A 110000-nucleotide genomic window follows, 5' to 3' on the forward strand; every position below is an offset into this window, starting at 1 on the left:
CAAGACCACGGATGGTTTGGAGAGAAAGAGAGAGAGACCACGGTTGGTATGGAGAGAATGAGAGAGACCATGGTTGGTATGTAGAAAGAGACCATGGTTGGTATGGAGAGAGATACCACGTTTGGTATGGAAAGAGAGACCACGGTTGGTACGGAGAGAGAGAGACCACGGTTGGTACGGAGAGAGAGACCACGGTTGGTACGAGAGAGAGAGAGAAAGGCCACGGTTGGTATGGAGAGAGAGAGACCACGGTTGGTATGGAGAGAGAGAGAGACCACGGTTGGATTGGAGAGAGCGAGAGACCATGGTTGGTACGGAGAGAGCGAGATCACGGTTGGATTCGAGAGACCACGGTTGGTATGGAGAAAGAGAGACCACGGTTGGTACGGAGAGAAAGAGAGAGTCCACAGTTGGTATGGAGAGAGAGAGTCCACAGTTGGTATGGAGAGAGAGAGACCACAGTTGGTATGGAGAGAGAGAGACCACAGTTGGTATGGAGAGAGAGTGTCCACGGTTGGATTGGAGAGAGCGAGAGACCACGGTTGGTATGGAGAGAGCGAGATCACGGTTGGATTGGAGAGAGAGACCACGGTTGGTACGGAGAGAGAGAGACCACGGTTGGTATGGAGAGAGACCACGGTTGGTATGGAGAGAGAAAGAGACCACGATTGGTATGGAGAGAGAGACCACAGTTGGTATGGAGAGAGAGACCACAGTTGGTATGGAGAGAGAGACCACGGTTGGTATAGAGAGAGACCACAGTTGGTATGGAGAGAAAGACCACGGTTGGTATGGAGAGAGAGAGAGAGAGACCACGGTTGGTACGGAGAGAGAAAGAGACCACGATTGGTATGGAGAGAGAAAGACTATGGTTGGATAAACAAATAAATATTCTATTGGACATGTCTTTTGTTTTAGAAAACCATAACACTTATTTATCTTCCCTCCTCACTACAGCAAAATAATGATTTTTTTAAAATAATTGCCATAATCCATGTTCAACTTCAGTGTTTTAGATAGTCTTATTCACTATTTTGACCCTGTAAATCCATCTTCTTACTCAAGACTTTAACACTCTACAGGTGTCACAGTTTGACCACAGCAGGGAGCCCTGGCTCTCAGCCTCTCACATGAATTCATAACACAGAGATTTATTTTCCATAAGAGTCGAGACCACATTCCTCCCATATCCAGTGTGTTTAAAACCCGTAATCACAAAGAACATCAGAGCAGGAATGCTGATCTAGGATCAGATCCCCACTGTTCATGTAATCTTATTTATTATGATCTAAAAAGGGAAAATGTATCCTAGATCAGCACTCCTACTCTCCCTGCAGACTGAGGCTCTGGGAAACTCAGTCCACATATTGCCAGGTCTAAGAGGGGCTCTGCAGCAATAAGTTCTGGGTTGTATAAGGCTCTGTGATGTGTGTGTTCCAAACAGCAGCCTAGTATTCCCATATGGAAGCCCTGGTCAAAAGTAGTGCACTATAACAAGGGAATAGTGTGTCATTTGGGACGTATCCCTGGCTGTCATGCTACAGTATAAACCAAAGACTTGGGTTGTATACATTCTGGGGATACTAATCATTCAAATCCAAACAGTGCAGTACAGTGCACCTCAGTCAGTGCAATTGGCAATTAGAAAGTACTCAGTCCATATATTGTCATGGCTAATCAAGGGGTTTCAACTCTCAGCAGTGATATGTTCTGTTTTTAATGAATCCAAACCCAGAACTAGGTCTAAATCTTACGTGTGCAGGCTCCCGAGTGGCGCAGATGTCTAAGGCAACTGAATCTCAGTGCTAGAGGCGTCCCTACAGACCCTGGTTCGATTCCAGGCTGTATCACAAACGGCCGTGATTGGGAGTCCCAATAGGGTGACGCACAATTGGCCCAGCGTCTTCCGGGTTTGGTCAGTGTAGGCCGTCATTGTAAAATAAGAATGTGTTCTTAACTGACTTGCCTAGTTAAATAAAGTTTAAATAAAATGTTAGATAAATGTTAACTAAATGTTGAATAAAGGTTAAATAAAGGTTAAATGTTAATAGTCTATCACAGTATGCATCGTAAATGGCTCCTTTTTGGCCATGGCCCATAGTGCTCTTGGGGAAATGCCATTTGGGACCCGGATACAATCGAGAGTTAAATAAGCTCAGTGCACCTCAGTCTATTGTTGCAATGCACATCCCTCCATGATATTGAAGCGAGTGTTTCCTCCTATAGCAGCCTACTGTCCTCCCTTCACTATACTGGCTCTGTCTTTACTGAAACACTCTGGGGATTCAACTACTTAGTCTCTAGCGGTTGTTGGCAGAGTTTTAAAACCATTCCAATCCTGATTAAAAGACAATAGCAGTTTAACATATTAGGGCTGGCTTTAGGACCATGCAGACGCCTTAGAGCAGGCAGGAAGGATCAGCAGGACTTTCCCTTCGAAACAGTGCAGAGGTTAAAGATGGCTGTAAAATGGCTAGGTAACTGCTGTTTGACTTGACATGAAACGAAACTAGAGTTTTTAATCCCAGTGCAGAGCTAGTGTTGTAGCAGCTAATTGCTGTAAAACATGTTGTCGTGGGAATGTTATTTATGTCCCTTATCAGCTAATTGCTGTAAAACATGTTGTCGTAGAATGTTATTTATGTCCCTTATCAGCTAATTGCTGTAAAACATGTTGTCGTGGGAATGTTATTTATGTCCCTTATCAACTAATTGCTGTAAAACATGTTGTCGTGGGAATGTTATTTATGTCCCTTATCAGCTAATTGCTGTAAAACATGTTGTCGTGGGAATGTTATTTATGTCCCTTAGCAGCTAATTGCTGTAAAACATGTTGTCGTAGAATGTTATTTATGTCCCTTATCAACTAATTGCTGTAAAACATGTTGTCGTAGAATGTTATTTATGTCCCTTATCAACTGAGGTGAATTCATTTACAGCAGCCAAGGTGATCATAGCTGAAGTCAATTGTGATTGTTTTTGCTGTTCTCTGAATAGTATTTTAGAGTTTTTAAATTGTGTAGAAATACAGTAAATGAACTTCAACACTGTCATTTTGCCATACCCTAAGTTTATGTGAACTGACCCCACTTTGCCATACCCTACATTTATCTGAACTGACCCCACTTTGCCATACCCTGTTCAGCTGAAATCATGTCCCAATTTAGCTGCATTTCAAAAATAACTGGCCAAAACAAACTGGCTACAATTGAGAGCAGGGGTGCAACTTTCCCTGGCCACATGGGAAAGACCATCTCAGAGCGGTCGAGTAGGCTGTTTGGTTGTTTCAGCCACCTGGATTTAGGACCACGTGGACACCACAGAGCATGCAGACAGGCTGTGCAGCTTCTGACCAGCACGGTGCTGCTGTCTGTGTGTTGCACTTTTCCTCAGGGTTGTAAAAGCAAGCAGAGCAGAAACTGGCTAATCTTTATTTGGCTGATGTAGCTGGCAAGGTAACAGCTGTTTGACTTAATTGGGGAAAAAAAGTATTTATTCCCAGTGCTGAGCTAGTAGTGTAACTAACATGAAACGTTAGCGGATGAAACATGGCTAACGTTAGCTAGCTAGCTCACTTACTTTAGGTATTATTTAACGTTAGAGGATGAAACATGGCTAACGTTAGCTAGCTAGCTCACTTACTTTAGGTATTATTTAACGTTAGAGGATGAAACATGGCTAATGTTAGCTAGCTAGCTCACTTACTTTAGGTATTATTTAACATTAGAGGATGAAACATGGCTAACGTTAGCTAGCTAGCTCACTTACTTTAGGTATTATTTAACGTTAGAGGATGAAACATGGCTAACGTTAGCTAGCTAGCTCACTTACTTTAGGTATTATTTAACGTTAGAGGATGAAACATGGCTAACGTTAGCTAGCTAGCTCACTTACTTTAGGTATTATTTATCGTTAGAGGATGAAACATGGCTAACGTTAGCTAGCTAGCTCACTTACTTTAGGTATTATTTATCGTTAGAGGATGAAACATGGCTAACGTTAGCTAGCTAGCTCACTTACTTTAGGTATTATTTAACGTTAGAGGATGAAACATTATCTCTCGACTGAAGTTCTCTCTGAAGAAAATGAACTAGCTAGCTAGCTAGTAGCTACCACAGCCAGTTCAGCTCTAGCTATCAGTCAGTGTTGTAGCCTTTTTGTCCCGTTTCAACAAAAGTAAATTAACTTGGTTAGTTTTCACCAGTAGATGTATCATTAGAGCTAGCCAAAAGTTGGCTAACGTTAGCTAGCTAGCTCACTTACTTTCGGTATTATTTATGCCTCAATCACACCACAGTAGACTTGAATCAAACGATGAAACCTGAGGTCAAACGATCAAAGACCGATATTCAGACGTTTTTTTGACAGCGCAATGTGAGTTTTTAATTAGATTCAGTATAGCATTGTAATGTTATTGATCTGTCAGTTTCCCTAGCTAATTCCCTAGTTTTCACACTGACACGGCATAAACAGCTCTACAGGCTTCACTGTCATGGTGCACAGTCAGTACACAACGCAATATTGATGATGATGAATGGATACAGATACTGTATGTTTGAATGCCCAGTCTTGTTCATATAAATTCAGACATCAAAGACTGCAGTTTCAGGCCATCCATAGAACATACTATAAGCAAGTGAAACTGCATATCATGCACACAGAAATGTTATTCCTCTGCTGGAAGTGTAAAACACAAAAGGGGACATGCTGTATTTGCATTATGTGAAGGCTGGAATATTTGTTGTTGTTGTAGAGCAGTACCAAATAGATACCCCCCCCCCCCCGACCCCATGGCACACGAGTCACCCGTGGGATTTTGCCCCTGTCCATTGAGGAGGCCCGCTGGGGATGCCACGTTCCAAGGAATATGGGGTTTGTGACCCTAGATGCACAAGGCACGTCTCTCTCTTTCTCTCTCTCTCTCGCCTCGAATGAGCTCTCCCCCGCCATTTCATGGCTATTCATTGTTTCATAACATTCATTGTGTACAGTGTTTTTTGCTGTGTCTGTCAAATCACCAGTAGTAAGTCTACATTTACCGTTAATTCCCATCATTTATCATCTGCCATGCTTGTTTGGTTATGGTAATTTATGTTAATGCATTCAATATAGTACTAGTACAGTCATTTACAGATGTCATTGTCGGGAGTAGACATGTATTCAGCAGATGTTAAATGATACCCTCTTGAGAAACACGTTTTGTTTATTTCATTTACAAGTTTTGTCAATTTATTTATTCATTTTTCTTGTTTGAAACGTGCCTGTCATTGTTGAGTAAAGACGCACACCTGATTATGCATATAGAAGTAGGACTAGTCTACCTGGCCTGTGTGCAAATGCAGGCCTATAAATGTGCCCATTTGAGGATGTCTGACAGTATTTCTGACTGTCTTGACGAACCAACACTAATGAGCTGTGGAACTTCTCAAAGTCATTTTTTCTTCACCTCAAACAGCAAGTTAACAAAGTCTGTTTTTAGAATGAATTGAGAATGACAATAGTTTCGAACTCTCTCCCGTTTGATAACCCCTCTGCATAAAAAGGGAAAAATGTAATGCTCTGATCCAGTGGAAACGTCATAAAATACCTGATTACCTCTTATCCTTTGCACAAATAGTCTACAGCTGTGTCCTGCCTCAAGCTCACTGGAGCTGGAAACTGAAGGCCCAGAATATTTGATATAATGTCTCAAGATTGCTAGTGCTAGTTTTGGGGCCACCCAGTTGATAGCTGATACAATGTCTCAAGATTGCTAGTGCTAGTTTTGGGGCCACCCAGTTGATAGTTGATACAATGTTTCAAGATGGTTGAAACATTGGTTATTTTCTACCTGCTGTCTGAAATGTTGTTTTTTTTGCGTTGGCTTTATGTAGGTTATTATTACATAGTTGGCAATGGCAATAAAAATTACTTTTAGATTTGGTATCATTTTCATTTAGATTTTAGATCGTCTGTGGTTAATCAACGTCCTGTGATTTTGAGATACAAAGACTATTATAAATGAAACTGTTCCAAGAAAAAGTGCATTATGCAAATCATAACTGGGCGAGCAGATGGATAAAAATGGCGAGATAAATTGACACCGCAGATGGAAAAGGTTGCCGACTGTTGGTGTAGCCTTTTAACCGGCAACGTCAGGAGCAACGAGAGGGTTGGGAACAGGGTTTTTTTTTTTTCTGTTTCTGGTTAGGCTATCTCGATCTCTGGCTCCCTCGAGTCATTTGTGTGTCGTCATTATTTAATCAAACATCGTGCTTAAAGCATCAGACAAGGTCAGTACAAGTTCAAACACACAGGATGTGTCTATATAGGCCTGTGGGAAAAAAATAGACATTTTAAACTTTTGACTAATCGGTTGGAAAAGACTACACTTGGTGGATCAATATTTATTTTATTCAGGGACAGTCCTAGTAGAAATGCAGGAAATTAGCTTGAGACAATTCTGAACCCCCCCTGAGAGATTCTGTCCCGCCCAAAACCAAAGTTACATGCCTGATTAGGAGTATTGTAGAGTTTGGTCATTGTTTTTGAAGTAGCCTACTGATGAATAATGCAGTTAATTAATTACAATTATGCAGAGGATTAGCTTGTCTATCTGGGTCTGAGTAATAGATAGATCAAGATGCTCACTGCTCAGCTGGGACACTGACTGGTAGCACTTGCATGGGTCTTGAATAGCCTTATATCTCAAATGGATTCAATTGTTTTTCTTTAAACTCATCAATCAACACATAATACCCCATAATGACAAAGAAAAAAAAGTGTTAGGAAATTTTTGCAAATGTATAAATAAAAAAAAATAAAAAAAACAGAAATACCTCATTTACATAAGTATTCATACCCTTTACTCAGTACTTTGTTGAAAGCACCTTTGTCAGTGATTACAGCCTCACATCTTCTTGGGTGACGCTACAAGCTTGGCACACCTGTATTTGGGGAGTTTCTCCCATTCTTTGCAGATCCTCTCAAGCTCTATCAGGTTGGATGGGGAGTGTCGTTGCACAGCTATTTTCAAGTCTCTCCAGAGATGTTCGATTGGGTTCAAGTCCGGGCTCTGACTGGGCCACTCAGGGATATTCAGAGACTTGTCCCGAAGGCACTCTTGCGTTGACTTGGCTGTGTGCTTAGGGTCGTTGTCCTGTTGGCCGTTGGCCTGCCAGCTCCAAGAATAGTCTTGGTGGTTCCAAACTCCTTCCATTTAAGAATGATGGAGGCCACTGTGTTCTTGGGGACCTTCAATGCTGCATATTTTTTTGTACCCTTCCCCCAGATCAATTCCTTTGACCTCATGGCTTTGTTTTTGCTCTGTCATGCACTGTCAACTGTGGGACGTTATATAGACAGGTGTGTGCCTTTCCAAATCATGTCCAATCAATTGAATTTACCACAGGTGGACTCCAATCAAGTTCTAGAAACATCTCAAAGATGATCAATGAAAACATGATGCACCTGAGCTCAATTTCATGTCCCATAGCAAAGGGTCTGAATACTTATGTAAATAAGGTATTTCAGTGGTTGCTTTTTTATAAATTTGCAAACCTTTCTAAAAGCCTGTTGTCATTATGGGGACTTGTGTGTAGATTGATGAGAATTTCTGTTCATTTAATCCATTCTAGAATAAGGCTGTAACATAACATAATATGGAAAAGGGGGAAGGGGTCTGAATACTTTCCGAATACTGTACATTATAAGAATAATGGTCCTGCTATAAATTCAGGGGATTTCCCAGTAAATAAATAAAATATTTATCATTGGGTGACATCAGGTGAAAAATTAATAAAGTTAATTTTTATTTGATATTTTAGAAGAAACATTAGTCACTATGGTACAGCAGGCAGATCCTGCACCCATCCATCCATAATACCGCATAGATGCAGTTTTCCTACAATTATCCTATACTGTACTGAATGTTGATGACGGTGCTCAGTGCTCACGCTTTTGGCAGTCTTACCTTCTTGACAGATTTGAGAGTGGGCACCGCAGTGAATGCGGCGGACTGCAATTCACCGACATTCATGTTCATGTCGCTGTTCTTGCTAACAGTCATCGCAGAATATTTTTCCGCGACGTTCTCGGTCTCTTTTACATATTTCGTTGCCTGTTTCACCAGCTCCAATTTACCGTCTACGACCGCGTCTGTCATCTTCGCATTCAAGTGATTCCGACCTCTTGGTTGAGAATTGTGATAATGTCCGACTTGGTAGGCTAGTCTTCTCTCTGCTGCTCGCTTTTCGTTGACCGGTGAGCTTTACTGCTTCGTGTTTGGATTTTCTGAACCGAAACAGTCTGCTGAGCGCAAAATCAAGAGATGGACTATGTAACGTTACTATACTGAATATTATTAGTTGGCATGTAAGCACTGAGCAGTGGAGAGTGTGTCGTCAACTGTTGTTCTCGGTCATCCGCCGGTTTACCAGTTACAGTCGGTTGTCTCAGTCACAAGCTCAGCATCCGATGTGGGCGTCTTTTTAGAATCAGTCACCTGAATGAGTGGGCGGGATGTGGAAGGCTCTCGGCCAATGGCCAGCCGAGAAGGTGTGAAGGGACCGCACGTGTGCCCAATGAGAGCTGGACTGGACCCGTCTCACTTTTGAAAGCATCATGACCACTGCTAACCCACAGTCAATTTTGTTCAAGTTAAGATTTTTTGTGTATTGATGATCAATGAAGTGTATCAATAGCTACACACCATGTTAGTATAATTTAATGAACAGATGTTACCCGAAAGAGTTCACAGTCAAATAATTTGTTATCCAAAAACGTGAATCTCCTGTGGACAGATTCAGTGTAAATTACAAACTTTAGCAATAATTTTACTTTTTGAAAGCCGAGATTAGTTAACCACAATTTGTTTGATCTATCATCCCTGAAGGACTGCATCAAAATATGACCAAAAAAATACCCCTTAAATTAAAACACGTTTTTTCTGATTGATGAGATAAAGATGGTGAAGAGTCGGTCCTCTTTTACTCCATCACAATCGTACACTGACTCGTTTATAGCATAAGGTGGTCATAGCAACGGGCAGTAGGGGTGCTGCAAAACAGTAGTTGTATAGTTAAGAACAGTATCTTGCAGGATTCAACCGTTGGAATTGTAAAAGTGGTTTCCCCTGTTCCTTTTCTCTGTGATGTCATTCTAATGGAATCCAGAAAGAACACAACCCTGTCCCTTTCTCTGTGATGTCATTCTAATGGAATCCTGAAAGAACAAAACCCTGTCCCTTTCTCTGTGATGTCATTCTAATGGAATCCAGAAAGAACAAAACCCTGTACTCAAAACGTTTACATCAATGGGTGTAAAGTTAAGAGGCAAAGACACAAAACATCCACATTAAATTAAAGATGTTTCTTTGATCAAATAGCATGGAAAACGACCACTTTTTGTGCATTATTAATTTACCATGCTTACTGACCACTTAATGTATTGTGCACAGGCTGGTCATCTAGGTTTGTACATGTATACTTTCTATCACCATGGAGATAAAGCAATGTACAATACAGTAATTTAGTACATTGCGATAATGTGATGATGTGGCTCAGTTGGTAGAGCATGAAAATGTATGCACTTGCTACTGTAAATTGCTCTGGATAAGAGTGTCTACTAAAAAGGAATGAATAGCTGGCAGCACCCCCCAAACAGACACCTTCACATGTAATATCATAAAAGGACAAAAGTTTACAACAATTGCAAAGGTGTGGGGAAACCTCTTCTATAGTAGTGATGTGTTACTGACTGGGTCAGAGAATAATGAGTGTTCCTTATTCCAGCTGATCTTCTGGAGGGGAGTTACTGTGGGTCTTGTGGTACATGTTTGAAAAGTGCATCATCATAATATAACACTAAACAAAATACACCCGGATCCACCCCCCAAAAGTCACTGGTTCTCTTCCTCTTGACAGACCATGTGACCACACCCAGGTGCCAGTGTATGTTCTTCCACTTCTCAGCTGTGTCCCCTGAGTTAAATCCCTAAGAGCCCAGTACACGCTCAAGGTAATCAAACCTCTCTGTGTGTTGTCGGGAAGCTGCTGTCTCTCAACACTGGTCAGGTCCTCAGACAGGTTGGCAGTGTTGGAGTCCAGAGTCACAGAAGCTCAAACAGAAAGAATAGAGGATCTCAATACTAGACAGTACCAGTCAAAAGTTTGGACACACCAACTCATTCCAGGATTTGTCTTTATTTGACTATTTTCTACATCGTAGAATAATTGTGAAGACATCAGAACTATTATTAGGGGTTTCTTTGCAGCAATTAGACCATGAATGCCTGATTCACACAGTCTCCTCTGAATAGATGTTGAGATGTGTCTGTTACTTGAACTCTGTGAAGCGTTTATTTCGGCTACAATCTGAGGTGCAGTTAACTCTAATGAACTTATCCTCTGCAGCAGAGGTAACTCCGGATCTTCCTTTCCTGTGGCGGTCCTCATGAGAGCCAGTTTCATCATTGTACTTAATGGTTTTTGTGACTGTACCTGAAGAAACTTTAAAAGTTCTTGACATATTCCGTATTGACTGACCTTCATGACCTTCAAGTAATGATGGACTGTCATTTCTCTTTGCTTATTTGAGCTGTTCTTGCCATAATATGGACTTGGTCTTTTACCAAATAGGGCTATCTTCTGTATACCACTCATACCTTGTCACAACACAACTGATTGTCTCAAACGCATTAAGAAGGAAAGAAATGCCACAAATTAACAAGGCACACCTGTTAATTGAAATGCATTCCAGGTGACTACCTCATGAAGCTGGTTGAGAGAATGCCAAGAGTGTGCAAAGCTGTCATCAAGGCAAAGGGTGGCTACTTTGAAGAATCTAAAATCCAAAATACATTTTGATTTGTTTAACACATTTTTGGTTACTACATGATTCCATATGTGTTATTTCATAGTTTGTCTTCACTATTATTCTACAATGTAGAAAATATAAAATAAAGAAGAACCCTGGAATGAGTAGGTGGTTCCAAACTTTTGATTGGTACTGTATGTTTAAGCATGAAACTCTCTGTCTCCCCTCCTGTACCTCAGACCCAGATGAAGCTCTGCCTCCCCTCCTGTACCTCAGACCCAGCTGAAGCTCTCTGCCTCCCTCCCTCAGACCCAGCTGAAGCCCTCTGCCTCCCCTCCTGTACCTCAGACCCAGCTGAAGCTCTCTGCCTCCCTCCCTCAGACCCAGCTGAAGCTCTCTGCCTCCCCTCCTGTACCTCAGACCCAGATGAAGCTCTGCCTCCCCTCCTGTACCTCAAACCCAGCTGAAGCTCTCTGTCTCCCCTCCTATACCTCAGACCCAGATGAGGCTCTGCCTCCCCTCCTATACCTCAGACCCAGATGAAGCTCTGCCTTCCCTCCTGTACCTCAGACCCAGCTGAAGCTCTGCCTCCCTCCCTCCCTCAGACCCAGCTGAAGCTCTGTCTCCCCTCCTATACCTCAGACCCAGATAAAGCTCTGCCTCCCCTCCTGTACCTCAGACCCAGCTGAAGCTCTCTGCCTCCCCTCCCCTCCTGTACCTCAAACCCAGATGAAGCTCTCTGCCTCCCCTCCTATACCTCAGACCCAGATGAAGCGCTGCCTCCCCTCCTGTACCTCAGACCCAGCTGAAGCTCTCTGCCTCCCTCAGACCCAGCTGAAGCTTTCTGCCTCCCTCCCTCCCTCAGACCCAGCTGAAGCTCTCTGCCTCCCCTCCTGTACCTCAGACCCAGCTGAAGCTCTATGTCTCCCCTCCTATACCTCAGAACCAGATGAAGCTCTGCCTCCCCTCCTGTACCTCAAACCCAGCTGAAGCTCTCTGTCTCCCCTCCTATACCTCAGACCCAGATGAGGCTCTGCCTCCCCTCCTATACCTCAGACCCAGATGAAGCTCTGCCTCCCCTCCTATACCTCAGACCCAGCTGAAGCTCTGCCTCCCTCCCTCAGACCCAGCTGAAGCTCTGCCTCCCTCCCTCCCCCAGAACCAGCTGAAGCTCTCTGCCTCCCCTCCTATACCTCAGACCCAGCTGAAGCTCTCTGCCTCCCTCCCTCCCTCCCTCAGACTCAGCTGAAGCTCTACCTCCCTCCCTTCCTCAGACCCAGCTGAAGCTCTGCCTCCCTCCCTCCCTCAGACCCAGCTGAAGCTCTCTGCCTCCCCTCCTGTACCTCAGACCCAGCTGAAGCTCTCTGCCTCCCTCCCTCCCTCCCTCAGACCCAGCTGAAGCTCTGCCTCCCTCCCTCCCTCCCTTCCTCAGACCCAGCTGAAGCTCTCTGCCTCCCCTCCTGTACCTCAGACCCAGCTGAAGCTCTCTGCCTCCCCTCCTGTACCTCAGACCCAGCTGAAGCTCTCAGACTTCTATCCTACAAAGACCTAACCACAGGTTTCTTTAAGACCAGGTCACAGGAAGGTCCATTGAAAATATTTTCTGATACACTGGAAATTCCTGAGATTTCTTCTGTTTCCAGAATTTTCCGCAGACAAGACTTTACAGATGCTGTGGGTACATGGTAGGAAAACTAAATCCTTGAAGCTGTTACAGCACACAGGACAGGAGAAATAGTCTTCAGAGAGAGCAGGTTCAGAAGGTGCCATTTTGTCGCCACCTTCCCTCTTCTGTAATACGATTCTGAGAAGACGATTATTATTTTGAGAAGTTGTAGCAGTGGAGTCAGTAGCTAGAGGGTTTGATGTTCTTCAATTGTTGTTTTGAATCTTTAGATGGATTTTAATAATGACAAAAAAAAAGTTTTTTCACCTTTATTTAACTAGGCAAGTCAGTGAATAAGAACAAAATGTTATTTAGAATTGACGGCCTACCCCGGCCAAATCCTAACTCGGACGACGCTGGGCCAATTGTGCGCCACCCGATGGGACTCAAAATCACGACCGGTTGTGATACAGCCTGGAATCGAACCAGGGTCTGTAGTGATGCCTCTAGCACTGAGATGCTGTTACCTTAGACCGCTGAGCCGCCCGATAAGTCATATGTTGTGTTCTGTAGGTTGAATTCTGAATAGCTGAATGTTAGTGCTATTCTGAACATCCTTCCTGCTAACAGGTTTGTAAGGGTTGGAGCTACCTGGAACGTATGAGACTGTGTACATGTACAAGGGTCACAAGGATACAGTAGTTCTCTGCAGTTGTTTTATCTACTGTTAAAAGTGCTAAGATACTGTGTGTGACCACTGGCCACCAATTACGTGCCTCTCCTGTCACCTGCCGGGCGAGACAGAGGAGAGGAGCATCATTGGTGGCCACCGGTCAAGGTTCGCAAGTATAGTTCTCTGTGACTGTTATCTACTGATAAAAGGTGTTAAGATACATTGATAAATTCATCCTCACTAGAACCTAAACAGGAGGAAATCAACACACACACAAGCGCGCGCACGGACACACACACACACACACACACACACACACACACACACACTAGATAAAATATGATCAATGAAAACATACAGAACCAGAAAAGTGACTTCAAGTCAACGTAATAGAATTTAATGAACAGATGAGCTCTTTGAAACAATGGCGTCAACCACACAAAAAAAAACAAAAAAAATAATGTTTTGGAGGACTGCTTCAGAAGAATAGAAAACGTACTCTTCAAAAAAAAAATAAAAAAAGACGCCCTAAAGTAAATCAGACAAAGTACACGGGTCACTCAGACGTCGTGTCAACATCAATGTGTCTATTAAAAAAAAAGTCATATAAAATACACATTCCCTGTACAGACAATAACTGGGGGCTGGATATTGCAATCACATCTGAAATGCAAGACTAAGGGGTCACTTCCATTTCAATTCAGGAAGTAAACTGAAATTAAAATGTTCCTCTATGAGAACATTTTGAAATTGGACCCTGCTGAGAAGTGCTTACAAAAAAAACGTTCTAACTAATATCCATTTTTGGAGACAATATTTGACAATCCTTATGGACCAAGGCTGGGCTTCTATGGTGTTGCATGTTTCAACAAAATACACATACAGGGCAACAATAAAGTGTTCCATCATTTTGACTCTTTTACAGCTGAATTTGTAAACAGTTTTTTTTTGCATTTGTGAAACACACCAACAACAACAAAAATGAGCTGCTTTTACGACCAAACAAAATGTATTCTGCAACTAACTACCGTCAGTTATGACTTCGTCAGCAAACATGAAATCATTGACCGGTGGTATTATGCAGGTGAAACATCTCATCGTTGTCTTGGTTTCCAGGACAGAGCGCTACAGTCCCAGTAAATCTTAACTTTCACATCTTACTGAATACCTCAGGCACTGCGGTCAGTCACAGAGCCAGGCCTGGAAGACCAGGGAGTTGGGAGGTCAAGGGTTAAAGTTAACTCATAGTGACCCATCATGGAGGACACCAGTCATAGGGATATCATATTGTTGAGTATAGGGGCAAGAGGTGGTGGGAGAATACAGGTTTATGTCTGCCATGGCATTATCCGGATAGGAGCTACATATTTGTAGTTCTTGGATGAGTTTCCTCCTTACATTGTAAAGAACTTTGAGTGTCTGGAGAAGTGCTCTATCAATCCAATCCAATTATTATTATTCTTAGGAGATGAGAGGTGTAGCTGGGTGCTGTCTAGCTGGGTGGGGGGGGGGGGGGCTCAGAGGGCCTCGACTGGCTGACGGAGGGGTGGTCGGGGGTTGTAGGTGCTAAGAAACTCGGACCATCTGTGCTACATCGTCTTCTCCTGCCTGGGCGGCCAGCTCTGCCTGTTGCTGAGGAAGAGAAGGCGAGAGAGAGGAAGGATGAAGGTACCAGTCAACCTAAACATGTATCATGTACATTCTATAACATCATGTACAGAAAATATTCAGACCCCTTGACTTTTTCCCTCACATTTTGTTACGTTACAGCCTTGTTCTAAAATGGATTAAATAGCAATGAACCTACACACAATACCCCATAATGACAAAGCGAAAACAGGCTTTTAGAGATTTTAGCAAATGTATTAAAAATAAAAAAACAAATACCTTAGCTACATAAGTATTCAGACCCTTTGCTATGAGACTCAAAATTGAATTCAGGTGCATCCTGTTTCCATTGATCATCCTTGAGCTGTTTCTCAAGTCCACCTGTGGTAAATTCAATTGATTGGACATGATTTGGAAAGGCACACACCTATAAGGTCAAACAGTTGACAGTGTATGTCAGTACAAATACCAAGACATGAAGTCGGAGGAATTGTCCGTTGAGCTCCGAGACTGGATTGTGTCGAGGCACAGATCTGGTGAAGGGTACAAAAACAATTCTGCAGCATTGAAGGTCCCCAAGAACACAGTGGCCTACATCGCTCTTAATTAGAAGAAGTTTGGAACCGCCAAGACTCTTCCTAGAGCTGGCCACCCGGCCAAACTGTGCAATCGGGGGAGAAGGGCCTTGGTCAGGGAGGTGACCAAAAACCCGATGGTCACTCTGACAGAGCTCCAGGGTTCCTCTGTGGAGATGGAGAACCTTCCAGAAGGACAACCATCTCTGCAGCACTACACCAATCAGGCCTTTATGGTAGAGTGGCCAGACGAAAGCCACTCCTCAGTAAAAAAAGGCACATTTTCAATAGGCACCTAAAGACTCTCAGACCATGAGAAACAAGATTCTTTGGTCTGATGAAGCCAAGATTGAATTCTTTGGCCTGACTGCCAAGCGTCACATCTGGAGGAAACCTGGCACCATCCCTACGGTGAAGCATGGTGGTGGCAGCATCATGTTGTGGGGAGGTTTTTCAGCGGCAGGAACTGATAGACGAGTCAGGATTGAGGGAAAGATGAACTGAGAAAAGTACAGAGAGATCATTGATGAAAACCTGCTCCAGAGCACTCAGGACCTCAGACTGGGGCAAAGGTTCACCTTTCAAAAGGACAACGACCCTAAGCACACATCCAAGACAACGCAGGAGTGGTTTTGAGACAAGTCTCTGAATGTCCTTGAGTGGCCCAGCCAGAGCCCGGACTTAAACCCGATCTAACATCTCTGGAGAGACCTGAAAATAGCTGTGCAGCAACGCTCCTCATAAAACCTGACAGAGCTTTAGAGGCTCTGCAGAGAAGAATGGGAGAAACTCCCCAAATACAGGTGTGCCAAGCTTGTAGCGTCATACCCAAGAAGACTCTAGGCTGTAATCGTTGCTTCAACAAAGTACTGCGTAAAAGGTCTGAATACTTACATAAATGTGATATTTAATTATTATGATTTATTTTTAATTTGCAAAAATGTATTGCGTGTAGATTGATGAGAGGGGAAAAAACTAATTAATACATTTTAGAATAAGGCTGTAATGTAACAAAATGTGGGTCAATGGGTCTGAATACTTTCCGAATGCACTGTACATTACAGCATTTCCCATTCTAAAAGCTATTATTATTATTATTATTATTATTATCATTATCATCTATGTGTATTTTTATAAAACCTGAAAAGACTGGCACTAGTAAGGATTCTTTAAATTGTATAATGGCGGTTATAGTGAGGAAGCAGCCAGTAGAACCTCAACTCGTCCCCTCCTGAATGTCTGGTTGTGGTTCCCCTTCACCAGCTCTCTTACCAGGGCCAGGGCCATCTCCTCCCTCTCCTTGGGAGAGAAGAAGCGTCCTCCGTCTCCCCTCTTGCGCTGCATGGCGTGGCGGTGACGGGACTCATGCAGGTATTTCTGAAAAACAGAGACAGACAAATGTTAGTCATTAACAACACAGTTTTTTTTCAGTCCAGCATCAGAAGAACATAATCAATTCTCATACTCCATAGTGACAGCCCTTCAGAAAAGCGTGAGACCATTCTGACTCATCCTCTTCTCTTTGGGGGGTCTTTCTCTCAGCCTCTCATACTCTACTACGTCAGCTGACGCTCGCAACTATCACAGATAACAAAGAGAAACACTGCCGCAAGCTGCCCAGTGACGCGAGCCTACCAGACCAGCTAAATTCCTTCTTGCTTCGAGGCAAGCAACACTGAACTGTGCATGAGAGCCCTAGTTGTTCTGGACGACTGTCTGATCTCGCTCCCCATAGCCGATGAGAGTAAGACCTTTAAAACAGGTTAACATTCACAAGGAAATACGAAATAAAAATGTGTTCACAAAATAAAAAAATACATTCAAAATGCCGCGGAGCCAGACAAATTACCAGGACGCATACTTAAGAGCATGCCCTGATCAGCTGGCAAATGTCTTCAGACATTTTCAACCTCTCCCTGACCCAGTCTGTAAGAACTACATGTTTCAAGCAGACCTCCATAGTCCCTGTGCCCAAGAACGTCAAGGTAACCTGTCTAAATGACTATCGCCCCGTAGCACTCAACTCTAGCTATGAAATGCTTTGAAAGGCTGGACAGGGCTCACATCAATACCATCATCCCAGAAATCCTGAGTCCAATCCAATTCGCATACCGCCCGACCACAATCTCTATTGCACCTCACACTGCCCTCTCCCACCTGGACAAGAGAAACATCTACATGAGAAAAGCTGTTCATTGACCACAGCTCAGCGTTCAACAACATAGTGCCCTCCAAGCTCATCACTAAGCTCAGGACCCTAGGAATGAGCACCTCCCTCTGCAACTGGAACCTGGACTTCCTGACAGGCTGCCCCCAGGTGGTGAGGGTAGGTAACAACACATCCGCCATGCTGACCCGCAACACGGGGGACCCTCAGTGGTGAGTGTTTAAGGCTTCATCATCCTTCAGTTGGCTGGTGCCTTGCTAAACTCGGCTAGCCGAACTGAACCAGTGTGCTCGCATACTCCCGTAAAAGACCTTCGCTTGAAAAAGCAATAGTACTACTTTGAGAAGCTGTAGCCAGTATACACTTCCTCAAAAGTCAGAATTTATCTAAAATAACTCACTTAATAAATGTGTCATTAACTTTGATGTTTTTGCCAAGGAGAGCTTAGCCTCGCAATTTTACATCTAACTAATTTATTATGAACCGTTTTGAGTAGATGTCCTGGATGGGTGGAAGCACGGTCCCAGTGATGTATTGGGCCGTCTTTACCACCCTCTGGAGGGCCTTGCGGTAGTGGATGGAGCAATTCCCTTACCGGGCCAGGATGCAACACTCTCGATGGTGCTGGGATAGTATTTGGAGAGGACCTGGGGCGGCATGTCAAATTTCTTCAGATTGTGCAAAGCCTTCATCAAGGCAAAGGGTTTGAAAAATCTTTGAAGAATCTCAAATATGTTTTGATTTGTATAGCACTTTTTTGGTTACTACATGACTCCATATGTGTTATTTCATAGTATTGATATCTTCACTATTATTCTACAATGTAGAAAATAGTCAAAATAAAGAAAAACACTGCATATAGTGGGGTCGCCATTTTAGCATCAGAAACTCCAGGACGAGTGAACAGCAGCTCGCAATGTTTTCATCTTCGGTATGCTAGGAACTGTTTATGAGGAAACATTCCCTGACCGACCGACTCTTACCAGAAGCCACTGTTCGAGTCATTGGAAATAAGGAGAAGACATCTGGTTGAATAGTCGAGTCGAGTGTGTTGTCCGTAAGACACGTCTCAGTAAAAATAAAGACTTCCCTGATGCCCCTTTGCGTTTGAAGCCTTGCTCAGAGTTCCAGTGATTGGACATCAGAATATGAGGAAGACGAGGCCGTGTAGCCCGTCTTTTCAGCCTAGCTTGGAGTCCCGCTTTCCTTCCTCGTCGGCGTTGCCTTAGGTCATCAGAAGGAATTATCATGGTCCACATACACCAACACAGTCTCGAAGATGGCACGACAACGCCTATCCCCCCTTCAGGAGGCTGAAAAGATTTGGCATGGACCCTCAGATCCTCAAAAATGTCTACAACTGCACCATTGAACGCATCTTGACTGGCTGCATCACTGCTTGGTACGGCAACTGCTTGGCATCTGACCGCAGGGAGCAACAGAGGGTAGTGCGTACGGCCCAGTACATCACTGGGGCCAAGGTCCCTGCCATCCAGGACCTCTATATACCAGGCGGTGTCAGAGGAAGGCTCTAAAAAAAAAAAGTCAAATACTGCAGTCACCCAAGTCATAGACCGTTCTCTCTGCTGCCGCAATGCAAGAGGTACCGATGCACCGAGTCTGGATCCAAAAGGACCTTGAACTTTTACCCCCAAGCCATGAGACGGATAAATAGTTAAATAGTTAATCAATAACAAACTGGACTATCTGCATTGATCATTTTAGCAATAACTCTGGACTCATCACATACGCTGCTGCTACTGTTTATTATATATCCTGTCGCCTAGGCACTTTAACCCTACCTATATGTACATATCTACCTCAATTACCTCCTTTCCCTGGTACACTGTGCAAGTTATTGTTAAACCAAAGTTAAACCCTTGAATGAGGAGGCGTGTCCAAACTTTTGACCGGTACTGTAGCCAAGTTCTTGTTACTCATTGTGTATTTATTCCTTGTGTTAAATGATGTATATTTTCTTTTTTCTCTCCTCATTGTTGGGAAGGGACCTTAAGTAAGCATTTCACTTAGTCTACACCTGTTGTATACTCACTCTCCTCATTGTTGGGAAGGGACCTTAAGTAAGCATTTCACTGTTAGTCTACACCTGTTGTGTACTCACTCTCCTCGTTGTTGGGAAGGGACCTTAAGTAAGCATTTCACTGTTAGTCTGTTGTTTACGACGCATGTGACAAATAACATTAGATTTGAAGCCCTACCCTAACCAAAGCTACTCACCCTCCTCTCCTTGGGGATCTTGCCCTCTGCCTCCAGCTTGGCGCGGGCCTGTCGTCACACACTAACCCTAACCAAAGCTACTCACCCTCCTCTCCTTGGGGATCTTGCCCTCAGCCTCCAGCTTGGCGCGGGCCTGTCGTCACACACTAACCCTAACCAAAGCTACTCACCCTCCTCTCCTTGGGGATCTTGCCCTCTGCCTCCAGTTTGGCGCGGGCCTGTCGTCACACACTAACCCTAACCCAGGCTACTCACCCTCCTCTCCTTGGGGATCTTGCCCTCTGCCTCCAGTTTGGCGCGGGCCTGTCGTCACACACTAACACTAACCAAGGCTACTCACCCTCCTCTCCTTGGGGATCTTGCCCTCTGCCTCCAGTTTGGCGCGGGCCTGTCGTCACACACTAACACTAACCAAGGCTACTCACCCTCCTCTCCTTGGGGATCTTGCCCTCTGCCTCCAGCTTGGCGCGGGCCTGTCGTCACACACTAACCCTAACCCAGGCTACTCACCCTCCTCTCCTTGGGGATCTTGCCCTCTGCCTCCAGCTTGGCGCGGGCCTGTCGTCACACACTAACCCTAACCCAGGCTACTCACCCTCCTCTCCTTGGGGATCTTGCCCTCTGCCTCCAGCTTGGCGCGGGCCTGTTGTCACACACTAACCCTAACCAAGGCTCCTCACCCTCCTCTCCTTGGGGATCTTGCCCTCTGCCTCCAGCTTGGCGCGGGCCTGTCGTCACACACTAACCCTAACCCAGGCTACTCACCCTCCTCTCCTTGGGGATCTTGCCCTCTGCCTCCAGCTTGGCGTGGGCCTGTCGTCACACACTAACCCTAACCAAGGCTACTCACCCTCCTCTCCTTGGGGATCTTGCCCTCAGCCTCCAGCTTGGCGCGGGCCTGTCGTCACACACTAACCCTAACCCGAGCTACTCACCCTCCTCTCCTTGGGGATCTTGCCCTCTGCCTCCAGCTTGGCGCGGGCCTGTCGTCACACACTAACCCTAACCCAGGCTACTCACCCTCCTCTCCTTGGGGATCTTGCCCTCTGCCTCCAGCTTGGCGCGGGCCTGTCGTCACACACTAACCCTAACCCAGGCTACTCACCCTCCTCTCCTTGGGGATCTTGCCCTCTGCCTCCAGCTTGGCGCGGGCCTGTCGTCACACACTAACCCTAACCCAGGCTACTCACCCTCCTCTCCTTGGGGATCTTGCCCTCAGCCTCCAGCTTGGCGCGGGCCTGTCGTCACACACTAACACTAACCCAGGCTACTCACCCTCCTCTCCTTGGGGATCTTGCCCTCTGCCTCCAGCTTGGCGCGGGCCTGTCGTCACACACTAACCCTAACCCAGGCTACTCACCCTCCTCTCCTTGGGGATCTTGCCCTCTGCCTCCAGTTTGGCGCGGGCCTGTCGTCACACACTAACCCTAACCCAGGCTACTCACCCTCCTCTCCTTGGGGATCTTGCCCTCAGCCTCCAGCTTGGCGCGGGCCTGTCGTCACACACTAACACTAACCAAGGCTACTCACCCTCCTCTCCTTGGGGATCTTGCCCTCTGCCTCCAGCTTGGCGCGGGCCTGTCGTCACACACTAACCCTAACCCAGGCTACTCACCCTCCTCTCCTTGGGGATCTTGCCCTCAGCCTCCAGCTTGGCGCGGGCCTGTCGTCACACACTAACACTAACCAAGGTTACTCACCCTCCTCTCTTTAGGGATCTCGCCCTCTACCTCCAGCTTGGCGCGGGCCTGTCGTCACACACTAACCCTAACCCAGGCTACTCACCCTCCTCTCCTTGGGGATCTTGCCCTCAGCCTCCAGCTTGGCTCAGGCCTGTCGTCACACACTAACCCAGGCTACTCACCCTCCTCTCCTTGGAGATCTTGCCCTCTGCCTCCAGCTTGGCGCGGGCCTGTCTTCACACACTAACACTAACCCAGGCTACTCACCCTCCTCTCTTTAGGGATCTTGCCCTCTGCCTCCAGCTTGGCGCGGGCCTGTCTTCACACACTAACACTAACCCAGGCTACTCACCCTCCTCTCTTTAGGGATCTTGCCCTCTGCCTCCAGCTTGGCGCGGGCCTGTCTTCACACACTAACACTAACCCAGGCTACTCACCCTCCTCTCCTTGGGGATCTTGCCCTCTGCCTCCAGCTTGGCGCGGGCCTGTCGTCACACACTAACCCTAACCCAGGCTACTCACCCTCCTCTCCTTGGGGATCTTGCCCTCTGCCTCCAGTTTGGCGCGGGCCTGTCGTCACACACTAACACTAACCCAGGCTACTCACCCTCCTCTCTTTAGGGATCTTGCCCTCTGCCTCCAGCTTGGCGCGGGCCTGTCTTCTCTTCAGGATGCGATGGTACTGTTTAGCGTTGACATACAGAGGTTCCTCCTCTAACATCTCAGCCCCGGGTAGAGGGATACGCTGCATAGCAGGCACCGCACCTCCACTAGGCATCATCTAGCAGGGAGAGACAAACTAGTTAGAGGGACAAACACACACATGGCATGTGCCTGACAAGAGACAATTGTTTCCAATAAAACACCCCCATACCATAGAGATTTTGTAATATCTAATTCACTGCCCAATACCTTACTGAGTCTCGGTAAGAATTATGTGTGTGCGAATTCAGTTTGGGCTCTAATAACCAGGAAATGACACACTACAGACTCTGTAATAACCAGGAAATGACATACTACAGACTCTGTAATAACCAGGAAATAGCACACTACAGACTCTGTAATAACCAGGAAATGACACACTACAGACTCTGCAATAACCAGGAAATGACACACTACAGACTCTGCAATAACCAGGAAATGACACACTACAGTCTCTGTAATAACCAGGAAATGACACACTACAGACTCTGTAATGACACACTACAGACTCTGCAACGACACACTACGGGCTCTGCAACGACACACTACGGGCGCTGCAACGACACACTACAGACTCTGCAACGACACACTACAGACTCTGCAACGACACACTACAGACTCTGCAACGACACACTACAGACTCTGCAACGACACACTACAGACTCTGCAACGACACACTACAGACTCTGCAACGACACACTACAGACTCTGCAACGACACACTACAGACTCTGCAACGACACACTACAGACTCTGCAACGACCAGGAGATAACAGACCCGGTGATCCAACCCCCTCAGTGATATAGGTAACAGGATGTCTGGGTGTATCTGCTGGTGCGGGGGGCCTTACCATGACCATGCCACCGGTGTTCATCATGTTGCCTGAGACCGGCAGGGTGACGGTCACGGTGCCCTGCTGTCCACTGTTGGTAGTGGTGGTGTTGGCGCCCCCTGTCTGTACCATCTGGGCCCCCGTCAGACTGCCTGCTGGGATGGTGATCATTCCTGGGGAGAAAAAGCCTCCTTATCACCACCACCATCACCATTACTATAGTCATCAGATTGACATTTCACTCACGGCACCAGAAGGTACAGTATGTGACGGCATTTAACTAACATCTTGTGAGAATGTACAGAACGTATATTACTGGAAGTGTGTGAGTGTGTGAGAGTGTGTGAGTGTGTGTGTGTGTGTGTGTGTGTGTGTGTGTGTGTGTGTGTGTGTGTAATGTAAACAAACCCTGTTGCAGGACGGTGCCGTCTGCGTTGACCGGCTGGTAGACGATGGTCTGGCCGTCAGCCGTCTGAGCCAGCTGCTGGCCCTGCTGCAACTGGATCTGCTGGCCCTGTAGGAACACACCGGAACACACAGGACTGGGTCATACATGACTACTGGACTACTGCAACTGGATCTGCTGGCCCTGTAGGAACACACCGGAACACACAGGACTGGGTCATATATGACTACTGGTAAAGTACGTAGCATGAGCCTTGGCTTGTGCGAACTGGAACGGCTCATAGGAGTAAGAACCCGTTTCCTGTTTCCTGTTTCTGTAGCGTGAGAGACAATTTTTTACATCTGCGCGTGTAACGGATTTGAAACGGCTAGCTTAGTTAGCGGTGCGCCCTAAATAGCGTTTCAATCGGTGACGTCACTTGCTCTGAGACCTTGAAGTAGTGGTTCCCCCTTGCTCTGCAAGGGCCGCGGCTTTTGTGGAGCGATGGGTAACGATGCTTCGTGGGTGACTGTTGTTGATGTGTGCAGAGGGTCCCTGGTTCGCGCCCGGGTATGGGCGAGGGGACGGTCTAAAGTTATACTGTTCGATGTGCAGTTTGAAGGGAGTTGCTAACTAGCGCAGTTGCCAACTAGCGTTAGCATAATGACTGTCAGTCTATGCTAGCAGATAGCGCAATGACTGTAAGTCTATGGGTAACGCTAGTCAGCATTGGCTCACAAAACGACCTCAAACTTCCTTCTGGGGAAGTAGATAGTGGGCTTCATTGCCAAAAATCCAGAAGAATCCCTATAAATAACGCCTCAATTGGAAAGGAATTACAGAAAGAGCCACTCCTGACCCTACATACATGAACACACAGTACGGGACCCTCCTGACCCTACATACAGGAACACACAGTACAGGGCCACTCCTGACCCTACATACAGGAACACACAGTACAGGGCCACTCCTGACCCTACATACAGGAACACACAGTACAGGGCCACTCCTGACCCTATATACAGGAACTCACAGTACGGGGCCACTCCTGACCCTACATACAGGAACTCACAGTACAGGGCCACTCCTGACCCTACATACAGGAACTCACAGTACGGGGCCACTCCTGACCCTACATACAGGAACTCACAGTACGGGGCCACTCCTGACCCTACATACAGGAACACACAGTACAGGGCCACTCCTGACCCTACATACAGGAACACACAGTACATGTGTGTGTGTGTGTGTGTGTGTGTGTATATACACCTGGTTCTGTCCGGCTGTGATGGCTTGTTGTGGCTGTTGGATGATGATCTGTTGGGTTTGACCCTGCTGTCCCCCGAGCTGTAACATCTGTCCACCCTGCAGCTGGATCTGCTGTCCCCCTAGATGGATCGTCTGACCGTTCTGCAGCTGGATCTGCTGTCCACCCTGCAGCTGGATCTGACAGTGAAACATGATCAGATGATAGCTTTGTGTTCACAATATCGTTCCAACTCCTGAATCTGGCTCGAAGAAATATGATTACTAGAATGGGAAAAGCCACTAAGACCACTGCAATTTGACTGCATCCTCATTGAATGGGTTCTAGTAAATATATTTCTATATGTTTTTTCTTCTTCATCCCATTCCTCACCTGTTGTAGTCCCTGTCCTCCAGACACAGGCACTTGCATGATGGTCTGTCCCTGTCCCCCACCCATAGCCTGCACCATGATGGGTTGCCCTGACGACGTGATCAACTGCCCTCCGCTCACCTGCACCATCAGGGGCTGACCCTGGACCTGTGTGGGGAGGGGGGGGGGGGGGGGGGTTAAGTTCATTGCTTTATTTGTTTTTAAATTTGACAATAAAAATCACTCAATGTATAGCTTGATATAAAGTAACCGTTTCATGGCACAGCCAGAGTTCCATAGAATGACATGCATGCCATTCAGGCGTATGAATTGACATTCCTGACAAAGCATTGCTGCTTACAGGAAATAAAATGATAAATACACACACACACACAGAATGGAGCCAGTTCTTTGAGTTGACACTACGAGGAAAACAGAGTCAAATACGATGAACAACAAGATGGCCCCGAATTATTGTTTCCAAAATGTTGATACCTCCATTAAAAAAGGAGTTACAACGCAGTTCAGAACAGCGATAGCCTAATTAGCATGCTAGCGGTGCTCAGGGCACTGAGATGGGTGGGTGGACGAGGGTCATGCAAGTACACTGTGACACTGAGTGACAGTCAGGCCGGCGGTCACACCACTACCTGGAGTGTCTGCACCTGCTGGCCAGAGGCCGTCATTACGGCCGCCTCCGTCTGCAACTGCACTGCCGTCACTGTGCCCTGAGTCTGCAGACAAGGCAGCATACAAAGCACACCGTTGGATCACTTTGAGCAAGGCGAGGAGCAGAATCGCTCATCTTGATCACATCACCGAGTAGATATATTTGGGGAAGCAAGGCGATGTTGATATCAGTGATTCTCCATAACAAGAGACGCCTCGTCCCAGAGAGGTGTAACAAGAGACACCTCGTCCCAGAGAGTTGTAACAAGAGACACCTCGTCCCAGAGAGGTGTAACAAGAGACACCTCGTCCCAGAGAGATAACAATTGTTTGATAATATAAGCAGTATAATTGCATTTCCATGTAAAATGTCCGTTGAGCAATAACAAGTGAATTTCACCAAATTGGGTGTCAAATGAAAGCTAATATATATATTTGTTTTTTATTAAGGCATATATTCATTTTTTTTTTATACCACTTTCCATCCTAAAAATGAGGACTAAGCAAAGGCTTTGATTTGTGGTCAAACAGATGAAAAAGAGCCTTAGAAAACTAGCATCTAGCATAACATTTAGCATTTAGCAAAACATCTAGCATCTAGCATAACATCTAGCATAACATTTAGCATCTAGCATAACATCTAGCATTATACATCTAGCATCTAGCATAACATTTAGCATCTAGCAAAACATCTAGCATAACATTTAGCATCTAGCATAACATCTAGCATTATACATCTAGCATCTAGCATAACATCTAGCATCTAGCATAACATCTAGCATCTAGCATAACATTTTTGGGTGACCTGACCAAATTCACATAGAAATGTGAGTTGTAGATCTGCCATTCTCATTGAAAGCAAGTCATGAGGTGGTAGATCAGTTCTGTGTGTTCTATTTCTATGCTTCCCATTCTTAAAAAGTTTTTTTTTTGTTGCATCTTTTACTTTCGGGTTTTGTCCACCAGGTACAAACAGCTAAAGATACAATATTTTTGGTTATTGAAAATATATTTCCCAGCAGTTTAGATGGTACAATGAATCTACACTATACATGCTTGTTGTGTCACATAACCTGAAATTAGGCAAACTACTAGAATTTCAGCAACCAGGAAATGGCGGTCAATATTAGAATACATTTTTTTATTAAAGTTCTAGAAGACAATCAATCACAGTACCAATAATTGCTTCTATTACACTCGAGGTGTGTACACTACATGACCAAAAGTATGACCGAACATCTCATTCCAAAATCATGGGCATTTATATGGAGTTGGTTGTTCCACACCGATCTCGACAAACCATTTCTGTATGGACTTTGCTTTGTGCACAGAAATGGAAATGGACTTCCACAAACTGTTGCCACAAAATTGTAAGCACAGAATTGTCTAGAATGTCATTGTATATTGTAGCGTTTACATTTCCCTTTACTGGAACTAAGGGGCCTAGACCGAACCATGAAAAAACAGCCCCAGACCATTATTCCTCCTCCACCAAACTTTACAGTTGGCACTATGCATTCGGGCAGGTAAATTTCTCCTGGCATTCACCAAACCCAGATACTTCCATCGGACGACCAGATGGTGAAGCGTAATTCATCATTCCAGAGAATGTGTTTCCACTGCTCCAGAGTTCAAAGGCGGCGAGCTTTACACCACTCCAGCTGACGCTTGGCACTGCGCCTGGTGATCTTAGGCTTGTGTGCGGCTGCTCGGCCACAGAAACCCACTTCATGAAGCTCCCGACAAACAGTTGTTGTACTGACGTTGCTTCTAGAAGCAGTTTGAAACTCGGTAGTGAGTGTTGCATCCTATGATGGTGCCACGTTGAAAGTTACTGAGCTCTTCAGTAAGGCCATTCTACTGCCAATGTTTGTCTATGGAGATTGCATGTCTGTGTCCTCGATTTTATACACCTGTCAGGAATGGGTGCTGCTGAAATAGCCGAATCCACTAATTTGAAGGGGTGTCCACATACCTTCGTATATATAGTGTACTTGAACCAATTATTTTATTAAATAATGTAATTGTAAAATATATATTGTAAAATATATATATAAATCGCACACAGAAGAAGTTTGAAGGATAACTTAGTTGCTAATGGCAGCCTGCAGTACCCTGGTCAGCCTTCAACTTGAGTAACTCAATGAGAGCGGGCAGCACAGAGCTACCCTACAACGTCATTTCCTGGAGTAGAGCTACCCTGCAACGTCACTTCCTGGAGTAGAGCTACCCTGCAACGTCACTTCCTACTCACTTCCTGGAGTAGCACTGCATGAAACAGAGGCGTGCTTCAAAAGAGTTCATAAGAGTTCATAAGAATTAAACTGTTCTACCTTGTTAGCGAGCAAATAGATCCAAGTCGGAATAAAGATTAGCTGGCTACTCACTAGCACATGAGCTTATGCTTGAGAGATTGTTTATGAGACCTGTGTTAATTTTCTATAATGCCTGCTACACAAATGGTTGTTATGTGTTATGTGTTATGGTTGTGGAAGGCTTATATTTAGCCTAGGTGTACATTTCATCAGCTCCAAATTCATTAGATTATTGCGGACTGTTTGAAATGCAGTGTATTTGACCTTTTAAATTGTACAACAAATTTGATTTAGAGGTCAAGATATATATTGTTAAATCACCCATAAATTTGAAAGAAAATCTAGATATGATTTTAAGGACCAACTGATTGAGATGTTTGAACATGAATTAATTCAAACCAGCAGCAGCTCATAGTAGATAGTTACCCACCTGTTGTTGTATCTGTCCATTGGATGTCTGCACGACTATCTGCTCCCCAGTCGAGGTGGTGGCGGTGGTGTACTCCATGGTCAGCTAGTCACTTCCTGTTATTGTCACTTCCTGTTATAGCCACTTCCTGTTAAGTACAGAGTTTTGTCAATAAAATGTGAAGCAGGTTGGGATGTCAATACCAAGGTTAGGGTCACAAAAGCAATAATAGCCTATGACAGTGTTTTCCCAATATTAATTTAGCAGCAGAGGCCTCATTGTTCCCACTGCTGCATTTTTTAAAAAATTTAGTCATATATGTTTCTGCCAAGACTCGCTTAATTTGATAGTTGTTGGCTCAACGACTGGAAGTCTATAGGAACAGGTAGCATGTAATTGCTAACATTAGTGGCAATGAAACACCATTTTCCAACAGCATGCTAGCAATAGATAGAACAATGAGCCAGATATTTCACCGGAAAATATAAAATGTGCTTCCGGTTGCCGTTTCCACTCACTACCAAATATGGGGATGAGGGGAAGCCCAGTGGCCGGCAGTGGGAGAAGATGGACTTGGGTTGACATTTAGCAAATGTTCTCCTCAATTAAATATTTTGATGTCAATGCAGTTTTCAAAAAGTGGACTACATTTTGTAGACTTTACCAAAGTTTAAAAATTGTTTTTTAAAAAAAAGGATTGTTTAAAAGGAGTGCAAGGGTGAATTGAGTTATTGCACACGTGCACTTCACAGAGTAGGCGTTCTCTGATGGAAATATGCACATAAAATGCTAGAAAATGCCAAAAACATCTCGCTAGCTCGTGCTTGGCTCTGCCCACCTCCTTGCTTGTTCTGCCCACTATGTTTCATTTGCTCCCATTGGAAACTCCAGGCTCTGGTCTATCTTGGGTTAGTCCCGGATGTTGTGTATAGACTACCACAGTATGAGTCATAATACCCATAAAAACCTAGTGGTCAAACAGGGAAATGGTTGCGATCGTTTTTTACCCCCCATCATTCATTTGTCCCCATAGGGGATTTTAGAAACACTTAAAATAGGGGCTGTTTCGTGTAGGCTTTACCCTGGCGTGCCGTTTTTATAATCGTGTAAATCCATCTAAGCACAACGTGACTTTAATCAATATATTTGCCTCTATTTACCCCCCAAAAATTAGATGCTAAAGTGGCTGCCATAAAGAACTAAAAATGCCATGATAATCTGGACGAGACTGCCGAACGGACGGAGGCAAAGGTTAAACAAAATCTCTGGATAATGTTAGCTACATGTAGTAATGAATAAATTGGCGAAAAAAAAAAAGAATGGACAATTGTGTGAACTGTCTTGTGCATGTTTTTAAATTTACAAAATACCTGTTTGCAAAGGTGTCCGCTAGAGATGACGTGCAAGAGCTGGCTGGGAGTTGTAGTTTTGCATTTACATGGACATCAAAACATCACGCCAGGGTAACCTCATCTGGCATTTCTAATTGCCTTGTTATATCTGCCAAGTTGCTCTTTCAGAATATCATAATGGACATTGCTACTTTGACTTTTTCCACTTCCGCTCTACAATTTCTCTTTAGTGCATTCGTTTCCTCACCTCATCCAAGAGGCTCTCTGTTTGGATGTGGCCATTTTCAACCTTACTGGAGATCTGGCATCGGTGGTTTCCCTTCATTTGTTATTAAAAGTTATCAACTAAATCCTCACAAGAGGAAGGCAGAATAGGTGATGGTGTATTGTTCAGACACAATAATAAAATCTGTAGCAACTTCAGAGGTCAGATAGTGCTTCTTAATAATGTGTTCAGGTACGTAAAAAAGTTTGTAAAAAATACAGTGTTGATCAGATAAAGCAACATCAACAATAGAGGATATGTCAATAGAAAGACCCTTGGTAATAACCAGGTCCAGAGTATGGCTGTGGTTATGGGTGGGCCCAGTAGAAAGCCCCTTGGTAATAACCAGGTCCAGTAGAAAGCCCCTTGGTAATAACCAGGTCCAGTAGAAAGCCCCTTGGTAATAACCAGGTCCAGTAGAAAGCCCCTTGGTAATAACCAGGTCCAGAGTATGGCTGTGGTTATGGCAGGGCCCAGTAGAAAGCCCCTTGGTAATAACCAGGTCCAGTAGAAAGCCCCTTGGTAATAACCAGGTCCAGTAGAAAGCCCCTTGGTAATAACCAGGTCCAGTAGAAAGCCCCTTGGTAATAACCAGGTCCAGAGTATGGCTGTAGTTATGGCTGGGCCCAGTAGAAAGCCCCTTGGTAATAACCAGGTCCAGTAGAAAGACCCTTGGTAATAACCAGGTCCAGTAGAAAGCCCCTTGGTAATAACCAGGTCCAGTAGAAAGACCCTTGGTAATAACCAGGTCCAGTAGAAAGCCCCTTGGTAATAACCAGGTCCAGAGTATGGCTGTGGTTATGGCTGGGCCCAGTAGAAAGCCCCTTGGTAATAACCAGGTCCAGTAGAAAGACCCTTGGTAATAACCAGTTCCAGTAGAAAGCCCCTTGGTAATAACCAGGTCCAGTAGAAAGCCCCTTGGTAATAACCAGGTCCAGAGTATGGCTGTAGTTATGGCTGGGCCCAGTAGAAAGCCCCTTGGTAATAACCAGGTCCAGTAGAAAGCCCCTTGGTAATAACCAGGTCCAGTAGAAAGCCCCTTGGTAATAACCAGGTCCAGAGTATGGCTGTAGTTATGGCTGGGCCCAGTAGAAAGCCCCTTGGTAATAACCAGGTCCAGTAGAAAGCCCCTTGGTAATAACCAGGTCCAGTAGAAAGCCCCTTGGTAATAACCAGGTCCAGAGTATGGCTGTAGTCATGGCTGGGCCCAGTAGAAAGCCCCTTGGTAATAACCAGGTCCAGTAGAAAGCCCCTTGGTAATAACCAGGTCCAGAGTATGACTGTAGTTATGTCTGTCAACATGAATATTAAAATCACCCAACACAATGATTTTTATCATAGTTCTCAAGGACAACATACAATAATTCAGAGAAATCAGTAAAGAAAGTGGGACAGCGCTTTGTTGTCCTATACAGGGTTATAGTCAGTATAGCATGATGCTCAAAATACCCCAAGTTGCCAAATGAAATGTCCTTACAGCTGAGAGCATTAATACCTGTTTTCCGATCGAGTATGAAAAGCTGTAGTCCAGGGGGAGGCTTCAATAAGAGCAGCACTAGTCGGATGACAGCCATGTTTCAGTGAGAAACATGCAATCAACTTTGCGCTCGGTAAAGAGGTCATTCACAAGAAAGGTTTTTTACTTGTGATTCCTCTAACATTTAAAAAGCACCACATTCAAATGAGTGTGGGCCACTCCCTCGAGGTAACCAATGGAATACCAATCAAATAATGAAAGTTACAACCACATTTTCTGACAGTCTCCAATCTTTTAGAATGGTAGGAGATGAGTTTGTATAAACTCACTAGAGTTAGAGGAACCTAAACTAGGTTACTCACAATAACCGAAGTGCCATTTCTACAGGAGTCCATATGCTTTCCAAGTCCTCTGGTTGCTTATTCTGACAGGGAGAACTGGAGCACTACCAGGCCCTGTCTGTCGTCAGTCTCTAAAAACAGTTTTATGTCGCTGGAAATAATCCAGGAACTCCATGCGGTTAGTGTGAATCCTGTCTCTTTTAACTTTAACCTCCCTCTCCTAAACCCTTGGAGAAATGAATTAGAGAAAGACGTTGAGGAAAAAGTAACTAAAACACGTTTTATTATGAACTGAAACCTTCACTCTTTGTTTGCTACTGTTGTGAGCAAAGCGTTTCCCTAGGTACTGTACATCGCTAACGACAGTTAGCTTGAGAAAAGGCCAAAATATGATCTTACTGGATAGTTTACTAACTAGCAAGAAAACACCTGAAACTGTCTTGAATGAAAAGGTCATATTTTTGCAATTTCCCAAAACCAATGCGATCTCTGAGGAGAGACTGTCCATCTTGCATTAAACACTACAATTGTCTGTAGTGGGGCACTACTCAGTTTACATGTTGATGTACAGAGTAATTAAATCATTTAGCAGCATTTGGTTAGGGGTGAGAGAAAAAATACTGCTGCAACCAGACTGGCTAAACATTCAGGATTAGCATTTAGCCACAGGTGGTTGAAAAGTGTGTTTCATAAGGAAAGCATGCATATTTTGTCATATTAAAAGGAGGAAATCGAAGCTTATCCAGCCTGAATGGAGAATGTTTTAGATACGAATGTATTGCCGGCTGCAATACAATGAGTTTAGACAGCAAAATGAAACGACTCAGCATCGCCATCTGCCGACCATAGAATGCAGAATGGCCTGCATACAACAAACACCATGCAGCAAATCAATACAAAAGATAGCCACGTTTGTCGAAGGGCATATTGTGGCGCCGAGTTTTGTCTCGTCTTTGTTCTAGCTAGCTAACAATTACTGTAGCCTACCAAACCTTCAGTCTTTGTTTGATACTGTTGCTAGCAAAACGTGTCGCTAGGTACTGTACACCGCTAACGTTAGTTAGCTTGAGAAAAGGCCAAAAATATGATCTTAGTTGGCTAACTGGATAGTTTACTAGCTAGCAAGTAAAACAACTACGGTAGTCTGTAGAAAGTCTCACATACAGAGCGGAGGCATGTTGGAAATGCATGAATGTTTGGGTATATCACTAGCTTGCTTACAAAAAAACGAAACCATTAATTATTGGCTTCATTCAAACGCAACGTTGCATTCATCGTGCAACTCTTATCTCGGTCGCGCCAGTTGACTAGCAAGCAATTAGTTTCTATTAACATCACACTGAAATCATTAAGAGTTCGTAATTTAAACATTCGATTCCTGTATTTTGTAGCGTTTAGTAATTTGGTTGGTCAATGACAAACCAATCCGTGCCTTCAATCGGACTTCTCTTACCGTGTCTCCGCTGTCCGGTATCCTTCTGATTGGCTCCAGTACAGGGTTCTAAAGCCCAATCACCAAAGTGAGCGAACAAAATGGCGCAAATGGAAAAACAACAGCGATGCCGAAGAGACTCATGTGATCTTTTAGACGAAGATAGACGAAAATGGCCGATCTATCACCCGGTATTTATTTTAGTATGTTATCTCTAACAAGCGTTACAACTGCATAAATTAGTTTTTTTTTTAAATGCATCAATATCAATGCATTTAGGAAAATAATGGTTTGTGGTCTGGTATTTTCGACCAAGTAGAGACTTTTTTTTACATTTATTTTTATATTCCTCTCCAGTAGATGGCAGTGTGTGCAGATGTAGGCTGTAGAATGTTTGCGGAAGTGCCACATTGTTTCCACGAGATAAGCAAGCATAGCCAGATATTTTTAAGCAAATTATATCTGGTCTAGCATGAGAATCTTATTTGGTTGAATAAAACGGTTATTCTGTCTATCCATGTTAGCTAGACACCTGGTTGTTGAACACGTTGTGATATGTTAAATGGATGTAAGTTAGCGGAAATGAGTATGCATCTAGATATCTAAGGCGTTCGGCTCTGTATACTAGCTACGGTTACTTTCCATTGCATTGGGGTTACCTTTTTAGCTAGATCTGACCAGGGGGAAATAAATCTGCCAGATTTAGAGTTTTGTTCAAGTAGTTTCTGGTAACCAGTGGTGAGCCTTCAGGTCTCCCTGATAGCCTCCAAGCTTGGCACCCTTGTCACTGAACCACAGTGTCTACATGCAATCAGCATGCCTGGATGAAACAGAGGCAGACACACAGGGCCTCGGCCCACATAGACAGTGGGCGGGAGGAGAGGTTTGAAGAAGATATGGGTGATGTAGGTGACAAGGTCCAGACTGGGGCTCAGTTGAGAAACAGTTATCCTAAAAACTGAACCATAGGCATAGCCTGGTCCCACGTCTGTTTAAGCGTCTGTTTAAGCGATCATTCTGACAACCACCGTGAGACAGTTGGTGACGAAAAAACAGATCTGGGACCACCAGGCTATTGAAGGGTGCCTATCCTAATGTAGGATACCTGTTACTGTAGCAGAATGACATGTTGATGTGTTGGTTAAAAGCACTGTCACAATGGTAGCTTACATGGTACACTAGCCATTTTCACCCCGTCACAATGGTAGCTTACATGGTACACTAGCCACTTTCACCCCGTCACAATAGTAGCTTACATGGTACACTAGCCACTTTCACCCCGTCAGCGATCGGTCCACACTGCATCTAAGATGATAAATATGATATTAAGTCATCACCACACACTCTAGGCCTAATGCCTACTGTCACCTTCCCTGTTTTCAGTGAAGGGAGGAGGAGACAGGATGGTTAAGTACCATATTGTCAGGAAACAGCTGACTGAGTCTAAAGCTCCAGAGAGGAGGCTGAGCTGGGACGCCATGTAGTAGATCAGGTGAGGCAAGGGTGAAATGTTACTAAATAGTCAGAAAGAAATGTAATGTGTATGACATATTTGATTGTTAGGTAGAAGAGAGAGTCATGTTAGCTTTATTTCTTACATTTCTATCTGCAACTGTGTGAATGTTTTGCCTCAAAAGACTGACCACACCAATGACTGCACCCCAGGTATCTGAAGCAGGAGCTACCAGAGGAATGGACCGTTGACCATCTGTCCGAGGGCTTCTCCTTGCATCGTGACATCTTCCTCAGAGTCCTCCGAAGCAAGTTCACCCCAGGCTGAGACAGCAGGCCATACCTGGAGGTGGGACAGGGTAGACAACGGGCCCTACCTGGGGTTGGAGGAACAGGGGGACACGGTAGGCAACAGGTCCAACCTGGGGGTGGAGGTGGGACAGGGTAGGCAGCAGCTGCCTGGCTCTGGAGACAGCAGCAGTAGCACACCAGCCATGCCACCCAACAGAAGTGGCACCGGTGCTTTGGTCCTGCTAACCAGCCAGAGTCTGATACCCAAGGAGGGGAGGATTGCCCTAGACCCATGACTATTGGAAACAGCCCTGCTCCTCTGGCCTCACTACCCACCCTGCACAGCAGACGCAACTCAGGACAAAATAACTCTAGGGAGGAGGAAGATGAGAAAGATCCAGAGGACAATGTGTCGGAGAAGGTTGAGGAGAAAGACGAGCAGATGGAGAGATGGGATGGGAACAGTGTTATCAGTGGAAGAACTGGAGGAACTAATGCGGTCTACAAAGCCCTGGCCTGTGCTACAGAATGGAAAATAGTTAATTTTCTTCTGAGGGAAACTTCCTGTACAGAATCTGAAGTTGAGATGTTTATAGTTTGAAGATTTTTCTGTAATGCAGTAATATGCAACCTTTATTTAAAGATGACAGACTGATAATGTCACTTTATTCACCATTCATCTGTTAAGGTTTGATTTTACATTCTTGTATCAAGTTGTTTTTCTGAACATTAACAAAATAAAATCTACTCTTATGCTATATATATATATATATATATATATATATATATATATATATATATATATATATATATAGAGCAGAAAACTTATCAAAGGAACAAGTTGATTTATTAGCCAATAACCCAAAGCAAAATCACCTCAATAATATTGAACTACACAGCAGATACAAAGATGTAACGATTCCAGAACTTTCTCACATTGTATTATAACTTTATACAGCCATTTTAAAATGTAATAAAGATGTCACCTTTCAAATCTCAATACATAAAACCTTCATGATTTAAATATGAATGAATCATTCAGAACAAGTGTCTTCCTCGTGTTTTAGCAGCTACAGTATGTGTTGGCTTGGTTCTGCCAATTGAGATTTTGCTAATTCTTTCAATCCTGTGCAAATGTGGGTACAGTAATGTACAAACCAAACACCAAATATAGATTGGATGAAACATTGCATGTGTCTGTTTCACAATGGACAAATAAAGCTGTATTGCATGATCAGGGAGTAAAATTAAATTGGGTTATGTTGTTCCCATTGCATTATGGGTAGAGGAGAAGTCTGAGGACTATTCTACATAACAACAGGGTAGTTGGTATTGCAGGTCAACATGTAACGTCTTATTGGTTTGAATTCAAGGAATGGAATCATTAAAATTGCTCTTACATAGTTAGCCAATCTAGGGGTGTCTCCCCCCCCCCCCAGGACAGACCCTCCTAGACAGACCCTACCCCTCTACTAGACAGACCCTCCTAGACAGACCCTACCCCTCTACTAGACAGACCCTCCTAGACAGACCTTACCCCTCTACTAGACAGACCCTCCTAGACAGACCCTACCCCCCTACTAGGCAGACCCCCCCCCCCCCCCACACACACACACACACAGGACAGACCCTACCTCTCTACTAGACAGACCCTACCCCCCTCCTAGACAGACCCCTCTCCCTCCTAGACAGACCCCACAGGACAGAGCCCTCTACTAGAGAGACCCTACTAGACAGCCCTTACTACACAGACCCTCCTAGACAGACCCTCCCCCCTCCTAGACAGACCCCCCCCTCCTTCTAAAAAGACTACTAGACAGACCCTCATAGACACACACACACACTGGACAGACCCTACCCCCTCTACTAGGCACTTTACAAGCATTTGTGTATGTGACCAATAAAATGTGATTTGTATAACCATCCACACAATAAGTTACATTACTGCACTCCGAATCAATCAGATCATTCTAAATAAATACCAGTTCACCGTGTAAAGGGGCGTAGAAGACAACAGAAGAGAGGAAGAGGAAGAGGAAAGGATGTTTTAAAACGGCAAACTATTGAGAGAGAGATCATGTGACTCCACAGTATTTAAAGTAGCCTAGTTCAAATGGGAAGCTATCATCAGCGCCTTGTTTTTCCAACATTCAAGCCTACAAGAACTGTTAATTTAGCTTCTACTCTCTACATGTATTATTCTAAAAACAATTGTATCTGACTATAGTATTAGGAACAAATGGAAGCCGCCTGTCAGGTGCATACTCCCAGTTAGAATGACCCTAGTCTCCCAAGGCCATCGTTCCAAATGGGTTTCTGAGGCTAGAATGACCCTAGTCTCCCAAGGCCATCGTTCCAAATGGGTTTCCGAGGCTAGAATGACCCTAGTCTCCCAAGGCCATCGTTCCAAATGGGTTTCTGAGGCTAGAATGACCCTAGTCTCCCAAGGCCATCGTTCCAAATGGGCTTCCGAGGCTAGAATGACCCTAGTCTCCCAAGGCCATCGTTCCAAATGGGTTTCTGAGGCTAGAATGACCCTAGTCTCCCAAGGCCATCGTTCCAAATGGGCTTCCGAGGCTTGAATGACCCTAGTCTAGGTGAAACTTAAGTCAATGACATTTTTCAGGTAATGTGGTGACCACAATAAAAATGTGTAATTCAGTAGTATTAGCTCATCATATTCAGATAGGAGCGTACAGTACATACAGACAAGAGGTCTGTTCTACACACTGAACACAGACACGCCAGTGGCAAAACTGCTAGACATCCATACAACGTTGTTAAGCTTTATAAAACAATTTCTTCTAACAAAAATGGTTTCGTTAAAGATGTCCAGATCTATGTGACTGTTATTACATTTCTAAAAACAAAATGTGGCCTTAGCGCCTTTGTTTACGTTCGATTGATTCCTATAGTCCTTCCTTCACATTGGGGTCTACTTTCACTAGTGCAGGATTAGCTCAACATATTAAACATCATTTGTGTAGAGAAATGAGGAGGCATGAGGTGAATACCTATTTGTATACTACATTCCCCCCCTCTGACTCAAACTAAACAGACGTTTTTTTTACTGCTTTAGGCAGTCACAACTGCATACAATGTTTAGATAGACTTATTCTATTGTTCTAATATAGCCAAATCATAACTTGAGTTTAAAAAAAAAAAAAAACGAATTTTTCACACCATTGACATCAATGCATGATTTAGAAGGTGAATGTTTGAGTTAGGTACACAATTCTCATGTTAGGATTAATCCTTTTAGTTTAGAGGAGGAGGTTGATTCCTGCTATGAAAGCTTAGCGTGTTGATACAGTGGATCTAAACATGTTATTGCTATCCAACTTTAAATGCTTATAAATATTTCCACTTGCATCTTATCATTTAGGCAAAATAGTTAAAAAATAGTTAAGAATAGGGTGGCTTGGTAGAATAATTTTACCAAGCCACAGTAACTAACTACAACCTATTTACCATAGTCCCAACCCCGAATCACATCAATGAAAAATGAAAGATCTTTATGTAAGTGCAGGGGAGGGGGAAAAAAGGACATGTCTTCAATAGAAACGTATACGTAATATTTCCCAAGATCCCCAGTCCCAAGCAATGAGAGAGGCATGTATAACCCGTAATGTCATCATGGTGCTGTTTACATTCACTTATTTTGAAGAGTCTAGCTACAGTAGATATTAAGAGAAGCTCCCAAAGACCATAAAACAGCTTCTAAAACAACAGTTCCATGATTCCAGATTCACCAGCATTCCAGAACCATCACACCATTCCATCCCAACAGAAAAGGAACTTGGAGAATACATTTTTTTTTTTTATCAACCACAACAACCCGACTGGACCTCTGGTCTCCTGCTGAATTCTGGCTGTGTCTCACTCAGATCACAAAGCCTCATTGGATACCTCACTGATGAGAGCTGCACTGGAACAACTCTCCGCCAGGCGCTGGAAGGTCAGGGGTTAGAGGTCAAGGGTCATGGTGGAGGGAGGGAAGGAGGAAGTAGCAGGAGGCGAAGAAGAGAGCAGCAGCAGCGAGCCTCTGGTTGTACAGATAGAAGAAACATGTTCTTCGATGTAGAGCAGTAAGCCTCAGGACAGACAGGAGACTAGATTCCTCTTGTAGCTGCAGGAGTCTCTGAGTTGTAAAGGACAGACAGGAGACGAGTGGGTCCTCTTGTAGCTGCAGGAGTCTCTGGGTTGTAAAGGACAGACAGGAGACTAGATTCCTCTTGTAACTGCAGGAGTCTCTGGGTTGTAAAGGACAGACAGGAGACTAGATTCCTCTTGTAGCTGCAGGAGTCTCTGAGTTGTAAAGGACAGACAGGAGACGAGTGGGTCCTCTTGTAGCTGCAGGAGTCTCTGGGTTGTAAAGGACAGACAGAAGACTAGATTCCTCTTGTAGCTGCAGGAGTCTCTGGGTTGTAAAGGACAGACAGGAGACTAGATTCCTCTTGTAGCTGCAGGAGTCTCTGGGTTGTAAAGGACAGACAGGAGACTAGATTCCTCTTGTAGCTGCAGGAGTCTCTGGGTTGTAAAGGACAGACAGGAGACTAGATTCCTCTTGTAGCTGCAGGAGTCTCTGGGTTGTAAAGGACAGACAGGAGACGAGTAGGTCCTCTTGTAGCTGCAGGAGTCTCTGGGTTGTAAAGGACAGACAGGAGACTAGATTCCTCTTGTAGCTGCAGGAGTCTCTGGGTTGTAAAGGACAGACAGAAGACTAGATTCCTCTTGTAGCTGCAGGAGTCTCTGGGTTGTAAAGAACAGACAGGAGACTAGATTCCTCTTGTAGCTGCAGGAGTCTCTGGGTTGTAAAGGACAGACAGGAGACGAGTAGGTCCTCTTGGGAGCTGCATGTTCAACCTGTTACTCCAGAAGATCCTACAGAAGCACAGAGAACAAAAACATTTCTATGGAAGTGGACTTTTCACAGAAAGGACTAGAGAAAACACTGAGGCAATGGAGAGACGGCCATTCCCATACCCAAGTATTGACCTATATTGTATCTGTTCAGTACGTGCTAAGGACACACAAATAACCAAACAAAAAGGACGTGTAAGTGTTATGGTAACATTACCTCGTCTGAATCGTCGTGGAAGTCGGCCATGTTTCTGGTCTGAGTGTAGTTGCTGTCTAGGGGTTCGTCTAGTCCCTGGGCCTCAGCATGCTGCTGTAGGACAGAGTAGCTGTGTACCAGGAACCTGGGGGAGCCAATCAAAACACAGATACACTGAGCCCCTTAAACCCCTTTCACATGATTGTTGTGCCAGAAACTAGGGTGCATGAGTAACGGCTTAGTATAGCTTGGGTCAGTATAGCTTGGCTCGGATCATTAGAAGCGCTCTACAGCTCTCCCCTAAACTACTGATCAGCCTCTTTGCTCTCTGCACTTCTTTGTGCACTTCATACAGTACTAAAACAACATAATGAATCAGAAAAACAGCTTCGGGAAGTATTCAGGCCACTCAAGGACCTTCAGAGACTTGTCCAGAAGCCACTCCTGCATTGTCTTGGCTGTGTGCTTAGGGTCGTTGTCCTGTTGGAAGGTGAACCTTCACCCCAGACTGAGGTCCTGGGTGCTCTGGAGCAGGTTTTCATCAAGGATCTCTCTGTACTTTGCTCCATTCATCTTTGTCTTGATTCTGACTAGTTTCCCAGTCCCTGCCACTGAAAAACATCCCCACAGCATGAATGCTGCCACCACCATGCATCACCGTAGGGATGGTGCCAGTTTTCTTCCAGACGTGACGCTTGGCATTCAGGCCACAGAGTTCAATCTTGCTTTCATCAGATCAGATAATCTGGTTTCTCATGGTATGAGTCCTTTAGGTGTCTTTTGGCAAATTCCAAGCGGGCTGTCATGTGCCTTATACTGAGGAGTGGCTTCCGCCTGATTGGTGGAGTGCTGCAGAGATGGATGTCCTTCTGGAAGTTTCTCCCATCTCCACAGAGGAAATCTAGAGCTCTGTCAGAGTAACTATCGGGTTCTTGGACACCTCCCTGACCAAGTCCCTTCTCCCCCGATTGCTCAGTTTCGCCGGGAGGTCAGCTCTAGGAAGAGTCTGTGGTTCCAAACTTCTTCCATTTAAGAATGATGGAGGCCACTGTGTTCTTGGGGACCTTCAATGCTGCAGAAATGTGTTGGTACCCTTCCTCGGATGTATTGCCTCGATACAATCATGTCTCGGAGCTCTACGGACAATTCCTTCGAACCTCATGACCTGGTTTTTGCTCTGACATGCACTGTCAACTGTTGGACCTTATATAGACAGGTGTTTGCCTTTCCAAATCATGTCCAATCAATTGAATTTACCACAGGTGGACTCCAATCAAATTGTAGAAACATCAAGGATGATCAATGGACACAGGATGCACCTGAGCTCAATTTCGAGTCTCGCAGCAAAGGGTCTGAATACTTATGTAAATAAGGTATTATTATTATTATTTATACATTTGTAAAAATAAAAAAAATAAAAAACAACAACCTGTTTTCACTTTGTCATTATGTGGTTTTGTGTGTAGATTGATGAGGATTTTATTTATTTATTATTTATTAGAATAAGACTGTAACGTAACTAAATGTGGAAAAAGTCAAGCTGTCTGAATACTTTCCGAATGTGTACCTGGCTACAACTGGACATACAGTACTAAAACAACATAATAAATCATAAAAACAGCTCTACTGTCCTGATCTAAAACAACATAATGAATCATAAAAACAGCTCTACTGTCCTGATCTAAAACAACATAATGACTCATAAAAACAGCTCTACTGTCCTGATCTAAAACAACATAATGAATCATAAAAACAGCTCTACTGACCTGATCTAAAACAACATAATGAATCATAAAAACAGCTCTACTGTCCTGATCTAAAACAACATAATGAATCATTAAAACAGCTCTACTGTCCTGATCTAAAACAACATAATGAATCATTAAAACAGCTCTACTGTCCTGATCTAAAACAACATAATGAATCATTAAAACAGCTCTACTGTCCTGATCTAAAACAACATAATGAATCATAAAAACAGCTCTACTGTCCTGATCTAAAACAACATAATGAATCATAAAAACAGCTCTACTGTCCTGATCTAAAACAACATAATGAATCATAAAAACAGCTCTACTGTCCTGATCTAAAACATAATGAATCATTAAAACAGCTCTACTGTCCTGATCTAAAACATAATGAATCATTAAAACAGCTCTACTGTCCTGATCTAAAACATAATGAATCATTAAAACAGCTCTACTGTCCTGATCTAAAACATAATGAATCATTAAAACAGCTCTACTGTCCTGATCTAAAACAACATAATGAATCATAAAAACAGCTCTACTGTCCTGATCTAAAACAACATAATGAATAATAAAAACAGCTCTACTGTCCTGATCTAAAACAACATAATGAATCATTAAAACAGCTCTACTGTCCTGATCTAAAACAACATAATGAATCATAAAAACAGCTCTAATGTCCTGATCTAAAACAACATAATGAATCATTAAAACAGCTCTACTGTCCTGATCTAAAACATAATGACTCATATAAACAGCTCTACTGTCCTGATCTAAAACAACATAATGAATCATAAAAACAGCTCTACTGTCCTGATCTAAAACAACATAATGAATCATAAAAACAGCTCTACTGACCTGATCTAAAACAACATAATGAATCATTAAAACAGCTCTACTGACCTGATCTAAAACAACATAATGAATCATTAAAACAGCTCTACTGACCTGATCTAAAACATAATGAATCATAAAAACAGCTCTACTGTCCTGATCTAAAACAACATAATGAATCATAAAAACAGCTCTACTGACCTGATCTAAAACAACATAATGAATCATTAAAACAGCTCTACTGACCTGATCTAAAACATAATGAATCATTAAAACAGCTCTACTGACCTGATCTAAAACATAATGAATCATAAAAACAGCTCTACTGTCCTGATCTAAAACAACATAATGACTCATAAAAACAGCTCTACTTACCTGATCTAAAACAACATAATGAATCATAAAAACAGCTCTACTGTCCTGATCTAAAACAACATAATGAATCATAAAAACAGCTCTACTGTCCTGATCTAAAACATAATGAATCATTAAAACAGCTCTACTGTCCTGATCTAAAACATAATGAATCATAAAAACAGCTCTACTGTCCTGATCTAAAACAACATAATGAATCATAAAAACAGCTCTACTGTCCTGATCTAAAACATAATGAATCATTAAAACAGCTCTACTGTCCTGATCTAAAACAACATAATGAATCATAAAAACAGCTCTACTGTCCTGATCTAAAACAACATAATGAATCATAAAAACAGCTCTACTGTCCTGATCTAAAACAACATAATGAATCATAAAAACAGCTCTACTGTCCTGATCTAAAACAACATAATGAATCATAAAAACAGCTCTACTGTCCTGATCTAAAACAACATAATGAATAATAAAAACAGCTCTACTGTCCTGATCTAAAACAACATAATGAATCATTAAAACAGCTCTACTGTCCTGATCTAAATCATAATGAATAATAAAAACAGCTCTACTGACCTGATCTAAAACAACATAATGAATAATAAGCTCTACTGACCTGATCTAAAACATAATGAATAATAAAAACAGCTCTACTGACCTGATCTAAAACATAATGAATAATAAAAACAGCTCTACTGACCTGATCTAAAACATAATGAATCATAAAAACAGCTCTACTGACCTGCCACCACAGACATACTTCTTGACGATGAGGACCCCAGCTATGATTGCGAGCAGCACAATGATTAAAACAGTCACTATGATGGGTGCAGAGCTGGACAGATGGCCGTCTATCTGTAGGAGCGGAGAGATACAGACAGAGATAGAGAGAGTAGAGTAAGACTTACAGCAGCAAATAAGAAAGTCATGTTAACATTACTACTGACAGTGGTGCAGCATCACCTCCATAGACATGTTGCAGTGGTCAATTGTTACATAACAGGACCAATGAGATCCATTGGTAGTCTGGGGAGTTTTGACTCCACCCCCAGCAGGCTAAACTGGTTGATAGAACGTTATTATGACCCAATTCAACTGGATGTAATTGACTGCTTTTCTGCTTGGAGTCAAAACTCACCAGATTACCAATGGATTATGGTCCATTGTAGACCAGGACCAATGAGATTCACTGACATATATTTCTACTAACCAGTCGTTCCTGAGGTCCCAGCAGATCACTGACACACCTCTTACTGAGGTCGATCTCTTTTCTCTCCGGCTGTTTTCCTCCCTCACACTTATCCCCGGGGATCTTCCTATAGCTGTGGACCAAGAGGACATGCTTAGTGGTCAGTCGTGTATCTTAATCTTGTTTATTGTTTACTCCATGTGTAACTCTGTGTTGTTGTCTGTTCACACTGCTATGCTTTATCTCTGCCAGGTCGCAGTTGTACATGAGAACTTGTTCTCAACTAGCCTACCTGGTTAAATAAAGGTGAAATAATAAAATTAAAATAAATAAAAAATTGAGGTAATGGAGGTGGTTTGGTGAGCCACACTTGTGTGATGAGTAGCTCTGTCTTGAGACTTGGAATGCTTGTGTTAGCATCCCCAAGCTAATGCCTAGGCTTTCACTCAGTGGGCTAACACGGTCTCGTTATGCACAGGAGACCCAGGTTGGAACACAGAGACTAAAGCCTTACCCTCTGGTCTGCAGCAGCTCCTCCTTGCCTTGCAGACAGAACTCCAGAAGGTGGCCCTTCAGGTCCGGCTGCTCCACACACTCAGAGCTGTTCTCTTTACGATAGTACCCAAAGTCACTAAAGGTGGGGCAGCGTGGAGCAGGTTAAACAAGGACAGACCGAGTGAGACCGGGACATAGACAGACAGGGACAGAGACAAACAGGATGGGAGAGACAGAACGGGAGGGAGGGATAGACCGGGACAGACAGGGACAGACAACATTGTGAATTGTTTGTATGTTTCTGATGTGCTGACCTGAACAAAATAAATTAAGCTAGTCTAGTTGAATCTAGTCTAGTTTAATCTATTCTAATCTAGTCTAGTTGAATCTATTCTAATCTAGTCTAGTTGAATCTAGTCTAGTTGAATCTATTCTAATCTAGTCTAGTTGAATCTATTCTAATCTAGTCTAGTTGAATCTATTCTAATCTAGTCTAGTTGAATCTATTCTAATCTAGTCTAGTTGAATCTATTCTAATCTAGTCTAGTTTAATCTAATCTAGTCTAGTTGAATCTATTCTAATCTAGTCTAGTTGAATCTATTCTAATCTAGTCTAGTTGAATCTATTCTAATCTAGTCTAGTTTAATCTAATCTAGTCTAGTTGAATCTATTCTAATCTAGTCTAGTTGAATCTATTCTAATCTAGTCTAGTTGAATCTATTCTAATCTAGTCTAGTTTAATCTAATCTAGTCTAGTTGAATCTATTCTAATCTAGTCTAGTTTCATCTAATCTAGTCTAGTTGAATCTATTCTAATCTAGTCTAGTTTCATCTAATCTAGTCAAGTTGGATATATTCTAATCTAGTCTAATCTATTCTCCTTTACAATACACAACTGCAATATGCCCATGAATTTACAGTTTACAAAACAACAGTTGAAGTAATTGAACCACTGACCACAGGAAGTCATCCAGGGTGCAGAGGCAGGGGGTGGGTTGTTTGTTGACCTCATAGTCCCGTCCGTTCCAGCAGACCGAGGCCTTCCTCAGACGCAGTAACTTCTCCTTGTAACCCAGCATACAGCCGTCGTTAGGGTCGCTGATGTCATCAGAGTGCGCCAGCCACTGCACGTAGTCCTGGTCCTCACCTGAGAAACAGACATGAGGCTTTTGCTCAGCGGGCCGACACAGTTCTTTGAGGTGTGAAAGACAACCAGGTTTGAACCCCAGTCAGTCCCATCTATATTACATCAGTTTCCTTTAGACTGGTTGTGCGGATGTGTAACCAGGCCAATACAGTGCATCTCAGGTTGGCTAAGTAGTGTGAAGTGTTTAATTGTATCTCCTGGTACTCACAGGTTCTAGTGAGCAGCTCTCGGAAGTCGACGGTGACAGATACCCAATACTGACTGAGCAGAGAGTCTCTGTAGCCCCAGACACTGACGTTCATAGACCTCGCCCCCGGCTCCACCGCCAGCCCTGTGAAGTGGATGGGATCGCTGGTGAACTGGTGAACGTGCCAGCACTGGCCCTCGTCTGTGGAAAACCTGACAGGAAAGAACACATTACCCTACGTCAGAACATTTGCCACGGGGTGTGTTAAATCGTAACGTGGTTTTCTATGGAAGCCCTAGCAGATGTTTCAGTTCTTTCTCTCTTTCTTTAGGTTTTTTCGAGGCCTCTGCATTCTAGCCTGGATACCAGTATTGTCTTACAGCAGAATAGCCTGAGACTGGGATCCAGGCTACCTGCATCGCCTCGCCCTCTGAAATGACTCCCTGGCCTATTCCCTATATAGTACACTACTTAGAACAGAACCCTTATTGTTCCTATATAGTACACTACTTAGAACACATAGCCCTTATTGTTCCTATATAGTACACTATTTGGAACACATAGCCCTTATTGTTCCTATGTAGTACACTACTTAGAACACATAGCCCTTATTGTTCCTATGTAGTACACTACTTAGAACACATAGCCCTTATTGTTCCTATATAGTACACTACTTAGACCAGAGCCCTTATTGTTCCTATATAGTACACTACTTAGACCACATAGCCCTTATTGTTCCTATATAGTACACTACTTAGAACACATAGCCCTTATTGTTCCTATATAGTACACTATTTAGACCAGAGCCCTTCTTATGGACACACAGACGCACTTGATGTCTTTGATGAGCTGAGCAGAGTGCTCCACGGCCACCAGGAGTCCACCAGAGTCAAGGATGGCATAGTGGTGAGGTCCCTCCAGGGCCTGTAGCCAGGTGTAACCTCCATCATCTGACACGAATACGTCAGGCTTCATCACAGAGATGGCATCGCCCACACTCCCTGAGAGGTTAGGGGGTCAGAGGTCAAGTAAAATAGACAGCAAGGTGTAGGGTGTCTATGCCCATGAGGCATTTACAAGTTATATTCTTCAAGAATCAATGGCTATACAGTATATCATATTTTTAAGGTACATTTTTTTTAACAAAAATGTATGAACCAATCCCAGACCGACCCTATAATTATATTCAAATATATTCATTATATGGTAAACCTTCAGCACCATTTGACCTGGAAGAAAAAACTCCCAACCATACCCATGACACATCCATAGTACACAACGTGGCATATAGTGGCGTGATATAGATTACATTTTGCATGTCAACATTTGCATATCGAGTGTGGTCCATCAATGTAAAGACACAGGCGTGTGTGTGTGTGTGTATGTGTGTGTGTGTGTGTGTGTGTGTGTGTGTGTATTGCAGCACTCAAGCATCATCTTGTCTATGTAATGTCTCCTCAACACCTTCCAGACCAGAGGAGAACTCCGTCCATTCAGGTGTGTTCCTTTTATCTCTGACACTGTCTAATGTAAGAAAGGGTTAGTTTTGTGGAATTTAGATGTATCAGATGTGATGAATAAGATGGGAGTTAATTTGATAACATATAATTTAGTTAATTCGATAACATATCATTTTGTGCTGCTAATATCGATTGATTTCCTGAATTGACTGAGTAGAAATAGAATTGACTCTTGATATCCTTTGATTGATTCATGTTTTACCGTGGCATTACAACAGGACCAATGCTAGTAACAACTCTTTATCACTGTCGAAGCGTGTTGAAGCCCACAACACATTAACATCTCAGAGACAAACAGAACTTTCAGTTAGCTGACTTTTATGCACAACGGATTTTCATCAACACTTTCACTTCCTGTGAAATCAATCTCAGCCTGAGTGTCCCCACCAATGGCTACTTCCTGTGGCTGATAGTGACCGGAGCGAGTTCTTCTTCTCTCAACCTGGCCGTGTGTCCGACGTCCTCTTCTACCCGTCTTCCGTTTTCTTCTGTTTTCAGCATACCACATCAAAACAACTGCAGTCTCAAGTCTTGCAGCGTTTGGTATGGGTCTCTTGTTCACTGGTCGACCCCCTGTTCCAGTGCTGCATCTGCGTGGAGCACAAACAGCTAGGGTGAGCTGTTGTGGCGTTGCCTGGCTGATAGTTCTGGGGGCCGGTTTGTTCGGTGTGCTTCTGATTGGAATGTCTACATTCAACTATGCTGACGTCTGTGATGTTCTGCTGCCTCTCAGTTCTCAGGGTTCTGAAACAACCTGGGCCCGGGGGAAGGGGACAGGGAGGGGACAAATAACATGAAGATGAGGACGTTCAAGATCATTTCAATTATCCTGGTGAATATTTTGGTGAATCGTCCATCGTCCTCAACCATGTTGAAGCGCAGTACGCACATTCCATTGGCTTGTCCATTAATGTAATCACCGGGTTTGTGCAGCCCCTGCTCTGCCCCACAGGGCAGAGCAGATCTCTTACAAAGGACTCAGCCCTGCCACTTCCACGCTGACAGATCGTAACCTCTGCTCAGTCAGTCTGCGGTTCAAGATGTTTGTTCCTGCATAGAGCTTGTTATCCTGTTGTGCCAGTTTTTCCCCTAGCCTGACGCTGCTTTTCTCTCCGCTACAGTTCCATCTGCTCTGACTCTGGTCCCTGTCTCCAGTCCCTTGTCTCATCAGTCCTGCTTCCCTACTCTACTGCTTCCTTCGATTCCGCTCTTGACCTGCTTACCCTGCCCCTACTCCCCTTGCCTCAGTTACTGGTTCCCTGCTACCCGCCCAAGTTTCCCCTGGCCTGCACCCATCTCCCCCCCCTGCTTTTCAATAAATACCTTAGTTACCTTATCCCTGTCTCCTAGTCTGAGTCTGCACTTGGATTAACCTGCTCCGTCCCGCCTAACAGTAAGATCTGGCCACAGATAGGAACCCAGCAGACTTAGATCCTCTCCACCAAACCCTCACCGGCCAAGGTGCCCCGCTCGAGCAACATGACCAAGCCCTGAAAACCCTTCTGGAGCACGTCAAGGAGTTTTCACTGAGCTTTTCTGACCTGCAGAGCAACAGCCCTACTCTTACGCTAGCGAACGGGCCAAGCTTTCCTTCCTGATTGGATGCCTCTGTGGAGCAGTGCTTTCCTGGGCCACGGTGTTTTGGTAGAAACAGTCCCCCTTTTGCTTTCCTACTCCAGCTTCACAGAGGAGATGAAGAGTCTTTGACCACCCTGTCTGCAATAAGGATGCCGCTAAACGACTTCTGTCCCTCCGTCAAGGCTCCCATAGTGTCACTGAAATGGCAAATGAGTTTCGCACCCTCACTGCTGAGAGCGGCTGGAATGAGGCCCGCCCTTCAGGGAGCATTCCAGAATGCTCTCATGAGCTCATCTCTCTCGCCATCCGCATCCGACAACTGTCTCCGGGAGCGTCAGAGGGAGAGGGAAAGTAAGGTTGCATGCACCATAACATCTGCTTCCTTGCCTTGTTCTCCTTCTCCGACTGCCTCCATCCCCAAGTCTCTTCCAGAACATGAACCCATGCAGCTCGGCCGGGCCCGTCTCTCTTCAGAAGAGATGCAGCGCCGAATCAGCACTAGGAGCTGCCTATACTGTGGCCAGGTTGGTCACTTTGTCTCTACTTGATCCCTGTGTCAAGCAAAAGAGGTGGCTCAGCAGTAGTGGGGGATATACTGTTGAGCCAAATCGCCTGCCGATCTCCCCCCCGACCCGTGCTTGATGGCACCCTTGTGTGGTAGAGCCAGGCTTTTCCTCTGCCTGCTCTCATCGACTTGGGCGCCGACGAGAGTTTCCTGGACCGTGGTGTCGTTACCCAGTTGGGCCTGGACACTGTTCCACTCGATTCACCCCTCGATGCCAAAGCTCACAATGGACAGTTCCTCACCCGTGCCTGTGAGGGAATCGTCCCTGTCCTCCTGCGTCTCTCTGGAAACCACCAGGAAAGGATCAGTTTCCACATAATCGATTGCCCTCAGTTTCCTCTCGTTCTTGGCCTTCCATGGTTAAAGCTGCACAACCCACAGATCGACTGGACCGCCAGAAATGTACCCACTTGGAGTTAATTTTGTCACTCTAATTGTCTACATTCTGCCTTTGCCCCTCCCTTGTCTGTGCCCCAGTTCATTCCAGAACCTCCGGACCTGTCATCAGTTCCTCCCGAGAATAAACTTTCACCTGCAGAGAAAAATGTTGACATGGCATTCCCACTGACATCGCTTCCGACAGGGGACCCCAGTTTACATCAAAGGTATGGAGATCCTTCTGTTCAGCTCTTTGTATCAATGTCTGTCTTTCTTCTGGATATCACCCCCAGACCAACAGCCAGACCGAACGGCAAACCAGGAGATGGAGACTGCCCTACGCTGCGTGACATCTGATAACCCTTCCTCCTAAAGCGCCCAGCTACCCTGGGTTGAATATGGTGTTTCCTCCGACACATTGGTGCGGCTGGCTTCGGGTTAAGTGGGCATTGTGTCAAGAAGCAGTGCAGTTGGGTTGTGTTTCGGAGGACGCACGGCTCTCGACCTTTGCCTCTCCCGAGTCCGTATGGGAGTTGCAGCGATGAGACAAGACTAACTACCAATTGGATACCACAAACGGGGTAAAATAAAGAGCGTCTGCTGAATGACCAAAACACATTGGGTATTATCACAGAGATTGTATCGCCCAAACTCCCTGAAGGCGGGAGTCAGAGGCTAGGGGTTAGGGGTCAGGAGATGGTCGCGCCTGGAACTCCGAGTGTTAACGCTTGATCAGACTCCGGCACGACGACCTGGCTTTTTTTTTGCTTAGTCAAATTGACAGAGTCATGAACAGGTGAATGACTAAGGAGATGTGTGCGATTTACCGTGAGCCATGATGAGTCCTACAGCGTTTGGTTCACTGAGAGGCAGCATGGGGACGTTCAGCTTCATAGCCGCGCTGTAAGCTGCGTGGATGTGGAGACTGCACTTGTCGGGGTCTTTGGCTGTGGAGTCACACTTGGTGTTGGCAGGCTTCTGCAGGGGCACCCATTCCCCTCCCTGGTCGAAGGACACCACGGACTGCACCGAGCCATCTGGACAACAACACAACAAGAGACATTTACACCCCCCCAACAATATTTATTTGGACAGCGAAGCTATTTTATTTTTTATGTATTATTTGTCTCTATACTCCAGCATTTTGGATTTTCAATCAAATATTTAATGAGGCGACAGTACACAAACGAAAGCAATTGATGTGTCGTGTCCCTCCATTTGAATAAGCATTTGGACAAATTCACATAGTGTAAGAACAAGGATCTCACACCCCCCCCCCCCCCCCAAAAAATATGTCATGTCTTGGGGGTATGATCTCAACCCCTGTAACTTCTCACTCATCATTATTCCCAATTATTTTCGCTAATCATGGTTAGCATCCACTTTAAAATGTGTTCAGAAACACGTTTTATTCTTATGTACAATAAAACTGACTCCAAAATGACACAATACATTATTTACCATTCATTTCTATTGGGCGCACATGTAGTCATTGTATGCTAGGTAAAATGGGACCAAATACTAAACTTTTGACTACATTATAAAACACACAAGTGAATTTGTCCATATACTTATTACATCTTCAAATGGGGGGACTAGATACAGTAAAACAAATATGCATGAAAATACTCTAAAATACCCTAAAATAAAAAGGTGACATTCTGTACTGTCGCCCTCATATGAAACAAATCCCAAATACTAGCGTAAAAAGAGAATAAAAGTTGTAGCTTCACTGTCCACATAAATACTTATTTCTTATATTTCACCTTTATTTTAACCTGGTAGGCCAGTTGAGAACAAGTTCTCGTTTACAACTGCGACCTGGCCAAGATAAAGCAACGCTTTAGTTACACATGGAGTAAACGTACAGTCAATAACACAAAAGAAAATAAAAAGATCTATGTACAGTGTGTGGAAATATAGAAGAGTAGGGATGTAGGCAATAAATAGGCCCTAGAGGCAAAAATAATTACAATTTAGCATTAATACTGGAGTGATAGATGTGAGATGATGATGTGCAAATAGAGATACTGGGGTGCAAAAGAGCAAGAGGATAAGTAATAATATGGGGATGAGGTAGTTGGGTGTGCTATTTACAGATGGGCTACGTACAGGTAGAGTGATCGGTAAGCTGCTCAGACAGCTGATGCCTAAAGTTAGATGGAGTGTATATATAACCTAGTGTATATATGGGTCCACTGGTCTTCCTGAGCTGCTGTAGACATGCAGCTGATCTCACACTGAACAGCTAAGGAGAGTCATACTGGGCCTCATAACTGGCATATAATACACAGGAGTCTGAGGACACAGGAGTCTTGAGGACACAGGAGTCTGGGGACACAGGAGTCTAAGTGCTCTGAGTGTTGGAGCATTTAAAGCAGGTGTATGTGTGTGTGTGTGTGTATGTATGTATGTATGTATGTATGTGTGTGTGTGTAGTCCCTACCCTCTGCCAGTATACTGGTGATGAAGACCCCTCGTAGAGAGGTAACGTTGGTGAAGTCAGTGTCTCCCCCTGTGGTGGTGTAGAGGTGACGCTCCAGAGACTTAGAGTACACTGTACCCCTGTCGTCTGACACGTAGATGCTGCCATAGCCTGTGTCTGGGGACATATAGGAGGGAGACAGTTCTATTACTGTATTAAGTGAAGGAGAGGAAGAGAGGAGGTGATGAGGAAAGGAAAGGAAAGGAGGAACAGAGGATGGAGGAGTAGAGTAGAAGAGGAAGAGAGAAAAACTCTCTAAAACAGATGGATTATAATGGAGATTTTTTTTAATTTAGGGGCAGGAAGAGGACAGAACATTGGTCCTGTTAGGGTCATATCCAACATGGTTAACTAGAGGGACAGGAAGAGGACAGAACATTGGTCCTATTGGGGTCATATCCAACATGGTTAACTAGAGGGACAGGAAGAGGACAGAACATTGTTCCTGTTAGGGTCATATCCAACATGGTTAACTAGAGGGACAGGAAGAGGAGAGAACATTGGTCCTATTGGGGTCATATCCAACATGGTTAACTAGAGGGACAGGAGGAGGACAGAACATTGTTCCTGTTAGGGTCATATCCAACATGGTTAACTAGAGGGACAGGAAAAGGACAGAACATTGGTCCTATTGGGGTCACAGTATGGGTATTGACTCACCTCCTGGTTCGTCCACGTGCATGAACACCATGTCCTCATTGGCTGCCAGGATGGAATAGAACTCCTCGTGGCCAACCGGAGGCAGCTGAGCCATGTTCCAGTCCTCCCCCTGGTTAGTCGACACATGGATCCTCCTCAGAGTTCCCTGGGGGAGGGTCGTAGAAAAACAGAGAGAGAGAGAAACAGAGAGAGAGAAACAGAGAGAGTGAGAAGGGCCTTAGGCTTAGTGAACAAGCTTACATTCAAAGCAGGAACACAAACATTATGCAAACAAGTAGACCACACACACACACACTTCCTCATACTTACAGTTCCAGTCATAACAGAGGCAAACAGAAACTTCCCCCCCAGGCCGAAAGAGAAGATCTTAGTGGCAACAGTCTTGATGGTCTTCCCATAGTCCGTCGTCCTCCTCAAGTCCAGCATCCCTCTGTCATCTGAGAGGGAGAGACAGATGTTCTCCTTATCTATTCTTAAAGTTAGATGTCAATTTATTTATCTTGCAATCCAGAACCACATTAACTATTTATGACAGTCTCTCACAAGAGGCTATAGAGACTACAACGACTAGAGACTACAACGACTAGAGAGACTACAATGACTAGACTACAACATCTAGAGAGACTACAACGACTAGACTACAACGACTAGAGAGACTACAACGACTAGAGAGACTACAACGACTAGAGAGACTACAACGACTAGAGAGACTACAACGACTAGAGAGACTACAACGACTAGAGAGACTACAACGACTAGAGAGACTACAACAACTAGAGAGACTACAACGACTAGACTACAGCGACTAGACTACAGCGACTAGACTACAGCGACTAGACTACAACGACTAGAGACTACAACGACTAGAGACTACAACGACTAGAGACTACAACGACTAGAGACTACAACGACTAGAGACTACAACGACTAGAGAGACTACAACAACTAGAGAGACTACAATGACTAGAGAGACTACAACGACTAGAGAGACTACAATGACTAGAGAGACTACAACGACTAGAGAGACTACAACGACTAGAGAGACTACAACAACTAGAGAGACTACAATGACTAGAGAGACTACAACGACTAGAGAGACTACAACGACTAGAGAGACTACAACGACTAGAGAGACATTCTAGAATTTATTAGCTATTGAATGGGTGTCGGTGTCACTTACTGCAGGATCCATTGAGGCTGGTGGTGAAGAATATGTTACTGTCCATCCCCCTGGAAACAGAGAAGACGACAAGCTGTCACCACACATTACTAGCCTTTGTAAACATGTATTTTTAAAATGTAACGAGGCAAGTCAGTTAAGAACAAATTCTTATTTACAATGACGGCCTACCGGGGAACAGTGGGTTAACGTCCTTGTTCAGAATGACAGATTTTTTTTGACCTTGTCCACTTGGGGATTCGATCCAGCAACCTTTCGGTCACTGGCCCAACGCTCTAACCATTAGGCTACCCTGCCGCTTTACCCAAACCAGTTTAGTTGCTAGTACAACACCAAGATCCCTGTTTTCAATGTATACTGGACTGATATAGTTTGGGACACACTGGTACAGCTGGAGATATGATGGAAGTTGAGACAGGCTGTAGAGACAAACAGCTGATCCTGCTGTCCTAAAAGGACCTTGGTGACTTGCGTTATCGTCTTGGTTACAGTTTAAAATCACACATTCCCTCCCACATACAGTACATACTGTACAGCCATGCCCTTCTCAAATATCTAATTTTCTGTGTTTGTCTTCAGAAAGTCTAGTCATGCCATAGTTAAGTTTAAGTTTGACCTATATTCCTGTGTTTCTATCAAGGTTAGGTCTTTAGGGACTGGGAGAAGAGGCTGGGTGGTGTGATATCGCTGTGTGTGTGTGTGTACTGTACACTACTTGTGACGCTCTGGGTGTCGCAGCGCTAGAAAATGAACCAGCGAGGGTAAACAAACACGCAACAGCTACTACTGACGCCCTTTCATCACAATGCAGGCAGAACCAGGAAATACCTCTGCAGAAAAATAGAGCTTGTGCAGGGTAGGGCTTGGCCCAGAGAACACATAGTCAAACACTAACATAATTGCAATTCCAGTTTACTGCCTGCTTTTACAGTGTGTGTTTCACGGTGTGCATGGTGCCCTGATGACAGTCGGGGCAATATGGATGTTTATTTAGTATGTTTATTCAACATATTACATCTAAAAACTAATCAGCTAGCTGATAGGTATATTCATAGAGATCCTATTAAATGACTAGAGGGACTAAACCCTCAAAGTTCCATAAATGGGTGAAAATGGCAGCCATCTTGGTCAGGGAGAAATCCAAAACCAGTCAAATTGGATTGAATGGCAGTAGAGGCATTGGTGATGTAATTCACTGATGCAGGACAATACAAGTAAGGCATGTGATGTATCGCAAATTGTGTAATGGAATTATAGTCAACCTAGGATATTGTCATGTAATTACAAATACAGTTCATACATGTTTTAAACACATTTTCTATATAAATAGAATCTAAAAAATATATGTTAACAGACCATAAATGTCTCAGATTGTGTTTTCTTGGAAAGCTGCAAGTGCTATTATATGATACAATATCAGTACTTGTTGGATTTACAACTTTATACAAAATATATATATATATATTTGTTACAGTGAAATGTGTTGTTTTACAGGATCAGCCATAGTAGTACGGCACCCCTGAAACAAATTAGGGTTAAGTGCCTTGCACAAGGGCACACCGACAGATCTAACACTTTGTTGACTTGGGTTTTCAATCCAGCAACCTTTCAGTTACTGGCCCAATGCTCGAACCGCCAGGCTACCTGACCATTCTGGCTACCTGCCAGTCTAAATCCTGTCATAAACTGAGTCGAGCCAGTGTATGGCTGTGTATTGACTGCATTGTTAGAATGGAATATTGGCATATTGGCAGTTAATTAGAAATATTCATTGACTCATTCCTCTAGCTAACGTACATACAGTGCAGATACATTCTTCACATTCATTGTTTTAAACAATATCTTAGCACAGTACTGGCAGAACGTGGTCGACCATCTCCCTGACCAATATATCTGACCTTTGAACCCTCATAAGAAGGTTCATATCCATTTTAGCATTCAAATTCTATGGGTTTATTCAACATCTACAACTAGCTGCCCGAGGGAGCAGAAGTCAAGCTAATATAATGCCACCAAATCAACCACAGGGACTGAGCTATAGTTAAGAGAGGGAATGAACATACAGTTCAGTCTACATAACAACAGTGGTCATTATAGGAACTCAAAACAGACCATGAGCAATGGGATAACTGGCTGCTAATAGTTCCTAACTTCTACAAACTCTTACCCTGTGGGCAGCCATGTAAGGATGGGTTCTACTCTAGTACTATATCTTTACCCAAAGTTCATGTCTCTTTGCTATATATCTTTACCCAAAGTTGATGTCTCTTTGCTATATATCTTTACCCAAAGTTGATGTCTCTTTACTATATATCTTTACCCAAAGTTGATGTCTCTTTACTATATATCTTTACCCAAAGTTGATGTCTCTTTACTATATATCTTTACCCAAAGTTGATGTCTCTTTACTATATATCTTTACCCAAAGTTGATGTCTCTTTGCTATATATCTTTACCAAAGATGATGTCTCTTTACTATATATCTTTACCCAAAGTTCATGTCTCTTTGCTATATATCTTTACCCAAAGTTGATGTCTCTTTGCTATATATCTTTACCCAAAGTTGATGTCTCTTTACTATATATATCTTTACCCAAAGTTGATGTCTCTTTACTATATATATCTTTACCCAAAGTTCTCTTTGCTATATACAGTGCCTTGCGAAAGTATTCGGCCCCCTTGAACTTTGCGACCTTTTGCCACATTTCAGGCTTCAAACATAAAGATATAAAACTGTATTTTTTTGTGAAGAATCAACAACAAGTGGGACACATTCATGAAGTGGAACGACATTTATTGGATATTTCAAACTTTTTTAACAAATCAAAAACTGAAAAATTGAGCGTGCAAAATTATTCAGCCCCCTTAAGTTAATACTTTGTAGCGCCACCTTTTGCTGCGATTACAGCTGTAAGTCGCTTGGGGTATGTCTCTATCAGTTTTGCACATCGAGAGACTAAATTTTTTTCCCATTCCTCCTTGCAAAACAGCTCAAGCTCAGTGAGGTTGGATGGAGAGCATTTGTGAACAGCAGTTTTCAGTTCTTTCCACAGATTCTCGATTGGATTCAGGTCTGGACTTTGACTTGGCCATTCTAACACCTGGATATGTTTATTTTTGAACCATTCCATTGTAGATTTTGCTTTATGTTTTGGATCATTGTCTTGTTGGAAGACAAATCTCTGTCCCAGTCTCAGGTCTTTTGCAGACTCCATCAGGTTTTCTTCCAGAATGGTCCTGTATTTGGCTCCATCCATCTTCCCATCAATCTTAACCATCTTCCCTGTCCCTGCTGAAGAAAAGCAGGCCCAAACCATGATGCTGCCACCACCATGTTTGACAGTGGGGATGGTGTGTTCAGTGTGATGAGCTGTGTTGCTTTTACGCCAAACATAGCGTTTTGCATTGTTGCCAAAAAGTTCAATTTTGGTTTCATCTGACCAGAGCACCTTCTTCCACATGTTTGGTGTGTCTCCCAGGTGGCTTGTGGCAAACTTTAAACGACACTTTTTATGGATATCTTTAAGAAATGGCTTTCTTCTTGCCACTCTTCCATAAAGGCCAGATTTGTGCAATATATGACTGATTGTTGTCCTATGGACAGTCTCCCACCTCAGCTGTAGATCTCTGCAGTTCATCCAGAGTGATCATGGGCCTCTTGGCTTGCATCTCTGATCAGTCTTCTCCTTGTATGAGCTGAAAGTTTAGAGGGACGGCCAGGTCTTGGTAGATTTGCAGTGGTCTGATACTCCTTCCATTTCAATATTATCACTTGCACAGTGCTCCTTGGGATGTTTAAAGCTTGGGAAATATTTTTGTATCCAAATCCGGCTTTAAACTTCTTCACAACAGTATCTCGGACTTGCCTGGTGTGTTCCTTGTTCTTCATGATGCTCTCTGCGCTTTTAACGGACCTCTGAGACTATCACAGTGCAGGTGCATTTATACGGAGACTTGATTACACACAGGTGGATTGTATTTATCATCATTAGTCATTTAGGTCAACATTGGATCATTCAGAGATCCTCACTGAACTTCTGGAGAGAGTTTGCTGCACTGAAAGTAAAGGGGCTGAATAATTTTGCACGCCCAATTTTTCAGTTTTTGATTTGTTAAAAAAGTTTGAAATATCCAATAAATGTCGTTCCACTTCATGATTGTGTCCCACTTGTTGTTGATTCTTCACAAAAAAATACAGTTTTATATCTTTATGTTTGAAGCCTGAAATGTGGCAAAAGGTCGCAAAGTTCAAGGGGGCCGAATACTTTCGCAAGGCACTGTATGTATACATAAAACGCATATACATATATACATATATACACACATATATACATATATACACATATATACACACACATACACATATATATATATATATATATCTCGTAGTCTCTTACCATTTGAACAGACACACCATGTCATGGATCTTCCTCCAGTTCTCTCCAAAGTCCTCTGACAGCCAGAGCTCGTTCTGTAAAGGGGTTAAAAGGTATTATAAATACGTCAACTGGGCCTCCCGAGTGGCGCAGCGGTCTAAGGCAATGCATCGCAGTGCTTGAGGCGTCACTACAGACCAGGGTTTGATCCCAGGGTGTCACAACCGGCCGTGATCGGGAGGCTGAATGCAGAATGTGCCTGGGGTTGTTCCGAACAGAATGTGCCTGGGGTTGTTGCACCTACCCCACATTATCCAGACATTCTTATCATGCTAATGAATGTATTCAGACAATTTTCAGATTTCTATATCAACAAATGCAGTAAAAAGTACAGTAAATGTAAAATCCCCCCCCAAATATAAAGTGTAATGTTTGTATTCAGTCTTGTGTCAGGTGAACTGTTGTGTCCTCAACTTTTCCCATGATCTCCAAACTGTTCCCATTCACTTGCGACCACGCTCATGTATACGTTTCTCATATTTCTTCTGTAAAAAAAAAACATTTCAATTTAGCTCTAAAATAAAGTGATTTAGACAGAGAGGATCGGAACAGCTCCTATCAACCCTGAGAGGTAAATGATGAGGCTGACTAGACCACTGGTGTTGTAAAAGTACTGATGAGTTGTGTGTGTCGATGGGTCTGGGTTTTAGGAGAAGTAAGAACACTTTATAGTACTCCTCACCCCCTCCACACGCCCCCTGACCCCCCCGACCCCTCCTGACCCCCCCCCCCGACCCCCCCGACCCCTCCTGACCCCCCCCGACCCCTCCTGACCCCCCCCTGACCCCCCCGACCCCTCCGCACGCCCCCTGACCCCCCCGACCCCTCCTGACCCCCCCTGACCCCCCCGACCCCTCCACACGCCCCCTGACCCCCCCCTGACCCCCCCCGACCCCTCCAGACTCACAGTGTTGCCGATAACCAGGAGAACGTTGGCGTCTCTGGGGTTGTATGTGATCTGCATCAGGGGGTTGAAGGGAAGGTCCTGCTGCTCAAAGCTGTTCCCAAAGTCTCTGGAGATAAAGATACGAGATCCCAGGCTGCCAGACACATCACCTGTCAGGATCACCTGAGAGCAGGAGGACGGGCAAACCAAATGATGATATGTCCCATTGAACTCATAGAACTATTCTGAACATTGAACAGTGGTCTACAACATCACACGTCTTTTGATACATTAGGGAGATATAACATATTATAGGCTTTGATACGTGACAGTAAAAGTTTATACATGCTTAGAAAACAAACAAAGTTACACCTGCAGTCTTTCCTGCAGTGTTGCCATTATTTTCAGAGGCGTTTCTTCTAGAACATGCCATTAGCACATAAGATAGTTCCCAGGCTCTAAAAAGGCATCTTACCTTCCCAGAGTTCTCTGGTCCGATGGCGATCCCGAACTCTGTCCTGATGAAAGTGTTGTTGATGAGGTTTGTGACGTCCTGGAACGACTTCCCATAGTTCTCACTGAGGAAGCGCACTTAATATTCAACAACTCATCAGCTCAAATATTATCTGGCTATATTTTACCACAGAAAATCTTTGACACAACTGGTGATGAATCAGTCTGTTCTTACCTTCGATAGAGTTTGGACTGGGCGAATCTCAACATGAAGAATGGAACCTGGAATGTTGTCAAAGCCAGGATGACCTGTACAGAAAAAGTCTAGCTTTAAGACTAGTATAGAGCGCCCGTGAGGACTGGTATAGAGCGCCCGTGAGGACTGGTATAGAGCGCCCGTGAGGACTGGTATAGAGCGCCCGTGAGGACTGGTATAGAGCGCCCGTGAGGACTAGTATAGAGCGCCCGTGAGGACTGGTATAGAGCGCCCGTGAGGACTGGTATAGAGCGCCCGTGAGGACTAGTATAGAGCGCCCGTGAGGACTAGTATAGAGCGCCCGTGAGGACTGGTATAGAGCGCCCGTGAGGACTGGTATAGAGCGCCCGTGAGGACTGGTAAAGAGCGCCCGTGAGGACTGGTATAGAGCGCCCGTGAGGACTGGTATAGAGCTCCCGTGAGGACTGGTATAGAGCGCCCGTGAGGACTGGTATAGAGCGCCCGTGAGGACTGGTATAGAGCGCCCGTGAGGACTGGTATAGAGCGCCCGTGAGGACTGGTATAGAGCGCCCGTGAGGACTGGTATAGAGCGCCCGTGAGGACTGGTATAGAGCGCCCGTGAGGACTGGTATAGAGCGCCCGTGAGGACTGGTATAGAGCGCCCGTGAGGACTAGTATAGAGCGCCCGTGAGGACTAGTATAGAGCGCCCGTGAGGACTGGTAGAGCGCCCGTGAGGACTGGTAGAGCGCCCGTGAGGACTGGTATAGATCGCCCGTGAGGACTGGTATAGATCGCCCGTGAGGACTGGTATAGAGCGCCCGTGAGGACGCATAGTGCGCCCGTGAGGACTGGTATAGAGCGCCCGTGAGGACTGGTATAGAGCGCCCGTGAGGACTGGTATAGAGCGCCCGTGAGGACTGGTATAGAGCGCCCGTGAGGACTGGTATAGAGCGCCCGTGAGGACTGGTATAGAGCGCCCGTGAGGACTGGTATAGAGCGCCCGTGAGGACTAGTATAGATCGCCCGTGAGGACTGGTATAGAGCGCCCGTGAGGACTGGTATAGAGCGCCCGTGAGGACTGGTATAGAGCGCCCGTGAGGACTGGTATAGAGCGCCCGTGAGGACTGGTATAGAGCGCCCGTGAGGACTGGTATAGAGCGCCCGTGAGGACTGGTATAGTGCGCCCGTGAGGACTGGTATAGAGCGCCCGTGAGGACTAGTATAGTGCGCCCGTGAGGACTGGTATAGTGCGCCCGTGAGGACTGGTATAGTGCGCCCGTGAGGACTGGTATAGAGCGCCCGTGAGGACTAGTATAGAGCGCCCGTGAGGACTAGTATAGAGCGCCCGTGAGGACTAGTATAGAGCGCCCGTGAGGACTGGTACAGTGCGCCCGTGAGGACTGGTATAGAGCGCCCGTGAGGACTAGTATAGTGCGCCCGTGAGGACTGGTATAGTGCGCCCGTGAGGACTGGTATAGTGCGCCCGTGAGGACTGGTATAGAGCGCCCGTGAGGACTGGTATAGAGCGCCCGTGAGGACTGGTATAGTGCGCCCGTGAGGACTGGTATAGTGCGCCCGTGAGGACTGGTATAGAGCGCCCGTGAGGACTAGTATAGAGCGCCCGTGAGGACTAGTATAGAGCGCCCGTGAGGACTAGTATAGAGCGCCCGTGAGGACTGGTATAGTGCGCCCGTGAGGACTGGTATAGAGCGCCCGTGAGGACTGGTATAGAGCGCCCGTGAGGACTGGTATAGAGCGCCCGTGAGGACTGGTATAGAGCGCCCGTGAGGACTGGTATAGAGCGCCCGTGAGGACTGGTATAGAGCGCCCGTGAGGACTAGTATAGAGCGCCCGTGAGGACTAGTATAGAGCGCCCGTGAGGACTGGTATAGTGCGCCCGTGAGGACTGGTATAGAGCGCCCGTGAGGACTGGTATAGAGCGCCCGTAAAGATAATTATATTATACTTACATTCCATCTATAAGTTTGAGAGCCGGTTTGACATAACGATCATTTAGTTATATCGGTACGTAACAGAATAGAACATAGTAAAACTCACCCCGGTGGCGTCTCCAACCCAGGCCAGTGACACGGACCCACTCAGGTCATTGAAGGAGTACTGAGAGGAAAAGAGAGAAAAGCAGACATGTTCTGGTTATTGTTCACAGACTGATATCCATCACAACATCATGTATAAGAGGCAAGCCGTCACATTACTCACGCAGTGTGTGAGTCATCCAGAAATGGTTTAATTCATACATGATCTTTAATATTAGCAGCAGTGGATCTGATAATGTAGGCCTCATATAGTAATAAAGGATAATGCAATAAAGTAATTCCCCTAATCTGATTTTAAAGTGTCCACATACCTAAAAGTGTTCACATACAAGTAGCTCCAGTAGAATGTGTTCACCCAGCCGTGAAGCTAATGCTGTACCGTACCTCTCCCTCTCCCTCCCTAATGCTGTACCATACCTCTCCCTCTCCCAACCTAATGCTGTACCATACCTCTGCCTCTCCCAACCTAATGCTGTACCATACCTCTCCCTCTCCCAACCTAATGCTGTACCATACCTCTCCCTCTCCCAACCTAATGCTGTACCATACCTCTCCCTCTCCCAACCTAATGCTGTACCATACCTCTGCCTCTCCCAACCTAATGCTGTACCATACCTCTCCCTCTCCCAACCTAATGCTGTACCATACCTCTCCCTCTCCCAACCTAATGCTGTACCATACCTCTCCCTCCCTAATGCTGTACCATACCTCTCCCTCCCTAATGCTGTACCATACCTCTCCCTCTCCCTCCCTAATGCTGTACCATACCTCTCCCTCTCCCAACCTAATGCTGTACCATACCTCTCCCTCTCCCAACCTAATGCTGTACCATACCTCTCCCTCTCCCAACCTAATGCTGTACCATACCTCTCCCTCTCCCAACCTAATGCTGTACCATACCTCTCCCTCTCCCAACCTAATGCTGTACCATACCTCTCCCTCCCTAATGCTGTACCATACCTCTCCCTCTCCCAACCTAATGCTGTACCATACCTCTCCCAACCTAATACTGTACCATACCTCTCCCTCTCCCAACCTAATGCTGTACCATACCTCTCCCTCCCTAATGCTGTACCATACCTCTCCCTCTCCCAACCTAATGCTGTACCATACCTCTCCCTCCCTAATGCTGTACCATACCTCTCCCTCTCCCAACCTAATGCTGTACCATATCTATCCCTCTCCCTCTCCCAACCTAATGCTGTACCATATCTCTCTCCCTCTCCCTCTCCCAACCTAATGCTGTACCATACCTCTCCCAACCTAATACTGTACCATACCTCTCCCTCTCCCAACCTAATGCTGTACCATACCTCTCCCTCTCCCTCCCTAATGCTGTACTATACCTCTCCCTCTCCCAACTTAATTCTGTACCATACCTCTTCCTCTCCCTCCCTAATGCTGTACCATACCTCTCCCTCTCCCAACCTAATGCTGTACCATACCTCTTCCTCTCCCTCCCTAATGCTGTACCATACCTCTCCCTCTCCCAACCTAATGCTGTACCATACCTCTCCCAACCTAATGCTGTACCATACCTCTCCCTCTCCCTCCCTAATGCTGTACCATACCTCTCCCTCTCCCCCCCTAATGCTGTACCATACCTCTCCCTCTCCCTCCCTAATGCTGTACCATACCTCTCCCCCTCCCAACCTAAAGCTGTACTATACCTCTCCCTCTCTAATGCTGTACCATACCTCTCCCTCTCCCTCCCTAATGCTGTACCATACCTCTCCCTCTCCCTCCCTAATGCTGTACCATACCTCTCCCTCTCCCAACCTAATGCTGTACCATACCTCTCCCTCTCCCAACCTAATGCTGTACCATACCTCTGCCTCTCCCAACCTAATGCTGTACCATACCTCTCCCTCTCCCAACCTAATGCTGTACCATACCTCTCCCTCTCCCAACCTAATGCTGTACCATACCTCTCCCTCCCTAATGCTGTACCATACCTCTCCCTCTCCCAACCTAATGCTGTACCATACCTCTCCCAACCTAATACTGTACCATACCTCTCCCTCTCCCAACCTAATGCTGTACCATACCTCTCCCTCCCTAATGCTGTACCATACCTCTCCCTCTCCCAACCTAATGCTGTACCATACCTCTCCCTCTCCCAACCTAATGCTGTACCATACCTCTCCCTCTCCCTCCCTAATGCTGTACTATACCTCTCCCTCTCCCAACTTAATTCTGTACCATACCTCTTCCTCTCCCTCCCTAATGCTGTACCATACCTCTCCCTCTCCCAACCTAATGCTGTACCATACCTCTTCCTCTCCCTCCCTAATGCTGTACCATACATCTCCCTCTCCCAACCTAATGCTGTACCATACCTCTCCCAACCTAATAATGTACCATACCTCTCCCTCTCCCTCCCTAATGCTGTACCATACCTCTCCCTCTCCCCCCCTAATGCTGTACCATACCTCTCCCTCTCCCTCCCTAATGCTGTACCATACCTCTCCCCCTCCCAACCTAAAGCTGTACTATACCTCTCCCTCTCTAATGCTGTACCATACCTCTCCCTCTCCCTCCCTAATGCTGTACCATACCTCTCCCTCTCCCAACCTAATGCTGTACCATACCTCTCCCTCTCCCAACCTAATGCTGTACCATACCTCTGCCTCTCCCAACCTAATGCTGTACCATACCTCTCCCTCTCCCAACCTAATGCTGTACCATACCTCTCCCTCTCCCAACCTAATGCTGTACCATACCTCTCCCTCCCTAATGCTGTACCATACCTCTCCCTCTCCCAACCTAATGCTGTACCATACCTCTCCCAACCTAATACTGTACCATACCTCTCCCTCTCCCAACCTAATGCTGTACCATACCTCTCCCTCCCTAATGCTGTACCATACCTCTCCCTCTCCCAACCTAATGCTGTACCATACCTCTCCCTCCCTAATGCTGTACCATACCTCTCCCTCTCCCAACCTAATGCTGTACCATATCTATCCCTCTCCCTTTCCCAACCTAATGCTGTACCATATCTCTCTCCCTCTCCCTCTCCCAACCTAATGCTGTACCATACCTCTCCCAACCTAATACTGTACCATACCTCTCCCTCTCCCAACCTAATGCTGTACCATACCTCTCCCTCTCCCTCCCTAATGCTGTACTATACCTCTCCCTCTCCCAACTTAATTCTGTACCATACCTCTTCCTCTCCCTCCCTAATGCTGTACCATACCTCTCCCTCTCCCAACCTAATGCTGTACCATACCTCTTCCTCTCCCTCCCTAATGCTGTACCATACCTCTCCCTCTCCCAACCTAATGCTGTACCATACCTCTCCCAACCTAATAATGTACCATACCTCTCCCTCTCCCTCCCTAATGCTGTACCATACCTCTCCCTCTCCCTCCCTAATGCTGTACCATACCTCTCCCTCTCCCTCTCCCTCCCTAATGCTGTACCATACCTCTCCCCCTCCCAACTTAAAGCTGTACTATACCTCTCCCTCTCTAATGCTGTACCATACCTCTCCCTCTCCCTCCCTAATGCTGTACCATACCTCTCCCTCTCCCTCCCTAATGCTGTACCATACCTCTCCCTCTCCCAACCTAATGCTGTACTGTACCTCTCCCTCTCTAATGCTGTACCATACCTCTCCCTCTCCCTCCCTAATGCTGTACCATACCTCTCCCTCTACCTCCCTAATGCTGTACCATACCTCTCCCTCTCCCAACCTAATGCTGTACCATACCTCTCCCAACCTAATGCTGTACCATACCTCTCCCAACCTAATGCTGTACCATACCTCTCCCAACCTAATGCTGTACCATACCTCTCCCTCTCCCAACCTAATGCTGTACCATACCTCTCACTCTCCCAACCTTATACTGTACCATACCTCTCCCTCTCCCTCCCTAATGCTGTACCATACCTCTCCCTCTCCCAACCTAATGCTGTACCATACCTCTCCCTCTCCCTCCCAAATGCTGTACCATACCTCTCCCTCTCCCAACTTAATTCTGTACCATACCTCTTCCTCCCTAATGCTGTACCATACGTCTCCCTCTCCCTCCCTAATGCTGTACCATACCTCTCCCTCTCCCAACCTAATGCTGTACCATACCTCTCCCTCTCCCAACCTAATGCTGTACCATACCTCTCCCTCTCCCTCCCTAATGCTGTACCATACCTCTCCCTCTCCCTCCCTAATGCTGTACCATACCTCTCCCTCTCCCAACCTAATTCTGTACCATACCTCTTCCTCTCCCTCCCTAATGCTGTACCATACCTTTCCCAACCTAATGCTGTACCATACCTCTCCCTCTCCCTCCCTAATGCTGTACCATACCTCTCCCTCTCCCAACCTAATTCTGTACCATACCTCTTCCTCTCCCTCCCTAATGCTGTACCATACCTCTCCCTCTCCCAACCTAATGCTGTACCATACCTCTCCCAACCTAATACTGTACCATACCTCTCCCTCCCTAATGCTGTACCATACGTCTCCTTCTCCCTCCCTAATGCTGTACCATACCTCTCCCTCTCCCAACCTAATGCTGTACCATACCTCTCCCTCTCCCAACCTAATGCTGTACCATACCTCTCCCTCTCCCAACCTAATGCTGTACCATATCTCTCCCTCTCCCAACCTAATGCTGTACCATACCTCTCCCAACCTAATGCTGTACCATACCTCTCCCTCTCCCAACCTAATGCTGTACCATACCTCTCCCTCTCCCAACCTAATGCTGTACCATATCTCTCCCTCTCCCTCCCTAATGCTGTACCATACCTCTCCCTCTCCCAACCTAATGCTGTACCATACCTCTCCCTCCCTAATGCTGTACCATACCTCTCCCAACCTAATGCTGTACCATACCTCTCCCTCTCCCTCCCTAATGCTGTACCATACCTCTCCCAACCTAATGCTGTACCATACCTCTCCCTCTCCCAACCTAATGCTGTACCATACCTCTCCCTCTCCCTCCCTAATGCTGTACCATACCTCTCCCAACCTAATGCTGTACCATATCTCTCCCTCTCCCAACCTAATGCTGTACCATACCTCTCCCAACCTAATACTGTACCATACCTCTCCCTCTCCCAACCTAATGCTGTACCATACCTCTCCCTCTCCCTCCCTAATGCTGTACCATACCTCTCCCAACCTAATGCTGTACCATACCTCTCCCTCTCCCAACCTAATGCTGTACCATACCTCTCCCTCTCCCTCCCTAATGCTGTACCATACCTCTCCCAACCTAATGCTGTACCATATCTCTCCCTCTCCCAACCTAATACTGTACCATACCTCTCCCTCTCCCAACCTAATGCTGTACCATACCTCTCCCTCTCTAATGCTGTACCATACCTCTCCCTCTCCCAACCTAATTCTGTACCATACCTCTTCCTCTCCCTCCCTAATGCTGTACCATACCTCTCCCAACCTAATGCTGTACCATACCTCTCCCAACCTAATGCTGTACCATACCTCTCCCTCCCTAATGCTGTACCATACCTCTCCCTCCCTAATGCTGTACCATACCTCTCCCTCTCCCTCCCTAATGCTGTACCATACCTCTCCCTCTCCCTCCCTAATGCTGTACCATACCTCTCCCTCTCCCGCCCTAATGCTGTACCATACCTCTCCCAACCTAATGCTGTACCATACCTCTCCCTCCCTAATGCTGTACCATACCTCTCCCTCTCCCAACCTAATTCTGTACCATACCTCTTCCTCTCCCTCCCTAATGCTGTACCATACCTCTCCCAACCTAATGCTGTACCATACCTCTCCCAACCTAATGCTGTACCATACCTCTCCCTCCCTAATGCTGTACCATACCTCTCCCTCTCCCTCCCTAATGCTGTACCATACCTCTCCCTCTACCTCCCTAATGCTGTACCATACCTCTCCCTCTCCCGCCCTAATGCTGTACCATACCTCTCCCTCTCCCAACCTAATGCTGTACCATACCTCTCCCTCCCTAATGCTGTACCATACCTCTCCCTCTCCCTCCCTAATGCTGTACCATACCTCTCCCTCTCCCTCCCTAATGCTGTACCATACCTCTCCCTCTCCCGCCCTAATGCTGTACCATACCTCTCCCTCTCCCAACCTAATGCTGTACCATACCTCTCCCTCCCTAATGCTGTACCATACCTCTCCCTCTCCCTCCCTAATGCTGTACCATACCTCTCCCTCTCCCTCCCTAATGCTGTACCATACCTCTCCCTCTCCCTCCCTAATGCTGTACCATACCTCTCCCAACCTAATGCTGTACCATACCTCTCCCTCTCCCTCCCTAATGCTGTACCATACCTCTCCCAACCTAATGCTGTACCATACCTCTCCCTCTCCCAACCTAATGCTGTACCATACCTCTCCCTCTCCCAACCTAATGCTGTACCATATCTCTCCCTCTCCCAACCTAATGCTGTACCATACCTCTCCCAACCTAATACTGTACCATACCTCTCCCAACCTAATGCTGTACCATACCTCTCCCTCTCCCAACCTAATTCTGTACCATACCTCTTCCTCTCCCTCCCTAATGCTCTACCATACCTCTCCCAACCTAATTCTGTACCATACCTCTTCCTCTCCCTCCCTAATGCTGTACCATACCTCTCCCAACCTAATGCTGTACCATACCTCTCCCAACCTAATGCTGTACCATACCTCTCCCTCCCTAATGCTGTACCATACCTCTCCCTCTCCCTCCCTAATGCTGTACCATACCTCTCCCTCTCCCTCCCTAATGCTGTACCATACCTCTCCCTCTCCCGCCCTAATGCTGTACAATACCTCTCCCTCTCCCAACCTAATGCTGTACTGTACCTCTCCCTCTCTAATGCTGTACCATACCTCTCCCTCCCTAATGCTGTACCATACCTCTCCCTCTCCCTCCCTAATGCTGTACCATACCTCTCCCTCTCCCTCCCTAATGCTGTACCATACCTCTCCCAACCTAAGGCTGTACCATACCTCTCCCTCTCCCTCCCTAATGCTGTACCATACCTCTCCCTCTCCCAACCTAATGCTGTACCATACCTCTCCCTCTCCCAACCTAATGCTGTACCATACCTCTCCCTCCCTAATGCTGTACCATACCTCTCCCTCTCCCAACCTAATGCTGTACCATACCTCTCCCTCTCCCAACCTAATGCTGTACCATACCTCTCCCTCTCCCAACCTAATGCTGTACCATACCTCTCCCTCCCTAATGCTGTACCACACCTCTCCCTCCCTAATGCTGTACCATACCTCTCCCTCCCTAATGTTGTACCATACCTCTCCCTCTCCCAACCTAATGCTGTACCATACCTCTCCCAACCTAATGCTGTACCATACCTCTCCCTCTCCCAACCTAATGCTGTACCATACCTCTCCCTCTCCCTCCCTAATGCTGTACCATACCTCTCCCTCTCCCAACCTAATGCTGTACCATACCTCTCCCTCCCTAATGCTGTACCATACCTCTCCCTCTCCCAACCTAATGCTGTACCATATCTATCCCTCTCCCAACCTAATGCTGTACCATATCTCTCCCTCTCCCTCTCCCAACCTAATGCTGTACCATACCTCTCCCAACCTAATACTGTACCATACCTCTCCCTCTCCCAACCTAATGCTGTACCATACCTCTCCCTCTCCCTCCCTAATGCTGTACCATACCTCTCCCTCTCCCAACTTAATTGTGTACCATACCTCTTCCTCTCCCTCCCTAATGCTGTACCATACCTCTCCCTCTCCCAACCTAATGCTGTACCATACCTCTCCCTCTCCCTCCCTAATGCTGTACCATACCTCTCCCTCTCCCTCCCTAATGCTGTACCATACCTCTCCCTCTCCCAACCTAAAGCTGTACTATACCTCTCCCTCTCTAGTGCTGTACCATACCTCTCCCTCTCCCTCCCTAATTCTGTACCATACCTCTCCCTCTCCCTCCCTAATGCTGTACCATACCTCTCCCTCTCCCAACCTAATGCTGTACCATACCTCTCCCAACCTAATGCTGTACCATACCTCTCCCTCTCTAATGCTGTACCATACCTCTCCCTCTCCCTCCCTAATGCTGTACCATACCTCTCCCTCTCCCAACCTAATGCTGTACTGTACCTCTCCCTCTATAATGTTGTACCATACCTCTCCCTCTCCCTCCCTAATGCTGTACCATACATCTCCCTCTCCCAACCTAATGCTGTACCATACCTCTCCCAACCTAATGCTGTACCATACCTCTCCCAACCTAATGCTGTACCATACCTCTCCCTCTCCCAACCTAATGCTGTACCATACCTCTCCCTCTCCCAACCTTACGCTGTACCATACCTCTCCCTCTCCCAACCTAATGCTGTACCATACCTCTCCCTCTCCCAACCTAATGCTGTACCATACCTCTCCCTCTCCCAACCTAATGCTGTACCATATCTCTCCCTCTCCCAACCTAATGCTGTACCATACCTCTCCCAACCTAATACTGTACCATACCTCTCCCTCTCCAAACCTAATGCTGTACCATACCTCTCCCTCTCCCAAATTAATTCTGTACCATACCTCTCCCTCTCCCAACCTACTGCTGTACCATACCTCTCCCAACCTAATACTGTACCATACCTCTCCCTACCTAATGCTGTACCATACCTCTCCCTCTCCCTCCCTAATGCTGTACCATACCTCTCCCTCTCCCTCACTAATGCTGTACCATACCTCTCCCTCTCCCAACCTAAAGCTGTACTATACCTCTCCCTCTCTAATGCTGTACCATACCTCTCCCTCCCTAATGCTGTACCATACCTCTCCCTCTCCCTCCCTAATGCTGTACCATACCTCTCCCTCTCCCTCCCTAATGCTGTACCATACCTCTCCCTCCCTAATGCTGTACCATACCTCTCCCTCCCTAATGCTGTACCATACCTCTCCCTCTCCCAACCTAATGCTGTACCATACCTCTCCCAACCTAATGCTGTACCATACCTCTCCCAACCTAATGCTGTACCATACCTCTCCCTCTCCCAACCTAATGCTGTACCATACCTCTCCCTCTCCCAACCTTATGCTGTACCATACCTCTCCCTCTCCCAACCTAATGCTGTACCATACCTCTCCCTCTCCCAACCTAATGCTGTACCATACCTCTCCCTCTCCCAACCTAATGCTGTACCATTTCTCTCCCTCTCCCAACCTAATGCTGTACCATACCTCTCCCAACCTAATACTGTACCATACCTCTCCCTCTCCCAACCTAATGCTGTACCATACCTCTCCCTCTCTAATGCTGAACCATACCTCTCCCTCCCTAATGCTGTACCATACTTCTCCCTCCCTAATGCTGTACCATACCTCTCCCTCTCCCAACCTAATGCTGTACCATACCTCTCCCAACCTAATGCTGTACCATACCTCTCCCTCTCCCAACCTTATGCTGTACCATTCCTCTCCCTCTCCCAACCTAATGCTGCACCATACCTCTCCCTCTCCCAACCTAATGCTGTACCATATCTCTCCCTCTCCCTCTCCCAACCTAATTCTGTACCATACCTCTCCCAACCTAATGCTGTACCATACCTCTCCCAACCTAATGCTGTACCATACCTCTCCCTCTCCCAACCTTATGCTGTACCATTCCTCTCCCTCTCCCAACCTAATGCTGTACCATACCTCTCCCTCTCCCAACCTAATGCTGTACCATATCTCTCCCTCTCCCTCTCCCAACCTAATTCTGTACCATACCTCTCCCAACCTAATGCTGTACCATACCTCTCCCAACCTAATGCTGTACCATACCTCTCCCTCTCTAATGCTGTACCATACCTCTGCCTCTCCCAACCTAATGCTGTACCATACCTCTCCCTCTCCCAACCTAATGCTGTACCATACCTCTCCCTCTCCCAACCTAATGCTGTACCATACCTCTCCCTCCCTAATGCTGTACCATACCTCTCCCTCCCTAATGCTGTACCATACCTCTCCCTCCCTAATGCTGTACCAAACCTCTCCCTCTCCCAACCTAATGCTGTACCATACCTCTCCCAACCTAATACTGTACCATACCTCTCCCTCTCCCAACCTAATGCTGTACCATACCTCTCCCTCCCTAATGCTGTACCATACCTCTCACTCTCCCAACCTAATGCTGTACCATAGCTCTCCCTCCCTAATGCTGTACCATACCTCTCCCTCTCCCAACCTAATGCTGTACCATATCTATCCCTCTCCCTCTCCCAACCTAATGCTGTACCATATCTCTCCCTCTCCCTCTCCCAACCTAATGCTGTACCATACCTCTCCCAACCTAATACTGTACCATACCTCTCCCTCTCCCAACCTAATGCTGTACCATACCTCTCCCTCCCTAATGCTGTACCATACCTCTCCCTCTCCCAACTTAATTGTGTACCATACCTCTTCCTCTCCCTCCCTAATGCTGTACCATACCTCTCCCTCTCCCAACCTAATGCTGTACCATACCTCTCCCAACCTAATACTGTACCATACCTCTCCCTCTCCCTCCCTAATGCTGTACCATACCTCTCCCTCTCCCTCCCTAATGCTGTACCATACCTCTCCCTCTCCCAACCTAAAGCTGTACTATACCTCTCCCTCTCTAATGCTGTACCATACCTCTCCCTCTCCCTCCCTAATTCTGTACCATACCTCTCCCTCTCCCTCCCTAATGCTGTACCATACCTCTCCCTCTCCCAACCTAATGCTGTACCATACCTCTCCCAACCTAATGCTGTACCATACCTCTCCCTCTCCCTCCCTAATGCTGTACCATACCTCTCCCTCTCCCTCCCTAATGCTGTACCATACCTCTCCCTCTCCCAACCTAATGCTGTACCATACCTCTCCCAAACTAATGCTGTACCATACCTCTCCCAACCTAATGCTGTACCATACCTCTCCCTCTCCCAACCTAATGCTGTACCATACCTCTCCCTCTCCCAACCTAATGCTGTACCATACCTCTCCCTCTCCCAACCTAATGCTGTACCATACCTCTCCCAACCTAATACTTTACCATACCTCTCCCTCTCCCAACCTAATGCTGTACCATACCTCTCCCAACCTAATACTTTACCATACCTCTCCCTCTCCCAACCTAAAGCTGTACTATACCTCTCCCTCTCTAATGCTGTACCATACCTCTCCCTCCCTAATGCTGTACCATACCTCTCCCTCTCCCTCCCTAATGATGTACCATACCTCTCCCTCTCCCAACCTAATGCTGTACCATACCTCTCCCAACCTAATGCTGTACCATACCTCTCCCTCTCCCAACCTAATGCTGTACCATACCTCTCCCTCTCCCAACCTTATGCTGTACCATTCCTCTCCCTCTCCCAACCTAATGCTGTACCATACCTCTCCCTCTCCCAACCTAATGCTGTACCATATCTCTCCCTCTCCCTCTCCCAACCTAATGCTGTACCATACCTCTCCCAACCTAATACTGTACCATACCTCTCCCAACCTAATGCTGTACCATACCTCTCCCTCCCTAATGCTGTACCATACCTCTCCCTCTCCCAACCTAATGCTGTACCATACCTCTCCCAACCTAATGCTGTACCATACCTCTCCCTCTCCCAACCTAATGCTGTACCATACCTCTCCCTCCCTAATGCTGTACCATACCTCTCCCTCTCCCAACCTAATGCTGTACCATATCTCTCCCTCTCCCAACCTAATGCTGTACCATACCTCTCCCAACCTAATACTGTACCATACCTCTCCCTCTCCCAACCTAATGCTGTACCATACCTCTCCCTCTCTAATGCTGTACCATACCTCTCCCTCTCCCAACCTAATTCTGTACCATACCTCTTCCTCTCCCTCCCTAATGCTCTACCATACCTCTCCCAACCTAATTCTGTACCATACCTCTTCCTCTCCCTCCCTAATGCTGTACCATACCTCTCCCAACCTAATGCTGTACCATACCTCTCCCAACCTAATGCTGTACCATACCTCTCCCTCCCTAATGCTGTACCATACCTCTCCCTCTCCCTCCCTAATGCTGTACCATACCTCTCCCTCTCCCTCCCTAATGCTGTACCATACCTCTCCCTCTCCCGCCCTAATGCTGTACCATACCTCTCCCTCTCCCAACCTAATGCTGTACCATACCTCTCCCTCCCTAATGCTGTACCATACCTCTCCCTCTCCCTCCCTAATGCTGTACCATACCTCTCCCTCTCCCTCCCTAATGCTGTACCATACCTCTCCCTCTCCCTCCCTAATGCTGTACCATACCTCTCCCAACCTAATGCTGTACCATACCTCTCCCTCTCCCTCCCTAATGCTGTACCATACCTCTCCCAACCTAATGCTGTACCATACCTCTCCCTCTCCCAACCTAATGCTGTACCATACCTCTCCCTCTCCCAACCTAATGCTGTACCATATCTCTCCCTCTCCCAACCTAATGCTGTACCATACCTCTCCCAACCTAATACTGTACCATACCTCTCCCAACCTAATGCTGTACCATACCTCTCCCTCTCTAATGCTGTACCATACCTCTCCCTCTCCCAACCTAATTCTGTACCATACCTCTTCCTCTCCCTCCCTAATGCTCTACCATACCTCTCCCAACCTAATTCTGTACCATACCTCTTCCTCTCCCTCCCTAATGCTGTACCATACCTCTCCCAACCTAATGCTGTACCATACCTCTCCCAACCTAATGCTGTACCATACCTCTCCCTCCCTAATGCTGTACCATACCTCTCCCTCTCCCTCCCTAATGCTGTACCATACCTCTCCCTCTCCCTCCCTAATGCTGTACCATACCTCTCCCTCTCCCGCCCTAATGCTGTACCATACCTCTCCCAACCTAATGCTGTACTGTACCTCTCCCTCTCTAATGCTGTACCATACCTCTCCCTCCCTAATGCTGTACCATACCTCTCCCTCTCCCTCCCTAATGCTGTACCATACCTCTCCCAACCTAATGCTGTACCATACCTCTCCCTCTCTAATGCTGTACCATACCTCTCCCTCTCCCAACCTAATGCTGTACCATACCTCTCCCTCTCCCAACCTAATGCTGTACCATACCTCTCCCTCTCCCTCCCTAATGCTGTACCATACCTCTCCCTCTCCCAACCTAATGCTGTACCATACCTCTCCCTCTCCCAACCTAATGCTGTACCATACCTCTCCCTCTCCCAACCTAATGCTGTACCATACCTCTCCCTCCCTAATGCTGTACCACACCTCTCCCTCCCTAATGCTGTACCACACCTCTCCCTCCCTAATGCTGTACCATACCTCTCCCTCCCTAATGTTGTACCATACCTCTCCCTCTCCCAACCTAATGCTGTACCATACCTCTCCCAACCTAATGCTGTACCATACCTCTCCCTCTCCCAACCTAATGCTGTACCATACCTCTCCCTCTCCCTCCCTAATGCTGTACCATACCTCTCCCTCTCCCAACCTAATGCTGTACCATACCTCTCCCTCCCTAATGCTGTACCATACCTCTCCCTCTCCCAACCTAATGCTGTACCATATCTATCCCTCTCCCAACCTAATGCTGTACCATATCTCTCCCTCTCCCTCTCCCAACCTAATGCTGTACCATACCTCTCCCAACCTAATACTGTACCATACCTCTCCCTCTCCCAACCTAATGCTGTACCATACCTCTCCCTCTCCCTCCCTAATGCTGTACCATACCTCTCCCTCTCCCAACTTAATTGTGTACCATACCTCTTCCTCTCCCTCCCTAATGCTGTACCATACCTCTCCCTCTCCCAACCTAATGCTGTACCATACCTCTCCCTCTCCCTCCCTAATGCTGTACCATACCTCTCCCTCTCCCTCCCTAATGCTGTACCATACCTCTCCCTCTCCCAACCTAAAGCTGTACTATACCTCTCCCTCTCTAGTGCTGTACCATACCTCTCCCTCTCCCTCCCTAATTCTGTACCATACCTCTCCCTCTCCCTCCCTAATGCTGTACCATACCTCTCCCTCTCCCAACCTAATGCTGTACCATACCTCTCCCAACCTAATGCTGTACCATACCTCTCCCTCTCTAATGCTGTACCATACCTCTCCCTCTCCCTCCCTAATGCTGTACCATACCTCTCCCTCTCCCAACCTAATGCTGTACTGTACCTCTCCCTCTATAATGTTGTACCATACCTCTCCCTCTCCCTCCCTAATGCTGTACCATACATCTCCCTCTCCCAACCTAATGCTGTACCATACCTCTCCCAACCTAATGCTGTACCATACCTCTCCCAACCTAATGCTGTACCATACCTCTCCCTCTCCCAACCTAATGCTGTACCATACCTCTCCCTCTCCCAACCTTACGCTGTACCATACCTCTCCCTCTCCCAACCTAACGCTGTACCATACCTCTCCCTCTCCCAACCTAATGCTGTACCATACCTCTCCCTCTCCCAACCTAATGCTGTACCATACCTCTCCCTCTCCCAACCTAATGCTGTACCATATCTCTCCCTCTCCCAACCTAATGCTGTACCATACCTCTCCCAACCTAATACTGTACCATACCTCTCCCTCTCCCAACCTAATGCTGTACCATACCTCTCCCTCTCCCAAATTAATTCTGTACCATACCTCTCCCTCTCCCAACCTACTGCTGTACCATACCTCTCCCAACCTAATACTGTACCATACCTCTCCCTACCTAATGCTGTACCATACCTCTCCCTCTCCCTCCCTAATGCTGTACCATACCTCTCCCTCTCCCTCACTAATGCTGTACCATACCTCTCCCTCTCCCAACCTAAAGCTGTACTATACCTCTCCCTCTCTAATGCTGTACCATACCTCTCCCTCCCTAATGCTGTACCATACCTCTCCCTCTCCCTCCCTAATGCTGTACCATACCTCTCCCTCTCCCTCCCTAATGCTGTACCATACCTCTCCCTCCCTAATGCTGTACCATACCTCTCCCTCCCTAATGCTGTACCATACCTCTCCCTCTCCCAACCTAATGCTGTACCATACCTCTCCCAACCTAATGCTGTACCATACCTCTCCCAACCTAATGCTGTACCATACCTCTCCCTCTCCCAACCTAATGCTGTACCATACCTCTCCCTCTCCCAACCTTATGCTGTACCATACCTCTCCCTCTCCCAACCTAATGCTGTACCATACCTCTCCCTCTCCCAACCTAATGCTGTACCATACCTCTCCCTCTCCCAACCTAATGCTGTACCATTTCTCTCCCTCTCCCAACCTAATGCTGTACCATACCTCTCCCAACCTAATACTGTACCATACCTCTCCCTCTCCCAACCTAATGCTGTACCATACCTCTCCCTCTCTAATGCTGAACCATACCTCTCCCTCCCTAATGCTGTACCATACTTCTCCCTCCCTAATGCTGTACCATACCTCTCCCTCTCCCAACCTAATGCTGTACCATACCTCTCCCAACCTAATGCTGTACCATACCTCTCCCTCTCCCAACCTTATGCTGTACCATTCCTCTCCCTCTCCCAACCTAATGCTGCACCATACCTCTCCCTCTCCCAACCTAATGCTGTACCATATCTCTCCCTCTCCCTCTCCCAACCTAATTCTGTACCATACCTCTCCCAACCTAATGCTGTACCATACCTCTCCCAACCTAATGCTGTACCATACCTCTCCCTCTCCCAACCTTATGCTGTACCATTCCTCTCCCTCTCCCAACCTAATGCTGTACCATACCTCTCCCTCTCCCAACCTAATGCTGTACCATATCTCTCCCTCTCCCTCTCCCAACCTAATTCTGTACCATACCTCTCCCAACCTAATGCTGTACCATACCTCTCCCAACCTAATGCTGTACCATACCTCTCCCTCTCTAATGCTGTACCATACCTCTGCCTCTCCCAACCTAATGCTGTACCATACCTCTCCCTCTCCCAACCTAATGCTGTACCATACCTCTCCCTCTCCCAACCTAATGCTGTACCATACCTCTCCCTCCCTAATGCTGTACCATACCTCTCCCTCCCTAATGCTGTACCATACCTCTCCCTCCCTAATGCTGTACCAAACCTCTCCCTCTCCCAACCTAATGCTGTACCATACCTCTCCCAACCTAATACTGTACCATACCTCTCCCTCTCCCAACCTAATGCTGTACCATACCTCTCCCTCCCTAATGCTGTACCATACCTCTCACTCTCCCAACCTAATGCTGTACCATAGCTCTCCCTCCCTAATGCTGTACCATACCTCTCCCTCTCCCAACCTAATGCTGTACCATATCTATCCCTCTCCCTCTCCCAACCTAATGCTGTACCATATCTCTCCCTCTCCCTCTCCCAACCTAATGCTGTACCATACCTCTCCCAACCTAATACTGTACCATACCTCTCCCTCTCCCAACCTAATGCTGTACCATACCTCTCCCTCCCTAATGCTGTACCATACCTCTCCCTCTCCCAACTTAATTGTGTACCATACCTCTCCCTCTCCCTCCCTAATGCTGTACCATACCTCTCCCTCTCCCAACCTAATGCTGTACCATACCTCTCCCAACCTAATGCTGTACCATACCTCTCCCTCTCCCTCCCTAATGCTGTACCATACCTCTCCCTCTCCCTCCCTAATGCTGTACCATACCTCTCCCTCTCCCAACCTAATGCTGTACCATACCTCTCCCAAACTAATGCTGTACCATACCTCTCCCAACCTAATGCTGTACCATACCTCTCCCTCTCCCAACCTAATGCTGTACCATACCTCTCCCTCTCCCAACCTAATGCTGTACCATACCTCTCCCTCTCCCAACCTAACGCTGTACCATACCTCTCCCTCTCCCAACCTAATGCTGTACCATACCTCTCCCAACCTAATACTTTACCATACCTCTCCCTCTCCCAACCTAATGCTGTACCCTACCTCTCCCTCTCCCTCCCTAATGCTGTACCATACCTCTCCCTCCCTAATGCTGTACCATACCTCTCCCTCTCCCAACCTAAAGCTGTACTATACCTCTCCCTCTCTAATGCTGTACCATACCTCTCCCTCCCTAATGCTGTACCATACCTCTCCCTCTCCCTCCCTAATGATGTACCATACCTCTCCCTCTCCCAACCTAATGCTGTACCATACCTCTTCCTCTCCCTCCCTAATGCTGTACCATACCTCTCCCTCTCCCAACCTAATGCTGTACCATACCTCTCCCTCTCCCAACCTAATGCTGTACCATACCTCTCCCTCTCCCAACCTTATGCTGTACCATTCCTCTCCCTCTCCCAACCTAATGCTGTACCATACCTCTCCCTCTCCCAACCTAATGCTGTACCATATCTCTCCCTCTCCCTCTCCCAACCTAATGCTGTACCATACCTCTCCCAACCTAATACTGTACCATACCTCTCCCAACCTAATGCTGTACCATACCTCTCCCTCCCTAATGCTGTACCATACCTCTCCCTCTCCCAACCTAATGCTGTACCATACCTCTCCCAACCTAATGCTGTACCATACCTCTCCCTCTCCCAACCTAATGCTGTACCATACCTCTCCCTCCCTAATGCTGTACCATACCTCTCCCTCTCCCAACCTAATGCTGTACCATATCTCTCCCTCTCCCAACCTAATGCTGTACCATACCTCTCCCAACCTAATACTGTACCATACCTCTCCCTCTCCCAACCTAATGCTGTACCATACCTCTCCCTCTCCCTCCCTAATGCTGTACCATACCTCTCCCTCTCCCAACCTAATTCTGTACCATACCTCTTCCTCTCCCTCCCTAATGCTGTACCATACCTCTCCCAACCTAATGCTGTACCATACCTCTCCCTCTCCCTCCCTAATGCTGTACCATACCTCTCCCTCTCCCAACCTAATTATGTACCATACCTCTTCCTCTCCCTCCCTAATGCTGTACCATACCTCTCCCTCTCCCAACCTAATTCTGTACCATACCTCTTCCTCTCCCTCCCTGATGCTGTACCATACCTCTCCCAACCTAATGCTGTACCATACCTCTCCCAACCTAATACTGTACCGTACCTCTCCCTCCCTAATGCTGTACCATACCTCTCCCTCTCCCTCCCTAATGCTGTACCATACCTCTCCCGCCCTAATGCTGTACCTTACCTCTCCCTCTCCCAACCTAATGCTGTACCATACCTCTCCCTCCCTCTCCCTAATGCTGTACCATACCTCTCCCAACCTAATGCTGTACCATACCTCTCCCTCTCCCAACCTAATGCTGTACCATACCTCTCCCTCTCCCTCCCTAATGCTGTACCATACCTCTCCCTCTCCCTCCCTAATGCTGTACCATACCTCTCCCTCTCCCTCCCTAATGCTGTACCATACCTCTCCCTCTCCCAACCTAATGCTGTACCATACCTCTCCCAACCTAATGCTGTACCATACCTCTCCCTCTCCCTCCCTAATGCTGTACCGTACCTCTCCCTCTCCAATGCTGTACCGTACCTCTCCCTCTCCCTCTCTAATGCTGTACCATACCTCTCCCTCTCCCTCTCTAATGCTGTACCATACCTCTCCCTCTCCCTCCCTAATGCTGTACCATACCTCTCCCAACCTAATGCTGTACCATACCTCTTCCTCTCTCTCCCTAATGCTGTACCGTACCTCTCCCTCTCCCAACCTAATGCTGTACCGTACCTCTCCCTCCCTAATGCTGTACCATACCTCTTCCTCTCCAATGCTGTACCGTACCTCTCCCTCTCCAATGCTGTACCGTACCTCTCCCTCTCCCTCTCTAATGCTGTACCGTACCTCTCCCTCTCCAATGCTGTACCGTACCTCTCCCTCTCCCTCTCTAATGCTGTACCATACCTCTCCCTCCCCCTCCCTAATGCTGTACCATACCTCTCCCTCCCCCTCCCTAATGCTGTACCATACCTCTCCCTCTCCCAACCTAATGCTGTACCATACCTCTCCCAACCTAATGCTGTACCATACATTATCTCAATCTCTTCATTCAAAGACTCAATCATGGACACTCATACTGACAAATTGATGTAACATTTTTATCACTAGCCACTTTAAACAATGCCACTTAATATAATGTTTACATACCCTACATTACTCATCTCATTTGTATATACTGTACTCGATACCATCTACTGTATCTTGCCTATGCCGTTCTGTACCATCACTCATTCATATATCTTTATTTACATATTCTTCATCCCTTTACACTTGTGTGTATAAGGTAGTTGTTGTGAATTGTTAGGTTAGATTACGCGTTGGTTATTACTGCATTGTCGGAACTAGAAGCACAAGCATTTCGCTACACTCGCATTAACATCTGCTAACCATGTGTATGTGACAAATACAATTGGATTTGATTTGACAGTTGTGGCTGCTTTGTGTGATTGTTGTTGTTGTCTCTACTTTCTTGCCCTTTGTGCTGTTGTCTGTGCCCATTAATGTGTGTATCATGTTTTGTGCAGCTGCCATGTTGTTGTCATGCTGTGTTGTTGTCATGTTGTGTTGCTGCCATGTTGTGTTGCTACCATGTTGTTGTCATGTTGTGTTGCTGCCATGTTGTCATGCTGTGTTGCTGCCATGCTGTGTTGCTGCCATGTTGTGTTGCTGCCATGTTGTGTTGCTGCCATGTTGTCATGCTGTGTTGCTGCCATGCTGTGTTGCTGCCATGTTGTTGTCATGTTGTGTTGCTACCATGTTGTTGTCATGCTGTGTTGCTACCATGTTGTTTTGCTACCATGTTGTCATGCTGTGTTGCTGCCATGTTGTGCTGCTACTATGTTGTTGTAATGTTGTGTTGCTACCATGATGTTGTCATGCTGTGTTGCTGCCATGTTGTGTTGCTACCATGTTGTTGTCATGCTGTGTTGCTGCCATGTTGTGTTGCTGCCATGTTGTTGTCATGCTATGTCATGCTTGGGTTATATCCTTCCTGTTTGGCCCTGTCCGGGCCACAGTGTCTCCTGACCCCTCCTGTCTCAGCCTCCAGTATTTATGCTGCAGTAGTTTATGTGTCGGGGGGCTAGGGTCAGTTTGTTATATCTGGAGTACTTCTCCTGTCCTAATCGGTGTCCTGTGTGAATCTAAGTGTGCGTTCTCTAATTCTCTCCTTCTCTCTTTCTTTCTCTCTCTCGGAGGACCTGAGCCCTAGGGCCATGCCCCAGGACTACCTGACATGATGACTCCTTGCTGTCCCCAGTCCACCTGGCCGTGCTGCTGCTCCAGTTTCAACTGTTCTGCCTTATTATTATTCGACCATGCTGGTCATTTATGAACATTTGAACATCTTGGCCATGTTCTGTTATAATTTCCACCCGGCACAGCCAGAAGAGGACTGGCCACCCCACATATGCTCTCTCTAATTCTCTCTTTCTTTCTCTCTCTGAGGACCTGAGCCCTGATTATTATGATATTTTTTTTATAAACACACAGAAGAAGTTAAGGATAATTGAGTTACTCCCGGCAGCCTTCAGTACCCAGGTTGGCCTTCAACGTGAGATCCTCAATGAGTGGGGGCAACACTGAGGTAGCCTTCAACGTCACTTCCTGGACTAGCTCAAAACTGGGCATGTTATGTCTTGAAAGTATTCTCCACGAGATGCCATCTTTGTTGGTAAAAATCGACTTCCTTGATTTCAAATGCGCCATTGAGTCATAGGAATGAATGGTGTGACGTCAATGGGTTTATCCATTTATATACTGAACAAAAAATATTTATTTATATATAATTTATATAAAAATATAAAACGCAATACGTAAAGTGTTGGTCCCATGTTTCATGAGTTGATCCCTCTCAAATGTACACCTCGTGCTGCAGACAATAAAAGGCCACTATAAATGTGCAGTTTTGTCATTGCAAAGCTGTCAAGGCAAAGGGTGGCTACTGAAGAATCTCAACTCTAAAATATATTTTGATTTGTTTAACACTTTTTGGGTTACTACATGATCCCATGTGTTATTTCATAGTTTGGAGGTCTTCATTTGTAGGTTATCCTACAAAATATAGAAAATAGGGGGGGGAAAAAAATAGGTCAAATAGGCTAAATATTTTAATTCAACCACAGATGATATTTTTTTGGGGGGGATTAAGTTATCAGAAGCACATACAGGTTTCTGCCAAAACTAAGGAGAAGCCACAAAGCGTCTTAAAACGGGTGTTGTGATGCCACAAGCGGTCTGAACAGCATCAATGCACCTTGGAATAGACTTATTTTCCTCTTTTTACACGTTGTTACATTACATCCTTATTCTAAAATGGATTCAATTGTTTTTCCCTCCCCCCACATCAATCTACACTCAATACCCCACAATGACATCACAATACCCCATAATGACATCACAATACCCCATAATGACATCACAATACCCCACAATGACATCACAATACCCCACAATGACATCACAATACCCCACAATGACATCACAATATCCCACAATGACATCACAATATCCCACAATGACATCACAATACCCCATAATGACATCACAATACCCCACAATGACAAAGCAAAAACAAGTTGACATTTTTGCAAATGTACTACAAATAAAAAAACTGAAATTTCACATTTACTTTTTAAGTATTCAGACCCTTTATTTATTTATTTCACCTTTTATTTAACCAGGTAGGCTAGTTGAGAACAAGTTCTCATTTACAACTGCGACCTGGCCAAGATAAAGCAAAGCAGTTCGACACATACAACAACACAGAGTTACACATGGAATAAACAAACATACAGTCAATAATACAGTAGAAAAAGTCTATATACATCGTGTGCAAATGAGGTATGGGAGTAAATAGGCCATGGTGGCGAAGTAATTACAATATAGCAATTAAACACTGGAGTGATAGACATGAGGAAGATTAATGTGCAAGCAGAGAAACTGGGGTGCAATGGAGCAAGATACATAAATAAATACAGTATGGGGATGAGGTAGTTGGATGGGCTACTTACAGATGGGCTATGTACAGGTGCAGTGATCTGTGAGCTGCTCTGACAGCTGGTGCTTAAAGTTAGTGAGGGAGACATGAGTCTCCAGCTTCAGTGATTTTTGCAGTTCGTTCCAGTCATTGGCTGCAGAGAACTGGAAGGTACTCCGTACTTTCTTGAAGCACCTTTGGCACCAATTACAGCCTAGAGTCTTCTTGGGTATGACACGTCAAGCTTGGCACACCTGTATTTGGGGAGTTTCTCCCATTCTTCTCTGCAGATCCTCTCAAGCTTTGTCAGGTTGGATGGGGAATGTCACTGCACAGCAATTTTCAGGTCTCTCCAGAGATGTTAGATCGGGTTCAAGCCCGGGCTCTGGCTGGGCCACTCAAGGACATACAGAGACTTGCCCCGAAGCCACTTCTGTGTTGTGTTGGCTGTGTGCCTAGGGTCATTGTCCTGTTGGAAGGTGAACCTTCGCCCCAGCCTGAGGTCCTAAGAGCTCTGGAGCAAGTTTTCATCAAGGATCTCTCTGTACTTTGCTCCATTCAGCTTTCCCTCGATCCTGGACTCGTCTCCCAGTCCCTTCCACTGAAAAACAACCCAACAGCATGATGTTGCCACCACCATGCTTCACCATAGGGGATGGTGCCAGGTTTCCTCTAGATGTGACGCTTGGTATTCAGGCCAAAGATTTCAATCTTGGTTTCATCAGACCAGTGAATCTTGTTTCTCATGGTCTGAGAGTCTTTTAGGTGCCTTTTAGAAACTCCATGTGTCTTTTACTGATGAGTTGCTTCTGTCTGGCCACTCTACCATAAAGGCCTAATTGGTGGAGTGCTGCAGAGATGGTTGTCCTTCTGGAAGGTTCTCCCATCTCCACAGAGGAACTCTGGAGCTCTGTCAGAGTGACCATCGTGTTCTTGGTCACCTCCCTGACCAAGGCCCTTCTCCCCCGCTTGCACAGTTTGGCCGGGCGACCAGCTCTAGGAAGAGTCTTGGTGGTTCCAAACTTGTTCCATTTAAGAATGATGGAGGCCACTGTGTTCTTGGGGACCTTCAATGCTGCAGAAATGTTTTGGTACCCTTCACCAGATCTGTGCTTCGACACAATCCTGTCTAGGAACTCTACAGACAATACCTTTAACCTCATGGCTTGGTTTTTGCCTTTCCAAATCATGTTCAATCAATTGAATTTACCACAAGTGGACCCTGCTAAAGGAAAATCCCCATGTGGAAGTCCTAAAAACACCTCTACTAAACTGTAGTAGTCTATGCCACACGGCAACAATTAATATGATTATATTATAAAAGGGTATTTTTCTCCAACAGTAAATTTGCATCGAATTGCATCTTGGTGCACAGATTTGTTTACAGAAAACCTGTGTCAGAGGTGGTGACACTGCTCTTTTCCCTCAGGTCCTGGCGTGCCATTCGGGGTCTTTAGTCCTCCTCCTCTGGCGCATGTCGAGCTGGCTGATGTAATTATCATGACATCATGCACAGTCAGACATAGGAGGAACATATTATTTAGAAGGACATATTATAAATAAAAAGGTACTAATTCCAACTAAATGTTTATACTAAATGCAATTTGTTGCTACTTGCTACAAGGACATCAAGAACTTGACATACACAAATTCTTAGCAGGAACTACGAACTAACTCAACGAGTTGTCTGTGGGTATGCTGTTTGTTTGCGGAGTAGAATGCGGATGCATTGGATAGGACGTTGTTAAGCTGGTCTATCTGTCCAGTGTTGACACAGCCGGATAGTAAGATAACCCTGCCTCCAAAAGATATCTGGTGATCCTAAATTACACTATGTCCTTAGTTAGAGCACAGTGGTTGAGGACAACATCATTAAGAAAGACAGTCAGTCAAATTTATTTATAAAGTCCTTCTTGCATCAGCTGATGTCACAAAGAGCTGTACAGAAACCAAGCTTAAAACCCCAAACAGCAAGCAATGCAGGTGTTGAAGCATGGTGGCTAGGAAAAACTCCCTAGAAAGGCCAGAACCTAGGAAGAAACCTAGAGAGGAACCAGGCTATGAGTGGAAAGAACTTCATAATCTACTCCCAATTTTAAAATCACTTCTGCCTACAGTATAGGCCTACTGCATAGTCTACATGTTAAGAATGTATAGTCAAAAACATAGCAATATGGGTCTAGCCCATAATGCATCTGTTCTACTGTATAGTCTAAATGTTAAGAATGTGCTCTCAAATGCAGAAACACTTTGCATGTGTGTATCTTGTAACCTAATTGCCAAACAACCAAACGCGCACACACACACACACTTCCCTTACAAAGAAACACTTCCTCTATACACACAGGCAATAGAACTTCATGAAAAACCAGATTGCCTTTTTAAAACCACCCATAGGCCTCCAGACACACGGAGGCAGATCACGAACACTAAGAAGTCAGGCCAGGCCTAGTCAGAAGTATAGGTGGCAGAATTCTATGAGTCACCTAAATTGCCAAACAAACACTAGGTTTCACCTGTTCTCTTATTGAAAAATAATGCTAATTTCCCCCTCTGTACACACTGAAGCAGAAAAAATTAAAAAGCAGGCAGTTAGGCCAGGCCTAGTATGAAGGACAGCAGCATCATCATCATGCCTAGGAGGAAATATAGGGCAGACTCCTAACCACTAGAGAACAGGTGAGAGACACATACAGCAGGGTCTGAAATTATTGACACCCTTTGATAAAGATAAGCAAATAATGACTGTATAAAATAAACAATTCAAATGCTTAGCTATTGTATGCTCAAATCAATGTGGAAATGATATTATTTTATACTGATACAATTTCTCTGAGAAATATATTTTGTTTTAACAAGTAAAAAGGTAGGGGTCCAAATTATTGACAGGCTTAAAGATTCTTATAAATAAAGTAGTCAAAAGTTTAGTATTTGGTCCCATATTCCTAGCACGCAATTACTACAATCAAGATTATGACTCTACAAATTCGCCTAAACACTTCTACATTAATGTGGATACTACCATTATTATTAAGGAAAAATAGTGACTCCAAAAAAATGACACGATACATTATTACCATTCATTGCTAAGCAAGCACAAACTTCTGAAACACGACCAAAACAAAACTGCCAATGCATCCAACAAGTTTGTAGATTCACAAGCTTGATGTCATCATTGAGCGCTAGAAATACGGGGCCAAAGTACTCCACTTTGGACTACTTTATTTCAGAAGAATCTTTAGGGGTGTCAATAAATTTGACCCCTAACTTTTGGAGAAAAAAAACCCAAAACTGACTTGTTAAACAATACCTCTTTCTCTGAGCAATTGAATTAGTATAAAATAATAATTTCCCCCAAAGATGAGCATACAATAGCTCAGTATTTTAATTATAAATTTGACACATTATTGTTCATCAAGGGTGTCAATATTTTCGGGACCCCACTCCAAGTATGTGTGTACATACACTAGACTGACTAGATAATGGCCTCAATGCAGTTAGGGCAAGATACACCATTAGAATTGATCATTGTATAACTATAGCTACTGTATTACAACCATATTACAGACCAACTGGATGCGAAACTCACTAAAGATTAAACTTGATAAATGACTTACAGGTACCCTTAAACAATTAGCTACAGAGATGCTAAACTGAATATTAACCCGTAATCCTGCTCTGTATGGGGTTGAAGTAATCTTTAAATACAGTAGCCTACTTGTGTCAGTATCAACTGGCTTGACTACAATTGAGTGAGCTGTGAAACATGACAGATTGGTGTCATGCAAGAAGCTGGCGAATAGATCATGTGTGGTGAGTTGCATGTTAACGGTTTTTTTTAAAAATCAGCTGTACTGTTAAAACCCAAGTAATTTTCTTATTGTGAGGATAATTGTCCAGGTAACGTGTCACCTGCAGGACATTAGCCTATTATACCGGTGAGAAGAGAAGTCAAACCGGACCTGCAGGGTTAACTTACGGTGTGGGTGTTGTTAGTCAACTTGGTGTCGAATCCCTGGAGACTTTTACAGTCCCCTTGATCAGCGCTTCTCCTGCTCCGAATGTGTTCGGATGATTCAGAGTCAAACTGGAATAATTCTACATCTGCAGATCTCTTTTCGATATTCAAACTAGGATCTTTCACAAATGCATACTGTCCGTTGTCTAGTTCTTCTTTAAAATCATAAGCGGACGTCAAATGCTGGAATAAAAAAAGTAAAACACAGCGCGTTAGAATTCCCATATTCACTGTGCGCACAAAAAAAAACCTAGTTACTTTTTTATTGTAGGCTTTATTTTGTTATTCTAGTAATCCTGACTATAAATTGACGGTCGCTCCGGTTCGAACACGGCTACCGATGACATCAACAAAAAACCAGTAGCCCTGACAGCGAATGGTAGCCTACTGCGGCTCTGTATCCTCTCCACCGACCGGTCATAAACTCCGTTTCTAAAAACAAATCAGGCGCATTAATTTGCCGAGATGCATTACGTCCAATTGTCCACCGTGCAACTGCTTGGCCAGAAATTGTGTCAATGGCATTGATATTGGATAGCCCTTTGCAGACAGCCCACTGTGATTGGCTTTTGCTGTGTTTGACACGAGAAATTCGTCTTCTGATTGGTCAAGACCTCAATAGCACATCCCACCTCACAATAGCTTTCCCATGCTTGGTTGAGGGCACGACAGCTATTATATTATGGAATGATTTGTCCCTTCAGTGAGCTTGATCAATATTTGTTAATATGTATGATTCCGAATATGTACAATTATCAAATTAAATATACATCAATAGGAATACATGTTTATAAGCATGCAAAACATGAGAAAAATAAATATGATGGCATAGCCAGCCTAGTTGTGTCAGGTTCTTTAGATATCAGGTGTAGTTTATATGATGGCATAGCCAGCCTAGTTGTGTCAGGCTCTTTAGATATCAGGTGTAGTTCATGTGACCATGTTGGATCAGTGGGTGTAGTAGTAAACCTATAGGGGGACTGAAATCGATAAATCAATTAAAAAGGATGGTTGAGAAAAAGCCAATTAAAAGGGATGGTTGAGAAAAAATTGTAAAGGTCATGTTAATATCCTTGCCTTTGATGTTTGCAAACTGAACCAAGTGAGTCAAATAGAATCCAAGGCTCTCAACAACAACATAACCACAATTCTTGTGTCATTTCCCCTTCTCAAATGCTTCAATGGTTCGGCATTTTTAAACAACAAACACAGGCGTGGCACGTGCCTTCCACAGATCAAAAGAGTGTAGAGCCCATGGCATGATGAGTGACAGGCTGAGAGAGGATGAACATTTGGACATAGCCAGAGATTATCAGATATACTCAGCTTGAATAAACCCTCAGTAAACAGCAAACAGGCCTGCCCTGTCGGTCTGTCTGTCCGTCTGTCTGGCCACTCGCCTGTCCTGTCGGTCTGTCTGTCCGTCTGTCTGGCCACTCGCCTGTCCTGTCGGTCTGTCTGTCTGTCTGGCCACTCGTCTGCCCTGTTGGTCTATCTGTCTGGCCACTCGCCTGTCCTGTCGGTCTGTCTGTCTGTCTGGTCACTCGCCTGTCCTGTACTGTCGGTCTGTCTGTCTGTCTGGCCACTCGTCTGCCCTGACGGTCTGTCTGTCTGGCCACTCGCCTGTCCTGTCGGTCTGTCTGTCTGTCTGCCCTGTCGGTCTGTCTGTCTGGCCACTCGCCTGTCCTGTCGGTCTGTCTGTCTGGCCACTCGCCTGTCCTGTCGGTCTGTCTGGCCACTTGCCTGCCCTGTCAGTCTGTCTGTCTGGCTGGCCACTCGCCTGCCCTGTCGGTCTGTCTGTCTGTCTGGTCACTCGCCTTCTCTGTCGGTCTGTCTGTCTGTCTGGTCACTCGCCTGTCCTGTACTGTTGGTCTGTCTGTCTGGCCACTCGCCTGTCCTGTCGGTCTGTCTGTCTGTCTGGCTACTCGACTGCCCTGTCGGTCTGTCTGTCTGTCTGGTCACTCGCCTGTCCTGTAATGTCGGTCTGTCTGTCTGTCTGGCCACTCGCCTGCCTTGTCTGTCTGTCTGTCTGGCCACTCGTCTGCCCTGTAAGTCTGTCTGTCCGTCTGTCTGGCCACTCGCCTGTCCTGTCGGTCGGTCTGTTTGTCTGGCCACTCGTCTGCCCTGTCGGTCTGTCTGTCTGGCCACTCGCCTGTCCTGTCGGTCTGTCTGTCTGTCTGTCTGCCCTGTCGGTCTGTCTGTCTGGCCACTCGCCTGTCCTGTCGGTCTGTCTGTCTGGCCACTCGCCTGTCCTGTCAGTCTGTCTGTCTGTCTGGCCACTCGCCTGCCCTGTCTGTCTGTCGGTCTGTCTGTCTGTCTGTCTGTCTGGCCACTCTGTCTGGCCACTCGCCTGCCCTGTTGGTCTGTCTGTCTGGCCACTCGCCTGCCCTGTCGGTCTGTCTGTCTGGCCACTCGCCTGTCCTGTCGGTCTGTCTGTCTGCCCTGTCGGTCTGTCTGTCTGGCCACTCGCCTGTCCTGTCGGTCTTTCTGTCTGGCCACCCGCCTGTCCTGTCGGTCTGTCTGTCTGTCTGTCTGTCTGTCTGTCTGTCTGTCTGTCTGGCCACTCGCCTGCCCTGTCGGTCTGTCTGTCTGTCTGGCCACTCGCCTGCTCTGTCGGTCTGTCTGTCTGTCTGGTCACTCGCCTGCCCTGTCGGTCTGTCTATCTGTCTGGCCACTCGCCTGTCCTGTCGGTCTGTCTGTCTGTCTGGCCACTCGACTGCCCTGTCGGTCTGTCTGTCTGTCTGACCACTCACCTGTCCTGTCGGTCTGTCTGTCTGTCTGGCCACTCGCCTGCTCTGTCGGTATGTCTGTCTGTCTGGCCACTCGCCTGTCCTGTCGGTCTGTCTGTTTGTCTATCTGGCCACTCGCCTGCCCTGTCTGTCTGTCTGTCTGTCTGTCTGTCTGTCTGTCTGTCTGTCTGTCTGTCTGTCTGGCCACTCGCCTGCCCGTCTGTTTGTCTGGCCACTCGCCTGCCCTGTCGGTCTATCTGTCTGTCTGGCCACTCGCCTGTCTAATGGGCTGCCTGTCCATACGCCTGTTACTTACATCATTCCATAGGCTAAATTGATAGAGGTGCTGGCAAGGGTGGGTCATTCAGATCAAACGTTAAACCTTGCCTATTTGACCCTACTATGCTCTCCTGTTTGTTCCTGAAATAACTCACATAAGAGCGTCATTTGTTCACCGTACGCAACCTTAAATTAGATTTAATTCATTTTACGAGATGGAGTGGGTCAGAAACAGATTTTAAATGTGCCATGTGATGAGACACCCCTTGTGCCAGGGTGAACCCATGACTGGATATCATGTGGTGTTGGAGAGAAAGAAAGGACTGGAGTCTCTCGCCAGCCAGCTGGCTTTAAAATTCAGTGACCACCACAACCACGGGACCTTCACCAACACCTATCCCTCTTCCCAGGCAGCGGAACGTCGAGCCCGATGGAAGACATTCTAGAGTCGCCCAGAGTTTTAGAATGCTGAGTCAGGCAGCGGAACGTCGAGCCCGATGGAAGACATTCTAGAGTCGTCCAGAGTTTCAGAATGCTGAGTCAGGCAGCGGAACGTCGAGCCCGATGGAAGACATTCTAGAGTCGTCCAGAGTTTCAGAATGCTGAGTCAGGCAGCTGAACGTCGAGCCCGATGGAAGACATTCTAGAGTCGCCCAGAGTTTTAGAATGCTGAGTCAGGCAGCTGAACGTCGAGCCCGATGGAAGACATTCTAGAGTCGTCCAGAGTTTTAGAATGCTGAGTCAGGCAGCGGAACGTCGAGCCCGATGCAAGACATTCTAGAGTCGTCCAGAGTTTTAGAATGCTGAGTCAGGCAGCGGAACGTCGAGCCCGATGGAAGACATTCTAGAGTCGTCCAGAGTTTTAGAATGCTGAGTCAGGCAGCGGAACGTCGAGCCCGATGCAAGACATTCTAGAGTCGTCCAGAGTTTTAGAATGCTGAGTCACATTCCACTCCTGGAATAGTTCCACAACAAGTCACTGAGAGGACATTCACACTACCAGTGTTGTGTATAGGAGTTGTGCCGCAGAGCATCATGGGAGTTGTGTGTGTTGAGATGAGCGTGTTCATATAAATGGTTGAACTGAATTCCTGTCTCCCGTCTCATCGTTATTTAATTGGTATAAAGACGGGGTTATGAAACCCACAAGACGTAACAACCAGGATGATGACAACTCTAGCCAGCTGATGTTAGAGGAGCTAACATCCATCCAATCCCCAACAATAGTTTCAGGCAGATGTTACACGTTGGTTTAAACTGTTCATTTTGATCCCATGTTGTCACGCCCGCAAACATGTGTATCGTGAAAACATAAACATAACAGTTCCAGAACTCCAAATGGTCAACATAAACAACATGGGTCAGACAAACCTGTTTGGCTACCCGACTCATTTTCTGACCCGTTCTGTAAACCTGATCCTAACCACAGTCTCTTTTGAGAATTTAGATGACAGTGATGACAACCCTGCTACAGCCTGTGTGACCTGTTGTCCAAAAACACTGCAACATCCAAACAGTCAGAGAGGATCCACACAATCCCCACCCGTAGATTGAGTGTAATTTTCCCCAAATTGTGTTGGACTCTCGATACCATATCTATGCCCACTATTTACCATCTGCTGGTGACAATAGTTTCAGAACTAGAGACAGGAGGACAGACACACGGTAAACAAACAACGAGAGCCAGATATACAGAAACTGTTGAAGTTGGCGAACCAGAACCAAAACTTGACCCTAATAGTCTATTGAAGTAAGGTCACACAGTGTCTCTGTGTGACCTACTGTCAAAACATTGGCCACGTGAATACATTGTGGTGAGTTATCCGGCGTGGTGAGTTACTTCTCTTTCTGAAAAACAACCCCAACCACTCTGTAGTGGTTACCGGCTACGTATTCCTCTCTCACTCTCTCTCTTTCTCTCTCTCTCTCTCTCTCTCTCTCTCTCTCTCTCTCTCTCTCTCTCTCTCTCTCTCTCTCTCTCTCTCTCTCTCTCTCTCTCTCTCTCTCTCTCTCTCTCTCTCTCTCTCTCTCTCTCTATTCGACCGAAGCTCACAGCAGCACAATGATCTGCAGAGCAGCATTCCTGTGAGATGGAACTCATATCCCAAATGGAACCCTATTAACTACAAAGTGCACTACTTGTGGTCAAAGGTGGTGCACTACGTAGAGAAAAGGGTGCCATTTGGGACGTATCCCCAGAACTGTACAATACACAGGCAACGCCTCCCCCACGGCCCCAGAATGGCCGCCCAGTCAACTGTCAGAAGGTGGAGAACAAATAAACCCTTATTCCTTCTTGGAGATGTGCTCCACGATATGAAGACTGTGACTGTGCACTTTCTAACAATAATTCCTGGTCTGGCCACAAGGTGGGCTAGGCTTTTGTGTTCAGGGAGAAACCAGTGAATTGAGTCATAGATATTAGAGGAAGGAAGGTTCGTCACTGAAGTTTGTCGACTTGTTCAACAAAGGACATAGTGATCAATAGTGTGAATCACGTTTTATTGTCTTGCATCTGTCTTTAATATGTCACGAGTAAACCGATTAGCCTACCTACTTCATAACTGACTAACTGTCAAGAACTGGAAAGAGTAGATATGGGACAGAACTGTTAGAGGCTAGTTATAAAACACTCTAATCTTCTGATATGAATGAGATAGGACAATTTCATCAAATACATTTGCCTTGCTGTATGTAGAAATAGCGCCCCCTTGTGATGAAGAGCCGCCTGTCCCCTTGACATTATTTAGTGTGGTAACACAGCACACCTAATCACCATTGTGATCAAGGGCATTTCCAATTTAAATTCAGTCATATCAGGCATTTAAATCCCATGCAAAATCCTAAATTCTAGTCAAATTGAATGTGTTTATCTCCTAGATTGGCTGAATTGAAATTATTATTAAGAGTTGAATAGATGCCATGCAATTTAATGTCTGTTCATGTCACAGCTGTTCATAACAGTTGTCCCCAGCTGCTCCTAGTGGGATGATTGAATAGAACAGCCAAGTGGTCTGAGGCAGTCGGCAGATAACGAGGGTTTTCAAGTGCAACTTTATTAATGGTCGTTTTGGGAAACAGCTCGGAGATTTAACGATGCATCTATGAAGGTTCTAAGGATGAACTTAGCCTTAAGATGCTTTTGGGAAACTGGGCCCTGGACAATAAATTATGTGAGACAAAACCATCTTTTGTTTATTTTATTTTTTTTTACCAAATTTGAAGCGCAAATGTAATTTTTGAAAGACACAAAACTTTTTATAATCACCATCCAGTGTAAAAAACATGTAAATGAAAAACATAATACTGTGTTTTAAGTGAAAATTTGGCATTGGCCTGAAGCCAAAAAGTAAAGGAAATTCACATGAGCGCTAAAATGCGTACCATGCTCTACCAAGGTTTTCCAGCACACAGCTTTGACCTATTACAGTAGCTATGTTGGTCTATTGTACTTCAAACGATGTGTATGCAAGTTGCTATGGATTCATACTTTCTAAAACAGCCTAATTCATACTCTTCAGAGGGGGAAATCTGTCCTTTGGTCTGATGAGTCCAAATTTGAGATTTTTGTTTCCAACCGCCATGTCTTTATGAGACGCAGAGTAGGTGAACGGATGATCTCCGCATGTGTGGTTCCCACCGTGAAGCATGGAGGAGGAGGTGTGATGGTGTGGGGGTGCTTTGCTGGTGGCACTGTCAGTGATTTATTTAGAATTCAAGGCACACTTAACCAGCATGGCTACCACAGCATTCTGCAGCGATACGCCATCCCATCTGGTTTGGGCTTAGTGGGACTATCATTTGTTTTTCAACAGGACAATAACCCAACACACATCCAGGCTGTGTAAGGGCTATTTGACCAAGAAGGAGAGTGATGCAGTGCTGCATCAGATGACCTGGCCTCCACAGGCTTCTAATAGTAAAGTTTGACCAGCTGGAGAGGAGGGCATTACAGTAGTCTAGCCTAGATGAAACAAATGCATGGGCCAGTTTCTCGGCATCTGGGGCGACAGGTAGCCTAGTGGTTAGAGCATTGGGCCAGTAACCGAAAGGTTGCTAGATAGAATCCCCGAGCTGACAAGGTAAAAATCTATCGTTCTGCCCCTGAACAAGGCATTTAATCCACTGTTCCTAGGTTGTCATTGTAAATTGCCTAGTTAAATAGAAGTGGAATTTTTTGGGGGCTGAGAGATGAAGTGTGTAATTCTGGAAATGTTCCTGAGATGGAAATATGCTGTTTTGGATGTGCTCTTTATGTGGTTGTCAAACGTTAGGCCGGGGTCAAAGGTAACACCAAGGTTTTTAACAACCATGTTTGGTGTAATGAGGCAACCATCAATGTTGAGCGTGAGGTCTGACACTTTGTTTGTAAGTTTCTTGTGGCCAGGTTGCATCATTTCCATCTTATCAGAATGTAAAAGCAAGAAGTTTGGTTGGCATCCAGTGTTTAACATCTTTGATGCAAGTCACAAGGTGGGCTGACTGTAAAACATTGTCTGGTTTAAAAGATAAACACAATTGGGTATCATCAGCGTAGCAACCAAAGTGCATGTTGTGCTTACTTAAAGGCATTACCAAAATGTAGAATGTGCAAGGAAAATAAAAGGGGTCCAAGCACAGAACCTTGGGAAACGCCACTTTGAACCTTGGAGCGTTCAGATGAATTGTTGCCCTCCTGAACAAATTGATACCGCTCAGAGAGGTATGATTTGAACCAGTTGCGAACCTGTCCTCGTAGATCAACCAAGTCTTCTAGTTTCACTCTATTTGAAACCCATTATGCTGCTATGCAGGGTGGCTGGTGACAAGGTGGCTACTTTAAAGAATCTCAAATATTTGTTTAACACTTTTTTGGTTACTACATGATTCCATATGCTTTTTCATAGTTTTGATGTCTTCACTATTATTATACAATGTAGAAAATAGTACAAATAAAGAAAAACCCTGGAAGGAGTAGGTGTGTCCAAACTTTTGACTGGTACTGTATATTCCCCATGTACCTTTTGTGTGGATGTATTCTTGTTAATACAAACGAATACAATTAGGTGGACGTGTCACTTTAAGAACGTCGGTGAACACGTGTGCAGCGCTCTTCACTTGGAGAAAAAAAAATTTGACATAAGTTTCTGAAATTACCAAGCAAGTCATCCAATTTCTCCCCCCCTACCAACAATCGTCTAAAGAGAAAGTACTGCATACTGTCCGAGAAAATTGACTTGCGACAGTGGGACAATGGACGGGATATCCCAGGTAAAAACAGCGTTAGAAAAAAGTGTTTATGTTTGCTAAATAACATTTTCTATTGCGCAAAAGAATTGCGTGGTATTTCTATTTGTGTATTTGGTTGCATGCCTATCCTCGAATGACAACTCCACTTTGTCTACTTAGTCAGCTAATAAACTGTTTACATTTTTTGTTTCTTGAATCTCAAAAGAACATTCAGACTTCAGGATTTACCCTGGACTTGGGACCCCTGAAAGAGCCCTTGGCATTTATTAGAGTGCTCGAATGGGTAAGTTTTGTTTTTCTAGATACTTATTATGCTATGTAGCCCAAATGTAATCTTAAGGACCTTAACTAGACGATTACTCCTTATAAGGACCAATGATGGGTAGTCGGTCTTTGTAAATAAGAACGTGATCTTAAACTGACTTGCCTAGTTAAATAAAGGTGTGTATCAATTGAACGTTAAGTGTTTTTATATAATTCCTTGCTGATATGAAAGATAAGGTTTTTAGGCAAGAAAACCCGTACCGCAAGCAGTACGTGTTAATGTTCAGTCCCAGTTTCTAGCTCTTAAAACACCCCCGTACAGAAGATTTAGTCCAATTACCCTTATGTGTAATGTAATGTAATTGATCAAGGGCTCACTATCATCTGGCATGTTATGGGGAGAACTTCAATGCCTTGAAATTCATGTTTTTTTTTTTTTTTTTGCATAAATATATAGTGGTAGTCTGCTTTAATCGGACTGTAATACACAATTAATTGGTAAATGCAGCGTGAAAATAAGACTGTAAATGTTCTTTATACGTCAGATGGTCGAATACAGTTACATTTGAAATTACTCTACTGGTTGTCTGTGGCGTTTTGTCCAGATGGCTGAAATTTGAGACAAAATATCCAAAGGAAAGCATTGTTATGTTTACCCAACTTTTTTTTTTTAGAGTGCTGGTATGGATGTTGAAATTTCTTTCACTTCCAACATGTTTCAAACCAAGTAAACACCTGCTGACTTCAGTTTGTATCACTACGGTATGGTTAGTATGTGTGCATGTACTTACGTCTAGTGCACATACCTTCAGTCACGAGCAAACGTGTGCACGCGATGCACTAACTTAAAATCAGCAGGTATTTAATTTACATGGTCAAGGTTAGAGAAATGTCAACTTCAATGCCGGCACTCGAACAAGTTGGGCAAACAATACTTTCCTGTGGATATTTTGTCTCAAATGAAATATTAAAATGCCTAGATGATTGGTAGAGTAAGTTCAAATGTAATTCAACTCATCATTCTGGTTTGTAAGGAACATTTGCATGACTTTGCAAGTCATTTGATTCAGGATGTGTGTATTACAGCCTGATTAAGCAGACTAATGCAGACGGTGAATGGCTGAATGGCTTTTATTTACCTTGGTATCACAGTAACTTTATACAGTAACTACTAACATGACCCCCATTTTAATCCAAAACACAACACAATAGAGGCAGGATACTTGTCCACATGATTGTCCACATGATGTTCTCAATGTAGCAAAAAATGACTAACACATTTTTGACCAAATTACCAGTTACTGCCTTTTTTTTTTTGGGCTTGGTAGGCCAGCATAGTCACATGTTTTAATCTGCACTGTTTGGACTGAATGTCATTTCAGAAAGAGGTGTGTGTATGTATGTATATATATATATATCTCTCTCTCTCTCTCTATCCAGTTATAAGCTGTCAACTGTTTCTTTAATTTCATTGTGTCATGTTCTTACTTGGCTTTGTCTTTTTGCAGATCTTCTCCATATTTGCCTTCGCTACGGCGTCGGGTTACGCCGGCGCTACGAGCATCAACGTGCAGTGCCAGGGTCGCAGCACCAGCCAAGAAATCACTGCCGTCTTTAACTACCCGTTCAGGTAAGCAGAACAGGAGTCAACGGGTGAATTGTATGGATGTGTGATGTTTCGTACGTAAACCTACCGAACATGACCCTGTACTACATGTGACTACACTCAAAAGATCATGTGTTCTTATTGGACAGTTTCTGGTAGTACATCCCTGTTTCACTTTTTCCCCTTACTGAACACCACCCTCTCTCTCTACATATCTCTGTTCTCACAGGCTGATGGCCCATCCATACATCGTCCCCTCCTGTAACAACGACTCTAGTACTATCCAGCTCTATCTGACCGGCGACCACTCCTCCTCAGCTGAGTTCTACGTCTGTATCGGGGTGTTTGCCTTCCTCTACAGCACCGCCAGCCTGGTGATCTACCTGGGCTACCAGCACGTCTACAGGCAGACCAGCCGCGGCCCCATTGTGGTGAGTTAACTGGGAATTGTTCTGTTCATGCTCTTTGTAGTGTTCAATGGAAGGTGTTGATGTTAGGCGTTGAGCAAAATCCCAGTCTATAGAATGACTTGGAAGGCTGTTGGGTTTTAATGCTGAGTTAAAAAACTCGACCGACACTATGAAAGCTCAAAGCAAGTTTATTCTTCCCAGAGTGTCAATACAGCTGCATTAGACAGACATTTGTTCACACAAACACTGATATTTAACCCTTTCTCCTAGGCTGAGTCTCCTCCTACACATCTGAACAGCCAATGCATCTCTGTTGCTAGACAGAACCATAGTGATATCTGTTCTTCCTCACTTCATCTAACCAGACCTCTACCCCAAAGTGCTCATTCCTCCCCAACTCAAGGCTGTCATGGTGATTGGTACCAGACTGTGTCTCTTCTCCTCCCAGAGGATCCCTGATGGCTAACAATAACATATTCTGACATAATGTAAACTTTATACATTACCCTCTCTCCCTCAGTAACGTGAATAAGTTTATTTAATATTCTCAGAACCCAACAAGGCTAAAGAGCTTGAGCAGTGGCACGAAATAGACACTTGACATCTGCTTGTGATGGGCACTTAACGAGAGAAAGGGCACTTAACAGATGGTCTGTAAATGAAGAACCAGAACTGGGTAGGGTCAGGGGTAGAGGTCTACCGATTAATTGGAATGGGTGATTTTAAATTAGTGCCGATTTCAAGTTTTCATAACAATTGGAAATCTGTATTTTTGGATGTCGATTTATAAAAATAAATAATAGTAATATATAGATTTTTTTTTTTTTTTTTTTTACAACTTTATTTAACGAGGCAAGTCAGTTAAGAACACATTCTTATTTTCAATGACGGCCTAGGAGCGGTGGGTTAACTGTCTTGTTCAGGGGCAAAACGACAGATTTTTTTACCTTGTCAGCTCGGGGGATCCAATCTTGCAACCTTACGGGTAACTAGTCCAATGCTCTTTTCACCTGCCTCACGAGGAGCTTGCCTGTTACGCAAATGCAGTAAGAAGCCAAGGTAATTTGCTAGCTAGCATTAAACTTATCTTTTATAAAAAACAATCAATCATATTCATGAGTTAAGTACACATGGTTGATGATATTACTAGATATTATCTAGCGTGTCCTGCGTTGCATATAATCTGACTAAGCATATAAGTATCTAAGAATCTGACTGAGCGGTGGTAGGCAGAAGCAGGCACGTAAACATTCATTCAAACAGCACTTTCGTGCGTTTTGCCAGCAGCTCTTCGTTGTGCTTCAAGCATTGCGCTGTTTGACTTCAAGCCTATCAACTCCAGAGATGAGGCTGGTGTAACCGAAGTGAAATGGCTAGCTAGTTAGCGCGCGCTAATAGCGTTTCAAACATCACTCGCTCTGAGCCTTCTAGTAGTTGTTCCCCTTGCTCTGCATGGGTAACGCTCCTTCGAGGGTGGCTGTTGTCGTTGTGTTGCTGGTTCGAGCCCAGGGAGGAGCGAGGAGAGGGATGGAAGCTATACTGTTACATTGGCAATACTAAAGTGCCTATAAGAACATCCAATAGTCAAAGGTTAATGAAATACAAATGGTATAGAGGGAAAAAGTCCTATAATTCCTATAATAACTACAACCTAAAACTTCTTACCTGGGAATATTGAAGACTCATTTTAAAAGGAACCACCAGCTTTCACATGTTCTCATGTTCTGAGCAAGGAACTGAAACTTTAGCTTTCTTACATGGCACATATTGCACTTTTACGTTCTTCTCCAACACTTTGTTTTAGTATTATTTAAACCAAATTGAACATGTTTCATTATTTACTTGAGGCTAAATGGATTTTATTGATATATTATATTAAGTTACAACAATACTGAATGAACACTTATTTTATCTGTCATCATTACAAATAAATGTAAAAATCGGCCGATTTTAATTGGTATCGGATTTTTTTGGTCCTCCAATAATCTGTATCGGTATAAGCGTTGAAAAATCATAAACGGTCGACCTCTAGTCAGGTGTGTGTTCCTCTGGAACTGGGTAGGGGTGTGTTCCTCTTGAAGGATCAGGGGTGTGTTCCTCTTGAAGGATCAGGGGTGTGTTCCTCTGGAAGGATCAGGGGTGTGTTCCTCTGGAAGGATCAGGGGTGTGTTCCTCTGGAAGGATCAGGGGTGTGTTCCTCTGGAAGGATCAGGGGTGTGTTCCTCATGAAGTCAACTCTAGCAATAATGAAGCCACTAGTCATGTTCAATGACAGTTTCTTGGTATATTTTGGTTGGTTGATCTGGGTCAAGTACGTTGTCAGATATTTGAGGTGCACTTGATTTCGTTTTTCCCAGTACAATGGAACCAATGTATTAGTTCCAAAAGTGCAAAATCGAAGCTGAATCAAGCAAACATCAAATACTTTCAAATCTTTGACGTTCACTAATTCAAGTTTCACACACTCGGATGCATAACAATTCAAATCAAAAAGTGTGCTGGGTAATTATTTGGATTGGGTGGTGGGATGCAGGTGTTACCAACACGTGAGGTTGTTTATATGGGCTCTTTCCATACTGTTTGTTTGTATGCGTGTTTGTCTGATTTTTATGTTCCAACTTTCCTCTTGAACCTGCATTTTATATACTTTTATTTACAATGTCTCGTGTCCTTTCAACAGGACCTGCTGTTGACAGCAGCTTTTACCTTCCTGTGGCTGGTGTCCTCCTCTGCCTGGGGTAAAGGCCTGACTGATGTGAAGTGGGCTACCAGCCCCTCTAACCTGGTAGGCTTAATCTCCACCTGCAAGGACGTCGGTAACAAGTGCACACCAGGAGCTGTGCCTCACATGGGGCGACTCAACTCCTCTGTGGTAGGCTATATTACCTGTAGTGTTGTTAATGGTGGCTACGTATAGTGCCCTCCTGAATTATTGGCACCCTAGATGAATATGAACAAAAGTCTGTGGAGAAAAAAAGTATTTGTTGATCTTACACTCAAAATATCATATGAATCTAACATTTTAATTGAGTTAGAATGATTCAAACATGATATGTCATCAACAAATGTTTTAAAGGATACAGTGAAATAATCTGTGCAAACAATTGTTGGAAAAATGACTTGTGTCGTGCCATAACACTTATTTTTGGAATTTTTTATTTTATTTGGTACCCAGGGAGCCAATAATACTCGTGAATTATCTGTACATGCTTGGAATCGGGGAAATCACCCTGGGATCTCGACTCAAAAACACGTTTTACATGTCGACCTGAGCTTTAGCTTGAGAACCGAATTCCCATTGTGTTTTCCCCCAATTACAACCCTGGCTACAGAATTGACTCCATGTATCTTACACATACCCTCAATTAATTTTCAAGAAATTGTAACGTGGAGCCATTGAGAAATGTGATTGTTCTTTACTGAGAAACATTATATATATATTTTTTTGTCCTGTCTAAAATATGTGCTTTTGTCCCCCTCTTATGGCAGATCTTTGGATTCCTCAACCTGATATTGTGGGGTGGTAACTGCTGGTTCATCTTTAAGGAGACGCCCTTCCACAAGTCAGCCAACCCCCTTGGTGACGCCGAGGAGGGTTTAGGTGTCAGGCCCATGACTTCCTAACTGGGCAGCAGTTCCCTGCTGTCAACGGCTACGTTCCAGACTGCATGCAAAGCAGTTGCACTGCACAAATTAACCAATCTTGGGGGCGAATCTTAACTTTGACTCAAATTTGCACTTAGTCATATGCATCGATGCCTATGGTAGACAATGTGCCTTTTGTGGAAGTGAAGATTTGCCCCTAATGTGATTTCTGACTTGTTAAACACTGGTGTCTTTTGAGGTGTGTTTTGAGATTTCGTTGTGTGTGCTTTTTTGCTGCCGATCTGTACCCGGGCCTGAAATTCCCTCCAACCAAGTAGTTCCTACATTATACCTTTTCCAAATGCTTGTAAAGTCGCATGTCTCATTCGGTGCAAAACGCTGCTTAGAAATGTCTTCTAGTAGGTTATTAAGTTGGAAACCGTTTCTTTTGATGCATTCACAGTGCCACGTTTATTATTACAAAGTGTTCGAAGTGGTCCATTTTTAAGTTCTCTAAATGGGTACAAAACCGAACCCAAGCTATTACGGAAGGGGGAACGCCATACAATTAGGTCAGAACTAGTTTTGGTTCGTGCAGGTAATTGTTTAGTTTCGCAGTAAATCCAACGATCAAATGCATCCCTCCGTTTTATTCAGAGTCAAAACGTGTGAATTTATTTTGTTGATCAGAAACCTTTTTTTATTTTTTTTCATTTTATGCTGTTACTTTGAGGATGGTTTAGTGTTTTTGTTGTGTATTTATATATATATATATAAAAAAATCAGTGCTTATATCAATGTTATAACAAGATTAACAAACTGTTATTCTCTCTCTGCTTGTTATTTGGCAAATTAAAATAAATATTCACTCCGTTTTTTTAAATGGTTTGACATTTCAAGTGATGCCAAAAGCCAGGGATCATCAACTAGTGTAGATTCAGCTGCAGGCCGATTTATTTTTATGTAAAAACATTTTTTTTTGTCGATGATGAAGGGGGGGGGGGGGGCAGGAGAACATTAATTACAAATAATTTATAGACTGCAAGAAATCCAAACAGATGTATTTGACTGAAACGTTACAAACCTTGCTTACATTTGAAATTCGATCACATATCTCTCTGATGCGTGGGACTACTTTGAAAAGATGTTCCAAATTAAAAGCACTTGGTGCTGATTCGCTGGTGGGGTTTTTTTTCTTAGTCTTATGTCCAACAATTTAGATCAATTGCTCAGTAAGCTTTGCAGGCCAAATAACATCAATCTGGCCCGCAGGTCACCAGTTGGGGAACCCTGCCATCAGCAATCCTACAGTACTTCCTGCCATCAGCAATCCTACAGTACTTCCTGCCATCAGCAATCCTACGGTACTTCCTGCCATAAGCAATCCTACGGTACTTCCTGCCATCAGCAATCCTACAGTACTTCCTGCCATCAGCAATCCTACAGTACTTCCTGCCATCAGCAATCCTACAGTACTTCCTGCCATGTCTTTGAAATGTGCCTTTTTGTCCCTCTGTTGTGCAGCATGGTTTGCCATATTGTTTTAACAATGTTGTAAGAAAATAAAGCCATCAAAACTCCTGTTTTTTCACGCTGACCTCCCAGTATTGATGATAAATCCCTTGGTCACCTGACCTCCCAGTATTGATGATAAATCCCTTGGTCACCTGACCTCCCAGTATTGATGATAAATCCCATTGTCGCCTGACCTCCCAGTATTGATGATAAATCCCTTGGTCTCCTGACCTCCCAGTATTGATGATAAATCCCTTGGTCTCCTGACCTCCCAGTATTGATGATAAATCCCTTGGTCTCCTGACCTCCCAGTATTGATGATAAATCCCTTGGTCACCTGACCTCCCAGTATTGATGATAAATCCCTTGGTCACCTGACCTCCCAGTATTGATGATAAATCCTTTGGTCACCTGACCTCCTGACCTCTTGTTCACCAACCGTTTCAGTTTTTACCACTCCAGTTACGCAAAAATACTGAAGACTGGTTTAAGTTACTTGTATGTTTTTTGGTGCCTCTCTTCTACCTCAATGTGATGAGAAGGCAGAACTACTTCTAGCTGTCAATGAACTCCTGTTCTGCTTTTAATTCACCTTGTATTTCATGTTTCAAATGATCACCTTCTTTCACAAATTTTATTTGGAGAGAAAGGTCAAATGTTATGTATAATTTTTTTTGTTTTTCAAATGCTATAAATTATTAAAGGGGAAAGAGTTGGTAAAGAAGGCCAAGGTAACCTGTCTGAATGACTATCGCTCCGTAGCGCTCACATCTGTAGCCGTGAAATGCATTGAAAGGCTGAAAATCATGGCTCACATCAACACTATCATCCCAGAAACGTTGACCAGCCTTTCATCAGCATTGATTAGTTACAGGTGTGAACGCTACAGGGAGATTGGTAATGTAAGCAGGTTACCTTTTGAGTTCTTAGGAACAGGGACAATGGTGGTCAGTTTGAAACAGGCTAGGACAAGGAGAGATCAGTTACATCATTTCAACACCAGGTGGCACTAAAACATTACGTTTTATACAGAGTAACTGGCCAGTATCAGTATCAAACCCCCTGAAATTAATCCATTGTCACTAGACTATGTCTAGATATTTTTTGTTAATTAAATTAAATATTATACTTAATTAAAAAGGACAGATATTCAAATCTATTTTACTCGATACTGTACATGAACATTCTATAATGTTCTACTTTCCTGAACGAGGCCTACTGGTCTGGTGCATACTGTAGCACCAGTAGTTTCCCTGCCTGTCTGAGACAGTCTGCTACCATTTGGTCCATAGTGAAAACCATCTTAACGTCCCAGCATACACCTCACCAGACACAGGTCATCGTGTTCCAAAATAAAAACAGACCTGAAGGGATGAAGTTGCTAGCATCTCAAATTTCAGAGGCCGAATGTTTATAACTATTATTATTATTATTATTATTATTATTATTATTAAAATCAGTAGTAGCTTCAAGGAGTTGGGAAAAGAGAAGGAAGCGAGGCTGAAACACAGCCTTCGTAATCCACAGAGAAGAGAGTTCAGCCAATCATTGAACATTATTAGCAGGGCGCTACAAAGGAAGGTGCAGGATCTTGGTCAGCTCCAGAAGGCTAGAGAGGCCAATGTGAGTCAGCACCATGGACAGCTCTACAGGGCTAGAGAGGCCAAGATGAGTCAGCACCTGGACTGAGGGCTTGTAGGCCTGTTGTAAGACAGGTCCTCACCAGACATCACCAGCAACAACATCGCCTATGGGCACAGACCCACTGTCGCTGGACCAGACAGGACTGGCAAAAAGTGCTCTTCACTGACGAGTTGCGGTTTTGTCTCACCAGGGGTGATGGTCAGATTTGCGTTTATCATTGAAGGAATGAGCGCTACACCGGAGGCCTGTACTCTAGAGCGGGATGACAGCATGACAATGCCACCTGCCATACTGCTCGTTCTGTGCGTGATTTCCTGCAAGACAGGAATGTCAGTGTTCTGCCATGGCCAGCGAAGATCCCGAATCTCAATCCCATTGAGGACGTCTGGGACCTGTTGGATCGGAGGGTGAGGGCTATGGCCATTCCCCCCCAGTGGGGTAACATCTCACAGCAAGAACTGGCAAATTTGGTGCAGTCCATGAGGAGGAGATGCACTGCAGTACTTAATGCAGCTGGTGGCCACACTGTTACTTTGATTTTGACCCCCCCTTTGTTCAGGGACACATTATTACATTTCTGTTAGTCACGTCTGTGGAACTTGTTCAGTTTATGTCTCAATTGTTGAGTCTTGTTATGTTCATACAAATATTTGCACATGTTAAGTTTATTGAAAATGTACGTGAGTTTACGTGCTCGTAGCTCGTCTATTTTATTATCGACTGATTGTACGTTGCCTAATAGGACCGATGGTAAAGGTAGATTACCCTCTCGGCGACGGATCCTTACAAGGCATTCGGACCGTCGTCCATGATATCTCAGTCTTTTCCTCCTGCGAATGACGGAATTAGGGCCCTGTCGGGCATCGGAAGTAAATCCTTCCTGTCCGACTTCTTGAAGAAGAATTCCTCCAGTACGAGGTGAGTAATCGCTGCTCTGATATCAAGAAGCTCTTTTAGGTCATAAGCCACGGTGGCTGAAACATTGTGTACAAAATAAGTTACAAATAGCTCAAAAAAACAAAACACAATAGAACACAATTCCAGCATTGTCTGTCTGATATCTCCCTACTGCCCAGTAGGGAGACAGACAGGGGAGGAGAGACAGAGAGAGAGACAGACAGACAGGGGAGGAGGGTCAGACAGAGAGACAGACGGGAGGAGAGACAGATAGACATAAACAGACAGACAGGGGATGAGGGTCAGACAGAGAGACAGACAGAAACAGACAGACAGACAGACAGACAGACAGACAGACAGACAGACAGACAGACAGACAGGGGAGGAGAGACAGAGAGAGAGACAGACAGACAGAAACAGACAGACAGGGGAGGAGGGTCAGACAGAGAGACAGACAGGGGAGGAGGGTCAGACAGAGAGACAGACAGATAGACAGACAGGGGAGGAGGGTCAGACAGACAGACAGACAGACAGACAGACAGACAGACAGACAGACAGACAGACAGACAGACAGACAGACAGACAGACGAGGAGAGACAGAGAGAGAGACAGACAGGGAAGGAGAGACAGAGAGAGAGACAGACAGACAGAAACAGACAGGGAAAGAGAGACAGACAGGGGAGGAGAGACAGAGAGAGACAGACAGACAGAAACAGACAGGGAAAGAGAGACAGACAGGGGAGGAGAGACAGAGAGAGAGACAGACAGCCAGAAACAGACAGGGAAAGAGAGACAGACAGGGGAGGAGAGACAGAGAGAGAGACAGACAGAAACAGACAGGGAAGGAGAGACAGACAGGGGAGGAGAGACAGACAGAGAGACAGACAGACAGACTTGCAGAGAGAAAAATAAAAACTCTGTCTTCGCTGCCGGATCCTTCCTTATCTTCTGAAACGTTGTTGTGTGATGGGTGAAATTATTGGAGAGTCACATGCTTTTTCACTGTCATTCTATTACATTATACATTCAATGATTGTCTGTCAGCCACTCGGTTCCTTGTTCCTATTCAGTACAATCTCATTCATGCATTTCTCCATTACATCAGAAATAACTTACCGTTGTTACTATGACAACATCTGTTGTAATGTTTTCACTGGACAAGCACGTCACTGTTGAATAAAAGAAAAGCCTGGTAAAGTCACTGTTCAATTCAAGATCAAAATGCTGTCATCACCAAAAGTAAATCCCAAACCGGTGAGCACAGTAGAGTCCTACAGCATCGCTTATCATGCCAACCCAGTCCCTTCTTCCTGTGTCTGTATCTCCCTCCAGTCCCTCCTTCCTGTGTCTGTATCTCCCTCCAGTCCCTCCTTCCTGTGTCTGTATCTCCCTCCAGCCCCTCCTTCCTGTGTCTGTATCTCCCTCCAGCCCCTCCTTCCTGTGTCTGTATCTCCCTCCAGCCCAGTGGAGACAAAACACATCCCTGAAGAGAGCCTGTGTTGGTGGTGGAGTAGAGACAAAACACATCCCTGAGGAGAGCCTGTGTTGGTGGTGGAGTGGAGACAAAACACATCCCTGAAGAGAGCCTGTGTTGGTGGTGGAGTAGAGAGAAAACACATCCCTGAGGAGAGCCTGTGTTGGTGGTGGAGTGGAGACAAAACACATCCCTGAAGAGAGCCTGTGTTGGTGGTGGAGTGGGGACAAAACACATCCCTGAGGAGAGCCTGTGTTGGTGGTGGAGTGGGGACAGAACACATCCCTGAGGAGAGCCTGTGTTGGTGGTGGAGTGGAGACAAAACACATCCCTGAGGAGAGCCTGTGTTGGTGGTGGAGTGGAGACAAAACACATCCCTGAGGAGAGCCTGTGTTGGTGGTGGAGTGGGGACAGAACACATCCCTGAGGAGAGCCTGTGTTGGTGGTAGAGTGGAGACAAAACACATCCCTGAAGAGAGCCTGTGTTGGTGGTGGAGTAGAGAGAAAACACATCCCTGAGGAGAGCCTGTGTTGGTGGTGGAGTGGAGACAAAACACATCCCTGAAGAGAGCCTGTGTTGGTGGTGGAGTGGGGACAGAACACATCCCTGAGGAGAGCCTGTGTTGGTGGTGGAGTAGAGAGAAAACACATCCCTGAGGAGAGCCTGTGTTGGTGGTAGAGTGGAGACAAAACACATCCCTGAAGAGAGCCTGTGTTGGTGGTGGAGTAGAGAGAAAACACATCCCTGAGGAGAGCCTGTGTTGGTGGTGGAGTGGAGACAAAACACATCCCTGAAGAGAGCCTGTGTTGGTGGTAGAGTGGAGACAAAACACATCCCTGAAGAGAGCCTGTGTTGGTGGTGGAGTAGAGAGAAAACACATCCCTGAGGAGAGCCTGTGTTGGTGGTGGAGTGGAGACAAAACACATCCCTGAAGAGAGCCTGTGTTGGTGGTAGAGTGGAGACAAAACACATCCCTGAAGAGAGCCTGTGTTGGTGGTGGAGTAGAGAGAAAACACATCCCTGAGGAGAGCCTGTGTTGGTGGTAGAGTGGAGACAAAACACATCCCTGAAGAGAGCCTGTGTTGGTGGTGGAGTAGAGAGAAAACACATCCCTGAGGAGAGCCTGTGTTGGTGGTGGAGTGGAGACAAAACACATCCCTGAAGAGAGCCTGTGTTGGTGGTGGAGTGGGGACAGAACACATCCCTGAGGAGAGCCTGTGTTGGTGGTAGAGTGGAGACAAAACACATCCCCGAGGAGAGCCTGTGTTGGTATTGCGTATGTCCGACACGTGGGGACCTATTTTGACTCGCTGTGAGTGTTGGCTCAGGAAGTCCAACAGCCACTTAACCAGCCCACCATCTAAGGAGAAGTCCCGAATGAGTCTCTGTGCCAGAATGTAGGGCTGGATTGTGTTGAAGGCAGAAGAAAAGTCAACAAGCAGAACCCTAACATGGGATTTGGCCCCCTCTAGATGTCTACAGACCATGTTAAGGAGGGTAAGAATGGCATCATCAACTCCTCTGCTAGGCTGATCGGCAAACTGAAATGGGTCGAGAAGCTTCTGGGTGACACTGAGAATACGACTTTTCACAAGTTTCTCAAGGCATTTCATTACTAAGGATGTCAAGGCAACAGGGCGGTAGTCATTCAGCACAGAGGGATTAGAAGCTTTAAGAATGGCTGTAATTAATGAGGTTTTCCACGCTACTGGCACGTGTTGCTGGTCGAGTGAGGTTTTCCACGCTACTGGCACGTGTTGCTGGTCGTGTTGCTGGTCGATGTCCCCTGTTTGAGGTCTCATTCTCTGGTTGGTTCTTCTCCATGCTACACTGATCATGTCATCATGTCATCTGTGATCATGTCAAGAGAAACCAACACAAAGTGGAAATCATTCATTAGTGAAGCTGGAGTTGACAGAAAGGACAGATAAGTGATTAGAGGGAAAATAAATTGCTTTGAGGGATCAGATCAGCGTTGCCTCTATGTGTATGTGTGTCTGTGAGTGTGTGTGTGTATGTGTGTGTGTGTGTCTGTGTGTGTGTGTGTGTGTGTGTGTGTGTGTGTCTGTGTGTGTGTGTGTGTATGTGTGTGTGTGTGTGTCTGTGTGTGTGTCTGTGTGTGTGTGTGCGTGCCTGCCTGCCTGCCTGCCTGTCTGTCTGCCTG

At 45.3% G+C, this 110000-nt stretch overlaps 4 protein-coding genes and 1 long non-coding RNA gene across 9 annotated transcripts in view; 2 read left to right on the forward strand and 3 right to left on the reverse strand.

Annotated features, from left to right (window-relative positions):
* The window catches only part of LOC110532803 (S-adenosylhomocysteine hydrolase-like protein 1), a 48556-nt gene extending 40099 nt beyond the window's left edge, over positions 1-8457 (reverse strand). The window contains exon 1 of the mRNA XM_036988925.1: positions 7952-8457. Coding sequence (XP_036844820.1) covers positions 7952-8143 — 192 coding nt within the window. The 5' untranslated portion in view covers positions 8144-8457. The remainder of the gene's footprint in view (positions 1-7951) is intronic.
* Positions 8458-13448: 4991 nt separating this feature from the next.
* Positions 13449-33296, reverse strand: LOC110531271 (nuclear transcription factor Y subunit alpha). 5 transcript variants are annotated; one of them, XM_036988927.1, is made up of 10 exons: positions 33162-33296; positions 28295-28421; positions 25531-25614; positions 24902-25048; positions 24532-24708; positions 23286-23391; positions 22896-23068; positions 21951-22124; positions 16529-16633; positions 13449-14705 (listed from the first exon to the last, which is right to left on the reverse strand). In XM_036988927.1, exons 2-10 carry the CDS (start codon positions 28370-28372, stop codon positions 14640-14642), a joined length of 1110 nt encoding a protein of 369 aa, XP_036844822.1. In that variant the 5' UTR covers positions 28373-28421; positions 33162-33296; the 3' UTR covers positions 13449-14639. The 5 variants fall into 5 exon arrangements, with proteins under 5 accessions (XP_036844822.1, XP_036844823.1, XP_036844821.1 ...); XM_036988928.1 differs by having other exon boundaries at positions 22896-23050; positions 25528-25614; XM_036988926.1 differs by having other exon boundaries at positions 25528-25614.
* LOC118936690 lies at positions 33238-35660 on the forward strand. The gene is made up of 3 exons (XR_005053366.1): positions 33238-33331; positions 34524-34632; positions 34806-35660. It is a non-coding gene; the product is annotated as an uncharacterized LOC118936690 (long non-coding RNA).
* A 2384-nt stretch (positions 35661-38044) lies between these two features.
* LOC110531272 (sortilin) lies at positions 38045-88724 on the reverse strand. The gene is made up of 19 exons (XM_036988931.1): positions 88165-88724; positions 62333-62392; positions 60292-60365; positions 60079-60181; positions 59625-59786; positions 58679-58752; positions 54282-54331; positions 53411-53538; positions 53102-53246; positions 52403-52558; positions 50784-50993; positions 46748-46916; positions 45937-46127; positions 45539-45728; positions 44600-44716; positions 44107-44218; positions 43639-43751; positions 39964-40087; positions 38045-39767 (listed from the first exon to the last, which is right to left on the reverse strand). The coding sequence occupies exons 1-19, from the start codon at positions 88426-88428 to the stop codon at positions 39753-39755; spliced, it is 2457 nt and encodes an 818-aa protein (XP_036844826.1). The 5' UTR covers positions 88429-88724; the 3' UTR covers positions 38045-39752.
* Positions 88725-96279: 7555 nt separating this feature from the next.
* LOC110532806 (synaptophysin-like protein 2) lies at positions 96280-103899 on the forward strand. The gene is made up of 6 exons (XM_021616949.2): positions 96280-96461; positions 96646-96723; positions 98213-98334; positions 98540-98741; positions 101401-101592; positions 102210-103899. Exons 1-6 carry the CDS (start codon positions 96444-96446, stop codon positions 102342-102344), a joined length of 747 nt encoding a protein of 248 aa, XP_021472624.2. The 5' UTR covers positions 96280-96443; the 3' UTR covers positions 102345-103899.
* The last annotated feature ends 6101 nt before the right edge of the window (positions 103900-110000 follow it).

The sequence above is a fragment of the Oncorhynchus mykiss genome, chromosome 9 (assembly GCF_013265735.2).
Source record: "Oncorhynchus mykiss isolate Arlee chromosome 9, USDA_OmykA_1.1, whole genome shotgun sequence".
Classification (NCBI taxonomy): Eukaryota; Metazoa; Chordata; class Actinopteri; order Salmoniformes; family Salmonidae; genus Oncorhynchus; species Oncorhynchus mykiss.

Excerpts from the sequence above, each read along its gene's own strand:
- LOC110531271 (XM_036988926.1), bottom strand. The coding sequence starts at position 28,372 with ATGGAGTACACCACCGCCACCACCTCGACTGGGGAGCAGATAGTCGTG. Across the intron at positions 25,615-28,294 it reads ATGGACAGATACAACAACAG|ACTCAGGGCACAGTGACGGC; the intron begins GTGGGTAACTAT and ends CCTTGTCTGCAG. Across the intron at positions 16,634-21,950 it reads AGATCCCTAAAGAGAGGAGG|AAATACCTGCATGAGTCCCG; the intron begins GTGAGTAGCCTG and ends TCTGTTTTTCAG.
- LOC110531272 (XM_036988931.1), bottom strand. The coding sequence starts at position 88,428 with ATGGGAATTCTAACGCGCTGTGTTTTACTTTTTTTATTCCAGCATTTG. Across the intron at positions 62,393-88,164 it reads TGACTAACAACACCCACACC|TACTCCTTCAATGACCTGAG; the intron begins GTAAGTTAACCC and ends TTTTCCTCTCAG. Across the intron at positions 60,182-60,291 it reads CAGTCCAAACTCTATCGAAG|TGAGAACTATGGGAAGTCGT; the intron begins GTAAGAACAGAC and ends GCGCTTCCTCAG.
- LOC110532806 (XM_021616949.2), top strand. Across the intron at positions 98,335-98,539 it reads GTCTTTAACTACCCGTTCAG|GCTGATGGCCCATCCATACA; the intron begins GTAAGCAGAACA and ends CTGTTCTCACAG. Across the intron at positions 101,593-102,209 it reads GGCGACTCAACTCCTCTGTG|ATCTTTGGATTCCTCAACCT; the intron begins GTAGGCTATATT and ends CTCTTATGGCAG.